The sequence below is a fragment of the Gobio gobio genome, assembly GCF_949357685.1.
Source record: "Gobio gobio genome assembly, chromosome: 24".
Taxonomy (NCBI): Eukaryota; Metazoa; Chordata; class Actinopteri; order Cypriniformes; family Gobionidae; genus Gobio; species Gobio gobio.
Window position 1 is genome coordinate 2,415,577 of NC_137120.1, and position 118,478 is coordinate 2,534,054.

General features: G+C 38.5%; 4 protein-coding genes and 1 long non-coding RNA gene across 12 annotated transcripts in view; all 5 read left to right on the forward strand.

Annotated features, from left to right (window-relative positions):
* The window catches only part of LOC307121008 (uncharacterized protein), a 23,020-nt gene extending 14,100 nt beyond the window's left edge, over window positions 1-8,920 (forward strand). Inside the window, exons 4-5 of the mRNA XM_079808376.1 lie at window positions 5,406-6,674; window positions 8,757-8,920. Coding sequence (XP_079664502.1) covers window positions 5,406-6,674; window positions 8,757-8,809 — 1,322 coding nt within the window. The 3' untranslated portion in view covers window positions 8,810-8,920. The remainder of the gene's footprint in view (window positions 1-5,405; window positions 6,675-8,756) is intronic.
* Window positions 8,921-12,767: 3,847 nt separating this feature from the next.
* Window positions 12,768-20,967, forward strand: LOC307120550. Of its 2 annotated transcripts, none has more exons than XR_013815809.1 (3): window positions 12,768-12,848; window positions 17,684-17,874; window positions 18,356-20,967. It is a non-coding gene; the product is annotated as an uncharacterized lncRNA (long non-coding RNA). The 2 variants fall into 2 exon arrangements; XR_013815810.1 differs by having other exon boundaries at window positions 17,708-17,874.
* A 2,480-nt stretch (window positions 20,968-23,447) lies between these two features.
* LOC307120683 (uncharacterized protein) lies at window positions 23,448-41,597 on the forward strand. 4 transcript variants are annotated; one of them, XM_079807816.1, is made up of 6 exons: window positions 23,489-23,529; window positions 23,628-23,671; window positions 28,035-28,221; window positions 29,672-30,613; window positions 35,165-36,055; window positions 40,553-41,597. In XM_079807816.1, exons 3-6 carry the CDS (start codon window positions 28,188-28,190, stop codon window positions 40,624-40,626), a joined length of 1,941 nt encoding a protein of 646 aa, XP_079663942.1. In that variant the 5' UTR covers window positions 23,489-23,529; window positions 23,628-23,671; window positions 28,035-28,187; the 3' UTR covers window positions 40,627-41,597. The 4 variants fall into 4 exon arrangements, with proteins under 4 accessions (XP_079663940.1, XP_079663943.1, XP_079663941.1 ...); XM_079807814.1 differs by lacking the exon at window positions 23,628-23,671 and having other exon boundaries at window positions 23,448-23,529; XM_079807817.1 differs by lacking the exon at window positions 23,628-23,671 and having other exon boundaries at window positions 23,456-23,529; window positions 40,556-40,732.
* A 263-nt stretch (window positions 41,598-41,860) lies between these two features.
* Window positions 41,861-62,822, forward strand: LOC307120662 (uncharacterized protein). 2 transcript variants are annotated; one of them, XM_079807785.1, is made up of 6 exons: window positions 41,861-41,922; window positions 42,845-43,031; window positions 50,505-51,788; window positions 52,097-53,041; window positions 53,348-54,379; window positions 62,361-62,822. In XM_079807785.1, exons 2-6 carry the CDS (start codon window positions 42,998-43,000, stop codon window positions 62,366-62,368), a joined length of 3,303 nt encoding a protein of 1,100 aa, XP_079663911.1. In that variant the 5' UTR covers window positions 41,861-41,922; window positions 42,845-42,997; the 3' UTR covers window positions 62,369-62,822. The 2 variants fall into 2 exon arrangements, with proteins under 2 accessions (XP_079663911.1, XP_079663910.1); XM_079807784.1 differs by lacking the exon at window positions 62,361-62,822 and adding an exon at window positions 57,948-58,762.
* Window positions 62,823-63,197: 375 nt separating this feature from the next.
* Window positions 63,198-96,336, forward strand: LOC307120727 (uncharacterized protein). Of its 3 annotated transcripts, none has more exons than XM_079807876.1 (4): window positions 63,198-63,356; window positions 63,784-63,831; window positions 64,318-64,504; window positions 74,552-76,235. In XM_079807876.1, the coding sequence occupies exons 3-4, from the start codon at window positions 64,471-64,473 to the stop codon at window positions 75,841-75,843; spliced, it is 1,326 nt and encodes a 441-aa protein (XP_079664002.1). In that variant the 5' UTR covers window positions 63,198-63,356; window positions 63,784-63,831; window positions 64,318-64,470; the 3' UTR covers window positions 75,844-76,235. The 3 variants fall into 3 exon arrangements, with proteins under 3 accessions (XP_079664002.1, XP_079664004.1, XP_079664003.1); XM_079807878.1 differs by lacking the exon at window positions 74,552-76,235 and adding an exon at window positions 93,057-96,336 and having other exon boundaries at window positions 63,199-63,356; XM_079807877.1 differs by having other exon boundaries at window positions 63,217-63,356; window positions 63,781-63,831; window positions 74,552-76,228.
* The last annotated feature ends 22,142 nt before the right edge of the window (window positions 96,337-118,478 follow it).

Genomic DNA, 118,478 nt, shown 5'->3' on the forward strand with positions numbered 1-118,478 from the left:
TCCCTCGTCTTTCTCCTTCAATCACAGGCTTTCTGATGACTCAATATATCCAGGAAGTGCATTACTATTGCGAGGTGTCAATCAAAGCACCCATGGTTTTCGATTGGATAAAGGCTGTCAATGCCTATAGCCAATGGCTTGCCAACAAAGGTTTAATTGATGAATAGTTGCTTTAGTTTTTCAGTAACTGTATATCCATTATAATTAGCAGTTTATTGCAGATTTATTTGAATGAAAAACTACTCTTTACAATTACAAATGTTCTGAAATAAAGGCCCTTTTTGAAAGGAAGCCTAGACTTTTCTTGCCATAAAAGATTACAGAAGCTAAATTTGAGTATCATTCTCAAGTTTGAATCAAAACATGATCAGACATTAGGTTTTATATTTAGGTTATTTGCAGGCCTTTAATCCTTAGAACCCGAGAAATGCGCAGGCGCGTTTTGCTAAATTTTTCCTCTTAACAGTGTAAAACAACTTAAAATACTCCGTCATTTTTGGCCTCACAGACATGAACGATATGTCTTTACAAAGCTTAAAGTGTCTCCTTTTATTTATGTACACTGAAAATAAAAACTAAATGTTGTGCTTATCACTAAATAAAGAAAACAAACATGATGTGCGTTCTCCCGTCTGTCTCCCTGTGATGTCCATTCTGAAATGCGTCTGAAAATGAAAACTTGCCTCACATACACGACAGATATCTCTTTATAAAGCTTGGAATGTCGGAATGTGGAATTATATATATATATATATATATATGCCTCGTTATGTTTAATGTGACCACACCCACGCACGCTCAAAGCGATTCACATGCAAATCGTCCACGTGAAGGAGCGCAAACCTGTAAACACCCCCCCATCACCTCAAAACAAAGACTTGTCTTCATCATTCTCATGCTTTTCATTGAGTTCGGAAGACACGCTGTGAGTTTACCTTGGATTTACTGTAATTTTAACATGAGAATTTTTAAGGTAAAACATTTCTTCTCACTTATATTAGCATTATTGATGCATAAACGTAACATGGTAGGCTACTAGTTGAACTATTGGCAGCCTAAAATGTGTGAAATCAACGGAAACATGTTCAATGCTAAATAAAGATACACGTACAACATGGGGATATTATTATGTTCTATAATATTAAACACAGCATGATATAAAAGTTGGGTTGCCAACTGTCCTGTATTAGCCGGGACGTCCCGTTTATTGGACCTAAATGTCCCGTACATGACTGTCCCGTTTATTGACTGCTACGCTGATTTAACCACTGACTAAGCCGTTCACATATGTTGCGTCTTTTCCACGCTCAAGTTTGTTATTTTAAATGTAGACGCGTGACAAGTGCGCTCAAATAGAGAGCAACGCCATCGTCATGCTCATGTGGTGGGGCGCGCTCATTTTCCCAGACGCGTCTATGCGCAACAAGATCAAAAATTTTAGCAACATCAGGCGTGGCATGAACATCTGTTTGTTTATGCATTTGTAGATTACATCGCAAATAAATTATTGACATTCACAGTGATACTGTAACGAGAAATCCATGTGGAAAACAGTTTTGTAATTTTTTTTCAGGATTCTTTGATGAATAGAAAGTAAAAAACAGCATTATCTGAAATAAAAAATTGTAACTTTTGACACATGTAATGCATTCTTGCTGAATAAAACTATTCCTTTAAAAATTATTAATTATTAATAAGACTATTAATTTAAAACAAATTCTTACTGACCCCAAACTTTTGAACGGTAGTGTATAATGCTACAAAAGCTTTAGAGTTTTTAAGTCACAATTGACATTAATTTCTATGATGTTAAAATCATTTTTAGGATTAAATTATGCATTAATAGGTTGAGCACATCAAATGTGTTTATATCTGAGAGCCTTTTATACACACACTTAACTGTAGATACTGAAATAACACACACTTTGAGTGTCCCTGATAAAGAACCACTATTGTCCCTTACTTTTGTCCCACTTTTTGTCCTTTGTGGTGTATGTTTGGATGATAGTGTTGTAAATAAATGCAAACAATTCAAAAAGCCATTCTTTTAATCTCTTCAGATTTTTTGTTCTATACCCTTAGTCATTCTGCTGATATAGGGCCATAAGGATTAGGGTAGGGGACTTTGTCTTTCTCAGGTGTGAGACACATCAATATTCATGACATTCACGCCTAAGCATAAGCCTTCCTGATACAAAAAAATGTCTTACAGATTTTAAACTAGTATATTGTTTTGTATGAATGAGTGGCCAGAGTGGTTTTTACATCGGCTTGAAGCAAAAATTCTAGCCTACGTGATCCAGTTTTCTAGCCTAGAAATCTAGACGCACCCTAGCGGCAGAATTTATTTTGCAGCGAGTGTAGTCTAGCAACTCTCGGTAGACCTCAGAGCTGGAAAAACCAAACTCTGGTCAGGGCAATCACAGCGTGTGTAGAGTCGGTGGTCGGGCTTAACATAATGATGGTGCGGAGGTTCTTGGTGCTACAGGTAAACAAAGAAGCTGACGATGAGCGTCTTTCAAATCTGTTTTGGCCGCTACTCTGGAAGACTTGGAGATAAGCTTTTCTTTGAGGAAAGAACAAAGAACGGCACTGAAGTCATTCGTAAGAAAGGAAGATGTATTCGGAGTTTAATCTATCAACTAACGTTAGCTCCGCTTCGGTTGGTTGTGGCGCTATTCAATTGCGTGCAGAGGGAATTTGACAGACAAACGTTTATCCCGCCCCTCGGATTGAGCCCTGTCAATGGTGAGTTTCCAGACCAAACATCTTGATGTGGGTCTGGCTTGTCAGGCTACCAGTTTTTTAAAAGTCTTGTGAACAAATATTCGTTATGGGTTTTATAGCCTTATAACCGTGACAAAAATTTTTTTTCTGTCCACAAACCACGCATAAACATCATATTCTCAACTACAAACTTTTACACACATGCTACTCACATATTATTGTAGCAGAGTTTGTGCTTAAAACAGTGTACTCAGACTTTAGACATGAACATTTTACAAGTAACAGAAATAAGCTCAAATATCAGGGCATGTCAAAACACCTCCAGGGCCCAGAAAAGGGCTCCGTGCTCAGACGGTTAAAGTCTCGTATTACAGAAACCTCTTAACTTTAAAATCCTATCTTATCTGTTTGGTAACCATGGCAATTTCAGTTAGGACCTCATATAGGATAAAAGACTGTTGGAGGACCCAGAGGATGTGCTGTGCTTTGATGATAAAACACTCGTAAATAATTACAGACTCCTATGACAAATTATATTGCGGTTTGTTGAAGAATTGAAGAATTGCGACCGAAATTACAGAGGCCAATGAGCCATCATGGAGCATTACCGTCTTTAACTTCCAGGCTTTAACTTTTTAATGAAGCTTATCAAAATTTAAATCTCTGACGTACTGAAATTAAAAGCACGTCGCGGTTTCTCCTAAATCAAGTTAAGAATTATGTTATATGAAATTGAGAAAAATCCTAAATTAACTTATCATATTTTTTGACCTTAGAAAGTTTCTGTAAAATGCCCCCAGATTTCTGAATATAGACCATAGGGTTTAAGAGCTGCAGACATTTTTATTTGGGTAGGTCGTTTTCAGAAAATTCTCAAAAATAGGGGCATAAGTTAAGAGGTTAAACAAGATAATTTAAAAGAAAATTATCCTTCTTGGCCTTAAGAGTAATCTCGTTGATAGAAGATTTTACTGTCGGTTCAGTGGAAGAACAGATCATTTGATTTAAAATGAATTCTGCTGTCTATAGCTGTAAATGAATAATTGAAAAGGTTACAATCTGCAGTTTAGGAATACTTTTCGAGAATGTCATCCCTCTTTGCAGATAAAGGGATGTCCCATTTATAACTTCAAAGTTCAACCAAAAATGAAAATTAGCCCATGATTTACTCCCCCGTCAATTCAATCTAGGTGTGCATGACATTCTTCTTTCAGACGAACAGTTATATTAAGAAATGTCCTGGCTAATCCAAGCATTATAATGGCAGAGAATGGCAGCCCGAAATTTGAGGAATGGAAAAGGGCATCTATCCATTATAAAAGTAATCCACACGTCTCCAGGGTTTGTATTCGTCTGAAAGAACAATGTCATATACACCTAGGATGAGTTGAGGGTGAGTAAATCATGGTGTAATTTTATTTTTTGGGTGAACTATCCCTTTAAGGCCATATGATTTCCGAGATGCAATGGGAATCCAGGCACGAAAATGGAATTTAGTATAATGCAGATGTCATGTTACATGCATGGATGGATGAAAAGTAGAACTAAAGAAATGATAATGTAAAATGGGCTGATGGCACAATAGGTGGTTAAGTATGCATTGCCTTATTGGTTCAGTGTAATGGTTCATAAAAAAGATTGGTAACATGTCTTACTATTTTTTTATCCTTTCAGGTGCCGAAGGAATGCTGAGTTTCTTGATTCAATCCTAACACCGCTAAGGCCACATCCACACGAAGCCAGAGCTTTCCCTATCCAATCTTTTTTCCCCTCGTCTCAAGAAATATGTGCATACACACTAAACCACTGAAACGACTCAACTGTGTAGTATACATGCCAGACCAGTGGCGCTGTAATTCTGCCACAGAAATGAGAAGAGTTGTGAATGCTAGAAGGGGTACAGCAACTGTTGGAAGTGAGGCAAAATCTCACAATAAAAGATCCAGAACTTTCCAGATTGTGTTTTATTAATGCCTTCCCCAACCCTAAACCACAATAATGCAAATATAGTAATTAAATGACGAAATAGGCCAACTAGTAGTTGCTGTGTGAGTAAACCTCACTCCTCTGATCTCAAGAGAGACGCTTTAGCGACTGACGATTGTTAGAACGTCTGACTCTCATGCCGGTGGACCCGGGTTCGAGTCCTGCTTGGAGTGGGTGGTTCAAACAGGAGGGTTTACATTGGTGCCGTGACCCGGAGTGAGGTTTAGGTGGGTGAGTGTATCAGAGGCCAGCTAGTAGTTGCTGTGCAAGTAAACCTCACTCCTCTGATCTCAAGGGATGCTCTAGCGACTGATGCTAGAGGTTGCAGCCTTTAGCCTCCTTGTTAGAGTGTCAGACTCTCATTTTGGCGGACACAAGTTCGAGTCCCGATTGGAGTGGGCGTTTCGAACAGGAGGGGTTACATGCACATGCCCAGTGGCCGTAGCTGTATCCCTTCTAGTCTTTACCAATGCGGACGTGGTGTGATGACATGACGTGGTGTGCGCCATAAGCCCATTTCACAGTGTGGTTTCTCTGTCTTCACAGGATGCGTTACATCCGTTTAGGGTCTCCGTATGATTTTGTATAGCTGTTCTGTACTTTAAGGTTCAGTTTTATGACCTTTCACCTCACGTTCTCTCTGGTCATTTTTAATGATTGATTTAAAATGTAACTTTTTACTTTAATTACAGACATGATGCTGGAGAGTGAGGAGGGTAGAGAGAAGGAACATCATGTCAAAACTGAAGAGAAAACTCGCTTGCAGACTGAACAGATTTCTTTACTGAGAAGAAGAGACCGGAAATGTTTCACCTGCCGCCAGTGTGGGAAGAGTTTCACACGCAAACATAGTCTCAAGGTTCACATGAGGATCCACTCTGGAGAGAGACCGTTCACATGTGATCAGTGTGGGAAAAGTTTCATATCCAAACAGAGTATCAAAGATCACATGAGGATCCACACTGGAGAGAGACCATACACATGTGATCAGTGTGGGAAAAGTTGTGTATCCAAAAAGAGTCTCAAGGAACACATGATTATCCACACTGGAGAGAGACAGCATGAATGTGATCAGTGTGGGAAGACATTTTCATGGGCTACAGGCTTGAAGATGCACCTGATGGTTCATTCACAGGAGAAACCACATTCATGTTCTTTGTGTGGAAAGAGTTTTTCACAACTGCAAAGTTTAAAAGTTCACCAGAAACGACATGCTGGGGAAAAGGTTTATGTGTGTTTTGAGTGTGGAAAGAGTTTTATTACAACTGCAGATTTGAATATGCACCAGAGGATCCACACTGGAGAGAAACCTTACATGTGTTCACACTGCAACCAGACATTCAGTCAATCAGGACATCTGAAAACACATGAGAGGATCCACACAGGAGAGAAACCTTACAAGTGCTCCCGCTGTGACAAAAGATTCAGTGATTCAGGAACCCTGATAAAACACGAGAGGGTCCACACTGGAGAGAAACCATACAAGTGTTCACACTGCGACAAGAGATTCAGTCGGTCAGGACATCTGAAAACACACGAGATGATCCACACCGGAGAGAAACCTTACAAATGTTCACACTGTGACAAGAGATTCAGTCGGTCAGTAAATCTGAAAACTCATGAGAGGACTCACACTGGAGAGAAACCTTACAAGTGTTCACACTGCAACAAGAGATTCGGTCGGTCAGAACATCTGAAAACACACGAGAGGATCCACACCGGAGAGAAACCTTACAAGTGTTCACACTGCGACAAGACATTCAGTGATTCATCAGCCCTGAAAAAACACGAGAGGATCCACACTGGAGAGAAACCTTACAAGTGTTCACACTGCGACAAGACATTCGGTCGGGCAGGAGACCTGAAAACTCACGAGAGGATCCACACTGGAGAGAAACCGTATCACTGCACTGAATGTGGGAAGAGTTTCAGTTGTTCATTTTCTTCATGCAAGCATCACAGTAAGTAGTTAATCTTAAGATCCAGTACTTTCAAGTGTGAACCTGCATCCTCACCAAACATGACAATAATACCATCGAACATTAAAATCTATTCAATAGAAGGGTACTTTTACACAACATCGTACAAATCAATGAAACGTTTTTCCTTTGCGTTTTCCACATTTGGACAACAACATCGCCAAAAATGATGCCTGTTCACACAGGTCTGTTAAACAAGCTAAAAATGCTGAATTCTGTGGTCAGACCATTAGATGGCGATGCCACTTTGTAAAGAAATACTACACATGTAATACCCATGCACACAACGTCACAATTTTCACGTTCTTAGAGAAAATGTTGACGAGAGGCATGGCCAAATGGATGTGAGGCTATATTTCTGAAACACTTTATTGTATTCTCACCAAACTTCATTATTTTCCTCAAAATTCTACAAAATGATGACATGAAGTTTGTTTGAAATTTTTGCATTTTTATTAAAAATTTAAAACAAAAATATCACTTGTACATAAATATTCACAGCCTTTGCTCAATACTTTGTTGAAACAACTTTGTCACCAATTACAGCCTTAAGTCTTTTTGAGTTTAATGCACACCTATTTTTGGGCAGTTTCTCCCATTCTTCTTTGCAGGACCTCTCAAGCTCCATCAGTTTGGATGGGGAGCATCGGCGCACAGCCGTTTTCAGATCTCTCCAGAGATGTTCAATGAGGTTCAAGTCTGGGCTCTGGCTGGGCCACTCAAGGACATTCACAGAGTCGTCCCGTAGCCACCCCTTTGTTATCTTGGCTGTGTGCTTAGGGTCGTTGTCCTGTTAGAAGATGAACCTTCACCCCAGTCTGAGGTCCAGAGCGTTCTGGAGCAGGTTTTCATCAAGGATGTCTCTGTACCTTTCTGCATTCATCTTTCCCTCGATCCTGACTAGTCTCCCAGTTCCTGCCACTGAAAAATATCCCCACATCATGATGCTGCCACCACCATGCTTCACTGTAGGGATGGCCAGGTGATGAGCGGAGCCTGGTTTCCTCCAGACAATTTTGTTTCTTATGTTCTGAGAGTCCTTCAGGTGCCTTTTGGCAAACTCCAGATGGGTTGTCATGTGCCTTTTCCTCGTATGGCCACTCTACCATACAGGCCGGATTGGTGGAGAGCTGCAGAGATGGTTGTTCTTCTGGAAGGTTCACCTCTCTCCACAGAGAAACGCTGGAGCTCTGTCAGAGTGACCATCGGGTTCTTGGTCATCTCCATGACTAAAGCCCTTCTCCCCCAATCGCTCAGTTTGACTGGGCGGCCAGCTTTAGGAAGAGTCCTGGTGGGTCCAAACTTCTTTCATATACGGATGATGGAGGCCACTGTGCTCTTTGGGACCTTCAGTGCTGCATAAATGTTTCTGTACCTTTCCCTAGATCTGTGCCTCCATACAATCCTGTCTCTGAGGTCAACAGGCAATTCCTTGGACTTCATGGTTTGGTTTGTGCTCTGACATGCACTGTTAACTGCAGGACCTTATATAGACAAGTGTGTGCCTTTCCAAATCATGTCCAATCAACTGAAATTGAATGGGCTCCAATCAAGTTGTGGAAACATCTAAAGGATGATCAGTGGCAACAGGAGCACCTGAGCTCCATTTTGAGTGTCATAGCAAAGGCTGTGAATACTTATCCATTCAGTGGATGAACATACATCCCCCCCCCCACCCACAGTTTTTTTATTTTTAATAACTTTGCAAAGATTTCAAACAAACTTCTTTCACGTTGTCATTATGAGGTATTGCTTGTAGAATTTTGAGGAAAATAACAAATTTTAGAATAAGCCTGTAACCTAAACAAAAGGTGGAAAAGGTGAGCTGTGAATACTGTATATGGAATTTTAAACCATTTAACTTGAAATCATCTCCAATTGTAGTTGTTACTCTAATGCTCAGCGCCTTGATTTTTAGCTCCTCACTGTGCCATGGTGTTTGGCCACTAATTGCTGCATGATGCTATATGTTTAAGAGTGGCAGTGAAAAATGCTTATTGCACAAATTTTTGTTTCACATTCATCTCACCTTTGATTTTTGATCTTTTTTATGTTCATGTCAAGACAGAGGTGGACAAGAAAGAAAGAAAGAAGAGAGGCCAAAAAAAAAAGACTGATCACCTGCCCTTGGTGTAAAAACTGTTTCAAATGTAAAACACACATGAGAGATTCTTTGTCTTGTTTGTAAATCAATAAAGAGAGAAATTGGTCTCATTCATTTGCAAGTAATCATGGACTCGCTACTCATTTTATCATTCACTTTTATTGTTAATTTTTATTTTCTGCTTCTTATACTTGTCAAGCATTAATCAGTTCATGGATTTAGTTATATTTGAAAGCCATTAATTATTTTGGTTAGTTTAGGGACTTTGAATGTTTTAAATATTATTTTGATGATTAATAGGCCTATTACTAAGTTTGTAAATATTAATCAGAAGATCACGGCGAAGTGGGGCAGATTTTCTGACAGGACTGCATGTAACTGGCGTTATGTGAGGATTCGAAGCCCATGGGTTTAGACACAGGGCTGCTCATTTATCCTGCATGCAAAATTGTATTATCCATAAAAAAAGATTGCTACAGTAAAATGTTCGGTTATACAACTTTTTTTTAATGGTTTCAGAGTTTAATAAAATCCAATCAATCAAAAACATCAAATCATTGTTCATCATGCAGCTGTAACCTAAACGTTTTACTTGCGTTGGCCTTTATTCAACTTTTAAATGGTTTATAAATCTGCCTTCTTAACAATTAAATTGTTCAGACACCCTTTTTTCTAATTTATTTGAGTTTGGGATTATATTGCATATGGATTAATTGTATTTATAAAATAATTTTATTAACAAGCATCATGTTTGTAATTTTCATTGGTAAGTAGATCCTGCCCATGAAATCTGATTTTAGGGCATTCATTGTATTTATTCAGATACAGAAGTATTTTACCATGTATTTATGTCTGTAAACATGTTGATGCGCTAGACCTTTTTTGGCAAAAAAAAAAACGTTCCTCAAAGAACATTCCTCTAAATATTTGTTCTTGTACATTTTGCAGCATAATATAATCTATATCGCTTTATGCTATATGATTTTGTTCGATGTATTTTTTTTCATGTCTATCACTTTTATTTCTTTTACTCTCTTTTATGAAAAAGTAGAATTAAATGTAAGCCACAAAATGTTCTTATGCTTGAATGTTCAGGAAGAGGTCTTAACATAAGAGAGACATGCATCTGATATTTGTATTTAAGTAAGTTCTCTAACTTGCTTGCTTGTCAATCGATAAAGAGAGAGATCTGTCTCATTCATTTTCATGTAATCATGGATGAAACTCCTTTCCTTTATTTTGTGATTATTTAAATTCCATTTTCTGCGTGAAGCACTTTGAATTACCATAGTGTATGACATGTTCTATATAAATAAATTTGTGTGTGTGTTCGTTGTATAAAGTAAAAAAAATATAACTTTAGGAGTGTATTCAACATATTCACATAATCGAATTTCCGGATCAATAACTCGTGTTTGTATAATTTTTTTTTTAATGAAAAATATTCAATAATTTCAATATTATGAAAAATATATTCAATAACTTTTTAACTAAATTATTGCCAAATTCAGTTCACACATCATTGCTCTCCTGTTGGTTATACTACAACACTTATTTTGGATGAATTTTGTTTTTGCCTAATTTTTATGATTTAGACGTTATTTAGAAGTTTAATAATGAAAAATCATTAAAATTATACAAAAAGACATTTATCCAAAATATGTGTTTTGATAGGCTATAACCAGTAGGATAGCACTGATGTGTGAACTGGTGGCTCTACAGTGTGTAACATTAAACATATGAATATGTCTCTCAGGGTGCGTTCCATTCGACTGTAAGTGGACTGCGAAGTGAACTTCAGAGGGAATTCCGCCATTTTAAGTGAGATTCCAATCCAAAGGGAGCAAACATGTTCAGTCCGAAGGGTACTGCGAACGGCATAGGGAAGAAGGGAACATCGATACATCACTTCACAGGAAGTAGAGAGAAAATCACCCAACTGCCCTTGCGCGTCGCATGCATCACCTGTCTGAACCTATGGTCTGAACTAATAATGGTGCAGAGCCGTTGGTTGGAAGAGTTTTTAAACAGCTCTGCCATGGAGGAGTTTACATATGTATTTGAATATTCATAGTTATTATACAAACTAGAGTATTTATGAATGGTTATGGCAATAACTGTTACATTCGTATATTTTATGAATATGTAAACCAATTAAAAGTGTTGAAGCACCTGAGGGCTGTCATTTTTTATACTTTTACTTTATTTACCTCAGGAGGGTTTACTATGCAGCTGCACTTGGGAAAGAAAGCGCACGAGATGACACCGCTACAAAGACCATTGATTAACAATAGCCTACATTTATACATAGTTAACCAAATCAAAATGTATTTTCATTTGAATGACAGGTGCAGCTTCAAATCTGTTCATAGTCAATACAGGTAACTTATAAGTAAACTAATAAAACTAATGGACAATGTTTTGATTAGTCTATATTTTTTAGATACATACTGTGTGTTTTGTAAATGTATATGCTTATTATATGGTTTTCAATTTGAAAGTAAAGTAAATTACAATATTAATTTATATCATAATCTGCACCCGTCGTTGCCTTTCTTTAATGACGTTGCAGGGTGTTCCAAATGAGTGATTATTGTCAGCGAAGTCCACTTCAACTGATATACCGTGCTCAGGGAGTAGGGAGCAGTGGACAGTGCGTAGGGACCCTGTCGAATGGAATGCACCCTCAGTCGCCTGCACATAGAGATCAACGACTAGTGATGTGTCGTTCATGAACGATTCGTTCATTTTGAAGGAATCTTTAATATGACTCGAGAACAACGAGTCGTCTCAGAGAGCGATTTGTTCATTTTGTGTTGACTGTGCATGCGCAACATCCCATATGCTCTGTACAGGAAACAGAATTGATTAGTTCACCAGTCTCGAGTCATTCGTTCAACAAGTCCCAGCCCATAGGCAAGGTTATGCAGTCACCGGAAACAGAAAAGATCAGTTCATCTCTCAAGTCTTCTCGTTCAAGTCCCCATAGGCTGAATGCAGAAACAGTTCATCTCTCGAGTCTCCTTCTTTTGTCACGTGACGTAACAGCCGTGTTGGATACAGAAATTAGTTAATTCCTTTACAGTCTATGGTTAATTCACAATTCCTTACAAACACGTGAGTAGTTTTTTATGTTTGTTTAGTTCAGGTTTTTTAGCTAGTTTAATTGATTTTCCTATGAAGCCTGGACACATCATTGGGTTGTTCAGAACGGATAGGCATAACAAATGTTTACTGCACATATCTTCTGATGATTTTATAATAATAAATATATTACAACATGCAGTCAATAATACGACTGTAATGTTGTTGCGAGACACCGAACAGGAAAGCGGTCACGTGAAAAAAGAACGAATGACTTGAACGAGAAGACTCGGGAGATGAACTAATCATTTGTGTTTCCGGTGACTGCATATTGCATATGGGTCTGGGACTTGATGAACGAATGACTCAAACCCGAATGACTCGAGACTGGTGAACTAATCAATTCTGTTTCCGGACGCATGTATTACATGAGGCTGTCACGGCCCAGATAAGACATGATGACGGAACTAACGGCTCATACCCGAAGAGAGGTGATCTAAGTTTAGGTGAACTAAACTTTCCAGGGAACAGACGTGAAGTGAAGTGAAGTGAAGTGACAAAGGAAAGCACGATTTGGATCGGGAGGTGAGGTGAACTAACAGACTGCATGACATAGACTGAAGCAATTTAAGCAAACTTAATTAATACTTTATTTCTCAAAGTTTGGCCATGGCTGCATTAGCTTATAGTTTATTTTTTATTCCAAAAGTAGCCTACTAAATGTGTTGAAAAATGTAGCATATAACGTTTTAATTAGATTCTGCTGAAATGAACGAAATGACTTTGCTGAACGAGATTCAAAGATCCGAGTCATGACAGTAAAATGATCTGAACTTCCCATCACTATCAACGACGCATTTTTGACCATCTACCGTTGATCTTGTCTCGCGGCGATGACGTCATCAGTCGCGCGCTCTCCTTCGGCCAGTCTCGGGTCTTCTGAGGTAAACAGTTCACGCTATTTCGCGGTAAGACAGTTTGTTTTAACAACATTTACGATGTCATTTCTAAAATGTTTTCATTGGGTTCAGTGTCATTTGTGTGTTTTTTAAAGAAGAAGGATTCGTTTGCCTGTTTCTATCCACATACAAAACGATAAGATGTTAGCGAACCGCTTTGTTGTTATGAATGTAGTTGTTAGGAAATAATATAACCATATTTAGATTCATATAGACAAATTACAATGGTTGATAAAGTCATTAGTGTCTGTCTTTATATTACTGCTGTTTTTCTGTATCATTTGAGTAATAATTGTAATATAAGAGCATATATTCTGACTCCAACAATTTGTTTCTAGCAGCAAATACTGTGAATAAAGGCAAATTTAAAGGCAGATTTTTGCTCTTAAGTGAAAGTTGTAGAAACCAGACTGTTAATTTGGGGTTTAAACTTTTTCAAAGCCTAACGTTTTTGAATTCTTTACACTTTTGCAGTCAGCTTGGAAATAACAAGAGAAAGTGAAAGTAAAACTTGGAAATAAACACTTAACCAAAATGTGTCTTTATAATTTGTATTTATATATTTTATTATTTATAACAGATATATTACAGATTAATCATTTCTGAACCGCTTGTATGTGCTCACACTATAAATATTGTATGAAATAAATCTGTAAATGCTTCATTTACAGAAGGAACCTTGTACTTGTATACAAATCATTTCAAAGCTGCATTCCGAGCCATAATCTTGTTATCCCTTAATTCTTTAACGTTAAGGAATTAGGGCGATATGATATATGTTGATTGAATAAATGATCCACTGCTGAGATCAAGCAATATTTATTTATTATTTTATATATCAGATACAGACTTTTTAGTTAGGCTATTAAACAATAAACTGCAAAAGACAAACCAATGTGTGGTCTTGTGTGTGGTGCGATTAAATATTAGTCCATTAATTCTAAGTGAGTGCAAGCAGTTCTTAAAAAGTATCATTCTGTAAGTATTTATTCTGGTGATACGAATTTGTTATCAATGTACACTCCTGAGTGTGTCCTAAAACATGGCAGCGACTACCCATAATGCAATGCGCAATGACGTAGATTCCCAGACTATCCACAAGTTTCCTACGTCTTCCGGTTCGAAGTAAACAAGTGGGACTTTATGCATTTCCATCGTAGTTTATGCGCACGTTTTCGTATCGGATAGAAAATGTATCCGACTCAAATGAGCACATATGTTTTTTATGCGCATTTATAGAATTCATGAGCATCTTGGCGTTTCCATTCCGTAACTTTTTTGCCACAGTGGCTGGTGGATTCCCATTTTTACCAGCCACTTATATTTTTTACCAGCCATTTTTTCCGGAATTCAAATGTATAAAAGAAAGTGCATTAGCATATGGGGTGAATTCAGGTTTTAATTGGGATACTTTTTCCCCCAGTCATTTCAATGGCAAAAACTGTCGGAATCAATTGATTTTGTAAACTATCTGATACACACAATACTCAAATATAGCCTATATCTCAAACTGGCTGTCAAAGTGCAACATGGCTACAATTTTCAACATCAGTGCAAGAGCAAAATGTATGCAACTTAAATTAAATACTTGTCATGTTAAACTCACAGCACATGCAGTGATGAAGCGCAACATTCTGAACAGAACCGCCAGTCATGAGCTGCTCATGTGAACAGTGCACTTTGCTTTCTTTTCGTTTTGAATTGTTTAGTAATTGTTTAAAAGAGGACATTTCAAGCTTTCTATACACATATTTCTCATGTCTGTGAGAAGTAGCCTATATGCTCAGTTTGAGATTATTTATGATAATTTGTCTATTTGCTTCTTATTTATTAAATCCAGGCAATTGGTTGATGAAACATCAATTAAAATTAAGATACAATTCATACCAAACTAAATTCACTTTAATGAAAGGCTTTCTACAAAACAAAACTTAATGAAGTGGTCAAAATCATGTCTGACCCACTCTGTCTTTGACTTATTGCGCATCTTTGCACTTTTAATAATCAATATAGCCTAGATGAAATTTTAAAATAGCATTATAATATTTAAACATAAATATGAAACAAAATACATTGTTTAATGGCCACAACAGGTAACGTAGGCTACAGTACAGATACATTTCATGTCTGAGCGGGATTTGAGTGAACTTTGTTTTACCGGTGAGCCTACACTGTTTAAAAAGTAACTGAGCTACTGAAAAATGTAGTTAAGCTAGTGTCGCAACTTGTATCTCGCTACTGCCCAACACTTGGCTGTATGGCAGTACACTTGATATGAGACTTGATAAGTCATTCCTAAAATGATGCCACGTATGTTGGTAGGTTTATGTATATCCCATCCACCGCACTAGCCATTATTGTTAATTGAAGGAGACAAAGGCTTGTTATTCAAGCATTAAAGCATTACACTATGTAACATTTTTTCAGTAAAATATCCAAAAACCACCAGGCCAGTGTTATATATTTTGTTCAGTTGAGTACTTACAATATCCCAAACGTTCCCAACTATTTGTAAATCGTGAGAAAATTGCTATTTTAACCAAGGAACCGGGATGTGTGAGGGAGTCGCCTGTCGATGGCGTCATATCCGCATTCCCTTGGTTTCCGGTTTTATTTTGCATTACTCTCACTGCAGTGTGAACAAGTGTCATAGCAGCCGCCGAGAGAATGCACAGAGTAACGTCATAACATCATTAACACACTCAGATGTGTCTAATATGATAAATGATCGGAGAAGTGGAAATGGCGCCGGCAACTGTGGCATAATAAAAGTCCTGCCAGCGACCATGCTATAATGAAGGTCTCGCTGCTCGCGAGGCTTGTGTTGCGTTCATCTTATTAACAATCGCTCCAGCTTCTGCTTCATACTACAGCCCGAGTCCTATCGTGATTCTTTCCCACCGGCTGTGAGGTGAAGACCACATGTCCCAAGATTCTGCGCTCAAACTTGGCATCATCAAACTACGCCTTTGTTTTCAATAGGCGGCCTCTAGTGGATGGAAAAGTTACATAGTGCAGCTGTAATTAAAATTAAGAGCTAGATGTTTGAATATGCATGGTGGTAACATTTCGTTATTTTGGCTTGGAATTACGTTTGTTGGAAATATGAACTGAATTTAGAAATGCTTTTAAAATTAAAAACTTTGCGTTTAATAAACAAAATACATTTTTTAAATGACGACAGTGTTTGGAGTGGAGTGCATGCAAAATAATCCGTTCCCTGAGTTCACGGCCTTTGTTGGCTAAATAAAAGTAGACAGTTTATAGTTTATAATTATGTCTTGCACTTATCTGTAATGTTCCGCTGTCATAAAGGAAAAAATCCATCAGAACGCGTCTGCATCTTCGTCGGACAGAGGGTTAAAGAAACCGTAGCCTATTTAGTTTCATAGTTAGGCTATGTTTAAATATTAGCCTATAATATTTTTTAAATGTCATATGTTGATTATGAAAAGTGAGCAGCATGAGTAAGATGGTGACTCCTCTTAATACCGGTGATATGTCACCACATTTTTTTAAACAAGATCTTCTTTTCGTCTGTACCTCAGCTCAGCACTGAAAACCAATGAAATGAGTTACTTGACAAAAGTGCATTATTGTTACTAGCAACAGCATTCTTTGACAAAAGCTGTCCAATCCGTTACAAGGAATGTTTTAGTAGTAACCAATTAAAATGTGTTTTTCAATCCACCCACCACTGTGGCTGGTTTACAAGGCATAGTGACCCGCCACTTTGAAAAAGTACCCGGCATCACTGGTGGTGGGTGCTAATTTCTCACCCAGGCGATATCCCAAAATGCGCATAAAAATTGGTGGATGGAAACCTAGCTTATTGACATTCAACAGTTGACAGTCATTCAAGCTATCCAAATTTGCTAACGATTTGGGAACACAACCTCAACAAACTTTCAAAAGGGTGAAACAACAGTACCTTTACCCTCCGCGGTAGTTGGTTGGGAAGATGACGTGAAGAAGTGGCCTGGTATCACGTATAGTAGCATTTTTAGCTATTTTCTAGATTCAGTAGCCTTTGATGGTAAGGCGATGAGCAATTTGAAAAGCTCAGAGGCGTATCAGTATCTGTCGGAAACGATCTAAAAGCGGACATTGAGCCGAGCCTGAGCCTACACGTATCCCATCATTGACAGGTTAAGTAAGTTACAGACAGCGGGTTGTTCATGTATAAGGGTCAGGACGGTGTTGTAGTCATGCCGCAGCTTTTGTGGAAGGTCAGTAAAGTAAAGACAATTAATGGCATGAAAATTGTATTGTGATATTATTAATTAACTAATAAATGTACTATACTGAAATGTTTAGTGTGGGTCATTCAGGTTGCAAATGTTGCTTCACAGTAACCTTCACTTAACCATTGTGGCACCATCTGATAAAACAAATAGTACAATTGATTATCTTTTTTTACAGTAGCGCAGTAGTTTCTGTTTTGCTAACGGGTGAAAACTGTGAAAACTTAAGGTGCGTGTCCACTGGCGCATTTTTCAGTTCATTCCTATGGAAGCTCAACTTTGCTTTGCTTTGCTCCGCTCTGTTATGCTCCGTTAGCGGCTGTGCACATTTTAATTCCGGTTTACAATTATTGATTTAAAAGCCCCCACCAGTGATAATGCCCCGCCTAATCAAAATAGATGTTTGTGGGCACTATGCAAATTTGATACATTGTTACATATGAATGTTACAGAAGTAAGACTGACCTTTTACATTCACAAACAGCTATATTACATGCTGCATGAAAGGGAATATTCGAAAACACAAAACACTTTGATAGATGAAATTTGATAGATGTGTGAAATGGTATAACCAAACTCAGTGATTTGTTCTTGATTTAGTCAGATCTGCCCCTCCTCCTTCAGTGAAGCTCCTCCCACTGCAATTCACCAATAAATGCTGGAATATTCCCATCAGCCTACAAGTGAAGACGAGCATCAGACCATCAGGAAGAGCTGAAATCTGCAAAGACAGAGTTCATTTAAGGACAGTGAGAACATGAGAGATCCAGAACACACTGAAGAACAATCAGGTTAGTGTTTATTCCTGATCCTTCATTTTGATAGAAAGCAGTTCAGTCCGCAGAAAGCTTGAATCAGTCGGCCCATTCTCCTCTGACCTCTAGCATCAACAAGGCATTTTCTCCCACAGGACTGCCGCATACTGGATGTTTTTCACTTTTCACACCATTCTTTGTAAACCCTAGAAATGGTTGTGCGTGAAAATCCCAGTAACTGAGCAGATTTTGAAATACTCAGACAGGCCCGTCTGGAACCAACAACCATGCCATGCTCAAAATTGCACACTGTACACTGCTGGGGTGCCGGGTCACCGGCTCGGCTCCTCAGCGAAAACCTGATTAAATGCAAGTGCCTGCTGCTCATTTATACCCGCGCTGTGAGACAGAGAAGCTGCTGCAATCATTGCATGCTAATGTGCATTGGCTTGTTTAGTTACACTCAAAGTAGATTGGTGAGATTCCCATTTTTAAAAAAAAATTACTTTAATTTCAGATGTGATGGTGAAAAATGAGGAGAGTGAAGAGGAGGAGAAACATCATGTCAACACTGAAGAAAAATCTTGCTCACTGAAAAGAGACGAGGAATGTTTGACCTGCCGTCAATGTGGAAAGAGTTTCACACACAAAAAAAATCTCAAGGTTCACATGAGGATCCACACTGGAGAGAAACCGTTCACATGTCATCAGTGTGGAAAGAGTTTTGTCGAGCGAGGAACTCTTAAGACACACATGGTCATCCACACAGGAGAGAAACCTCACAGATGTGATCAATGTGGCAAAACATTTTTGTGGGCTTCAGGCCTGAAGAGACACCTGAAATGTCATTCAAAGGAGAAACCACATTCATGTTCTTTGTGTGGAAAGAGTTTTTATTATCTGGACAATTTAAAAGTTCATCAGAAAATACATACTGGTGAAAAAGTTAATGTGTGCTATGAGTGTGGGAAAAGTTTCATTACAACTGCAGATTTGAAACGGCATCAGAGAATTCACACTGGAGAGAAACCATACAAGTGTTCACACTGTGATCAAAGATTCAATCAGACAGGACATCTTAGAACACATGAGATGATCCACACTGGAGAGAAACCATTTATATGTGATCAGTGTGGGAAGACTTTCACTCAATTATCTTCTTTACACAGTCATATAAAAAACAATCACAGTAAGTAGATCATCTCCTCAGATCCAGCACTTTCAGTGCTTCACCAAACCTGACACCATAATACAGTCGAGCAATAAAGTCTCTTCAATATGAGGGTTTGTTTCAGGGCCGGCCCGAGCCTTTAAGAGGCCCTGAGCAGAATTTTATTTGGGGACCCCTCAGTGCCCCAATACGATCGATTTTTGTCAATTCGCACACCCATTATCAATTTTGTTAGTTGTAGCTGTGTTGATTACATCATGTCTGCCTGTCATGTTTTTACCCTTATACAGTTTGTAATTGTAACAGTAGCAAACCCACAAGAGTGCTCAGGTGTTAATTTGCACTTTAATATTCAAATTCTTAGAGTACAGTTCAGACTGGGATATGTATGATTTTTAAAAATGTTTTTAAACAAAGTCTCTTATGCTGAATATGCTCACAATTCTACTCACAATGAGTAGAAGAGACTTCTTTTAAAAACAAGAAATGTTGATTTCTTTTAAACGTTAAACATAGTTTTTATTTTGGCGGAAACACGCAGAAAGACCTTAGTGGTTATTTTGACAACAACAGATTTATAAATTATTCTTATTACGAATTTGGGAAGATGTTTGCTACATGTTGCGTTCCCAAATTATAATTTTGAGTGACTCAAACATAGCACTTGCAGAGAAGCATTTACTGTGAACAGAAACTGAAAGCTATGCTGTACTCCGTCCAGTCAGATAAGATATTCGCACTAAACCATCACATGTTCTCTAAAAAAGGTTACTGGCCAGCTGACGTGTAGCACCGTTTCAGCACCCATTTTTTTTGCACTTATTTGTCGCTAATAGTGTCCCGCCGATGGCACCGCAAGGTTGTGCAGCGCTGTCAGAATCAATCCATGCTTAACATTTGAAAACTTAACATTTTGCAGTTTATTTAGTAATTGTTTAAGGCCATTTTGCGATTTCAATCATCATAAGTTAACATGCAGCAACAAGTCATTTCATGTGCTCTTGGGGGCCCCCTGGTGGGCCGCTTAGTTCGCTTGTGCCTTGGGCCGGCTCTGATTTGTTTACACGACAACGATGTACTAAAAATAAAAACGTTGCATTTTTGCACGTACAGGCAACAACATTGTCAAACAATCCCCGTAGACACGGCTCTGTGAAAATGACTGTATTCTGCTGCCAGGCCAGTAGTTGGCGATGTCACTTTGTAAAGAAGCACTACGTGCCTATAGGCTGAACACGTAATATGCATGCGCACAACGTCACCGTTTTCGCCGGGTGTGCCGCACAACTCCTGAAAAGTGAAGCCAAAGCATTCTGATCGCCACCAAGTGTCTGGTCCCAGTATAGCTCACAAACCCCGCCCTCTCCATGTAAACAAATGGGACGTGAGCCAAACTAAACAATCAAATTACATTTAAAATATTTATTTTTTCAAAGATGGTTTGTAACATTGGAAAAGGTCACACTGATTTAAGTCCAAGTGTTCTTTTGCTCTCATTGACACATTTCTGAGCAGCCCAAGTTTGATCTCCAGGGTTCCCACACCTTGGTTATCTTCAAATTGAAGGACTTTCCAGGTCCAGTACCCACAAATTCAAGGACTTAATGTGGGAACGCATTTCAAGTAAGAGGAAAGTTACATTGTGTTTCCTTGTAAGATAGATTGTTACCGTTTTCATGTATCAAACAACTACTCAAAAAAACATTTTTTGGATCTGATATTCAATTTGTCGTATTTCTGTTTTACATAAAACTGATGAATATTCGGTACATCCTGTACTGTAGTATAAAATGATCTGATATTAACTTTTGCATGGATTTTATTGAAAAGTGTTACCAGAAGTTTTTTAGATGTATGAATATGCTTTTATGTTTTTCTTGCATCATGGGTTTACATTATCTTAACAAGCAAAGCAATTCAACATTACATTGAATAAAATATTTGGGCAACAGATTATCACAAATGTTTTGTTTATGAAAACGTTGAGGTGCCATCGTAGTAGTTTTGTGCACGCGTGAACATCATGGCAATGTAGTACCTTACGCAGGAAAAACTTACGTAATGCGTAAATCCGTGTAACTAACGTAAATCAAGCAAGATAGTATGCATAGGCTAAGAAGTGTTGGTGAAATAAACACTTCTGCGGTGGTAATGGACCAACTACTGGTGGTGGCACGGTGGTTGGGGGGCAGACACACACACATACACACACGTATATATATAAATAAAACATGCATGTTTATTTTAGTACTTCCGTCAGTTAAACAACATACTAACTACAGCCTGTAAAACATTTTAATACATATCAGTAAATAATGGTAATATAAATAATATAAGAAAGTTAATTATTAGTTAAAAAAATATTGGATTTATATTTCCCCACAGAGGCGCTCATATGCCGCTTTGCGCTGAAAGGGAGCATCTCTTTTCTAATATCTTCATGTTTTCTCCTGATGTTCCTGACACTTATAGTAAAAGGTGTGAAGAGCGAAATTATCTTCCGCAGGGTCAAGAACTTTAGGCTTTGTTTGATTATGCACTGCGAGAGAAAGTCTACCTTAAGTCTAATAACAAGCACAAACTGTGTTAAAGTAGAATACTTGACCATTTAAATTTACTTTAAATAGAATTTGAAGTAAAATGTATCTGTCCTACACCGTTTTCTACTTTACCACGGTAAATGATGTGAATATACTCCTAATTAAAATCAAACAAAAGGAAGAAGCGTTTATAATCTTGTGAGAGATGAAAATGAAGATTTGGGAAAATAAATAAGACAGTCCTTAGTCAAACCGCTCAAGCCAGGGATAAAGCTGACAAGCCATTGCGTGGTCAATGTTGAAATAAAATGCTTTTGTTGCGTGGAAACATCACCTTCATATTAAATAAAATACTGAAGTAGAACAGAAATGGGCATTGACATTACCTGAGCAGCTGAAGTAAAACCCTGCTTATTCAAGGGCACGTATTTATGGCATGAACTTAATGTATGTCTAAAATGTGCATACGCACAGTTCTGATAAATGATAAGTGAAATCGAACTTAATAACGTACAACTGAATGTACGCAGGAAACTGCTGAAATAACAATAATAACACTGAAATAAGAGCACGCAATTTATTAATGCATTAAAGTTGCGTCCATTACTATAGCAACAGTAGACACCCGGCGCGGTTTCTTTCAGAATCATCATAAGGAAAATTATCCGTATACAGAGAACAAAGAGGTCTGTTCTTACTATTGCGTGAAGAAAAGTTTGTTTAGGATTAGTTGGGAAATTAAATTCTAGTCTTGCCATGGAAGCATGGTATGTTTAAAGGCATAGTTCACCCAAAAATTAAAATTAGCCCATAATTTACTCACCCTCAAGTCATCCTATGTGTGTATGACATTCTTCTTTCAGACGAATAAAATCTGAGTTATATTACAAAAGTCCAGGCTAATCCAAGCATTAGAATTGGATTCATAGTTGCTCTGTTTTTGAAGTCCATAAAAAGTGCATCTGTCCGTCATATAACTGCTCCACACGGCTCTGGGGTGTTAATAAAGGCCTTCTGAAGCGAATCAACGCGTTTGTGTAAGAAAAATATCCACATTTCAAACTTTATCAAGTAAACTTTTGGCCGACCGCCAGACGATTCAGACGATTTTATTCATCTGAAAGAATAAAATCATTCACTTTCCGTCTGAAAGAAGAATGTCATATACACCTGGAATGAGTTGAGGGTGAGTAAATTATGGGCTAATTTTCATTTTTAGGTGAACTAACCCTTTGATACCTGGAACACTTTAATAAGGTTGTGTATCCATTAACACTATCCTACACAATAGTTAACATGAACTAACAATACTTTTAAAGCCTTTTTAAATATTGGCTTGGCAAATGCCAATTTTATAGTCTATTAAAATAAAGTTAATAATATTTTTTTTTCCCAGCAGGGCAGCCACAACGAGCAACAGGTGAAAGAAACAGTCTAAATTTGTCACAGAATAAAGTTCATCTTCAAGATTCAGATCAACTCGAAATATGGACTGTATAACTTGTATTTTTTATGTTTTTTGCTTGTATGTAATTTTGCTTCATGACATACATTTTCATTTTGCTTTATGATTTTAATTTTATGTTAAATTGTCTTATACTGCATGCATCACTTGTAGTTTTTTTTTTAAATACGCAGATGTAAGATATGCTGTCATGTAGGTTTTCAGCTGTCCTTCACTTTCGTTCTCTTGAGATGCTTTATCTTGTTGGTCAATAAAAATAAAATCTAATTTGTTCTCATTTTTTTACTTTTTTATTTGTTACACCAAGTAGCCTATTAATCATGTTATCAGAAACATCTATTGTCTGCTGATTCTTCTTACATCAAGAATAAATAATTTCATAATTTTAATTACATCGGAAAATACGTTTTTTATAATCTACCGTTGATCGCGTGTCGCGCTGATGACGTCATCATCTGCGCGCTCCTTCAGTCTGTCTCAAGTCTTCTGAGGTAAACAGTTCACGCTATTTTATGGTAAGACAGTTTGTTTAAGCAACAATTACGGGATCATTTCTAAAATGTTGGGTATGGCGCTATTTGTGTGTCTGCTAACTAAACGATTATTTTCAAAGAAGAAGGTTTTATGATTTGCCTGTTTCACTCCACATACAAAACGGTAAGATGTTAGCAAACTACATTGTTGTTATAAATTGAACTATATTTAGATTCATATAGACAAATTACAATGGTTGATAAAGGTGTCATACGTTTCTGTCTTTATATTAATGCTATTTTTTCTGTATAATTAGAGAAATAATAGTAATATTACAGCACTTTTATCATATATTCAGACTCCAACAATCTGTTTCTAGCTCAGAATAGTGTGAATAAAGTGAGATGATCTGCTGCTGATCCTGAATGCCTTGTTTAATGAGTATTGATAGTCTATCATCACTATTATCAGAGCAGCTGAAAAGCCTCTTTATTTCATGTCAATAGATCCTGTTTTCACCTCATTCATTATGGCTAGGACATTTTTTGAAGATAGTCTAATTGTGATTTTATTTTATTTATTTATTTTAATACCAATATTGCGATTGCAATTTAATGTGATTTTTGTTTTAAGCTCTTTATCTAATGTATTATTCAACAAAGATGAGTAATAAATCATTGTATAGTAATAGTGGGAATCTTTAGGCACCTCACAATCTAATTCCAAAACAATTCTTTAATTGTTTTCTTATTAATTAATCTTATTAATAAAACTTAAAATATTTTTTTAATATATATATGTAATTATAAGTAGTTTTTAAAATAATTAGACATTCAAAAAAATAAATTAAAACAATTGTATGTTAAGAATTGATAGACTAATATAGCTTCAAAACATAAAAACTAGTAAATAATAGAGGAACAAAAAAACATATCACAAGCAATGAACAAAGAGTGCTTTCAGTTTTTAAGAGTATCTGAATGTTTTCCATTCAAGAGCTGTGAGTGATTTTTCTCTTTCTCAGCTTTACTGTTGCTTTATTATTAAAGGGTTACTTCAGCGATTTAGAACTTCTTAAGAATTTTTCAAGAATTGCGCTTAGAAACATTCTTCTGAACTTCTTAGAATTCATCTTAAGAATTTTCTTAACTTCTTTCTCAAGAAGATTTTCGTGAATCCGGCCCCAGTAGCCGTGGCTTTGGAAGTGACCTCGTAGGGCAGCAAAGCAAGTGCATTCTGGGATGTGTTGTCTTTCATCCACATGAGACAAATACATTTTCTGTCTTTTCTCAGTCTAGAAGGCACCAAATTAAAAAATAATTTCACATTTCTACTACATAAATGACCCAGTTTAAATACACATTCCAGTGTTTCCCCTAGAATTTTTTCCAGCAGCGGTGCTGATACGTGCCGGAGGTTAGCCGCTCGTCGGGGGGTCCGGGGGCATGCACCTCCGGAATAAAAAAAAAAAAAAACCCTTAAACCATGACTTCTGGCAAGTTTTGTGGATAGAAATAGACATTTTGAACATTAAAATCCAAATTAAGCTTTTCATTAGTTTAAAAGGTGACTAGCTTATAGCCTATTTTACTTCAATAACCTGCAGGGACGTGCAAAAAGTTCCTAAGGGGCAAGGGCTCAAATGTAAGAAAGGGGCAATATCTAAAAAAAATAAATAAATACTGCAAAAATTTGGATACTATTTTATGTTTTTGCAAAAAGTCTCATGCTTATCAAGCCTGCATTTATTTAATTAAAAATACCGGAAAAAACAGTAGCCTAATATTGTGAAATATTATTACATGATGTTTTTTTTTACCTTACGTTTTTATTAATCGAATATATATATATATATATATATATATATATATATATATATATATATATATATATATATATATATATATATATATATATATATATATATATATATATATATATAGTTGTTTTGATTCACATTATGGCTCAATCGTCACCAGGTTTATTAGATGCTGCCCCTTTAAGACGCAGATCTAAAATCATTCTCCCCTTTACGCCCATTTAAGCTAAACTGTGTTTAAGTGAATACTCTCCAAGCCTGTCATTTTGAGATAGGCTATTTTGTTGTGTATTTGATGGTTTAGTCGCGCACACGAAGCATATGTGCAAGTCGGTCCGTTTCGCAGCGTGCGTACACACACACACACACACCCGCCTTGAACTTGGAAACAGCGTCTATTGCGCGGATTATTGTGCTTTTCATTTAATCAAACACGTTCTGCAATTTAGCCAAAGTGGAGTGTGCATTTGACAACAATCACGGATTGTGCTGAATTTGACGTTAAATACATGTTTGGGGAGAAATGACAGCGCTGTGAAGGGAAGGAAGTTGTGCTAGACGATGCGCGAGCATAGTTTATAATAGTTTTACCTCATATCTTCTTTTTTTAATCCTTGGAAGCGAAAATAAGATTAATATCACAGCCCTGTGATATTGTGAAAGTGTAAGCAGACTACATTTTTGTTTAGTTCTCTGGCCATCGTCAATCTCTCTCTCTCCTTTACAGTGTGTAAGTGAATGTCGTGATATTACTGATCATGTGAAGATTTTGCAGTGGCGCTGAAAATCCAGCGGCGGCTGGCAATACATTGTAGGGGAAACACTGCATTCATCTTCCCAGCGCTGAAGTACCCCTGATGACATCACAGAGAGCGAGAGATTCACACTAATGCACAGATCTCTTTTAAAATATAAGATGTGGTTCGTGCTGTCGGTTTAATTCCGTAAGACATTAGTTTTGCGTCATAAAAGCATTTTGAGACACACACAGCCGTGTGCGCAAGCTCTCTTCACAAAGCGTGGCATTTGAAATAGTGTTAGACCGATATATCGGCCGGCTGATATATCGGGACGATATTTGCGATTTTTACGTGTATCGGCATCGGCTGATACAAGGCTGCTGCGTTCGCCAATACTTTTTCCCCTGCATTATTTCCAGACAGGCGTCCACAGGGCAGCTCTCACCGTCTTCAAACTGTCTCGCTCTCCCTCGCGCATATTAATCAAAATCAATTGAGAATTGACACAATGGTAAAAGTTCGAAAGACTGAAGTTTCACATGGAGCATTGGGAGATTTTTTCCTGAATTACCGCTGGTGTTGCTCTACAAGAGATTAAGTGAAGTGCACCTACACTCTAAAACATGCTGGGTTAAAAATAACCCAAGTTGGGTTGAAAATGGACTAACCCAATTGCTGGGTTAGTCCATATTCAACCCAACTTAGGTTATTTTTAACCCAGCATTTTTTAGAGTGTAACCATTAAATGACTAGGTTGTAAATAGTTTTAAATGAAGTATAGTACAGTCAGTGTGCACTTTATTATGATGCTTGCTTGATACTGTGTGCAATAGTGTAATTATTTTATTTATGCTTAAATATTTATTTTCAGAATTTATTTTCACCACTGAACTCTTTTTTTTTTTTTTCTTGTTCTACCTCACCTGTTTTTACTATTTGTTAAATATAGTTTTTTTTAGTTCAATAAATGTTCCTTTTTTTAAATTGTACATTTTAAATTGTTATCATCCTGATCATTGTGTCATTTTTATGTTGTAAATTGAGGGAGCAAAAGCAATATCAACTCAAGAAAATCGGCAGCCCGTATCGGTCATCGGCTAAGGCTGATGAAAAAAAAATCGGTATCGGCACTAAAAAATACATATCGGTCGATCCCTAATTTGAAACTGAAAGCCTTCTGTCAGTGAGTTTACTATTTTTAATATACAAGCACACTGCACTCCAAACGACATAAATGAAGCCTTCGTAGAGCATTTGTAACGGTTGTTTCTAAAACACACACAGCGTAATTGGGCACCTGCAGTTAGAATCTAAGCTCAGAATTGATCCAGAATCATTGGAGAGAGGATCTTTTCTCCCACCCCTGTTGTATAGTATGACCAACACAATATTAGATAGATTAAACACAAACGGTTCTTTGCTTTAGACCAGACCTGTAGGCGCAACGTGCCAAGTTAAAGCTTGTTTTGCAGACTGTTTTACTCTTACGTGTCACGTGACCAGAGTGTTAAAAAAAGTGTTTTATCATATAGAGATATTATCGCAAATGGAATTAATCATTCAGCCCTAATCATAACAGCATTTATTTCATTAATCCGTAATAAACCATATAAAATAAAACACAACAAACAAAAACAAGTCAAGTTAAAGTGAATCGGTGCGTTATTTGTTTCTTTCAAATTTGTACATTTATTTTTCTAAGTTTATTCTTTATTTATTTTATTCTTACATTACTTATATTTGGTATCTGTTAATTGTTGTACTCCCTATTTTTTCTATAATTTTTGCCTAAATGTTAATGAGAGGTAAGATTAATGTAGGGGGAAAAGTATGTGAATGAAATTCTTAGAAATAAAAAAGTGCAAAGCACTTTGCCATTAATTTACTTTTTAAACAAGTTTACTTTACTTTTTTTTACTAAATAGATACATCAATCTGTGAGTTAGTATAAAAACAAACTCAGTGATTTTGTTCTTGATTTTGTCAGATCTGCTCCTCCTCCTTCAGTGAAGCTCCTCCCACTGCAATTCACCAATAAATGCTGGAATATTCACATCAGCCTACAAGTGAAGACGAGCATCAGCCCATCAGGAAGAGCTGAAATCTGCAGAGACAGAGTTTATTGAAGGACAGTGAGAACATGAGAGATCCAGAACACACTGAAGAACAAAGAGGTTGGTGTTTATTTTTTTATGCTCCAAAAATAATAAATAAATAAAAATCTAAATTCACAAAAACCTTTTTTTCTGTTTCTAAGGAAGATGACATGTTACAATACTAGTAACACATTGAAGCAATGTAAAGGCAGACTAATAGATTAATAGACAATTTGTAGCAAAATATTTTTGAAATTCCAATTATTGGTAAATTACTTGTAAATAAATAATCATAAATTTCTCACTGTACACACTGCTATGGTGGAGCCGTTGCTTAGCCTATCTGCACTTTACTAGAGCACCCTCAGTAATTTCAGAAGCACCCTCAGTGATTTGATTCTGGAGCCTGTTTATTCCTGATTCTTCATTCATATGGCTGAAGAACAATAAGGATAGAAAGCAGTTCATCAGATTTAGTGTTTGTAGTAGGACAAAAACAAAAAATAATATCAAAAAAGTCACATAGAAAATATGGTTTTACATAATAAAAAATCATCTGGTCCTTGGCAAGTCTTAAAATTAGGCAAATACAACCCAAATGAACAACAACACAACACATATTACACTGTGTCAATATTTAACAAAAAACTTGGCCCCTTAGTTCCAGTGAAAGGAACTCTTAATGCTTCACCAAGACATTTTGGACAATTTCATGCTCCAAACTTTGTGGGAACAGTTTGGGGACGGCCCCTTCCTGTCCCAACATGACTGACCAGTGCACAAAGCGTCGCTCCATAAAGACATGGATGAGGAGTTTGGTGTGGAGGACTCTATATTAAACCCTACAGATTAAGAATTGGATGGCAATAAAGTTCATGTGCATGTAAAGGCAGGCGTCACAAAACTTTTGGCAATATATTGTATACTAGAGTCAAATGTAAGGCCATCTGACAAACAGCTAAAGCTTGGCAGAAATTGGGTCATTGAATAGGACAATGATTCCAAGCACACCAGCAAATCTTCAACAGAATGGCTGAAGAAGAAAAGAATCAAGGTGTTGCACTGGCCTGGTCAAAGTCCAGACGTCAATCGATTGGAATGCTGTGGCGGGACATTTAATAGCTGTGCATAAACCGGTGCCCACAAACCTCAATGAACTGAAGAAATTTTGTAAAGAAGAGTGGGCCAAAATCCCTCCACAACATGGTGAGACTAATAAAGTCTTATAGAAAAAGTTTACTTTTAAGTTATTTATCATAGGGGGTACTTAGATTGTCACATTCTCCATGTTAAGTACATAATGACAGTGTGATATGTTGTGTTGTTGTTCATCTGAGGTTGTATTAATTTAATATTCATAAGTAATAAAGACCCTTTTTATTTTGTCCTGATAATTCTAAAGGGTGGACTGTCAGAACTGTAGCACTATTGTATAGTTTTTAAAATGATTTAATGTATACTTTCACTTTACAATTCTCTTTGATATTTAATGTTTAATTTCAAATGTATATTTTAACTTTCGTTTCAGATGTGATGCTGAAGAATGAGGAGAGTGAAGAGGAGAAACATGTCAAAACTGGAGAAAAAGCTTGGTCACAGACTGAAAGTATTTCTTTACTGAAGAGAAGAGACAAGAAATGTTTCACCTGCCGTCAGTGTGGGAAGAGTTTCACACGCAAACAGAGTCTCAAGGATCACACAAAGATTCACACCGGAGAGAAACTGTTATCATGTGATCAGTGTGGGAAGTGTTTCACACGCAAAAAGAATCTCATGGTTCACATGAGGAGCCACACTGGAGAGAAACCATTCACATGTGATCAGTGTGGGAAGAGTTTCACTCACAATCAAAATCGCAAGGTTCACATGAGGATCCACACAGGAGAGAAACCGTTCACATGTGATCAGTGTGGGATGAGTTTCACACAACAGGGAAACCTTAAGGAACACATGAACATCCACACTGGAGAAAAGCTGCACGGATGTGATCAATGTGGCAAAACATTTTTGTGCACTTCAGGCCTGAAGAAACACCTGAGAGTTCATTCACAGGAGAAACCACATTCATGTTCTTTGTGTGGAAAGAGTTTTTCACATCTGCAGAATTTAAATATTCACCAGAAAATACATACGGGTGAAAAAGTTCATGTGTGCTTTGAATGTGGGAAGAGTTTTATTACTACTAAAGATTTGAATCGGCACCAGAGAACTCACACTGGAGAGAAACCATACAAGTGTTCACACTGTGACAAGACATTCACTCAGTCAGAACATCTGAAAACACACGAGAGGATCCACACTGGAGAGAAACCTTACATGTGTTCACACTGTGACAAGACATTCAGTGAGTCAGGAGGCCTGAAAAGACACGAGAGGATCCACACTGGAGAGAAACCGTATCACTGCACTGCATGTGGGAAGAGTTTCACTCATTCATCTGCTCTACACAGTCATGCCAAAACCAATCACAGTAAGTAGATCACCTCAAGATCCAGCACTTTTAAGTCTCTTTGTAAAGAAACGGGTCATTTGCCCACTATCTGGTCTGGCTGCAGAGTTGTGAATGTATTGAAGTTTATTGAGTGTGGTAGTTGGTAAACTGAAAAATAGAGAATTACAGTAATCTATGCATGATGTAATTAAAGCATGAACCAGAGTCTCACCATCATTGATATTTAAGAACAAATGTGAACAAGCAATATTACAGAGGTGGAAAAAGGCAGATGGTTATTATTAGTTATTTAGTTATTTATTTTTTTACAAATGAAAAGTGTTGGGTTTATATATTAATATGGCTAATAATAATTATGATGATTAGTATTATTGCTAAATAAGAAATATTACTATTACAATAACATTCATTATTAAAAAAAAAAAAATAGAGCATTTAAGAATAAATTAGGGCTGTCAAAAAATTAATCGCGATTAATCGCATCCAAAATAAAAGTTTGTGTTTACATAATATATGTGTGTGTACTCTGTTAATTATTATTTTTATATAAATACACACACGTTCATGTATATATTTAAGAAATATTTGCATGTATATACTGTATATACATTTATATAATCTATAATATATATAAATATAAATGTTTTATATATAAAAAATAATATTTTTTTCTTAAATATATATACATGCTTGTGTGTGTATTTATATATAAATAATAATTAACAGAGTACACACACATATATTGTGTAAACACAAACTTTTATTTTGGATGCGATTAATCGCGATTAATCTTTTGACAGCCCTAGAATAAATATAACTATAATAATAATAATATTTATATTTGACAGAAACTAAAACATGATGGGTTTCCTGTTAATATGCAGACAGCCTATGACTAAAAATCATCAGAAAGGTCTAAGGATTTATTGTAAAAAACAATTATTATTATAAAAATCTGTGCCTTTTATCTGTGATATAAATTTCTTAAAGTCTATGTCTATAATATGAAATATTAGCCTCTTATGCATCCACTGTGGGGATTAAAACTCCTGTACATTGAAGAAAAACAAATGGATTGTCATAGAAAAATAATACTTCTCTCTAAATAAATTTATTTTTTCTACCCAAAAGTTTCATTTATACTGGAGGCCAGAGGGCGCACTCGCGCAGAAACGGCACATTTGCGTCAGAGAAGTAATCGTTCGTTTTCAGGAAATCCCTATGGGAAATCCCTAATGTGACACTCCTGCTGTATGCTGAATAAAACGAAGATGGAAACGCTTTGACTGATTAAACATGAAGATAATACTTCTGCGACAAGATATGGTGTATTTGAGTTCTTCAAGCCTTCTCGGGTATTTTCACAATAATAAATTATGCAGTGCTGATTGACATTCTGTGATAAGAAGCCACATCAGCTCGACCGACTATGTGAAGTGAGTTAAAACCTGTTATTAAACGTTGTATTTTGTTGGACAACAGGTTTATGAACGCTTTGCATTACTAGTTTGTGAAGATGTTTGACACATTGCTTTTTCAAGCGCACGTTATAAGTGACTCAAACTCGCAGTGCTTTCAGACGGAGCAGCGTTTAGGCTACTGATCATGGAGTCGCTCTTCACTGACATGCTGGGCATATATTTATTTCATTAAAATCGCAGCCTTTGCGCTTTTATAATCGCACATAAGCCAAATCGCAATTTGTGGTTCGATTTCGATTAATCGTGCAGCCCTAGTCTATGCCGAAGCGTTTTGCTGAAAGTCCCAGAAAGAAGTGAGGAATTTGCCACTTTAAAGGGTTAGTTCACCCAAAAATGAAAATTCTGTCATTAATTACTTACCCTCATGTCGTTCGACACCCGTAAGACCTCCGTTCATCTTCGGAACACAAAGGAAGATATTTTAGTTGAAATCTGATGGCTCAGAAAGGCCTCCATTGGCTCAATGCACTTTACACTCTCAAGACCCTTAAAAGACACTAAAGACATCGTTACAAAGTCCATCTCACTATAGTGGTTCTACAATAACTTTATAAAGCGATGAGAATAGTTTTTGTGCGCAAAAAAAAACCTAAATAACGACTTATATAGTGATGACCGATTTCAAAATAATGCATCATGAAGCTTCAAAGCGTTATGAATCAGTGAGTCGATTCAGCGGTTCGGAGCGTTATGAATCAGTGTGTCGAATCATGATTCGGATCGCGTGTCAAACCGCCAAATTGCTGAAATCACGTGACTTTGGCGATTCAAACCGCTGAATCGACTCACTGATTCATAACGCTTCGAAGCTTCATGATGCCGTGTTTTGAAATCGGTCATCACTATATAAGTCGTTATTTAGGGTTTTTTTGCGCACAAAAACTATTCTCGTCGCTTTATAAAGTTATTGTAGAACCACTGTAGTGAGATGGACTTTGTAACGACGTCTTTAGTGTCTTTTAAGGGTCTTGAGAGTGTAAAGTGCATTGTGCCAATGGAGGCCTTTCTGAGCGATCGGATTTACACTAAAATATCTTCATTTGTGTTCCGAAGATGAACGGAGGTCTTATGGGTGTCGAACGACATGAGGGTGAGGAATTAATGACATAATTTTCATTTTTGGGTGAACTAACCCTTTAAGAGATCTGCTTCTAAACAATTAAACACATTTTCGAAAAAAGAAGTGGCCAGTGTGTCAAGGGTGCAGGTTGATGTTTTATGGTGCTCTACCATTTCTTCAAATATGTTACCCTAAATTTCTTCTAAATCAGACATAGTAACTTTCTGAGGTTGTGGTCTGATCTGTCTGACCTCAGAGCAGGACAATCCACATGTTGTACAAGATTAAAACATTCAAACACGGACATAAGTTTGTGGGATTTTGCATAATCAGTATCAACCTGGATATTGAAATCAACTAGAAATAAAACAGAAGATGACATAGCACAGGTAAAGGGTTAATAGAGTTAACATTTCCCCCTCAAAAAGTCCCTGCCCGTGAGGAAGTCTATTTAGGGGGTTCTCGGACAAAAGCCCATGTTAATCGATTGCCGTTGGGCGCATAATGACTCGGAGGTATTGCAGGGTGAATTTGGATGACAGATGACCTTTGATAAATGACCCGTTCGGATGTTTCGTGATTACCTCTGCCCGTGGACCCACACTTGATTACCCCGGAACAGGGGGGCTTCGGATGCCTATAGGGGGAGACCCTGACCTAAAGACCACCCTCAGCATCCACAAACCCATTACTTGTCCGATTACCCACTAAAGTGGGCAAATGACCCGTTGACCCCCTGACGACTGGTGCCACATATAATCCATGGTATAAAGTCAGCAAAATATTATATAAATAAAATAAAATAATAAAAATAAATATATTCCAATTTATTAGGGAAGAAATGGTACAACAGACACAAAATGAAACAAACGAGCCAAACAAGGAAAGAGAAAGTTCCAGTGAGAAGGTGTGCGCAGTGTTTTGAAATATTATTATTGGTAGGATGTATAACATTTCATTATATGCTTTTCAGTGAATTACAATTATATGTCAAACTCTCTAAACCGCGGGGGAAAAAATCAGCATGTGCAGCAGTTCATAAGTAGCCAAATTCTCTGGGGAAAACCGCAACTTGGCAATACTTCTGCTGAAACCATTAGGTGATGGTTTTAATGGTTAACTCTTGATGGTTTGTAATGGTATTATTAGTAGGGGTGTAATTATACATCATTATATCGAGAGATTGCGATATTAAAATTATATAAATTATATAAAAATATATTTTTTTAATTAAAATTTACAAGGCTCAACTTACTGTATTTATAAAGTATAATTCACCCAAAAATGTAAATTCTGTTATCATGTACTGACCCTCATGTCGTTTCAAACCTATAAGATTTTTGTTCAACTTCCAAACCTGAGAGATTTCTGTCCCTCTCATTCCATTCCTCTAAAAATGAAAAGATCCAAAAAATGTCATAAAGGCATCGTAAAAAAAACAATCGAGTGTTTTAATACAAATCTAAGCCTTCTGAAGAGACACTATGGCTTCATATGATGAACAGATTTACAACGAAGCACATAAACATGGACATTCAAATACTTGTGTGATACGCAAAAACAGTAAATTCAGGAATTTAAATGTTTGGATGAGAATTTGTTTTTTAGTAAAATAAATTAAATATTAATATGAGAGACTGTCAGAACTTTTATCCAAAGCGACTTACATTGCATTCAAAGTACACATTTTACATTTTGTCAGTTCTTGCTTTCCCTGGGAATTGAACATTGCTAGCGCCACGCTCTTCTGTTTGAGCGATAGGAAAGCTACAGTACTGGTACTATTGTATCGTTTTTTTAAATGTTAATATTATGTTAGATCATTGTGGAGTTGATCTAACATTTAATAGCTCTCACTACAGAAACATAAGATTTGTGCCAAAAAAAAATTAAAAGTAAGAGTTCAATGTACCTCGTTCATGGAAGGAGATTTATAAAAATACATTAAAACTACTTTCACTTCACATTTCTTTTTGATTTTTAATGATTTGTTTAAAATATATATATATTTTTTTACTTTCGTTTCAGATGTGATGCTGGAGAATGAGGAGAGTGAAGAGGAGAAACATCATGTCAAAACTGGAGATAAATTTACCTGCCATCAATGTGGAAAGAGTTTCACACGCAAACAGAGTCTCAAACTTCACATGAGGATTCACACCGGAGAGAAACTGTTCACATGTGATCAGTGTGGGAAGTGTTTCACACGCAAAAAAAATCTCATGGTTCACACAAGGAGCCACACTGGAGAGAAACCATTCACATGTGATCAGTGTGGGAAGAGTTTCACACACAATCAAAATCTCAAGGTTCACATGAGGATCCACACAGGAGAGAAACCGTTTACATGTGATCAGTGTGGGTTGAGTTTCACACAACAAGGAAACCTTAAGGAACACATGAACATCCACACTGGAGAGAAACTGCACGGATGTGATCAATGTGGCAAAACATTTTTGAGGGCTTCAGGCCTGAAGAAACACCTGACAGTTCATTCACAGGAGAAACCACATTCATGTTCTTTATGTGGAAAGAGTTTTTCACATCTGCAGAATTTAAATATTCACCAGAAAATACATACAGGTGAAAAAGTTCATGTGTGCTTTGAGTGTGGGAAGGGTTTTATTACTACTAAAGATCTCAATCGGCACCAGAGAACTCACACTGGAGAGAAACCATACAAGTGTTCACACTGCGACAAGACATTCAGTGATTCAGGAGCCATGAAAACTCACAAGAGGATCCACACTGGAGAGAAACCTTACAAGTGTTCACACTGCGACAAGAGATTCAGTCAGTCAGAAAATCTGAAAAAACACGAGAGGATCCACACTGGAGAGAAACCGTATCACTGCACTGTATGTGGGAAGAGTTTCACTCATTCATCTGCTCTACACACTCATACAAACAAAAATCACAGTAAGTAGTTCGCCTCAAGATCCAGCACTTTTAAGTCTATTTGTAAAGAAATACAGAACACTTAACACTCATGCGCATTTCGTCACAGTTTTCTTGAATTTGCACATTTGTAGTTTACGCAGAGATAACTGTATCTTTTTAAAGTCCCAGTGAACCGTAAGTTGCAGCTGATTTTATTTCAGTGCTGCGACATATTTCCAAGTGAAGCGGAATATTGAATAGAGGGCAGGGTTTTACTTCAGTGCTCCTCCTCTCCATCTCTCGCTCATAGCAGACTAACGGTTCGAGGGGAGAGGATAAGGATATTCAAACCCAAGCCGTCTGCCGTCATCGGAAAGGGAACTCCATTCCAGACTGGAAGTTACTTTCAAGATATTGGTTAAAGGGTTAGTTCACCCAAAAATGAAAATTCTGTCATTAATTACTTACCCTCATGCCGTTCGACACCCGTCAGACCTCCGTTCATCTTCAGACACAAATGAAGATATTTTAGTTGAAATCTGATGCTCTGAAAGGCCTCCATTGGCACAATGCACGGTTCACTCTCAAGACCCTTAAAAGGTACTAAAGACGTCGTTACAAAGTCCATCTCACTACAGTGGTTCTACAATAACTTTATGAATCGGCAAGAATAGTTTTTGTGCGCAAAAAAACCTAAATAACGACTTATATAGTGATGACGATTTCAAAACACGGCCTCATGAAGCTTCAAAGCGTTATGAATCAGTGAGTCGAATCAGCAGTTTGGATCGCCAAATTTCAGCAGTTTGGCGGTTTGACACGCGATCCGAATCATGATTCGACTCACTGATTCATAATGCTTCGAAGCTTCATGATGCCGTGTTTTGAAATCGTCATCAGATTTACACTAAAATATCTTCATTTGTGTCTGAAGATTAACGGTCTTACGGGTGTCGAACGACATGAGGGTAAGTAATTAATGACAGAATTTTCATTTTTGGGTGAACTAACCCTTTAAAGATTACCACGGCAAACTATTAATTTTCTGTGTATTTAGTTGCACGGATTAATTGTTCACCTTAAAACCTGTAATGTGTGCTAACAAAGTAAATAAGATTGATGATTTCATAAGGACTTCAAAACTTTTTAAAACTGTGTTTTAAGGCACCCAAAACATTGTCATGCAAATAAATGGAAAACACAGTTTTTAAATCTGCCCCCCAAATCTGTCCCAACTTCTCTTCTGAAAAACAAAAACAAAAAAACAATAGAAACCTTTATAGAATTTATAATGGTTTTACTGGTTATAATGGGAATTGTATTGGTTTTAATGGAAACTGCTAATTTGTGGCCTTCTATTGGTGGCATGTTAAGAATATTAAATTCTAATGGAATATTGCCCAAAATAGGACAAGATCTGTGTAACATAACCAGCCCAAAGGCCAATCAAAAATAGCCCAAAACAAGCAACATGGCCCTATAATATCAAAACTCAACATATGCCAATCCTATACCTAAAATACATATTTTGCAGTCACTGTTATGTGTTATAAACCATTTTAATCTTGAAAATCACTAGTAGTAATCATACTGTAACAGTATGTTTTCATAAGGGAGCTCAAAGGCCACTTTCTTACAAAATTCATTATCTTGTAAAATTGTATCATTGGTAGAATGTATAATATTTCAATATACACTATATCGTCAAAAGTATTGGGCTGCCCCTCCAAATCACTGAATTCAGGTGTTCAATCCCTTCATGGCCACAGGTGTATAAATCAAGCATTAGGCATGCAGATGCTTCTACAAACATTTGTGAAAGAATGGGTCGCTCTCAGTGAACTCAAGCGTGGTACCGTGATCGGTGGCCACCTGTGCAATAAGTCAGTTTGCGACATTTCCTCACTACTAAATATTCCACGCTCAACTGTTAGTGGGATTATAGCTAAATGGAAGCAATTGGGAACAACAGCAACTCAGCCACGAAGTGATAGGCCACGTAAAATCACAGAGCGGGATCAGCGCATGCTGAGGGTCACAGTGTGCAGAATCGACAACTTTCTGCAGAGTCCATAGCTACAGACCTCCAAACTTAATAATAATTATTTTTATTTTTATTTAGTGCCTTTCAACATCCAATGTCTCTTTAAAAAGATAGGTCCAAGAATATAACAAAATAAACATAACTAAAGCACAAGAACAGTGCATAGAGAGCTTAACGGAATGGGTTTCATTGTGCCAAGTGTAAAATTTGGTGGAGGGGGGATTATGGGGTGGGGTTGTTTTTCAGGGGTTAGTTCCAGTGAAAGGAACTCTTAATGCTTCACCAAGACATTTTGGGCAATTTCATGCTCCCAACTTTGTGGGAACAGTTTGGGGACGGCCCCTTCCTGTCCCAACATGACTGACCAGTGCACAAAGTGCAAGTCCATAAAGACATGGATGAGGAGTTTGTGTGGAGGGACTCGACTGGCCTGCACAGAGTCCTGACCTCAACACCTTTGGGATGAATTAGAGCGGAGACTGATGTGGCGTTCACACTGGACGCGATTCGCGGGAATAATTCGCGCTTATCGCGCGAAGGTGGACGCGTGTACATTTTGAGTTTACTCGCGCGAATCGCGCGTGACATTCACTGCACAACAGATGCGAATTCGCGTCATGGGCGGGGCTTCCGCCAGCAGCTCGTCTCGTTGAGAAATGGCTGACATGGGCTGTGTTTACATGTCTTTTTTTTGTTAATATCTACTGTTAATGTGTGACAAAACGTAGTTTTAAGACTTTTTCAGTCGATAATGTAGTTGTTTAAAGCTCAAATCTGTGGTTTATTTACATAAACAGTGCCTATTTGAACATTTTATCTGCCGTTGTCGGAGCTGTGAGCTCCAGCGGACAGCGGCGCTCAGCGCACGTGAAAGCCGGCGAGGGCAACCTTTCCTCGGCCAGTCCTTCTGCCGTCTGCCGCTGGCTCTGATGTCTCTGTGGTGTGTCTCGAGCTATAATTCGTCTTGTAACGGTCGATCTTTGGTCTCATGGATCTATAATTTGTTCCCTGGCAAATAGTTTAGGCTGAGGGCAAAGTGAAGTTTCATTACTTTATATTTTTAGGCTATAACTGTACGTTGCAGTTGTAACGTTAGCCTACTAGCACTGACTTTGAATGTTTGACTGCATTGTTTCCTTTATTTCATGTATAGCTTGTTATACATTACTTATACTTTTGTATTATTGATCATATATAAACTTGCATTTAACAAAAAGAGACTGGGTTGTGTTTCATGTCATTTAATGTTATCACAGTGATAGTCATATTGTCTGAACCAGATATTAATATACAGATTTTCTCCTCATTGTTTTCACTACTAGAGCAAGCTCCTGATTGGTTAACGCGGCGCGAAATATCCGCCAAAGTTCAGATTTTTCAACTTGAGCGTTTCGCGCGAATCGCGCGTTCAAAACGCACAATTCGCATCCTTCGCGCCGCCTCAATCGTGCGAATCGCGCCGCAGAATGCCATTTCGCGTCTCTGCATTGACTTAACATGTAAATCACTCGCGAGAATCGCGTCCGGTGTGAACGCACCATGAGAGCCAGGTCTTCTCGTCCAACATCAGTGCCTGCGCTTCTAGAAGAATGGTCAAAAATTCCCATAAACACACTCCTAAACCTTGTGGAAAGCCTTCCCAGAAGAGTTGAAGCTGTTAGAGCTGCAAAGGGTGGTCCGACTGCATATTAAACTCTACATATTAAGAATGGGATGGCATTAAAGTTCATGTGCATGTAAAGGCAGGCGTCACAAAACTTTTGGCAATATAGTGTACATTTCAGTGAATTACAATTATATGTCAAACCCTCTAAAAAAAAATCAGCATGCACAGCAGTAGCCCAATTCTGCGGGAAAACCGCGAACTTGGCAACACTGCTTCTGAAACCATTAGGTGATGGTTTGTAATGGTGTTTTTAGTAGGGGTGTAAAAATATATCGTTATATCCAGATATTGCGATATAAAAATGTGATATGACAAAAATGTGACCATAAGTCATTTTGACATGCTTTCTTGTGATTGTAACTGTGATTGATTGCATTGATCATCTGAAGGGTGTATGCTGAAAGTGCAAATATCATTTATATCACCAGATTTGGTTTATTCGTACATGTATAGTGCATTAATAGCGGGAGAGCGGGAGTGTATTGTCTATGAAAAAGATCCAACGAATGCCTGCATTAAAAGTGCGAGTACTGCGTAAGGAACAAATTAAAGTTTACAGAGTTTCAGTGAAAGGACTACATTAAACTACTATAGATAATAGACAATGTTGAAAATAATTATAGTAATGCAATGGGGGAATATTTGTGGTCCTGATCATAAAATAATAAAGTAATAATAAAAAGAATCTTTATTTTGGCTTAAAATATCACAATAGTATTGTATCGTGAGTTCAGTATCGCAATTTGTAAGTGTATCGTTACACCCTTAATTTTTAGTGGAAACCATTAGAACTTCTGTGATGGTTTCTATTGTTTTGTTTTTTCAGCAGGGCAGCCACAACAAGCAACAGGACAAAGAAACCGAGAGATTGAAAACACCTCAAAGATGGACAACATCTAAATGTTTTATTTATTCTTGTTTCATTTTGCTTCATGGTATAAATTATATAATTAAATGCTTTATTTTGTGTTTCTATTTTATATAACATTTTCCTATAATGCATATGTATCACTTGTAGTTTGTTTACACTTTTATGAAGGTATACGAAGGTTTATGAAAATAACTTTGCAACTTTATTCTTTTGAGATGCTTTACTCTCTTTTGTTCTAATTGGTATTCTTTTTTCTTCTTCTTTTGCTTCAGGTATTTTATCAAAAACATTGAATGTCTCTTTTTATTATGTGCTGATTTTTCTTGCATCAAGAATAAATCATTTCATGATTTTAGTTATATCTAAAAAGCCATGAAGTAGCCTATTATCATTATTAGGGGCTTTTCATGTTTTACATTTTTCAATGAATGCTAATATATTTCACCCCACACTGTGTCTGTCTGTCTACTAGGACTGACGTTTTGGTGCTTTGTCGAGATCCCGAAGCGCAGATGTTTTGAAACACCCATGTCAAGTGACTATGGCTAAATTAAGCTTCGAAGTGTTTCATCAGGTGGCGCATGTCGAAACTGCTTTGATTGAAAGGGGAACAAACCACACAGTCACACATCTGTATGAACCTAATTCCCCACAGTTTTAAAGTGAAGTTAATCCATCTTCGCCTCGTGGGATTCTGAGAGAGGAGAGATTGTGTGATAGCAGTGATTTTCTCTCATTTGTATGTACTTGCTAAAAATATTTGGGAAAAAGTCTGGAAAAATTATATGTAAAAAAAAGTCGGCTAAGTCCTTCAACAGCAGAGCAAATAATATTTTTTATTAAATTTGTTATGTAACAAATGTGACACATTGTGCCTTTATTTATTTTATTAATGTTAATTTCTATGACCAAAAAAAACCCTAGTTATTCACAATTAGGAGGCTACAGGTTACAAAACCAAAATCATGTAGTTGTCAGACAGATGTTAAAAACTTTACTTAAAAAAAAAAAAAAATGGGATCATTGTGAATGTAATTTCAGATCAACACATGCAAGTGACCACTAGGTGTCGCTGATTGCTTCGAAACAATATGGCACATTTGCTTCACAAAGCCTCGGTCAGCCCATCACTACTGTCTACATCAGTAACTGTTTTACCCTTATTTTTGTTTGAAATGTTGTTTCATCGATGTTTTGCTGTTTTAAACAGTATCTGGCGCGTTTTTGATAATCTACCGTTGATCGCATGTCGATGACGTCATCATCCGCGCGCTCCTTCAGTCAGTCTCGAGTCTTCTGAGGTAAACGGTTCACGCTAATTTGTGGTAAGACAGTTTGTTTTTTGCAAAATGTACGGGATCGTTTCTAAAATGTTTTCTTCGGGTATGACGCTATTTGATTATTACGATTATTTTCAAAGAAGAAGGTTTTATGATTTGCCTGTTTCTTTTCACATACAAAACGGTAAGATGTTAGCAAACTACATTGTTGTGATGAATGTAGTTAATAGGAAATTGAACTATACGTAGATTTATATAGACAAATTACAATGGTTGATAAAGGTGTCATTAGTGTCTGTCTTTATATTAATGCTTTTTTTTCTGTGTAATTTGAGGAATAATAATAATATTTCAGCACTTTCATCATATATTCTGACTCAAACAATCTGTTTGTAGCAGCAAATAGTGTGAATAAAGTGAGATGATCTGCTGCTGATCCTGAATGGCTTGTTTAATGAGTATTGATAGTCTATGGCTCATGACTATTATCAGAGCAGCTGAAAAGCCTCTTTATTTCATGTCAATAGATCCTGTTTTCACCTCATTCATTATGCTGATGTCTTCACATCCGTACATTGACACATTAAGCAAATTTAATTGGGGTAAACAGACTTCGTCAAAACAACAAGATCAGATATTGAGACATCTACAAGATATAATTTTATTTCATTAATCTGTGATAAACCATGTGTCAACTGTTGTTTCTTACAAATTAGTATTTATTTTCTGTAGGTTGTTCATACTGTTTTTATTTATATTTGATATCTGTTAATTGTTGTAGCTACTCCCTATTTTGTCATTTTTTATGATAATGAGATAAATGTAGGAATAAAGTATGTGGTTGAAATTCTTGGGAATAAGTATAAAACGTTGCCACTAATTTACATAAGTTACTTTGCTACATAGCTCAATAGATATGTGAACATAAGAATACTTTAACTTAAATGTGTATTCTTGATTTTATCAGATCTGCTCCTCGTCCTTCAGTGAAGCTCCTCCCACTGCAATTCACCAATAAATGCTGGAATATTCCCATCAGCCTACAAGTGAAGACGAGCATCAGACCATCAGGAAGAGCTGAAATCTGCAAAGACAGAGTTTATTGAAGGACAGTGAGAACATGAGAGATCCAGAACACACTGAAGAACAAAGAGGTTGGTGTTTATTCCTGATTCTTCATTCATGAGCCTGAAGAACAATATGGATAGAAAGTAATTGCAAATGACAGTCAGTATAATTTTCAAGTCATCAACCATTAGGGTATAATTGTAATTGTAGTGAACAAACCTCCTAATGATAACAGTATTTATTTCAAAAGTAAAACACTGAAAATGCACTGTTCCAAATTATTAAACACAACAGAGTTAAAACATTTTGTAGGTTGTAAAGAACTGAAAACTAGCATTATTTGCTGAAATCAAAAGCTATTTCAATCAAAAACATCTTAACAGGGCAAGTTACATCTTAACATAGGACTCCTTCTTTGATATCACCTTCACAATTCTTGCATCCATTGAACTTGTGAGGTTTTGGAGAGTTTCTGCTTGAATTTGTTTGCAGGATGTCAGAATAGCCTCCCAGAGCTGCTGTTTTGATGCGAATGACGTCCCACCCTCTTAGATCTTTTGCTTGAGGATGCTCCAAATGTTCTCAATAGGGTTGAGGTCAGGGGAGAATGCTGGCCACACCATGAGTTTCTCATCTTTTATGCCCATAGCAGCCAATGACAGCGATGTCTTTGTCATGCATAAAGATGATTTTGAAGATGAGTCAGAAATCTACATACTTTGCCGAGGTCATTTTCACACCTTCAGGGACCCTAAAGGGGTCTTCCAGCTCTCTCCTAATGATTCCGGCCCAAAACATGACTTCGCCACCTCATTGACCGTGACGTCTGTTGTGAACTTCTGTTGTTTCTTGAAGTAGCGACCAGGAGAACTTGGATAGGTTTTTCAGCAGGATTCTTTATTGAGAAAAAACGTGCTGTCTTTCCGCTGAGGTTCCAAGTCTGACTAAAGCCAGTTGAACATTGTATTTTATATACATTTCAAGGGGAGGGATTATACAGCAGGGGAGGAGACATTCAAAATAGGGACACACCCCAAACATTCCTGTCTCATCAGCCGTAATTCAATCAGCATAACAGTGCCATTCAAATGCATAGATGCTAATCCAATCACTCAGGCAGTATTGCTCTAAACTTGTCATGGTAAATAGTCAGGAAGTGCATAAAGACAAAATACTTAATGTCTCAACCACTTACACAGCCTGACGTAATCTCCTTAGAATTTCCTCAAGTTTACTTCATGTAAAACACAAATATAGATAATGTTTTCAGTTATATTCTATTACATTGGGACCTAGATATAACAATGTATAAATTTGTAATCCATCTGGACCATCCAGGGTTGCACGACACTCATCAGTACACGAGACTGTTTGAAAATTAGTCTTCATGTATGTCTGGGCCCACTGCAACCATTCTGCTTGTGAGCACTGGTTAGGGGTGGCCGAATAGTAGGTTAATGCACAACTGCAAGCCTCTGGAGGATCCCACACCTTGAGGTTCGTGGGACTCCAGAGTAGGGTTGGGAATCGTGAGAAATTTTCCGGTTCCGGTTCCGGTTCCGCCTAACGATTCCGGTTCCATTAAAATTATTAAACAAATAGTGGTAAAGGAAAAAAGCACAATACGCAACTCAAACAATCCATTTTGTGTTTATACTTTCTCTAAAATTAATTTACAGGTTGGCAATGTCAAAAAAGTCCTGTACTGTACATATATTACAGTATTAATTAAGCCATTCTTGCAACACATTTTTTTCAAATGAACACCTCTGAAATTGTCTTATTACATTTTATCTCTCTGTCTCTGAATAAAACCAAGTTATAAATTATATTTATTAGTTATATTTATTAATTAGTTGTATATTAATTTAATAGTAATTCAGTTATTCAGTGAACTTGTAAATAATAAATTGCAATTCAGCATTACAAAGGTAATTGTGCCGAAACGCTTACCTAAACCATGGTGACTCAACGGTTGACAAATAAATATATATATATATATATATATATATATATATATATATATATATAGGTCTTTCACTATAAATCTGGTATAAGCCCTGAGGCTGAGGTTGACTCTGTGCTGTAGCAAATGTTTTGTCAAATTGCTAGTGCAGCCTCCTTTGCATGTTATTAACTCTTCACATGTGTTACATTTTGCTTCATTATCATTCATTCTTTGGAAATGAATCCATACTTGTGACTTTCTCTTCGCCATGCTGGTGGTCAACGAGAAAATATCTGACGCAAAACCGTGAATGTGATGCGCGAGGGCTTTCAGGCTGAACTGCGTTGCACTCCTGGAAGCGGCAGGCAACGTAATTAATATTCATGATGAGGTGAGCCAGGGTTGCCAGGTTTTCACAACAAAACACGCACAATTGCACAATCGCTTCAACCCGCGGACATGAAACTCAGCCCGCGGCAACAGTGGAAAGCGGGAAAACCACGGACTTGGCAACACTGGCTGTCACTCGCTATTAAAGGATACGCTTCCAGCGCTTCGCACACACATTGCACCAGAACCGTTTTTGGAACCGAAACTTAGGAATTTCGTGCGGTTCTGGTATTTTTCAAAAATCAGTTTCGGTTCTGCATAAGAACCGGTTCTCGGTTCCCAACCCTACTCCAGAGGCACCATGGCATTTCAACAGCTGCTCTCTTAATACAATGAATTTGTCTGGCAGAAACCTTCCTCATTCTGCTTTTGTCTGCACAAACCATAGACCGTAAAAAAATATGGACGACACAACTTCATTGACTTCCGCTGACCAGAGTTGAAGCTTTCGTAGGCCCACACACGGCGCTGACATCTTGGGACCGAGTCTGCGCAGTAGTGATCTCGGGACCGGAGTTGCGCAGTAGCGATCTCGGGACCGGAGTTGCGCAGTAGCGATCTCGGGACCGGAGTTGCGCAGTAGCGATCTCGGGACCGGAGTTGCGCAGTAGCGATCTCGGGACCGGAGTTGCGCAGTAGCGATCTCGGGACCGGAGTTGCGCAGTAGCGATCTCGGGACCGGAGTTGCGCAGTAGCGATCTCGGGACCGGAGTTGCGCAGTAGCGATCTCGGGACCGGAGTTGCGCAGTAGCGATCTCGGGACCGGAGTTGCGCAGTAGCGATCTCGGGACCGGAGTTGCGCAGTAGCGATCTCGGGACCGGAGTTGCGCAGTAGCGATCTCGGGACCGGAGTTGCGCAGTAGCGATCTCGGGACCGGAGTTGCGCAGTAGCGATCTCGGGACCGGAGTTGCGCAGTAGCGATCTCGGGACCGGAGTTGCGCAGTAGCGATCTCGGGACCGGAGTTGCGCAGTAGCGATCTCGGGACCGGAGTTGCGCAGTAGCGATCTCGGGACCGGAGTTGCGCAGTAGCGATCTCGGGACCGGAGTTGCGCAGTAGCGATCTCGGGACCGGAGTCTGCGCAGTAGCGATCTCGGGACCGAGTCTGCGCACTGGCGATCTCGGGACCGAGTTGCGCAGTGGCGATCTCGGGACCGGAGTTGCGCAGTGGTGATCTCGGGACCGGAGTTGCGCAGTAGAGAGCAAGAAGTAGAGGCGCGATTATCAAAAGCCCGCCCACACTCTCACAGATGCAGAACAATTAATTATGTTGGTGTGAAATAAACAGTTATAGATATGTAGAAATTAAAGCTAAAGCTCCAATCTCCTCCCAAAAATCCAGAAAAAAGTCTGTTAGTGCCTTAGTGACAACTTCACTCAGAGAAGCCATCAATCTCAGCTGTCAATCATGACGTCACACCCCCCGTTTTTATAGGATCAAATAACTAACTAAAACTAAACCTATTTAAAAACGAACACTTGAAATGAAATCATCGGGATAAAAACTGCCTAAAATCTTTAGGAAACAATTATTTTAAGTGTAATTTAATTGTTTAGTGTGTCTCGCGTCCGTTCTTATACATGGAGAGGTAGGGTTTAGGAGCTATACTGGGACCAACTACCGGGGGGCAATCAAGGCGCTGAGGCTTCAGTTTCTGCTGCAGGCTTGGCACAAACCTATCTATACTCTGAATCAGCCACAAATCTCTTCACAGTACAATGATCACGCTTAAGTTTTTGTGAAATATCATATGTTTTCATACCTTGTCCAAGGCATTGCACTATTGACGCTCTTCGGCAGCAGAGAGATCCTTTTTCTTTCCCATATTGCTTGAAACCTGTGGCTTGCTTAATAACGTGGAACTTCCTTCTTAAAGGGTTAGTTCACCCAAAAATGAAAATTCTGTCATTTAATTACTTACCCTCATGTCGTTCGACACCCGTAAGACCTCCGTTCATCTTCGGAACACAAATGAAGATATTTTAGTTGTAATTTGATGGCTCAGAAAGGCCTCCATTGGCACAATGCACTTTACACTCTCAAGACCCATAAAAGGTACTAAAGACGTCGTTACAAAGTCCATCTCACTACAGTGGTTCTACAATAACTTTATGAATCAGCGAGTCGAATCATGATTCGGATCGCGTATCAAACCAACAAACTGCTGAAATCACATGACTTTGGCGATTCAAACCGCTGAATCGACTCACTGATTCATAACGCTTCGAAGCTTCATGATGCATTGTTTTGAAATCGGTCATCACAATGTTGGGGTAACAGCTTAGGACCCAGGACCAGTAGTGAAAAATGAAGACCAGGAGTCAGATTAATTAAAGAAAATTTTACTGAAGAATAGTTTGCAGTTTCATCAGCAGAAGCCAGCTCAAGAGGAGTTCGTTGGCCGCACTCCCTCTAACAGTCTCCCCGCCTCCGTCTAACGTACATACAATTTTCTGAACAGTTATACTGTTTTCAAGGTCTAGACACGTCATTACTGCCATGTGGAATGATTCTGATTGGTTCTAACAACATGCAATGTAAGCAACTTTCCACACGTAGACAGATAGGAGCATATATCAGTAAAAATGCGTAGACTTGATGTCGCCCAGGCCCAGATTAGTCCCTAGCGACCTCGGAGGTCATAGAAAAGATGCCTCCAAGTCTAGAATCGTCTGCCGAAAGGACCATCTCCAATACTGGATCTGCACAGAATCATGAGACGCACACACAAAGCTTCACAGAATAACAGTTTCCATCAAGGTCGGGAGCATCTTAACTAACTTTCAACAAAGCACTTCTCCAAAACATGCTGATACTAACTCTAGTTCAGGAGTGAATTTATTCTATTTAGTAAGAAAGAAAAGTATATCAAAGTCTGGATTCAAAAGCACAGAGCAACTAAAACACTACAATATCCAAAATCACTCCTTGAATATAGAGAACTGATTTATCAAATGTAGGAAATGGTTATAACTTGATTATCATTAATTCTTATTTTAATATTGAACATAAAATCATTCTTGAAGGATATGTGTCTGATGAAGAGACAAGTGATGTTTGGCTTGACCCTTGACCCTTCAACAATATAAGTCGTTATTTAGGTTTTTTTTGCACACAAAAACTATTCTTGTCGCTTTATAAAGTTATTGGAGAACCACTGTAGTGAGATGGACTTTGTAACGACGTCTTTAGTACCTTTTATGGGTCTTGAGAGTGTAAAGTGCATTGTGCCAATGGAGGCCTTTCTGAGCCCTCGGATTTCAACTAAAATATCTTAATTTGTGTTCCGAAGATGAACGGAGGTCTTACGAGTGTCGAACGACATGAGGGTAAGTAATTAATGACAGAATTTTCATTTTTGGGTGAACTAACCCTTCAAGTAGTTTTCCTTTAATTGGGCTCATCTGGCAAACTAATGATCACGGGTGTCTGAGATTCATTTCAGTGATCCAAAGAGCCCTGAGACACGATGCATTCCATAAGTTTAATAAAAAAACTACATCCAATTTGCATAATAATTTGAATTGCGGTGTATTTCTTGTTAATTTAGCCATCGTATCAAATAAATTCCTAGGGTTGTGTTTGTTTTCTTCTGATGAAGTCGAAAAATAAGCAGATCTAGCAGTTTTTTAGGCCTTTCTGTATGCAATTATGCTCTCTTTCCATGAAATGCAGGTTAGAGACCCCAGTGAGTCAATGTATAGAAAAATAATGTAGGAACTAGATTTTCTTTAAAATATACTTTAAAATACGCTATTAAGGCTTTTGGAGTTGTTTTTGTGAGAGAATTTCACTTCCACATCTAAAAATGCCAAATCCGGAAGTGAAGTAACGAGAGGGAGTGCTGTGAATTTCAACAATAGGAAGACAATGCATCGCAATGACAGTTCGGACGCTGAGGGAATTATAAATGTGTGTTAATACTCAATGGTACTAATGAACCAAAGCCATACACTTATGACACACAATTAGGGACAGACCAGGATGTCCTGACAGGCTGGACACAATAATTTACCATGACAATGATATATTGGAATAGAAAATCTACCAAAAATAACTCCAACTAAATACCAACCTATTCTGCACCGAGCCAACGCAGGGCTCGGCAAGCGACTTCCTCTAGTGACGTAATATGACGCGACGTTGAAAAAAAAAAAAGCGTTTTTTACAAGCGGCCAACGAAACGGCCTCTTTTATCTACTAAATTTGTGCTCTTATGTCTTTTTAAAACAATTTAAATCCTGCATTACCTTATCATATGGTATTTTTATGCAAGGTTATATATTCATTTAGAAAAATGTTTTACCTGCAATCTGCCCTTTAAGGGCCCGAGTGTGCTCATTGTACCACGGCGTTGGACTATTTTCTTTAATCTTCTTTAAGCGCAGGGGAGCAACTGTGTCTAAAGTGCTTGAAAAAAAGAGTGTCAATAGTTTCTGTTGCAACATCGAGTTCCTCTAGGCTTTCTGGGATACTGAGGAGATGAAACTGATCAGGAAGATTATTTTTAAAGCAATCTTTAGTGGTTGCAGTGATAGTTCTACAATATTTGTAACAAGGAGACTGCTTTGCAGCCTTTGCTAAATGATGTATACACAAAATTAGATAATGATCTGAGATGTCATCGTTCGGCTGCAGAATTTCAACAGCGTCAACATTTATTCCATGTGACAATATTAGGTCTAAAGGATCTTTACGACAATGAGTGGATCCTGACACATGTTGGCTAACTCCAATAGAGTTTAGAATATCTCTAAATCGCAATCCCAATGCATCTTTTTCGTGGTCTACATGGATATTAAAATCACCAACAATTAGTAATTTATCTACAGCCAGTACTAACTCTGATAGAAAATCAGCAAATTCTTTGATAAAGTCTGTATTGTGCCCTGGTGGCCTGTATACAGTAGCCCACACAAATGTCAAACGGGATTTATCATTTACACTACATAACATGACGTAAAGCACCAAAATAGTTATATTTGAAACTAGACTTCTGAGTAATACTGAAGATAGTACTATAAACTACAGCAACACCTCCCCCTTTTCCTTTCAGACACGGCCGTGTTAATAACAATAGACTTGGGAGGTGGACTCTCTCACCCCCTTTTCTCACCATAAATTAGTTTCAACGCCACAGCCAAACCATTTTAGATTTAAAAAATTTTGTAAGTCCAGTATTTATCTCAATGTCTTTTTACATTTTACTTTTTGTTTCAGACGTGATGCTGAAGAATGAGGAGAGTGAAGAGGAGGAGAAACATTATGTCCAAACTGCAGAAAAAACTTGCGTGCAGACTGAAAGTATTTCTTTACTCAAAAGAAGAGACAAGAAATGTTTTACCTGCCATCAGTGTGGGAAGAGTTTCACACACACAAAGACTTTCAAAGTTCACATGAGGATTCACACTGGAGAGAAACCGTTCACATGTGATGAGTGTGGGAAGAATTTTAGACAACAAGTTCACCTTAAGGAACACATGAAAATCCACACTGGAGAGAAACCGTTCACATGTGATCAGTGTGGGAAGAGTTTTACACACAAAAAGAGTTTTGAGGTTCACATTAGGATCCACACTGGAGAGAAACCGTTCACATGTGATCAGTGTGGGAAGAGTTTTAGACAACAAGTTCACCTTAAGGAACACATGAAAATCCACACTGGAGAGAAACCGTTCACATGTGATCAGTGTGGGAAGAGTTTCACACACAAAAAGAATCTCAACGATCACATGAGGATCCACACAGGAGAGAAACCGTTCACATGTGATCAGTGCGGGAAGGGTTTTGCACATCAAGGGCACCTTAAGGAACACATGAACATCCACACTGGAGAGAAACTGCACAAATGTGATCAATGTGACAAGACATTTTTGTGGGCTTCAGGCCTGAAGATGCACCTGACAGTTCATTCAAAAGAGAAACCACATTCATGTTCTTTGTGTGGAAAGCGTTTTTATCATCTGCAGAATTTAAAAGTTCATCAGAAAATACATACTGGTGAAAAAGTTCATGTGTGCTTTGAGTGTGGGAAGGGTTTTATTACTACTAAAGATTTGAATCGTCACCAGAGAATTCACACTGGAGAGAAACCATACAAATGTTCACACTGTGACAAAAGGTTCAGCCAGTCAGTACATCTGAAAACACACCAGAGGATCCACACTGGAGAGAAACCTTACAAGTGCTCCCACTGTGACCAGAGATTCAGTGATTCTGGAACCCTGAAAAAACACGAGAGGATCCACACTGGAGAGAAACCTTACAATTGTTCACATTGTGAAAAAAGATTCAGTGATTCAGGCGCCCTGAAAAAACATGAGATGATCCACACTGGAGAGAAACCTTACAAGTGTTCACATTGCGACAAAAGATTCATAGATTCCAGAGCCCTGAAAACACATGAAATGATCCACACTGGAGAGAAACCGTATCACTGCACTGCATGTGGAAAGAGTTTCATTCGTGTATTTTCTCTACGCAGGCATACAAAAAACAATCACAGTAAGTTGTTCATATTCAGATCCTGTGCTTTTAAGTGTGAAGCCGCATGCTCATCAAACATGATACAATAGTACCGTCAAGCTATAAAATCTCTTCAATATGAGAGCACGTTTACATGACAACGATGTACTAAAAGTGTAAAAGTTTTTCCTTCATGTTTTTCCTGGTACAGATGACAATGTTCACAAAACAATCCTGTTGTCAGAACTATTTCATGTAGCTCTTACATGTGTACTTTTTAATTTTTCATTTCTCTTTGATTTTTGTATGTTTTATTTAAAATGCAACTTTTATACTTTTCATTTCAGACGTGATTCTGAAGAATGAGGAGAGTGAAGAAGAGAAAAATCATGTCGACACTGAAGAAAACAATTGCTCACAGACTGAAAGCATTTCTTCAATGAAAAGAAGAGACAAGAAATGTTTCACCTGCCATCAGTGTGGGAAGAGTTTCACACACAAAAAGAGTCTCACGGTTCACATGAGGATCCACACTGGAGAGAAACCGTTCACATGTGATCAGTGTGGAAAAAGTTTTGCACATCAAGGGCATCTTAAGGAACACATGATCATCCACACTGGAGAGAAACTGTACAAATGTGATAAATGTGGCAAAACATTTTTGAGGGCTTCAGGCCTGAAGAAACACCTGACAGTTCATTCACAGGAGAAACCACATTCATGTTCTTTATGTGGAAAGAGTTTTTCACATCTGCAGAATTTAAATATTCATCAGAAAATACATACTGGTGAAAAAGTTCATGTGTGCTTTGAGTGTGGGAAGGGTTTTGTTACTACTAAAGATTTGAATCGGCACCAGAGAATTCACACTGGAGAGAAACCATACAATTGTTCACACTGTGACAAGACATTCACTCAGTCAGAACATCTGAAAACACACGAGAGGATCCACACTGGAGAGAAACCTTACAAGTGCTCCCACTGTGACCAAAGATTCAGAGAGTCAGGAACCCTGAAAAAACACGAGAGGATCCACACTGGAGAGAAACCTTACAAGTGTTCACACTGTGACAAGACATTCAGTCGGTCAGAACATCTGAAAACACACGAGAAGATCCACACTGGAGAGAAACCTTACATATGTTCACACTGCGACAAGAGATTCATAGATTCCGGAGCCCTGAAAACACACGAAATGATCCACACTGGAGAGAAACCGTATCACTGCACTGCATGTGAAAAGTGTTTCATTCGTGCATCTTCTCTACGCAGGCATACAAAAAACAATCACAGTAAGTAGATCATCTTCAGATCCTGTGCTTTTAAGTGTAAAGCCGCATCCTCATCAAACATGATACAATAAGACCGTCAAGCTATAAAATCTTCAATATGAGAGCACGTTTACACGACAATGATGTATTAAAAGTGGAAACGTTTTTCCTTCATGTTTTTCCTGGTACAGATGGCAATGTTCTCAAAACAATCCTGTTGTCAGAACTATTTCATGTAGCTCTTACATGTGTACTTCTTAATTTTACATTTCTCTTTGATTTTGGTATGTTTTATTTAAAATGCAACTTTTATACTTTTCATTTCAGATGTGATTCTGAAGAATGAGGAGAGTGAAGAAGAGAAACGACATTATGTTAACACTCTAGAAAAAAATTGCTCACAGACTGAAAGCATTTCTTTAATGAAAAGAAGAGACAAGAAATGTTTCACCTGCAGTCAGTGTGGGAAGGGTTTCACATACAAAAAGAATCTCAAGGATCACATGAGGATCCACACTGGAGAGAAACCATTCACATGTGATCAGTGTGGGAAGAGTTTCACACACAAAAAGAGTTTCAAGGTTCACATGATGATCCACTCTGGAGAGAAACCGTTCACATGTGATCAGTGTGGGAAGACTTTTAGACAACAAGTTCACCTTAAGGCCCACATGAACATTCACAATGGAGAGAAACCACACATATGTGATCAGTGCGGGAAGAGTTTCACATGCAAAAAGAGTCTCAAGGATCACGTGAGGATTCACACTGGAGAGAAACCGTTCACATGTGATCAGTGTGGGAAGAGTTTTAGACAACAAGTTCACCTTAAGGAGCACATGAACATCCATACTAGAGAGAAATTGCACAAATGTGATCAATGTGGCAAAACATTTTTGTGCGCGTCAAGCCTGAAGATCCATTTGACTGTTCATTCAAAGGAGAAACCACATTCATGTTCTTTGTGTGGAAAGGGATTTTCACATCTGAAGAATTTAAAAGCACATCAGAAAATACATACTGGCGAAAAAGTTCATGTGTGCTTTGAGTGTGGGAAGGGTTTTGTTACAACTGCAGATTTGAATCGGCACCAGAGAATTCACACTGGAGAGAAACCATACAAGTGTTCACACTGCGACAAGAGATTCAACCGGTCAGGAGCCCTGAAAACACACGAGAGGATCCACACAGGAGAGAAACCTTACAAGTGCTCCCACTGCGACAAGAGATTCAGTGAGTCAGGAGGCCTGAAAAAACATGAGAGGGTCCACACTGGAGAGAAACCGTTTCACTGCACTGCATGTGGGAAGAGTTTCACTCATTCATCTGCTCTATGCAGTCATACAAAGAACAATCACAGTAAGTAGATCATCTTCAGATCCAGCAATTTCAAATGTAAAGTGGCATCCTCATCAAATGTGACAAGAATACTGTTGAGCAATACAATATCTTCAATATGAGGGTGTTTTCTCAACAACAATGTACACATGGATGCATGAAAACGACCAAAATGCTGTATTCTGAAACCTGCCTGGTTTCCACTGTCGGGCCAAAAGCGGGTATGCTAGCGTGTGCCAGGGCCAGTTGTCTTTCCATTGTTACTTCTGTTTCTTCATTGAGCCTATTCAGGGCTTCCTCTGGGCCAACGGCCAGGGATTTTTGGCCTGCTGAATACCTTGGCGGGTAGGCTCGGGCTAGAGGAAGTGGTTATGAACAAAGTTTACCTGAGTTTGGAGAATGCAGCACCGGCACCACGGATCATTTCATACACCAGCTAACATCAGCATTTAAAACTTAAAATCATTTTAGCTCATTCTAGCACTTGCAGACAGCCGTGAGTGTTTTAAATAACTTCTGTTTGTGATCCGATGTGGATTCTGATCCCTGTATAAGACAGAAATAGTGATGCAAAAGACTATTTGTGCTAACCATTACCACAGTAAACATGGTAAATACGACTGCTTGAAGAAATCAGACAAATCCTATAGGCTATCACAATCATGTATTTATTTTATGTGGCGACTCGGCCACATATGTGATTAAATTAGCTCAATAGGGAATTATGGGTATTAATATTTAGTTATTTATGATTAATCTGAAACGGGTTATGATCAAATCATACATCTCCAAAATCACCCACAAGGGAAACATCTAAAAATAACTTTAAAAAAATTAATTAAAGGGTAACTAAACCCTAAACCAACATTTTTTTAGTTATTGATCTGTAATATCCAGGTGGTATCCAGGCTGCACATTGGTGGTGGTTGAGGAGATTCCCTCCTTCTATATGTAAAGCGCTTTGAGTGCCTAGAAAAGCGCTATATAAAAAATTAATTAATTAATTAAATATATAATACTGGGGCTTTATGAATGCTGTTCATTGATTCGAGTAAATGTTTTGACATTTGAGTATAAAGGGTTTAAATTCTATAAAATATGGTGTAAAACCACCAAAGTGCTGCCCTCTTAAGGTTGAACGGTGGCTACTGCAGTTGAATTTTCCTATTGGACGTTGTGGTACATCGTGACGTAGGATGGTACCTCCAACGGCTCTCTATCCGCGCCCCTGGCACGAGCTCACCACGCCCTCAGAAATGTTTCCCCAATCACATGAGGAGAACGGCTTCACTCCAGTTTGAACTGTCATAGGGATGAAACGATTACCGGTTTCACGATAAACTACGGTAAAATTTAGTGACGGTTAGTAATATCGTATAAAATTTAATTATCATTAAAACCGCATGTGATTATCACGATTTTAAAACTCGCGGTAAATCTTGTCCAGTCAGCGTCAGTCTGTTGCGCGCACCGCTGTTTTCTGAATGAGAAGAAATGGCAGAAGGCAGTGACAGCACTCGGGGGATTGTTCAGCCTCTAAAAGGACCCAATCTGAGGCGTTGTCATATTTTGGCTTTTACAAAAGTCCTGAGGGAAACTTAATGGAAGATGGTCACCTGTCTGCAGAACATGCCAGAATAAAGTCGCTGTAATAGAGGGAAACACTTCAAAACTACGAACGCAAGGCAAGTGGACTTTGACCTCAATACCAAAACTACGTCTGGGAAATAATAACGTGAAGCGAACGAACAAGTTCAGACAAGACTAGGGTGACATTTAAGGGATAATAATCAGGGTTTGCCATTAACAACCGCCGTTTGCGGGTGTAAGTTAACGTTATTTCGGCTGCACACTAGCCACTCTGCTGTTGAACTTATTATAGTCTTCTCAAAAGCCATCTGTTATAATCGCTTTGCACATTATAACCACTCACATGTGTTTCTATTGAGTTTATGAATGCAATGTCTCATAATCAGAGGCGTTCAGATTATCCGGAATTTTGTTCAATTCTCTCACCGCTCTCACTCGCTGAAATCTACACTAAAAGCAGAGATGTGTGTGTGATGTACGCAAGAGATTCACTCATCATACAGTTGTTGACTGTTTTTGTTCTATTTCAGCAGCGAAAATAGTTTCAAACAAACACAGCAGAACCACAGCGCATCTGATGTGACTGGCATAAAGTTGGTAAATTTAGGGACCGTCTCTAAAGTTACACACAACATTGGTAACGTTATACACGTTTGAAACTTTAATAGCATTTGAAGACAATGAAAGTCATAAAACTGGCTGTAAAGTGATCATTTAGGTGTCAGGTATGATGCAGTCATTTTGATATTTAATAAAATAAACTGTCAAATCATATGGAAATATGGATATGCATTATTTCACTAGGATACAGTTTGGGCTCTAACACAAAACATGCTAGATTTAAATGCATCATTGCTGAACACTGATGAGAATATTGCTTGAGAATATATTTACAGAGATAATATTAGAGATTATATTTACGAGAAATTATTATTATTTATGCGTTGCTATATTGACGACGGCCATTATAAGGAAGAAAATCCCACAGAATCTTGCTTAAAAAAGTGCATAGAGCTGCTTTAGTTTGTTTGTTGATTTTCAAATATAAAACTTGAACAAAACCGTGATAATATTGATAACCGTGATAATTTGGGTCACTATAATCCTGATGTTAAATTTACATACCGTTTCATCCCTAAACTGTTACATGAAGTAGAAAAATTATGAATGAAACTCACTTGACACTTGCTTTAACATTAAAAATACGGTTATACGGAAAATACGGTTAAATAATGCAGTTGTCAGTGCACGTCAGGCTTTTCTTGCGATATTATTGCCGCCCGTCATGTGTACAGATAATTTTTATACATGAGACGCACTTTCAAGGTTTTTAGGTCTGAACTTATTGATTCAGTTAATTTGAATGAAAATACATCGTATGTATATCAGATATCTGATCTATTTTTAGTGGCATTCAGTGTAAGGATTTGACTGTTCATAGATTAGGTCAGTTCTCTTGCGCTGCTGCTTCACTAGCATCGTCTGCATTGGGAGTTAACGCAGTTTGAGCCAGCGGCTCGCATTGATAAGGCTCCGGGTTTGTGTTTACAGACCTTTCACCCTCCTCCACTTCAGGTGAAGAATGACCGCTCTGTTGCAAAGCTGGCGTCACTCTTTGCGACTCGCGAGTCAGACAGCTGTCAATCAACCCGTCACTGCGGGTCTCAGGTGCAGTGGTTCTCAACCTTTTTTCAGTGATGTGTAACAGTCTTGGCCTGTCACATTAGTTTCCCTTTGGTATGTAAGGCTACTACCTGACACTAGGGGGAGGTAGTGGGCCTATTGCTCTAGGATATCAGTAAGGCAATGATAGAAGGAGAGAGAGATGTTGGGGGACTAACAGCATGGCGTGACACTCTTAGAGTCCAGACTGAGAATCTATGGGATTTCTGCTCAGTCAATGTAAGATTTGTTATTTTGTTTGTTTTATTCATGGTTATTTTGGGCTTGTGTGGATTCACAAATGATATGATGTTGATTTGTGTTTACTTGTTTGTAGAAGGACTCTTTAGTCCTTCCTGATAATATCCAGGAGGATTGTACCACAAAAGGACTGTTTAACCCCAGGACACCTTACTTCTATTCTCCTCGTTAGCCTCTGGATCGATGTACAAGGACAAATGTTTCGTTGCTTGATGACGGATTATAGTGGATTGATTCCGGCCTTGTGAGTTACGGACTTCCGTGCACTTGAGTACGACAGAAAGGACTTTGAAGGACTTTCATTTCTGCCTATCCAGATAATAACTTTTGTGCTACTTTTGTAAATAATGTTATGATATGTGTGATTTCCTATCATGTAATGACGGTCGTATGTATTCTTTACCTCTTGTTTTGTGAATAATACTCACTTTTGCATATTGCCTGTCTTTCTGAGTATTTGAACTAATACAGACCATAGCCGGTGGTTCCCTCCCTATTATGAATCTTGTGGCAATTGGTCTGAGTGTGAATACTAGACGAATTGTTACAGATGTACCCCCTGTGAAATATTTGTTCAGCCAAGTACCCCCTAACCAGCGCAAAGCATTTTTGGTTGAAAAAAAAAACTTTGGAACAGATAAACACTTACAAAATTCAAACATTTGAAAAAAAGAAACTATTTCGAACATTTTAAATGATAATAATCCATGACTAAATGTATTGCAAATATCTCTCATCACTAAAATGTAGTGATTGAAACTAATGTAGTGAAAACAGTGACCAGATTTCTGAAATGGAAACCGGGGACATTTCCTATTTGAGTGCTCAAAATATCACTCGAATCTCATTTGTTATTATATTTTAATTAAAAAACAGGGACAATACATTTTTAAATGTTTTTGTTGTTGTTGTTGTGGAGTCTTTATATTATTATTAACATTAATAATTATTATGATTTACTTTGATTATTAGAATTTTTGGTCTGGATTTAATACAATAAAAAAAACAATGAAAACAGTTAATGGTAAGCTAACCATTGTAAATAAGCAGTTCAAAACAATATTGTAACATGACTTAACAAAAGCACATTACAAAAATAAAACAAATATGATAAATAAAATTGTATTTAAGTTTATACTACATAAATTACTTTTTTTACTTCAAAAGTTTTGTTACGTTTATGCTTACTATCCTTAATTGGTCTTGTTATTTAGCATTTTAGTATTATTTTAAGCAGAAAGTATATGTATTCTGCACATGTATTGGTTGCAAGTGTAATTGTTTGGGGTTAGGGTTTTTATATTATTATATATTATATTTTATATAGGTTTTTATATTTAAGTTATAGTTCAGATGTGTGGTAAATCACTGCATTGTGACTGCAGAACTTTTGGGGACAAAACAATCCCGCACCTTGTTGAGGCTCTGTTATAAAGCACATACAAACAATATTACTTTAAATTAAAAACGAATAGTTAGTATGTTACTACCTTGAAAGCGACAACGAGGTTTATTTTGATGTTTGACGATAATGGCGCTCTGTCTGCTCTCGACTCGGTACGTTCTTCATGAAGGAGTAGCGGCGCGCGCGCGCGACCAAGTAGAGTCAGCGTAGCAGCTGTATGTTGGTTGGCCGCTTTTTTCCAATATATCTGCGGGTTGTTTGGAACGAGCTTTTGGAACGACATTTCCGGGGACAACTCTAAAAACATTACGAACATTAAAAACCGGGGACGTCTGGTCATCCTATCGTTGATCCAAGTGATTGACAGGTGATGCCAGATGGCATATGACAGGTTGGGTCAAACCATCCTGGTATGGGGGAGACTCTGGGTTTTTAGGATAATGAAATTGAATAGCCTACTGAATATTACATTCATTTTATGAACTTATACTTATATTTTCCTGAAATATTTATTAAATAATTATTTTTAAAGGATTTTAGCATGGATGCTACTTTTTAAATTTATGTAGGCTATATTTTAATATCTCACGTACCCCCCGGAGTGCCTTCACGTACCCCCATTTGAGAACCACTGCTCAGGTGCACACCCTCCGCTCAGCCCCGCCCTCGGTTCGTCCCTTCTGTCTCCGCTGGGCTCTGCCCACCTTTACATTATTTTTCAAAAATTGCCAGTGGGTGGAGTTAAGCTCTGAGCAGGGGTTTAGTTACCCTTTAAAATTCAACTGATCCGTTCGTTTCCGAACAGACAGTCCAATCTCCTTATCAATTCTCAGTTTTATTCTTTATACCAAATCTTCGGGAAGGTTATTCCTCTGGCCACAAAGAATAAACTCTACAGACTATTGGGATATTAGTTAAAGTATTCAAACATACTTATAAGAGCTTGTAGCTAGATATGAACATTAAAGTGACTCTGTCTTGTGAGCGGCAACAATGACAATCAAACATAGATACCATGGTTTTAATGATTGATTCTCAAATACATATGACTACATAAAGAATACATGTATGGATAACGAAAAAATAACGAAAGAGAATGAGAAGAAGAGACAGGAAGAATGGCAATTTCGCAAACATAACCACAGAGAGCCAGCAAACATAATCACCTTAAACGGCTACAAATTTTAAAACGCATCTAAATTTCGATGGAATTAATATGTGCATGGTTTCTTGTGCAGAGTATAAAAGAATGTGTGCAAGTCCTCTCTTTGAGCTGGAGCGTTCTTTCTCTGTTCTCCCAGTGACCATGTCTCTAATCCGCGGAAAGTTCGAAAGTGGTTAGTCTGAGCGTGAATGTTGCCGAAAGGGAGGAAGGGAAGGTGGTCTCCGTCCAAGCTGAGAAAGTTTGTTGAGCGCTGAGATGTCTGCCAGGCCGCCCGTGGCCAGGAATGAGTCACAGAGCGCACCGAACTTCACAGGAACCAACCAACTGGACTGATACTCCTTGAAGCAGGTGCTAGTTCAGAGCCAGTGCTAGTGCCAGTTCGACTGACGAGCCATTTTAAAGGGTTAGTTCACCCAAAAATGAAAATTCTGTCATTAACCCCTTAAACCCGAAGTGTCCCAGCCCTGAAAACTATTCAGGCACAAAAACTATTCTCATCACTTTATAAAGTTATTGTAGAACCACTGTAGTGAGATGGACTTTGTAACGACGTCTTTAGTACCTTTTATGGGTCTTGAGAGTGTACCGTGCATTGTGCCAATGGAGGCCTTTCTGAGCCCTCGGATTTCAACTAAAATATCTTCCTTTGTGTTCCGAAGATGAACAGAGGTCTTACGGGTGTCGAACGAAATGAGGGTAAGTAATGACAGAATTTTCATTTTTGGGTGAACTAACCCTTTAAGAACCGGTTGCCTTTCCACATGCTAGAGAGCCACCACAGAGCCAGGTCTTACGTCACTGTATACGTCTCATCTTTCTCAGCAACAATAGTGAGGCAGCGGGAAACACACACACACCAGGCTTGTTTAAGATGCATTGAAACGCTTATACAGTGTTGTGCGTGAACGAGTTCAAAAGAACGCGTTCATTGAACACGCTCATTTTTTCGTGAACGTTGAACTGAACGCAACACATTTTTTAATAAAGAACTTGAACGTGAATTAGTTCACATTATGTGTCATGAACGGCAGACATCACTGTAAATGAACGTTGGAATTTGTTTTCCATTGAAAACTGAGTGACATCTGTTTTCTCTTTTGAAACGCAACGAGAGAAAGTTCCTCCCTCCTGTATTCTCGCTGGTGCCGCATAAATCATGTATCACCAGACAGAAATGGTTTTGACATTGTGTGCGCAATGCATTGCGGGCAACGTAGTGTCCGGCTGAGAATTGAATAGCATACTGGCTTCCGCACAACGTTACCCGTGATGAATTGCAGCAGAGCGGGGTAGGCATAGCAACGCCGCGTAGCAGGCAACGACGAGAGCGCGGAGGGCTAGAGGAGCGAGAGAGAGAGAGAGAGAGAGAGAGAGACAGACCAAAGACGAGAGTGAGAGAAAGCGCTGCAATTTAAAAAAAAAATGGCTAGTGGAAGTGATGGCACGGAGACGGACACCGACAATTGCAGTGTCATGAGCAAATGTCTACAATGAGCAGCTTCAAAGAACGTATAGTGATTTCTAGCTCGTAGTGTGAAAAAAAGTATTTATTTGAATATCTCACGAAAAAAGTAAAATGAACTGAACTTTGAACTAGTTCAGAATTAAAATTGTGAACTTTGAACGCGAACTGTTCACTTTGAGCATGTATGAACTGAACTTGAACTAGTTCAGAAAAGCTGTGAACTGGCACAACACTGCGCTAGTGCGCTTATAATGTCACTTTGTTAAAAACACACTGCGCGCCTATACACTGAACACATAATACGTATGCGCATGACATCTACGTTTTCACAAATGCATGTTTTTGTAGTTTACATGGAGATGATAACTCCATTGTCTTCAAAAACTTTAGGGCACCCAAAATGTCATTTTCGTGTAAATGATTGACCAAATTATTATTTTATTTTTTTTAAAAGGTGTGTAAATCTGACTTAATCAGCCACAACGAGCGACAGGAAAAAGAAACATCATCTAAATTTGTCATCGTGAATAAAGTTCATCTTCAAGACCAGCAGTTTCAACTGAGAGGTTCAGATCAACTCAAAAGATGGACAATATCTAAAAGTTTTATTATTTTATATAATTTTGGTTAATTATATCAATTATGCTTTAGTATGAATACATTTTTTTATGTTCAGTTTTCGTATAATGTATATTCATCACTTTTATAGTTTATTTATACTTTTATGAAGGAAAGTGTCTTTATTTATTTTTAACTTGTAAATTTTTTTTAAACAAGTTATTCTTTGACTTGTAGTGTACAGTATTTAGTAAACACAGATGTAAGATATACTGTTATGTAAGTTTGCAACTGGCCTTCTTCACTTTTATTCTCTTGAGATGCTTTGTTATCCTGTCAATAAAGAGATAAATTAATCAAACATTTTTAACTTTACTGTCTTATCATTCTTTTTATCATTTATCATCATTTTATAAAAAAATATTTATTGACCCCTTTTATTGTCTGCTGATCAAGAATAAATAATTTCATAATTATATCGAAGCTATGAAATGTTATTGTATTTGGGGCTTCCATGGTTTAAATTTCTTGATAAATGCCTAAAATATTTCACCCCACACACGAGGGAATGGGGCTGGTATTTGTCTTCATAAGCAACTTTTGTACTCTTATGTTTTGTTTAATATGTTATTTTATAGATTTTTTTGCCGTTTTAAACAATATCTGGCGCATTTTTGATAATCTACCGTTGATCTGGTGTCGCATCGATGACGTCATCATTCACGCGCTCCCTCAGTCAGTCTCGAGTCTTCTGAGGTAAACAGTTCACGCTATAATTTGTGCGGGATTTCTGAAAGGTTTTCATCGGGTTCTGCGCCATGTCTGCTAACTAAACGATTATTTTAAAGACGAAGATTGTATCATTTACCTGTTTCTCTTCACAATCAAAACGGTAAGATGTTAGACCGCTAATTGATTACTTTGTTGATATGAATGCAGTTATTAGGAAATCGAAATATAGATTCATATAGACAACTAATGGCTGATGGGTGTCATTAGTGTCTGTCTTTATATTACTGCTATTTCTGTAAGTTACCATTTGAGAAATAATAGTAATATTATGCACTTTCATCATATATTCAGACTCCAACAATCTGTTTGTAGCAGCTAATAGTGTGAATAAAGTGAGATGATCTGCTGCTGATCCTGAATGGCTTGTTTAATGAGTATTGATAGTCTATGGCTCATCACTATTATCAGAGCAGCTGAAAAGCCTCTTTATTTCATGTCAATAGATCCTGTTTTCACCTCATTCATTATGCTGATGTCTTCACATCTGTACATTGACACATTAAGCTCATTTTTATTGGTGTCAGCAGACTTAAGAACACAACAAGATCAGCTACTGAGACATCTACAAGATATAGGTAAGTTTCAATCTGCAATAAAATATAAACATGTCAAGCCAATAATCAAAAACAAGTTGAGTTTAACAATGGGTGCTTTTTTTATTTGCTACATTGGTGGTGGTTGAGGAGAATCCCCCTTCTATATGTAAAGCGCTTTGAGTGCCTAGAAAAGCGCTATATAAATGTAACAAAATGTAACAAATTATATTATGTTTATTTTTTCCTTGTTCATTCTTACATTGTATTTGTATCTGTTAATTGCTGTACTCCTTAATTGTTGCTGTACATCTATAATTGCCTATATGTTAATGAGAGGTAAGATAAATGTGGGTATAAAGTATCTAAATTAAATTTTTAGAAATAAAAAGAAAATTTATGAATAAGTTTAAAACCCTTTGCCATTAATTTACTTAAAAGTTACTTTACTAGATAGATATGTGACCATACATACGTAAAATAGTAACAAAAAAAACTCAACTTGATTTATTTCTTGATTTTTGTCAGATCTGGTCCTCCTCCTTCAGTGAAGCTCCTCCCACTGCAATTCACCAATAAATGCTGGAATATTCCCATCAGCCTACAAGTGAAGACGAGCATCAGCCCATCAGGAAGAGCTGAAATCTGCAAAGACAGAGTTTATTGAAGGACAGTGAGAACATGAGAGATCCAGAACACACTGAAGAACAAAGAGGTTGGTGTTTATTCCTGATTCTTCATTCATGAGCCTGAAGAACAATAAAACAGTTTAATGGGGTCATATGATGCTGTTTTCAAATATTATTTTGTTTATTGGTGTAATAGAATATGTTAACATCTTTAATATAAAAAAAAAATATATATATTAATTAGGGCTGGGCAAATTAACGCGTTAACGCGGGCAATTAATTTTTTCAGCTTATTAAAAATATTTAACGCAAATAACGCAGCGTCCGTTTTTATATCCATTTTTGCCTAGCGTTACATATTCACGCTCCTATTCATGTAAATGCTTCCAAGCGCGACAAGACACAAGAGAATGCGCTGTATGTCAATGTCCTGTCTGTCTGTCTGTGTGTGTGTGTGTGTGTGTGTGTGTGTGTGTCAATGTCCTGTCTATGTGTGTGTGTGTGTGTGTGTGTGTGTGTCAGTGGTCCTGTCTGTGTGGCTGCGTCTCATGTCAGCTAATCGAGGGACACTCTGACACACACACACACACACACACACACACTCGACGCACAGACAGATTCGCGTCAGTCTCCTGCTCACATTGAGTTCGCTTTTGCTCTTGAACAAACAATAACAACAACACAGAGAATTTTGAGTATTCTCATATTAGGAGTCTTAAATTAGTTAAATAACGTCTTAAATGAACTTAAAGGGCATATTGCAGGTTAGAGACTCCAGTGAGTCAAAAAATAATGTAAGAACTAGATTTTCTTTAAAATCTACTTTAAAATACGCTATTAAGGCTTTTGGAGTCGTTTTTGTGAGAAAAGTTTACTTCCGCATTTAAAAATGCCAAAACCGGACGTGACATAACGAGAGGGAGTGCAGTGAATTTCAGCGATAGGAAAACAATGCATTGTAATGACAGCTCGGACGCTGAGGACATTATAAATGTTTATTAAAACTCATATGGCAGACCACAGCCATACAATTATGACACACAATTAGGGACAGACCAGGATTTGACAGAACAACGATTCCAGGAGACAAATTTAGTTGTTTAGTGAGGAGAAACAGTGGAGAACAGCGGCAGGTGTCTCCGTGAGAGACCAGTGTTAGCTAGATAAAGCTAGCTAATGATATGAACACTGCTCAGATTACAATACTGTACTGATTATTATCATGTCTCAGGCAATAGCAAAGCTGGTAACGTTATTGTCATCTAGTATTGATACTTACCAATAACAGAAACGAATAGGCTTTGACCATCAGGAAAAGTCACACTCGTTAATATCCGTCCACACTAAACGTTATGTGATATAACGTTAGCGGTTTCTCATCACGACTGATTTGGTAACTTAGCAAATGTTTAAAAAACAAGACTCACGTCACGGTGCACAGTTCACGTTTTCTCCGAGCTGCATCTCTGACGGACCCGTGACCGTCACATCTCCCGCCGGCGGCTGAACCACAGACAGCATTGTTATTGTGTTTATCCTTTATTCATTAATTCTGTATGATGGGGTTATTTTGTGCCGATTCACCGATAGTGTGAGGATGTATATGACGTTATGAGTACGTATTTGAGTGAACTTGAATGTACATACATGGCATGAATAAAATATTGACATTACCAGCACATAATTCAGAACTTTTTTTTTCAAAAAAGTGTGAGACTGTATTCATTTGTGTTAATGTACATACTTGGTATTCATTAAAGGGTTAGTTCACCCAAAAATGAAAATTATGTAATTAATTACTTACCCTCATGTCGTTCGACACCCGTAAGACCTCTGTTCATCTTCGGAACACAAAGGAAGATATTTTAGTTGAAATCCGATCGCTCAGAAAGGCCTCCATTGGCACAATGCACGGTACACTCTCAAGACCCATAAAAGACACTAAAGACGTCGTTACAAAGTCCATCTCACTACAGTGGTTCTCCAATAACTTTATAAAGCGACGAGAATAGTTTTCGTGCGCAAAAAAAAACTAAATAACGACTTCTATAGTGATGACCGATTTCAAAATAATGCATCATGAAGCTTCAAAGCGTTATGAATCAGCGAGTCGAATCATGATTCGGATCGCGTGTCAAACCGCCAAACTACTGAAATCACGTGACTTTGGCGATTCAAACCGCTGAATCGACTCACTGATTCATAATGCTCTGAACCGCTGAATCGACTCGCTGATTCATAACGCTTCGAAGCTTCATGATGCATTGTTTTGAAATCGGTCATCATGATACAGTCGTTATTTAGGGTTTTTTTGCGCACAAAAACTATTCTCGTCACTCTATAAAGTTATTGTAGAACCACTGTAGTGAGATGGACTTTGTAACGACGTCTTTAGTGTCTTTTAAGGGTCTTGAGAGTGTAAAGTGCATTGTGCCAATGGAGGCCTTTCTGAGCGATCGGATTTACACTAAAATATCTTCATTTGTGTTCCGAAGATCTCCGAAGAGGTCTTACGGGTGTCGAACGACATGAGGATAAGTAATTAATGACATAATTTTCCTTTTTGGGTGAACTAACCCTTTAATGTAAACACGACGGCAAAGAAGCATCGCGTGTGGATGTTTATCCATCCTATAGGCAAGCTACACACTGGATGCCTGACACACGCGGCTCGAGCCGCGCCGAAAGCACATGCTAGAAATAGAACCGATGCATATTTTTCACGACACGCAAGTGTGTTGGAAGCGTTTCCAGACAAAATGGAATAGGAAAAGCTGTGATTTTGACACGAATACATATTAATAAATGACATTTTTATGTTTGAAAGTCTCTAGGTTTTGACATAAATGCAGATATAATTGTAATTAAGAAAGAAAAATATTCTCGATTTTTCAAATAGTACCTGTCAATACAGAACGAAATATTCTGTAGCCTATTTTGCCGTCAATACTGCCGACATCGGGTGGGTCTCAATCGGCTCCCTAGTTCAGTAGTCAGGGGGCACTGATCAGGGATCAGCCCATTGACTTATGTCCTTATCAGTGCCCTGACTACTGAACTAGTGAGCCGATTGAGATGCACGCCTGGTCTCTGCTGTCTCCCTGTCACCTAGTAGCAGCAGCGCCGCATCAGACACGCTTCTGGTGTGTAAAGACATAGAAAACGCCACGCTCACACCACGCAGCCAGTGTGTGGCCGGCCTTACATGAGTATAACAATGTTTGACTCCATCATATCGGCGGGATGATAATCCTCCGGTCTAAAGCACTTTACACACCACCGCGTGTTTCGAAGCAGATGCGCGAAGGGAAGTCCCGTTTCTTCACCTGCACAAAACGCCACCATGCAGAATTCCTAACTTTTTTTTTTTTAGGAAACCTGTGGACTCGATGTCCTGAAAGGCTGGACACAATAATTTAACATGACAATGATACATTGGAATAGAAAAACTACCGAAAATACACAGACTCGTACTAAATACCAACCTATTCTGCACTGAACCAACGCAGAGCTGGGCGAACGACTCCCTCTCGTGACGTAATATGACGCGATGTTGAAAAAAAAAAACGCTTTTTCCAAGCGGCCAACGAAATGGCCACTTTATCTACTAAATTTGTGCTCTTATGTCTTTTTAAAACATTTTAAATCCTGCATTACCTTTTCATATGGTATTTTCATACAAGGTTATATATTAATCTCGAAAAAAATGTAACCTGCAATTTGCCCTTTAAAGAGTTGTGAGGAAATGAGATGCGCGTGACTGTCATTCATGTTCATCAAAGAACAACGGGAACAGTGAAAATTGTAGCTTTAATGATGATTAATCTATTTATTATTTATGTAGTTAAGAAAGGTGTTTGATAACTATTACATTTCTGTATATGTCTAACAGGGAAGGCCACAGGTAAAAATAACATTTATTATAATGGGTTTATGTAAAGATTGTTTTAAGTTCACTTAAATTAAAAGTTGTTTTTTAAAGCCTAATAAATGTTGAAATTGGGAGCTTTCAGTTATACTGTAATGTAACATCATTAATGTTTCATAGAGACATTAGCATCAGTGATACTGGCCTTCATTCATAAAAAGATGCCACTACAACACATATTTAAAATATACTGTCTTTAAATTGTTTTTACATCAATTTGGAGAGTAACTGAAATTATTGCAATATTAAAAACTTAAAATATTAAAAACTTGTGATTAATCGCAATTAATTACAGAAAAAAATGTGATTAATTCGTTAAGAAAAATGTATCGATTCCCAGACACAGTGCATCTGTTTGTCATCTGTTCACCACAAGTTATAAGCGGAGAACAGAGGATACTATGTTTGTATCTGCACTTTTGATCGTAAAAACAACAAGCAATATGCGTTACTCTACACTGCACAAAACTCTGCACAGTCAATAGCAAATACTTTAACAAATAATAAAACATACTTACATAGTTGGAAGTACCCCACTTTTTAGAAATGGCCTTAGAGCACTGTCGACCTTGTACTCTCCCAGGTTCAGGAAACTGTCCTGCGTAAAATGCACTGCACACACACAAACATTTGGATTGCACTGTTCTGACAGCAGTGTCAATAAATCTTAACCCCTGATTCCTAATTCTGTCCACTTCCAGAAGGCCAAATAAAGTGCTGCTTGTGCTTCGGCATAGAAACACACAGCGTCTCCACAACATGGCTGTGACAACACTACTACGATAACTGAAACCACTCATTTCTTTGCACGTGAATTTGGGCGGTATTATGCAAATTTTCCATCCAGTGACGTATGTCGGTGGGGGAGAATTGAATTATGCCGTTTTAGCTTCGGTCTGTATCGGCCTTCTCTTTTAGATAGAATAAATATTTTTGTGGGAAACTTTGGGCCTTCGCAGATCTTATGCATGCTACATAAGACACTAAGGAAAACAGGAATATGCATCGTATGACCCCTTTAAACCATTAAAGGGGCACTTCAGCGCTGGAAAGATGAATGTGTATTTAAACTGGGTCATTTATGTAGTAGAAATGTGACATTATTTTTGAATTTGGTGCCTTCTAGACTGTGAAAAGACAGAATTTTTTTTGTCTCCTATGGATGAAAGACAACAACCCAGAATGCACTTGCTTCGCTGCACGAGGCCTCTCCCAAACCACGGCTACTGGTTAGCAGTAGCACTTGCCCAGCATAACACCACCCCCACGGTCGTTTTGATTTTCATCGTAATACAATAATTTAGTTCATTTAGAGACTAGACACTACAATTAAAACCTGAACATGTCTTTTCAATTACGTGTGAGTGAGCTGAACGAAAGTCACGGCACAAACGCAGCAGGAGTCAGATCTCATTCATCACGAGAGCGAATAGCTGAGGTAAGTACGGCACATTCTCAAATCATGCCTATGGAAGCTTAACTTTCATAGGAATTCATTGAAAAGTTTACATTTACATTTATGCATTTAGCAGATGCTTTTATCCAAAGCGACTTACAACTGGGGAGTACAGGAAGCGATCCGTCATGAAGAGCAGAGTTGGGGAAAGTTACTTTGAAAAGTAATGCTTTGCAATATTGCGTTACTACCTTAAAAAGTAACTAATTGAGTTACTGAGTTACTTTTTAAGAAAAGTAATGCGTTACATTACTTTTGCGTTACTTTTTCTCACCTGGGCTGGGCTTGTTTTTGTTGTTTTTTTTATAACCAAAAAAGTTATATTTTTGTAAAGACCTCCCAAAATTGAAATAATAAGCCCCAGGCTGAGGTAAAAATACAATTTCACGCATGAACAGTAGAGGGCGCAGCTCTGCTGTGCTGCCATTCTGGATAATGAAAAAAATCTAGTAATTTTCATCATCAAAGGTCAGCACCAAGACATTGGTAAATTAAATATAAAGGTAGATTAAATGCATAAAAATAGTTGTTTTATTTAACATTTAATTATTGGAGGTTTGCATAGTATTCTGATTTTGCATTTGACTGATTTTATTATTTTTGAGGGGTACAGAATCTTTATTGTGAAAGTGAGATAAATAAATGCTCACATTTATTCTAGAACTACAATAACCATCATGTTTACACACAACGCCTCTGCACTTATTTTTCTTAACATGGGGGCAGGAGAGCTGTCAGTCAAATGAATGTGAAAAAGTAACTTGCATTACTTTTTTGAAAAACTAACTCTATTAACTATTTTTTTATAAATTTGAAAAGTAATGCGTTACTTTACTAGTTACTTGGAAAAAGTAATATTATTACGTAACTCAAGTTACTTGTAATGCGTTACCCCCAACACTGATGAAGAGTTGAGTAAATGCAAAAAGTGGCCGGAATCCTAAGTCTATGTGCATTGCTCAGTGTAGAACAGGCTAGAGTAGGGAGGGAAAAGGGGAAGAAAGATCATTTTTAATTTTCCTTTTTTCTTTCTTATGAGGTTAAGTGCTCACGGAAGAGATTCGTTTTTAGTTGTCTTTTGAATGTTGTCAATGATTCTGCGTTTCGGATGGCAGTGGGAAGATCGTTCCACCAGCCGGGAACGTTGAATGAAAATGTTCTAGAAACGGATTTCATGCCTCACTGTGATGGTTCCACAAGCCGTCGCTCCTTAGCTGAGCGAAGGCTTCTGGTGGGGGTGTAGACTCGTAGAAGCGAGTCAAAGTATGCAGGAGCGGATATTTACATTACCAGCACATAATTCAGAACACATAATTCGTGGTGGCTCTGTAGTAGGGGTGGGAATCTCTAGGCACCTCACAATTCGATTCGATTACGAATCAGAGGGCTGCGATGCAATTATAAAACGATTTTTGATGCATCTTTTTCTCTATACAGATTTTCTTTTTTCTCTATTGGTAATTTTAAAGCAAAGTAGTTGTAATGACCCATAATGAATTTACTTCCAATATTTTGTATTAATAAAACAAATAGAAGTGTTACAGAAAGATTACATTTGCCAGAATATGTCGCCACATTCGAAGAACAAAAAATATAGAATTCTGTACCAGCAGCTCTCATACAAAAGTAATGCTTGTGGACTTCAGCATATTCTGAATAACTAGTAACATACAGCTGCTCTTATACACAAATAAAGTCTAGCACAAACAATTTTTTGCTCTATACCACAATAAAAAAAATATTTATGCAACGAACATCTGAACACTAAATTTATATCTGCAGAGAATACGGATGCAAATCCTTGACCATCATATTAGCGATTGAGTTTGTGGTCCTCTGGTTGGCAGGGTGTAACGTTACCGGTTCAGCTAAACGTTGGAAACGTGTGATATGGTTTCGCGTGTTTCGAAAATATTTTAGTTTAGTTTGACACAACTTGCATATAGTGTGGTTCTTGTCCAGGTTATTTTCCCCTTCGACTTATAGAAGCCAATGTGCTTCCATATATACGCTAGCGTTTAATGCAGAGGGTGCTGGTCAGATGTCGCTCAGTTATCATGCGTCTCTGTTATGTTCACGCTGACGCCACAGGCGGTCCGGGCGCGCGCTTCAGAGTTGCGCCTTTTGCGTTCCGTCAACATTACGCTATCAACATTTAGAAAATCAAAAAATAAATTTGTGAATCAATTCAGAATCGTCCGCATCGCGATGCATCTAAGAATCGAAATTTCCCCCCACCCCTACTCTGTAGGCAAGCGCCAGTGCCTCAAACTTGATGCGAGCAGCGAGTGGTAGCCAGTGCAGAGAGATGAAGAGAGGTGTGATGTGGGTCCTTTTGGGCTCGTTGAAGACTAGACGTGCTGCTGTGTTCTGAATCATTCGAAGTGTTTGGGTCGCACAAGATGGGAGTCCAGCCAGAAGCGCATTGCAGTAGTCAAGCCTAGAAATAACCAGAGCCTGGACGAGAAACTGTGTAGTGTGGTTGTTAGGAATGGTCTGATCTTCCTGATGTTGTGGAGCGCAAACCTGCATGACCGAGCTGTCTTTGATATGTGTTCTTAGAAGGACAACTGGTCATCAAATGTTATTCCAAGAATTCTGACTGACTTTGATGGGGAAATCAAGGATGTACCTAGCTGGATGGTGAAGTCATGTTGTATAGTGGGACTGGCAGGGAAGACGAAAAACAGGTTGAGCTGCAGGTGATGTTCTTTCATCCATGCAGAGATGTCCACTAGACAGCTTGAGGTTTGTGCAGCTACTGTGGGATCATCTGGTTGGAATGAGAGGTAGTGCTGTGTGTCATCAGCATAGCAGTGGTATGAGAAGCCATGTGCCTGTATGATGGGTCCCAATGAAGTAGTGTAGATGTACAAGAGGAGAGGTCCAAGCACTGAGCCCTGAGGCACCCCAGTGGTCAGTTGATGTGCTTTGGATTCCTCTCCTCTCCAGGCAACCTTGAAAGACCTACCTGTGAGATAAGACTCAAACCAATGGAGCCCCTGTGATGCCCAGTGATGAGAGGGTGGACAGAAGAATCGGATGATTGACTGTGTCAAAGGCAGCAGATAGATCAAGGTGGACGAGAACTGATGATTTGAAATCAGCTTTAGATATCCGCAGGGCTTCAGTAACCGACAGTAATGCGGTCTCTGTGGAGTGGCCCCTTTTGAAACCTGATTGGTTGACGGCCAGCTGATTTTCGCTATGAATGATTATGGTAGGAGAGAAAAAGGTCTAGTTATCTATGAGTGATGAGATTTTTTTTAGCAGTGGGGTTACCCGAGCCTGCCTGAATGTGGTAGGGTGCAGAGAGATGTGTTGATGATGTGTGTGAGTTAGGGATGTCACGGTACCAAAATTCCAGTAGTCGGTACCAATACCATAAAAAATTTATGGTACTCGGTACCACAGCTAAATGTTTTTTTTTTTACAATTTTTAAAAAAATTATTAAATGTATTACGTTTATTATTTATGATATAATCATTATAAGTAAATAATACAAACATTTAAAGGCTGTATTCTGTTTAAAAGTAAACATTGTTTATAAAAAAAGATCTTTTAAGTGAAAAGTAATCAACCATCTAGATCAGGGGTGTCCAATCCTGCTCCTGGAGGGCCACTGTCCTGCAGAGTTTAGCTCCAACCCCAATTAAACACACCTGATCCAGCTAATCAAGGTCTTACTAGGCATTGAGTGTCTGTGTTCATGATATGACAGTTTTCTCAAATGAAACGGTAAATTCTCATGAAGTGACGGTTTATGCGTTCGTGTCCTAATATATTGACACACGGCAGAAGCAGAGAGACTACAAAGACAGTGAGCGAGTGCCCGCGCGCGCATAGCGCCCGACTTCTCATCATTCACACAGCAGAACATGCAGGAGTAATATTTAAATAGTATTTTGCAGTTTAATATTCACAGACACTTTATATTCGGCTACAGTCTGGAGCCCTGCACGTAGATAAACACGGAAGCGACTGAACGCAACTGCGGATACCTCTGGACTCTGTACTGCCGGTACTACAGAAATGCTGGTATCGTCACATTTTTATAATTTCAGTACCGACTTGGTACCGAAGTACCGGTACTTTTGACATCCCTAGTGTGAGTGCTGGTAGGAGTGTAGGAGAGATGGCTTGTAGGAGGTGTGAGGGGATGGGATCTAGAGGACAGGTGGTAGGATGGCTGGAGAGGAGAAGTTTAGATACTTCTGCCTCAGTGAGTGTAGAAAATGAGGAGAGGATGATTGTGATGAGATGTGGCTGATCTAAAAGCCTCAGTGCGTGGGGGTGAGAACTGATTGCTAATAGTTGTTGTTTTATTTGTGAAGAATTGAGCAAAATCGTCTGCAGATAGAGAGATTGTGGAGGAGGACAGAGGAGAGAGTTGAATGTTCTGAAGAGTGTGCGTGTGTTTGGGGTGCTGTTGATTTTGTTTCGGAAATAGGGAGAGGAATTAATGACAGAATCTTAATTTTTGTGTCAAGTAAAAATGCATCACCATGTTATATTTATAATAACTAAATAATGTTGAGGATAACAAACAAGTAGCCCTCTAGATTATTTTATCCATTGAGGTAGACATCGGACACAAGGTTCGAGACAACTTAAAATGTAACTTTAAAAAAAAAAAAAATTCTTTGATTGGTATCTTTTAACACACAAAATGACGAAGACAAACATTCAGCTATTACAACAGTAAGTAAAGATCAAAGTGTAACTTCTTTAATTTAATTTAATTTCAGACGTGATGCTGAAGAATGAGGAGAGTGAAGAGGAGAAACATCATCATATCAAAACTGAAGAAGAAACTCGCTCACAGACTGAAAGTATTTCTTTACTGAAAAGAAGAGGCAAGAAATGTTTCACTTGCCGTCACTGTGGGAAGAGTTTCACGTGCAAAAAGAGCCTCAAGATTCACATGAACATCCACACTAGAGAGAAACCGTTCACATGTGATCAGTGTGGGAAGAGTTTCACACAACAAGGATCCCTTGAGAGACACATGAGGATACACACTGGAAGGAAACCGTTCACATGTGATCAGTGTGGGAAGAGTTTTACATACAAACAGAATCTCAAGTATCACATGAGGATCCATACTGGAGAGAGACCGTTCACATGTGATCAGTGTGGGAAGAGTTTCACACAACAAGGATCCCTTGAGAGACACATGAGGATACACACTGGAAGGAAACCGTTCACATGTGATCAGTGTGGAAACAGTTTTGCACATCAAGGAAACTTTAAGAGACACATCATCATCCACAATAGAGAGAAACTGCATGAATGTGATCAGTGTGCCAAAACATTTTTGATAGCTTCATACCTGAAGAGCCACCTGAGAGTTCATTCACAGGAGAAACCACATTCTTGTTCTCTGTGTGGAAAGAGTTTTTCACATCTTCAAGGTTTAAAATATCATCAGAAAATACATGCTGGTGTAAGAAATCATGTGTGCTTTGAGTGTGGAAAGAGTTTTATTACAATTAGAGAATTGAAAGTGCACCAGAGGATCCACACTGGAGAGAAACCTTACATGTGTTCATACTGCGACCAGACATTCAGTGAGTCAAGAGTCCTGAAAATACATGAGAGGATCCACACTGGAGAGAAACCATTCAAGTGTTCACACTGTGACAAGAGATTCAGTGAATCAGGAACCATGAAAACGCATGAGAGGATCCACACTGGAGAGAAACCATTCAAGTGTTCACACTGTGACAAGAGATTCAGTCAGTCAGGAACCATGAAAACACATGAGAGGATCCACACTGGAGAGAAACCTTACAAGTGCTCCCACTGTGACCAAAGATTCAGTGGGTCAGGAACCCTGATAAAACACGAGAGGATCCACACTGGAGAGAAACCTTACAAGTGTTCACACTGCGACAAGAGATTCAGTGAATCAGGAACCCTGAAAACACACGAGAGGATCCACACTGGAGAGGAACCATATCACTGCACTGCATGTGGGAAGAGTTTCAGTCGTTCATCTGCTCTAAACGCTCATACAAAACATAATCACAATATGTAATTCATCTTCAAGACCAGCAGTATCAACTGAGATTCAGATCAACTCAAAGATGGACAATATCTAAATGTTTTATTCTTGTATCATTTTGCTTCATGATATTATATCATTAGCTTCATTAGGAGTTTAATTTTGTGTTCATTTTTCTTATACTGCATATGAAAAAAGCAGGCTTCATTATTTTTACCTGGTTCAATGTTTTTAAAACAACTAGTTATTCCACTTGTAGTGTATTTAGAAAACACAGATGTAAGATATTGGCCTTTTTCACTTCCATTCTCTTGAGATGATTTGCTGTCTTGTTAGTCAATAAAGAAAATAAATGTCTAATTTGTTTTCATTTTGACTTTATTTGCTTCAAGTATTAATCATTTTATTAAAAACATTTACTGTCTATTTTTATAGTTCGGTCATTTTTTTCTTGCATCATGAATAAATAATTTCATAATTTTAGTTGCACCTAAAAGCGAAACTTTAGCATTGTGGGATTTTCCATGTTTTAATTCTCGATAAATGCCTTATGCACGTCTGTCTACATCAGTAACTGTTTTACCCGTATATTTGTTTGATGTGTTGTCAGGTGTTTGCCGTTTTAAGCAGTATTTTTTTTTTGTTGAATGCAAAATTATATAAACAATAAGGGAACTGTAAACCAAAAACTCTTCATTACATAGAAACATTTTTAACCATTTAAGTTTTAACAAAATATTCATGTTTTCAAATTCAATTACATTCAAACCACCTTGTTCATAGGATTTAATAATGTCTGCTTTTTTAATATAATGGGCTTTGTGCCTCCAAATAAAATTATGCATTTTTTGGGAACATGCTTTAATAAAATTTGAGGGGGGAGCTAAAGAGAGAGCGGGATAAATCAATCTTGATAATTATTCAACTTTGGTTAGCAAAATTCGACCTAAAATTTAAATGTATTTTTGTAACCAGCAATTTAATATCCGGTTTGCTTTTTGTAAGTTATTATTAAAATTTTCTTTCGTACTTATTTTCTGGTCTTTGGTAATTGTAATCCCTAAATATTTTACCTTATCTTTAACTGGGATATTATGCAGACAAGCGATATCATTCTGATGTAGGGCAAGAAGTTCACATTTACTTAAGTTCAGCTGGAGTCCTGATGCTTTAGAAAAAATATGAACTAATGAAATAGCCAGAGGAATTTGATCTTTGTTTTTTAAGAATAAGGTAGTATCGTCTGCCAATTGACTAATTGCTATAATTTTACCAAATACTTTCAATTTTTGCACCATTTGATCATGAATAACTAAAGTAGACAACATATCTGCTGCCAAAATGAATAAAAGAGGGGATAAAGGGCATCCCTGCCTTATTCCACGACTAATAGGAAATCTTTGTGATGTACCATAAGGAAGAGAAATGGAATTATTCATACCTTTATAAATTATTTTTATAATATTAACAAAGGGCTCACCAAAACCAAAGTTTTCTAAAACTTTAAATAAAAACCTATGTTCTAACGTGTCGAAGGCTTTCTTAAAGTCTAAGAAAAGATTGTATCCATCATCCTCTATCAAATTATTGTATTCTACCATATCCATTACTAGTCGGGGATAGGTCTCTCACTGTCGTTTGTGCCTACGGGCCGAACGGCAGTGCGGAGTACCCGGCCCTCTTGGAGTCTCTGGGAGGGATGCTGGAAAGTGCTCCGACTGGAGACTCCGTCGTTCTACTGGGGGACTTCAACGCCCACGTGGGCGGTGACAGTGATACCTGGAGGGGCGTGATTGGGAGGAACGGCCCCCCTGATCTGAACCCGAGTGGTGTTCTGTTATCGGATTTCTGTGCTAGCCACGGTTTGTCCATAACGAACACCATGTTCAAGCATAAGGGTGTCCATCAGTGCACGTGGCACCAGGACACCCCAGGCCGGAGGTCGATGATCGACTTTGTGGTCGTGTCATCAGACCTTCGGCCATATTTCTTGGACATTCGGGTGAAGAGAGGGGCAGAGCTGTCAACTGATCACCACCTGGTGGTGAGTTGGATCCGATGGCGGGGGAGGAAGCTGGACAGACTCGGCAGACCCAAACATACTGTGAGGGTCTGTTGGGAACATTTGGCTGAGCCCCCTGTCAGAGAGATCTTCAACTCCCATCTCCGGCAGAGCTTCGACCGGATCCCGAGGGAGTCTGGAGATATTGAGTCCGATTGCACCATGTTCTCCACCTCCATTTTTCGCTGCGGCCGCTTGGAGCTGTGGCTGTAAGGTCTCCGGTGCCTGTCGAGGCGGCAATCCCCGAACCCGGTGGTGGACACCGGAAGTAAGGGATGCCGTCAAGCTGAAGAAGGAGTCCTATCGGGCCTGGATGGCTTGTGGGACTCCGGAGGCAGCTGACAGGTACCGGCAGGCCAAGCGGACTGCAGCCCGGGTAGTCATGGAGGCAAAAAATCGGGCCTGGGAGGAGTTTGGTAAGGCCTTGGTGAAAGACTATCGGTTGGCCTTGAAGAGATTCTGGCAAACCGTTCGACGCCTCAGGAGGGGGAAGCAGTGCCCTACCAACACTGTTTACAGTGGAGATGGGCACCTGTTGACCTCAACTGGGGATATCGTCAGGCGGTGGAAGGAATACTTCGAGGATCTTCTCAATCCCACCGACATGTCTTCCGTTGAGGAAGCAGCTGCTGGGGACTCGGAGGAGGACTCGTCCATCAGCCGGGCTGAAGTCATCAAGGTAGTTAAAAAGCTCCTCTGTGGCAAGGCACCGGGGGTGGATGAGATCCGCCCTGAGTACCTCAAGTCTCTGGATGTTGTGGGGCTGTCTTGGCTGACACGCCTCTGCAACATCGCATGGCGGTTGGGGACAGTACCTTTGGACTGGCAGACCGGGCTGGTGGTCCCTCTTTTCAAGAAGGGGGACCGGAGAGTGTGTTCCAACTATAGGGGGATCACACTTCTCAGCCTCCCCGGGAAAGTCTATGCCAGGGTACTGGAGAGGAGAATTCGGCCGATAGTGGAACCTCGGATTCAGGACGAACAGTGTGGTTTTCATCCCGGTTGTGGAACACTGGGACAGCTCTATACCCTTTCCAGGGTGCTGGGGGGGGTTCATGGGAGTTTGCCCAACCAGTCCCCATGTGTTTTGTGGATTTGGAGAAGGCATTCGACTGTGTTCCTCGTGGCATCCTGTGGAGGGTGCTCTGGGAGTATGGGGTCGGCGGCCCCCTGCTTAGGGCTGTTCGGTCCCTGTACGACCGGAGCAAGAGCTTGGTTCGCATTGCCGGCAGTAAGTCAGAACTGTTCCCGGTGCATGTTGGACTCTGGCAGGGCTGCCCTTTGTCACCGGTTCTGTTCATAATTTTTATGGACAGAATTTCTAGGCGCAGCCAAGGGCCAGAGAGTGTCCGGTTTGGGGACCATACGATTTCGTCGCTGCTTTTTGCGGATGATGTTGTCATGTTGGCCTCCTCAGACCAGGACCTTCAGCGTGCACTGGGACAGTTTGCAGCCGAGTGTGAAGCGGCTGGGATGAGAATCAGCACCTCCAAGTCCGAGGCCATGGTTGGCTGATAAGGAGTTCAGGTATCTTGGGGTCTTGTTCACGAGTGAGGGAAGGATGGAACGGGAGATTGACAGACAGATCGGTGCAGCTTCTGCAGTAATGCAGTCGATGTACCGGTCTGTCGTGGTAAAGAAGCTCTCGATTTACCGGTCAATCTACGTTCCTACTCTCACCTATGGTCATGAGCTGTGGGTCATGACCGAAAGGACAAGATCCCGGATACAGGCGGCCGAAATGAGCTTTCTCCGTAGGGTGGCTGGGCGCTCCCTTAGAGACAGGGTGAGAAGCTCGGTCACTCGGGAGGAGCTCAGAGTAGAGCCGTTGCTTCTCCACATCGAGAGGAGCCAGCTGAGGTGGCTCGGGAATTTATTTCTGATGCCTCCTGGACGCCTTCCCAGGGAGGTGTTCCAGGCACGTCCCACCGGGAGGAGGCCCTGGGGAAGACCTAGGACACGCTGGAGGGACTATGTCTCCCGGCTGGCCTGGGAACGCCTCGGGGTTCCCCCGGAAGAGCTGGAGGAAGTGGCTAGGGAGAGGGAAGTCTGGGCGTCTATGCTTAGACTGTTGATGGATGGATGGATGGATGGCATATCCATTACTACATTACTTAAATTATTGTGAATGGATCTTTTTTAAGAAATCCCGATTGAACCTCATTAATTATCCCATTAAGTCCTTTTTTAATCGATTAACAAAAACGTGTGTAAAAATTTTGTAATCATTGTTAAGTAAAGTGATTGGGCGGAGATTATCTAAGAATCTATGATCTTTATCTGGTTTGGGGATTAATATAATCAAGCCTTGACTCATTGTGGGACCCAAAAAACCATCTTCAATAGATTCAATAAGAGCATTAAACCATAACATTTTCAAATCATTCCAAAAAAAATTATAAAAATTTTCTTTAAGGCCGTCGGGACCAGGGGATTTATTTGACTCGAGTTTCTGAATGGCTAAATCAAGTTCTTCCATACAAAATTGTGCATCACAAAGATCTCTTAATTCATCGTCAACCCTAGGAATAAAAATTATATTTTTTTCAAAGAAGTCATCACACTCCTTTGGAGAAAAAATTGACAAATACAAGTCACTGTAGAATTTATGAATTTCTTTGCTTATTATTGTAGGATCAGTAATTTCAGCATTATTCACCATTAGGGAACCAATACTGTTTTTTGACTGCCGTCTTTTTTCTAACCTACAAAAATAGGACGTGCTTTTCTCTCCCTCCTCTATCCATTTGGCTTTCGAACGAATGTATGCACCTTCAGCTTTTTTTAATGTATAAGTTATCCAGTTGTGTTTGAAGCGAAATAAAGTATTTCTAAGCTACTCAGTGCACTTTTACTGCAGTATGTATTAATCTCAGATATAATCTTTTGTTCGTGTTGTCTTCTTATTTTAGCAAGCATTTTACTATAGTTTATAGAAAATTCACAAATTTTAAATTTAAGGAACTCCCATCTAGCTTTAGGAGAACTGAAATCATTACTATTCCCAATTTCTCTAAGTAAATGTTTTATCTTTGCACAAAATCCCTCATTTACAAGCAAATCAGAATTAAATTTCCAATATCCCTTACTTTGTAAAATTTTACATTTTGGCTTAACATCCAAGATAATAACACAGTGATCTGTTAAAGGTGCTGGTGAAATAATGCAATCCTTAACAAAATGTAACAAATTATCTGAAATTAACCAATAGTCGATCCTCGTTTTCCATAATCTACAGATAATCTCGTGTCGCGGCGATGACGTCATCATTCGCGCGCTCACTTGTATCGAGTCTTCTGGGGTAAACAGTTCACGCTATTTTGTGGTTAGGCCGTTGGTTAAAACAACATTTACGGGATAATTTCTAAAAAAAATAATAATAATCTGGCTTGGTGCTATTTGTGTGTCTGCTAAACGATTATTTTTTAAAGAAGAAAGTTTTATGATTTGCCTGTTTCTGCAAAACGTTAAGAAGCTAGAGAGAGCTGAATTTGTTACGAATGTAACAGCGGTTTGAATCGCCAAAGTCACGTGATTTCAGCAGTTTGGCGGTTTGACACGCGATCCGAATCATGATTCGACTCGCTGATTCATAACGCTTTGAAGCTTCATGATGCATTATTTTGAAATCGGTCATCACTATATAAGTCGTTATTTAGGTTTTTTTTGTGCACAAAAACTATTATCGTCGCTTTATAAAGTTATTGTAGAACCACTGTAGTGAGATGGACTTTGCAACGACGTCTTTAGTGCCTTTTATGGGTCTTGAGAGTTTACCGTGCATTGTGCCAATGGAGGCCTTTCAGAGCGATCGGATTTCAACTAAAATATCTTCCTTTGTGTTCCGAAGATGAACAGAGGTCTTACGGGTGTCGAACGACATGAGGGTAAGTAATTAAAGGGTTAGTTCACCCAAAAATGAAAATTCTGTCATTAATTACTCACCCTCATGTCGTTCGACAACCGTCAGACCTCCGTTCATATTCGGAACACAAATGAAGATATTTTAGTTGAAAGCTGATGCTGAGAAAGGCTTCAGATAGGCCTCCATTGGCATTAAGTACATTCACACTTCCAAGATCCATGAAAGGCACTTAAAACGTCGTTACAAAGTCCATCTCACCACAGTGGCTCTACAATAATTTTACGATGCGACGACAATAGTTTTTGTGCGCAAAAAAAAATCAAAATAACACCTTTATCCAACTTGTTATTGTCTTCCGTGTGTGCCTCCACGACGCATGCGCGAGAATATGACGTAGCGCCGGCGTTCGGGAATCCATGAAATACACACTTAAGCCCCATTTTGAGCACTACGCCGAGACCTAAAGCACGATCAATGTAGAATCCAACAGCTTAGACACGCGCGTCTTCCTCTGCTTGTAAACAAATCGCTTCTGGGTCATATGTCCGAACGCCGGATCTGCGTCATATTCTCGCGCATGCGTCGTGGAGGCATACACGGAAGACAAGAACACATTGGATAAAGGTGTTATTTTGATTTTTTTTTGCGCACAAAAACTATTGTCGTCGCATTGTAAAATTATTGTACTAGTTTCATATCGTACCCAACTTACCCAGTCGACTAAAAATATTGACGTCGACTAATGCGTCGACGCAGTCGATTGTATCGACCAATCGCGACAGGCCTACTTTTATTTTTCACCTTAATGAAAACAAATTCTGGTAACACTTCTCACTCAGGGTAACATTATTAATAAAACTGGTTGTGCTTTTTGGATAGGGGTGCGCCAGCAGACACTCAGGATTGGTGTCAATCCTAACGTGGCCGAAATTAACAAAAAAAGAGAAACCTTTTTGCCACAACATGAACATATTATAAATAAATAAACAAATGACATTGTGTACAGGCTAATATTGAACCAACTAAAATGCAAAGGAATGTAAAAAAAAAAACGTTTTAGTGCAAAATCAAACTGCATTTGTGATTAACCGCTCAGCAGTTTTTCTTCAGAAAGATCAACATGTCGGCTTTTTCTGGTAACAGACAGGCCCGCTCCTGGCTAATGGTGTCCCCAGCAGTGGAAAATGTACGCTCTGAGGGTGTCGATGAGGCTTGTACACAGAGGTACCTGCTTGCCAAGCTGGATAACATTGGCAGTGTGTCCTTCATACACCACCACCAAGTCGCTGGATTCACTGTGGAGAGTGTACACGGCAAACCTCTGTAGAGCTGTATCTCCTCCTGAATCTTCTCTTAGGTGCTGGTCATGCTCTTGGCTCTTACTTCTATCGCCATATCTTCCTCTGCAAAAATCTCCTCAAGGGCAGAAAGCTTTGCCCGCTTCTACAAACAGAAAAGATAAAAACAGAAGAAGGTACTGGGTAGCTGGACTCAAACATAGTTACATACATATTCATTTTCTTCTGAAAATGAAGCAGGAAGAAACAGGATGTCCGTATATATTTACCTGTGTTGCTACTGGCGCTGCACAAGCTTAATCAGAAAAGTCATCATCACTTACTGCCTCTTCATTGACTTCTTTGGGCTGCTGGGTCTTGGTCCTTTCACCTTTATTCTATATTTGATGGAAACACCGGTATCATGTACATTGATTTGATTTACAATGGAAGAGGAGAACGATTACCAGTAATAAGAATATTAAACACACCAGATGTGTGGTGGCCCTACTAATCAGCTCCTTCTCTACTCTGTCCCACACTGCATCTGCGGCTGCCACTCTTGACTTAAATCTTGGGTCTAAGGCTGTGCTTTCCTCCAAAAACTGCTGAATGCACTCCTCCTGCAAGACAAGAACATAGTATAGAAGTTAGGTTTCTGAGTATACCTTATGAAAACAATTGACAAATCAATAGGATTATGATACTCACTTGGTATCTTTTTGAAAGATCACCCCAGATTTTTTCTTTGATGCACTGAGTAAATGTGGAGTCCTCTGCACTTATAGTGAAGTGGTGCTCAAGTTTCCCCAATATGGGCAGAATCTGACCCAATGTTGGAATCCTTTCAGCGGACATGCAAAGTGTTGAAGTATACAGTAGCTTCATGACTTTAACAAAGTTTTTAACTTTTCTGAAGTCATCATCAGTAACCCGCTCCAGTCTGAAAAATGTCCACATAGTTTTATTAACAAGATTAAACTTCTTAACCAAAGATATTTAGCACTGAATAAGCCATTTTTAGCACTGAATAATACTAGAATAAGCCAATTCAAATACCTGTCCTTCTCCATTGTCCTCTTTAACCGAGCGTCCATGGCAGCTGCCTGGATGGCAGGAAACTGCTCGAGGAACCTCTCCACCATTAGAAAGAGGCTATTCCACCTGTTCTTAACATCCAAGATGACTGCATGTTTTGGAAGGCCTACAGAGAGAGACGGATGGGTCAAACTGGTTATCCATTTGGGGAAACAACTTGTCTTGGTTAAATTGTTTATTAAACTAAGTTTAGCGTATTTTGATTTCTACTTACCGAGAAGTTTCTGCTTTTCCTTTAAGACAGCTTTAGCCAGGCTAGACCTCTTCAACCAGACCACCATTGCACGGATCCTTCCTGCCCACCTTGAAACGGAGGGCACATTGTACAGTTTTTGAGCAGCAATGTTTAGTGTGTGAGCAAAGCAGCCAATCTTTATTATGCTCATCTTTTTCACTGCCACATCCATGTTTGCTGCATTGTCTACAGTGATGGCTACAACTTTGTGCTTTATTTCAAATTCATCCAGAATGTCTCCTATTTCCTCTGCTATGACTTCCCCTGTCTGGGACGTGTAGACTGCCCTTGTATGGAGTACGTTCTCCTTTATGGAACCTTCTTTCACATAGTGGACTGTAACGGTCAAATAGTGGTCTTGAGCCACACTGGTCCACCCATCAGCAGTCACCGCCACATCAGCCACAACTTGCAACTTTCTCTTCTGATTTCCTATTTCTACTGCATACCATGCAGGAATAAGTGTATTTGACAGCAGGTCTCTGCTGGGGGACTGATACTGGGGGTTTAAGGTGCTTATCATCTCCCTATAATTAACATTAGAGCACAAAACAATGGTTTAATTTTTTTTACTGACAATAACCGTAAAATATGTCATCCAGGCTAAAAGAGGCTATATTGGCAAACTACCTTTAAAAAAAACTCCCTTTATATCGATAGCTTGCTCGCCTCCACCCAGGGATGGGCAGTATTTCAGATACATGTATTTAAAATACGTATTTGAAATACAAAATACTATTTTGTATTTTAAAGCCTTTGTAAAAAATCAAATGTAATTTGTATTTAAATATATTTAAGATGAGTATTTTTGTATTTTCAAAATACTTTGAGCCAGTCAACCTCTTTATCAGGGTGCTGTTTTCATGCACATTCATGCAACATTCATGCACAACTTTTCTAGAATAAGGATGGCATGGTCAATTCTACTTGTTGATTAAAGTAGCTTGTCAAATGTGTTTGAAGCATTAAAGCTACACTGTGTAACTTTTTTATAGTTTATTTTATAGTTTTATAGTTTATTCTTAGCTAAAAACACTTAGTTCTTTCAAAAATATATGTGCTCATTAATGTATATTTACTTCTTTCAAGTAATAAAGTATTCTAGTAAGTTTATAATATGCCATTGAAAATACATACGGGTAAGGGGTTCGAATGCGGGTCGCCATGTTGCCTCTCCATTTTGAAAGTACATTAGCCAAAGATGGACGTACCCGTAAATTCAAGGTTCGCCTTTCGCGTTTTAACACTCAATGGCACCGTGTCGAATGTGGACGAGGTCGAACTGGAAGCCATGTTAATCTTGGACTAAATTGACCACCGTAGGAGTTAAAACGACGTTGAAAGACGGAATTGAGAAGAACAGAAACTAAAATTCACTGGATGGTCATATACATTTTCACCACTAGATGGGGGAAAATATCACACAGTGTAGCTTTAACATAACTGCATGTTAGGGATAGGTGATATCATATGACAATACATATCGTAGATTTGTAGCGATGATATAAATTGTGAATCGATGGAACTTTTTCTAAATCATTTACATAGGTCTATCGGGGTAAGCACATACAGTCCCCTCCAAAAGTATTGGAACAGTGAGGACTATTCCTTTATTTTTTCTGTAGACTGAAAACATTTGGGTTTGACATCCAAAAATTTATATAAGACAAAAGATCAATCTTTCAGCTTTTATTTCCAGGCATTTACATCTGGATCTGATACACAACTTAGAAGATATAACCTTTTGTTTGAACCCACCCATTTCTCATGTGACCAAAAGTATTGGAACATGTGACTGACAGGTGTGTTTTGTTGCCCTGGTGTGTCCTATTACATTGATTATTCAAACAATAAATAGCACTAAATGTCTGCACTCAGTTTCAGATTTGGGTTTTGCCTGTGCAGACTGCATTTATTGTTAGACGTGTAACCAACATGAAAACCAGAGAGCTGTCTATGGGTGAAAAACAAGCAATTGTGAAGCTGAGAGAAGATGGAAAATCAATCAGAGCCATTGCACAAACATTGACCATAGCAAGTACAACCATTTGGAATGTCCTGAAGAAGAAAGAAACCACTGGTGTACTAAGTAACAGACCTCGAATGGGTAGACCAAGAAAAACATCAGCTGTTGACGACAGAAACATTGTGAGAGCTGTAAAGAAAGACCCTAAAACAACAAACGACCCTAAAACAACATCAGCAACAACCTCAAGAGGGCAGGAGTGAAGGTATCACAGTCTACTGTCCGCAGAAGACTTCATGAACAAAAGTACAGAAGCTACACCAGAAGATGCAAACCTCTCATTAGCAAGAAGAATAAGAAGGCCAGGCTGGAATTTGCCAAAAACTACAGAGACAAGCCTCAAACATTCTGGGGCAAAGTTTTATGGACTGATGAGACAAAGATTAACCTCTACCAAAGTGATGGAAAGGCTAAAGTTTGGAGAAAAAAAGGATCTGCTCATGACCCCAAACATACAAGCTCATCTGTGAAACACGGTGGAGGTAATGTCATGGCTTGGGCTTGCATGGCTTCTTCTGGGACGGGCTCATTGATCTTCATTGATGATGTAACACATGATGGCAGCAGCAAAATGAACTCTGAAGTGTACAGAAACATTTTGTCTGCCAATTTACAGAAAAATGCAACCAAACTGATTGGGAGACCCTTCATCATGCAGCAAGATAATGACCCAAAACAGTGCCAAAGCAACAAAGGAGTTCATCAGGGGCAAAAAGTGGAAGGTTTTAGACTGGCCAAGTCAATCTCCAGACTTAAACCCTATAGAGCATGCATTTTACCTGCTAAAAAAGAGACTGAAGGGAGTAACCCTCCAAAACAAACAACAACTGAAAGAGGCTGCAGTGGAAGCCTGGAAAAGCATTACAAAAGAAGAATGCAAAAGTTTGGTGATGTCAATGGGTCATAGGCTTGATGCAGTTATTGCAAGCAAAGGATTTTCAACTAAATATTAAGTCTTATTCACTTTAATCTATTTTAAGTTAATCTGTTCCAATACTTTTGGTCACATGAGAAATGGGTGGGTTCAAACAAAAGGTTATATCTTCTAAGTTGTGTATCAGATCCAGATGTAAATACCTGGAAATAAAAGCTGAAATGTTGATCTTTTGTCTCATATAAATTGTTTGATGTCAAACCCAAATGTTTTCAGTCTACAGAAAAAATAAAGGAATAGTCCTCAGTGTTCCAATACTTTTGGTGGGGACTGTATATCTGTGCAGCTTTTAGTGGGCAGGAATAATTGGAATGTTGGAGTGGAAAAAGAACCAAGGGCGAATTAGTTATTGGGTGTGATTTGTGTTATTGTAACTGCCGCAAAAGGAAATTCAAATTCACAATTGCACGTTGGCAGCACTGTTGGCAACAAATTTTCAGGGGAAGTTGCTAAATGCAGATCGAGTTGTTGCTTAATGACATTGTGACGTCACCGAACTATAACGTCATTACGTAATCGCAAGACAAAACTACGCCATTATGTAATGCGTAGATATTATTTGAGATGCTAATTTAGATTTGTTTGTAAAATAAATTAAATCAATGTGTTAGTTAATATGTACAGAGCCCCACACATGACGTGCAAGAAGAAAAAGTAAATTGTGCGCAAAATTTACTAATTTGTTCCCTCGATTTGCTAAACCGTCCACACGATTTACTTATTTGTTTCTTTGATTTATAAATTGTGTGCACAATTTAGCCTACTAGTTTTTTCCTACATGTCATATTCAGGGCTCCGTAAATATGCTAAATGATATTCTGTTTTTTACAGCGATTTCCACATTTCCACAGCGATCTTAAGGAATTATGAATGAACCGCTCTGCCTTTTGAGCTAGCTTGTACTATTGTGTTGTTTGGATTAGAGTTGCTAAAAGTTCCCAAATAAATTTTAAAAATTGCTAAATTTGTTGCTAGATGCTTTTAGAAAAAAAGTTGCTAAATCTAGCAACAAAATTGCTAAGTTGGCAACACTGGTTGAAGCCTTGTTTATACTTTCGCAATTCACATGGCTCTACGCCACGAACCTGCTTACTGCGCGCGCACCTCAGTGAAGCTCAAGCAGCGATGAGAGGAAGTAGTTTGCCGAATAATTTGACAAACACTCGTCTCGTGAGAAGTTTGTGAATAAATGGATTTCTTAACATATAAACTGATTAGGTTGTGGTTCATTTTTAGGACACATGTGAAAAAGATTTTTAGTACACTTCTTAAACACTACCAAATAATCAAGTTAAACCCAGTAAATTTGAAATTGTGACTTGTGACATTAGAACAAAACATATTAATGAATAGGCCCAGATAGATTTCAGCCTAATAGGGATACCTGCACTGAATCGCTAATTTCACATGTATTTTGTGTATTTTCGAAATACAAAATACTGTAGTTGTATTTAAATACATTTTTCCACACAGTATTTTGTATTTGTATTTAAATAAATTTGTCTACACAGTATTTTGTATTTCTGCCTCCACCATGGGGCCTCCACTGTCGAAAAAGTTACCAAACCTTTAACAATAAACTCTGTGACTGCTCTGTGGCACTGAACGTGTCTTTGCTCGGACATTTTGAAGGGTTGCTGACAGTATGAAGGGATTGACACTTTCTGGTATTGTCTTCCTATTCCTAACATCAGGGTGGACCGGTGCAGAGGCTAATGTGAAGGGGGAAATAGACAGCACTAACGCTACAGCAACCGACTAGCAGCACAAGCTAACATACATAAAGGGGTAGTCAACGTTATGGGGATGCATACGGTTTAAGAAGTGAAATTACACTTATCTGTCAAGTATTTCTAAAATGTATAACCTTAACGTTACGTTGGAAAAACAAAGATGTTGCCTTGCCTGCCTGGTCAAAGAATAACGTTATAGCTCCTAGGTAACGTTACATAGCAATGCAGAGTTGCATCCACACATTCAAACCACTTTCGTTAGTGTAAACAATTACTTTAAAGCTGCAGTAGGGAGTTTTTAGAAAACGTTGACTTAGCCTGAAAATTTTAACAAGCACAACTCACAGGTCACTCCCCCTTGCTCTCTGCTGCGCTACAGCCCTCCCTCCACAGCTCCTCCCCCATCACAACGGTGCCTGCCGTGAACGCACAAACTAGTAAGCAAGCAGGGCCACCGATGACGGCGGATAAACAGTTATGGCACATTCACTGGTACGGACGAAACATCAACAATATGATTTACATTGACTATGGCCTGCACATACTTTGACTACAAACTTGGTCCTCAAAACATTACGTATTTTGCAATACATGTAATGTAACTATATGACGTTGCACTATTTCTATAAGTAATAAATAGCTAGTAAGATAATATAACGGTAACTAACGTTACAGTATGCAAGTAATTATTCTATCGATATGTAATGCTAAATAAGGTTTGCTAGTACATTATTCCAGCAACATGACAAGCCAGTGAATTAGTAGGTTTCAACAGTTGCTTTGCACAGTGCGTGACACTTTATCTGTATGTTATCTGTATGAAACCGTATTCTTCTTTTCCTTACGTCTTCTAGTCCAGGGGTGTCCAAACTCGTTCCTGGAGGGCCACTGTCCTGCAGAGTTTAGCTCCAACTTGCCTCAACACCTGTCTGGAAGTTTCTAGTATGCCTAATAAGACCTTGATTAACTTGACAGGTGTGCTTAATTGGGGTTGGAACTAAACTCGGCAGGACAGTGGCCCTGATCTAGTCCTATGGCCTGCATCCTCTTCTCTCAGACTGACTACCTTCATGTCCTCCGTCACTACATCCATAAACCACCTCTTTGGTCTTCCTCTCGACCTCCTGCCTGGCAGCTCTAACCTCAGCATCCTTTTACCGATATATTCACTCTCCTTCTTCTGAACATGTCCAAACCATCTCAACCTGGCCTCCTTGTCTCCAAAACATTTCACATGTGCTGTTCCTCTGATGTACTCATTCCTGATCCTATCCATCCTCGTCACTCCCAAAGAGAACCGCAACATCTTCAGCTCTAGCTCCTCGTCCTGTCTTTTCCTCAGTGCAACTGTCTCCAAACCATACAACATCGCTGGTCTCACTACTGTCCTGTACACCTTTCCCTTCATTCTTGCTGGCACTCTTTTATCACACAACAGACCTGACACTTTTCTCCACCCATTCCAACCTGCCTGCACACGCTTCTTCGCCTCTTTTCCACACTCCCCATTGCTCTGGACTGTTGAGCCTAACTACTTAAAATCCTGCACCTTTTTTACCTCTTCTCCCTGTAACCTCACTGTTCCACTTGGTTCCCTCTCATTCACACACATGTATTCTGTCTTGCTGCGACTAACCTTCATTCCTCTTCTCTCCAGAGCAAACCTCCACCTCTCTATACTTTCCTCCACCTGCTCTCACTACAGATTACAATGTCATCCGCAAACATCATCGTCCATGGAGATTCCTGTCTGATCACATTTGCCAGCCTGTCCATCACCACCGCAAACAAGAAGGGGCTCAGAGCCGATCCTTGATGCAGTCCCACCTTCACCGTGAAGTACTCTTTCACCTACGGCACACCTTACCACTGTCCTACTGCTCTCATACATATCCTGCACCACTCTAACATACTTCTCTGCCACTCCAGACCTCATCATACAATACCACAGCTCCTCTCTTGGCACCCTGTCATGTGCTTTCTTTAAATCTACAAAGACACAATGCAGCTCTTTCTGACCCTCTCTGTACTTAATGCAAATAATGCATCTGTAGTGCTCTTTCTTGGCATGAAACCACACTGCTGCTCACAAATGTTCACTTCTCCCCTTAGCCTTGCCTCCACTACTCTTTCCCACAACTTCATTGTATGGCTCATCAGCTTAATACCTCTGTAGCGTCCACATCTCCCTTGTTCTTAAAAATCGGCACCAAAACACTTGTCCTTCATTCCTCAGGCATCCTCTCACTCTGTAAGACCTTGTTGCACAACCTAGTTAAAAACTCTACTGCCATCTCTCCTAGAAACTTCCATACCTCCATTGGTATGTCATCAGGACCAACTGCCTTTCCTCTCTTCATCCTCTTCAAAGCTCTCCTTACTTAACCCTTGCTAATCCTTTCTACTTCCTGCTCAACAATATTTGCCTCTACAACTCTTCTCTCCCTGTCATTTACCTCCCTGAAAACCGTATCTGGAGAATTTTTGTCTTTAAATACCCACATACCCTCTATGTTGATATCAGAGAATAATTTAAAATATTGTTTCAACTCATTCTAGAGCACCTTTCATAGTCTAAAAACAATCTCACTGTTTCCGTCACTGCACCTTTCCGAACACACTAACACACGACACTAAATATGTTCAACCCAAGCTAAGACTGTAGGCTTCATTAGCTTACTGTCAAATACACACTGTTTCACAGAGTTGCCTAGGTTAATAAACAATATTTCATGTCGGTTCCTTTGTGTTTTATATAATGACCACTTGGGGGCTAGACGTATGTTTTCCTTGATTGGTTTCCCCTGAAGAGTTGATGCCATGAAATGAGAGCTGTGTCTTTATCATACAAACAAAAATAATGATTTATCTCTCATCCACCCACAATTAATTTGAATATTAATTATTTTTTAGTACTTGGCCCACTCGATTGGTGGATATAGGACCGCGCATCACTAACACACACGCACACACGCCTTTAAACCAATAAATAATATAGAGGAACATTTCTACCGTCATATGAATAAGAAAGTACACCCTTTTGAATTCAATGGCTTCATATATTAGGACATAATAAAAAAACATAATTTAACAAAAACTAGGCCAACATGGAGAAGCCACGGTTGCCAAACTAAGTACACCCTCACTGCTCCCATAGGAATTAAGAGGGTAAGTAGCAGTCAGGCACTGCTGATCAAATGCTTTTGATTTAAGAAAGTGGAAAAAAGTGAAGTGATGTGTAGCCAAGTACAGTGTCCCATACTCAGAATGTGTGCTCTGCATTTCAACCATCCAAGGGCACACTTTAACACACACCATGAACACACACCTGAAGATTTTTCACAAGTGGGAAAAATTCAAGACAGTTGCCAATCTTTCCAGAAATGTGGATGCCCAAGCTGATCGGTCTAGGGGCAATATGACACAGATGTTAGTTGTGCTGGACTTGACCTACTTGCGCGCCGCTCGTCTCCTGCCTTGTTCTCCCATTGCAGATGACTCTTAACTTGGGTTGGGCCGATACGCCAAATGCAACCCAAATTGCAAATGTCATCGTCACTTACCGGAAGTATTGCATGTTCTTTACTACCTTTCTGGGCCTTGAAAGAGTTAATTAAATTGCTGTCTGTGGCGGAGTCCGAGAGCTCTCGGATTTCATCAAAAAGATCTTAATTTGTGTCTGAAGATGAACAAATGTCTACGGGTTTGGAACGACATGAGGGAGAGGAATTAATGACAGAATCTTAATTTTTGTGTGAAGTAAAAATGCATCACCATGTTATATTTATAATAATTAAATACTGGAGGATAACAAACAAGTAGCCCTCTAGATTATTTTATCCATTGAGGTAGCCATCGGACACAAGGTTCGAGACCCCTTAAAATGTCTGTTTTTATAATTTAAAAAAATTTATTATTGTTTTGGTATTTTTTTAACACAAAATGACGAAGACAAACATTCAGCCATTAACACAGAAAGTAAAAATCAATTTGTAACTTTTTTACTTTCATTTCAGACGGGATGCTGAAGAATGAGGACAGTGAAGAGGAGAAACATCATCATGTCAAAACTGAAGAAGAAACTCACTCACCGACTGAAAGTATTTATTTACTGAAAAGAAGAGACAAGAAATGTTTCACCTGCTGTCAGTGTGGGAAGAGTTTTACATACAAACAGAGTCTCAAGATTCACACGAGGACCCACACTGGAGAGAAGCCATACACATGTGATCTATGTGGAAACCGTTTTGCACAACAAGGAACCCTTGAGAGACACATGAGGATACACACTGGAAGGAAACCTTTCACATGTGATCAGTGTGGGAAGAGTTTTACACATCAAGGAAACCTTAAGACACACATGATCATCCACACTGGAGAGAAACTGCATGAATGTGATCAATGTGGCAAAACATTTTTGAGGGCTTCAGACCTGAAGAGCCACCTGAGAGTTCATTCACAGGAGAAACCACATTCATGTTCTTGGTGTGGAAAGAGTTTTTCACATCTGCAGAATTTAAAAGTTCATCAGAGAATACATACTGGTGTAAGAAATCATGTGTGCTTTGAGTGTGAGAAGACTTTTATTACAATTAGAGAATTGAAAGTGCACCAGAGGATCCACACTGGAGAGAAACCTTACAAGTGTTCACACTGCGACAAGAGATTCCGTGATTCAGGAGCCCTGAAAAAACACGAGAGGATCCACACTGGAGAGAAACCTTACAAGTGTTCACACTGCGACAAGACATTCGGTCGGTTGGGAACCCTGAAAACACACGAGAGGATCCACACTGGAGAGAAACCTTACATGTGTTCACACTGCGACAAGAGATTCAGTGATTCAGGAGCCATGAAAACACACAAGATCATTCACACTGAAGAGAAACCTTACAAGTGTTCACACTGTGACAAGAGGTTCAGTCAGTCAGCACATCTGAAAACACACGAGAGGATTCACACTGGAGAGAAACCGTATCACTGCACTGCATGTGGGAAGAGTTTCCGTCAATCTTCTGCTCTACGCTGTCATACAAAACATAATCACAATATGTAATTCATTTTCAAGGCCAGTATTTTCAACTAAGATTCAGATCAACTTAAAGATGGACAAACATCTAAATGTTTTATTCTTGTATCATTTTGCTTCATGATATAAATTATATCATTAGCTTTATTACAAGTTAAGAGTTTAATTTTGTTTTCATTTTTCTTATACTGCATATGTCTCAACACTTGATACAATGAAAAAAGTAGGTTTCATTATTTTACCTGGTTCATTGTTTTTAAAACAACTAGTTATTCCGCTTGTGTATTTAGAAAACACATGTAATATACTGGCCTTTTTCACCAAAAGTCAATAAAGAAAAAAAAGTTTTATTTTGACTTTATTTGCTTCAAGTATCAATCATTTTATTAAAAACATTTATTGTCCATTTTTATTGTTTGCTGATTCTTCTTGCATCATGAATAAATCATTTCATAATTTTAGTTGCATCTAAAAGCGAAAGGTTATCATTGTGGAGTTTTCCATGTTTTAAATTGCTCGATATATGCCTTATGCCCGTCTTTCTACATCAGTAGCTGTTTTACCAGTATATTTGTTTGATGTGTTGTTGGTGTGTTTTTCATAATCTACCGATCAGGAGTGCGTTTCCTGTACAATGACGTAGCTCACTGCTTAACTACCATAGTACCTTGCATCGTTGAAGAAATCAACTAGCTAGTCGTGACTGTTTCCTGAAACCGTATTGTCGTAAATCTATAGTTCAACCGCGTTGGTTAATGTCACGCAGGTGGTGGAGGAATAACTGCTTTTAATTAATTATTTTGAGATCAAATTCATGCTAGATTTTTTGCTATAAATTATGGACATGGCACCTGAGGACTAATTCTTATTTTTCTCAGTTATTTTGCTTTATTTCCAGATTCAAATAGGCTTGTTCTTACATACTAGAGCACGTCCGCACATGCACACTCTTCAAAAAATGGGCATACAAAACTGTAAGATGTTAGCGAATTGTTATGAATGTAGTTATTAGGAAATCGAACTATGTTTAGATTCATCTGGACAAATTATAATGGTTGATAAAGATAGCTGTCATTACATAATATTGGTTTTTATTTTTTGGAAAATTTAAAAATATTCCTGATATTAGTATAATTTGAGAAGTAATCTTAATATATCAAAAAAATTTATTGGCTTTCAGCATATATTCAGACTCAAACAATCTATTTCTTTAGGTCTAGTGAAATAACGGTAAATACCATTTATTTCTGTGTGACTATATAGACTATAATTGTAAAACTTTGGTAAAACATTGATGCTTTAAATCTTTAAGTAAACAACAAAAATGTAAACAAATGGCATTCATGTTGGTTTTGCGATTTCACTAGTTTCCAGTGATTTCTTTCTGATTAGTTTTCTGATAAAACTTCCATTTGTTAGTGAAATGATGGGTTTGTTTGAGGTTGTTCCAGAGAGGCAGGTTTTAGTGAAGCACTATGGAGAGCTGGCCCGACGGTGGAAACTCAGCATGCTTTTGGGCTCAGGGGCAACAGGTCTGATGCTATTAGCCTTGCCCGGCCCGTTGAAAGCCCTGACTCGCACTGGCCTGACAGTGGGAAGACGTCTAATGTCACTTTGTTAAAAACACACTACGCGCCTATAAACTGAACATGTAATAAGTATGCACATGATATCACCGTTTTCACAAATGCACGTTTTTGTAGTTTACATGGAGATGACAACTCTATCGTCTTCAAAAACGTGCACTTTTTAAAACGTGCCCTTAAAAAGTTTGTTTTTAAGGGCACCCAAAATGTTGTTGTCGTGTAAATGAATGGCCAAAACATGCAAATTTTCATTTTTTATTTGAAAAAGGTGTGTAAACCTCTCCTAAATCTGACCAAATCAGCCACAACGAGCGACAGGAAAAAGAAACAGTAATATTCAGAAAGAAGCAGTTGCAACTGCGAAAGTCAGATCAACTAAAAAAATGGACAATATCTAAGTTTTATTTATTTTCATTATGCTTTAGTATGAATTACATTTGTATGTTTAATTTTCTTATGTATATGTATCACTTGTAGTTTATTTACACTTTTATGAAGGAAAGTGGGTTTATTTATTTATAACTTGTTCTTTTATTAACAAAGTTATTCTTCCACTTGTAGTGTACAGTATTTAGAAAACGCAGATGTAAGATATACTGCCATGTATCTTTGCAACTGGCCTTCTTCACTTTTATTCTCCTGAGATGCTTTGCTATGTTATTAGTCAATAAAGAGAGAAATTCATCTAATTTGTTTTCACTTTTACTGTTTCATTTGCTTCAAGTATTTATCATTTATCAAAAACATATATTGACTCATTTTATTGTCTGCTGGTTTCTTATTACATTTAACAATTACATAAAGCCATGAAATATTATTGTGTTTGGGGCTTTCCATGGTTTAAATTTCTCGATAAATGCCTGAAATATTTCACCCCACACATGACAGAGGGAATGAGGCTGGTGTTTGTCTTCTTAGGCAAATGTTTTACTCCTATTTTTGTTTGATATGTTGTTTTATGGATGTTTTGCCATTTTAAACAATATCTGGCATTTTTTTTAAATCTACCGTTGATCTCGTGTCGTGGCGATGACGCCATCATTTTTGGTAAATTAGTTTGTTTAAGCAAGATTTACGGATCGTAAGTGAAGTGTGTCTGCTAACTTAATGCTTATTTTAAAGAAGAAGATTGTATAATTTGCCTGTTTCTCTTCACAATCAAAACGGTAAGATATTAGACCACTGATTGATTACTTTGTTGATGTGAATGCAGTTATTAGGACACCGAAATATAGATTCATATAGACAACTTACAATGGTTGATGGGTGTCATTAGTGTCTGTCTTCAATTACTGCTATTGCTGTACCATTTAATAAATAATAGTAATAGTACAGCACTTTCATCATATATTCTGACTCCAACAATCTGTTTCTATCAGCAAATAGTGTGAATAAAGTGAGATGATCTGCTGCTGATCCTGAATGGCTTGTTTAATGAGTATTGATAGTCTATCATCACTATTATCAGAGCAGCTGAAAAGCCTCTTTATTTCATGTCAATAGATCCTGTTTGCACCTCATTCATTATGCTGATGTCTTCACATCCGTACATTGACACATTAAGCTCATTTCATTGGTGTCAACAGACTTAAGAAAACGTCACGATCAGCTATTGAGACATCTACAGGATATAGTTATGTTTCATAACAGCATTTCTTTCGTAAATCTGTGATAAACCATGTTTCATATAAAACTAAAACAATTTAAGTTATACTCAATTGGTGTGTTATTAGGTTTTTTTTGTATTTATTTTATTTTATCTATTTTCGTACACTGTTTATATTTTCTGTCTTTTAATTGTTGTACTCATTTTTTTTCTATAATTCTTTACCTATATACAGTGGCGGTTCTAGGGGGGTGGCCAGGGGGGCCGGTGCCCCCGTGTCAACAAGCCTGGCCCCCCCTCTGGCCCCCGTAAATTTGGAATCACATCGCACCAAACAATGTTCTGAAACTGGTTGCAATGTGCGTTTTTTGCTGTGGCGGTGTGTGATGAAAAGAGCACTTTATTGTGTCATAACCAATAACCAATGCAGAGAAGCAATGAGGAGGCTGCGCGCAAGTGATGTCTGTTTATGAATGATTCGTCACTCAGTCTGCATTCGCTCAAATAGTTGTAAAACGCGGGCTATAGCGGTATACGCTCTTGATTATAGATAAAATAAGCTCTCTTTATACACGTTGTGTTGAATGTAACTGCACCCTTACGCAGCAGTGATAGCTACTGGAGATTAATTTTACTGACTTGACGACTTTGAATTCCATTCAGTCATTTCGTTCATTTACTGGTAGTTAAAATATATTTTTTCAATGGCTAATTTCTCCGAACACGTCCACATATGTAATCTTTGATCATATTCCGAATTAGGAAGATGCAGCCAAAGATAAATTATGACCAACGCAATGAAAGAACCGTTCATGTGCGAATATGACAGAGATAGGCATACCCTAGAAAAGATACAGAATAATGTAATTTCAGTCTTGTTCACATATAGCGAGAAATAATATTATTTTATCCAATTGTCCAGTGTTGCTTATAGAGTATTAGATGTTTGTTTTGATGTCTATGCTAACTTTGCGAAGAGTCTGCTAACAGAGAGCAGGTAGGCTACAAAACATGTAAAATAAATGGTTTAGTTTTACTTTTATAAATTGAGCATGCATGATCATATTACAGATACATTACTTTTCAAATAAATAAATGAACTTGAAATGATTTTACTTCACGTGTAGAGACTGCAGATCGAGTGATACAGTACATGGCCAAATAAAAGACTTTCAATAATCTGGGAATAAAATAAAGGGTTAGTTCCCCCTAAAAGAAAATAAAAACACCTAATGTAACTCACCCTCGTGTTGTTCCAAAACCTGTATTGTTAGAATGTCATTAACCAAACCATTTCAGTGCCAGAATGTCCATAAAATTCAAGATATGCGGCAGAAATGCCCCTGTTTGAGTTTTAGACTCAGAGCGTTTTTACACTGGGCACGTTTGTTGTGGTCCGCGTCAGAGCGCGTTCTACACCGCGAATACACCGCAGGCTCCCTCTCGCTCGTATCCAAGGTAAATCATCAACACTATCATCCCTTACACATGTGTTGTATTGAACTAAATACACCGTCATCTGATAAAATGCATGCGCAGGTTACTTTTCTTGCGCACCCGAGTCTATCTTATAATATATAATACAGTCTTATGTATCCTGTTTATATATATATATATATATATATATATATATATATATATATATATATATATATTAACAAAAGTACATATTTTGAATAGGCTATCATAATGTTTATAGTTATTTTATGTTTATTTCCATTTGTTTAGCTACGCATTTGTGTTGCCTCTATCCAAAAAAATACATATACAATGGTTATTAGCAGTTGTGTACTTTGTTTTTGATTCATTATTGCATTAAATATTATTATATTGGATCTAACTATAATTACCCAGTTGTGAATCATATGACCAGTGGATCGTCCGTGGGTGGCCAGAAAACATTTATTATAAACCAGCGGCTCGGTAGCGGACCACTGTCGGAAAAGTGGTGGCTGCCGCCGGTGGTCCGCTAGGAAAACGATGAGCAAAATGCCAGCGGGCCGCCGGTGGGCCGCCAACTTTGCCTCCAGTGGTCCGCCACTGGCCCGCTAGTCGTATTTGTTACACTTTTAGGAATGAAGCGATGTCACTTCCTGGGGCAACACATTTATTTATCTGTATAAAACACAAAAAAATCACTGTTCAAACAAGGAGCACATTTCTCTGCACTTGCGCGCTTCATCTCGTACTGAATATTACTTCTATGCTCTTGTCCTGTGATACCTTTACAAATTATCATAAACAATCACATGTCTGATGGTGCAAATGTCTAAGCTGGTACGTAACACTAGGCGCATTACTCTTTATACAGTACTCAATTCTCAAGAAATACATGCCCTAAATACACAAACATTAAAATAGATCTAAACATGTGCTGTGCCCGCTATAAACGACATAAAAGGAAAGGTCTGATGAATACCATCATTAAAGTATTACAAACTTTCTTTTTAAAATGAATACAAGTGAATCATTAAACATAACCATGAAAATAGCATTTAGAATTAGTAACAGTAGATATTCAGATCTCAGTAATAGTTTAGTCTACATTCACATTACTCTAGCATTGATAACTGCACACATATTTTAATTCTCTTTCATATCACTGTTTTAATTATCTTTTAATCCGTTTTTACTCTTTCATGAAATAAGCTAATGAACTGAATATATCATGAACTATGTTTCAACCGTTTAACAGTTACTGTGTTCCCACTATAAACTCAGAAAATGATTAATAAAAGTGTTTTACCTCTGAATCTGACTGGAGTTCTTATTTAACAGTACTGAAATCGTTTTTACATGTAATGGCTGACGAAATAATGGTAAATGAGGGTAACAGGTCTATGCACGGACCAATAACAGACACGTGTGCCTCGTTAGCTCAGACTGCCCAGACACGTCAATACACACGACTTAATAATGTTCGTACACATCTATTTGGTTAATTATCCCTCGTCACGCACTCACATCTCGAGAATATATCTTTTTAAACCTTTATTCCTCCGTTTTGTTCACATTAAGAGTTACTAATTTCACCCGTTGAGTTGTTAACACTATCGTCCACCATTTCACGCATGACAATCGTAATCACAGTAAAAACTCAGCTTTTCTTCACATCTCAGGCACGAACTACAGCTCTATAAGAATACAATACTGTTATGAATTTACCAGTAATAAGATTATTGTCAGCTTACCTGTATAAAACACAAAAAAATCACTGTTCAAACAAGGAGCTTCATCTCGTACTGAATATTACTTCTATGCTGCTAGCTAGTCAGCCACTCATGCGCCATGCAACTCCCGGCTGCCCCCTGCTGACGACTCCGAGTTTCACCAAATTGAACACAATGCAATAAAGTAATACAGGTAACTAACAATAACTTTAACAGTTAGAAATTTAAAGGGGGGTGCACTGATATCTGTCCCGTTTTACATTCTTAGTGCTACATATTAGCTTGTTGCTTTCAAATTCCCATGAATCGCAGCACAGCTCGAGCGCAATTTGCGCAACCGAGCTCAGACTACCTCCTTCAGGCAGTCTCGAATTCAGTTCCCCTGAGCTCAGCTCACCCGGGTCCGCATGACAACTTTCACATTACCAATTATTCAAACTAAACTGCCAGTGTGAAAACGCCCTCACATTTACATCATGATATAGACTAAGCAATATAACATGAGTAACGAGTGCAATATCACACAAGTTCTGTTTTTCTACCCAGAATAGCATGAGTGCAAATGCGATAGGCCTACTGATCTTATACAACAGTTTAATAAAATAAATAAGTTATAAATGTTATAAGTTATAAATAAAATGTGTTCAACATAAGAAAGTCCTATTTGGAACGACATGGGGGTGAGTAAATGGTGATAGAATTTTCAGGTGAACTACCTAATTATCTACTGGTTAAGATAAATGTTAACGTGTGCCCCCTAAAAGCACAAGTGGCCCCTGCCTGGCCCCCATAGTTACCGTGGTCTAGAACCGCCACTGCCTATATATCAATGAAAGGTAAGATAAATGTAGGAATAAAGTATGTGGATGAAATTCTTTCGGAGATAGAATTTGTGAATTGGTATACAACACTTTGCCATTAATTAACTTAAAAGTTACTTTATCAGATAGACAGATTGGTGAATATAAATTAAATTAATTATGAATTAGTATTAAAACTTAAACTCAGTGATTTGTTCTTGATTTTGTCAGATCTGCTCCTCCTCCTTCAGTGAAGCTCCTCCCACTGCAATTCACCAATAAATGCTGGAATATTCCCATCAGCCTACAAGTGAAGACGAGCGTCAGACCATCAGGAAGAGCTGAAATCTGCAAAGACAGAGTTTATTGAAGGACAGTGAGAACATGAGCGATCCAGAACACACTGAAGAACAAAGAGGTTGGTGTTTATTCCTGATCCTTCATTCATGAGCCTGAAAAACAATAAGGATAGAAAGTTTATCATATAAATATTTATATGAGGATTTATATAAATTATATAAGTTCTTCCTTATACAGTGATCAGAATCCACATCGGATCACAAACAGAAGTAATTCAAACACTCGTTTCTGTCTGAAAGTGAGTTGAGCTAAAACTATTTGAAAAGTCTTTAATGCTGGTGTATGAAATCCGTCTCCAGACTCAAATAAACTCCACTTTGTTCATAACGTTTGGACCAAGGTATTCAGCGGGCCAAAAAACCCTGGCCATTGGCCAAGCCCAGAAAGTGACAGTGGAAACGTGACTAATGATGTTATTAATTATTAATCTTATTAAAAACTAGGCTAGCTACTACAAAACTTCATACCACATCCAAATTAAATTACAAGGTAATCTATTCACAAATTGTCAAAGCTTATTATAAAATAAATTCATCATTCTTATACAGTTGTTGTTTAGGCCAAAATGAAAACGGCATAGATTTTGCCAGGATTGTATTGTTTCCATAGCACAAAACATTTAAGGACACTAATAACACTAAAAACAATACTTGCAAATTAAACATAATTAAAATAATATTATAATAATATCACTAAAATTGTATAGGCCTAATAACAGTCTAGGTCCGAACACAGCACAAATCAGTAGGGTTGAGTATTATTTGTGTTTTTTACGATACTGGTGCCAAACCAATTCTTTATAATGGTTCCGGTGTCTAAACGGTGCTAAATTATATTATAATATATCATAATTTAAATCTAAAACTCTGAATTTTATTAAATGTTTTTCAAGATCATGTCGTGATTTTTTTTTTTTTGAGATTTCTCTAAAATGTAACTGATGTTTATTGCCATCTCTGCTGAGCTTCCATCAGTGTATTGTCTCTTTTGTTTCATGGTGTAAACTGTTCAGTTTGTCTGACCAGCACACATTCACACCTCTCCGGCCTGGTTATGGCTCTAATTATAATTCCTTTGACTTCATTGTAAACACTGACGACTCTCTATTCAAACCTCATTTCTTTGATCAAACTTCTCACTTCACCATCTCTGAAACTTCTTGAAAATATAACACTTCAGTGAGTTTAACTATTCAAAATTTGTCATAAAAATAACGTATTTGCTCAGGTGGCAGGTGCATTTTAGGACTAGCTAGCATGTTAGCTTAGCACACCATCAAAACACAACAATATATGAGATTAAAACCATGTTTTTACTACAAACTTATTTTATACTTCATAAGTCGAGTGTTTTAAATAACCTTCTGTGATCTCATGTGGCTTCAGGTCAAAATATTTATTTTACAATATTCTGCACAATCATAAAAGCTATGTCGAATAGCATTTCATTATAAATATAATCTATTATGAACACACCCACCATGGTATAAAGAACACAGACAAATCATATATTGTTGATATGAGAGGGAAAATAAAATAAATGCTTAACAACAAATATAACATATACAAGTACAGTGTTAAAATAGACAACGGCTAATAAATTGTCAACTCAAAATTAGCAATTTTGAGAAGGCTGTGTCAAAACTCTAACATTATTGTGTAGTTTATTAATGTTAATATTATGTTAGATAATTGTGGAGTTGATCTAACATTTAATAGTTTTTTAAAATCATGATGTAATTTTTTTTACTTTAATTTCAGACCTGATGGAGAACAAACATCACATCAAAACTGGAGTTAAATCTCGCTCACAGCTTGAAAGTATTTCTTTACTAAAAAGAAGAGACAAGAAATGTTTCACCTGCCGTCAGTGTGGGAAGAGTTTAACATCCAATAAGAGTCTCGAGGTTCACATGAGGATCCACACTGGAGAGAAACCGTTCACTTGTGATCAATGTGGGAAGAGTTTTGCACAACAAATATCCCTTAAGACACACAAGATCATCCACACTGGACAGAAACTGCACGAATGTGATCAATGTGGCAAAACATTTTCGTGGGCTTCAGGCCTGAAGATCCACCTGAGAGTTCATTCACAGGAGAAACCACATTCATGTTCTTTGTGTGGAAAGAGTTTTTCACAGCTGCAGAATTTAAAAGTTCATCAGAAAATACATACTGGTGTAAGAAATCATATGTGCTTTGAGTGTGGGAAGAGTTTTGTTACAGCTGAACATTTAAATCTTCATCAGAGGATCCACACCGGAGAGAAACCATACATGTGTTCACACTGCGACAAGAGATTCAGTCAGTCAGGAGACCTGAAAAAACATGAGAGGACTCACACTGGAGAGAAACTTTACATGTGTTCACACTGTGACAAGAGATTCATTCAGTCAGGAGACCTGAAAAAACATGAGCGAATCCACAATGGAGAGAAACCTTACATGTGTTCACACTGCGACAAGAGATTCAGTCGGTCAGGACATCTGAGAACACATGAGAGGATCCACACTGGAGAGAAACCTTACAAGTGTTCACACTGCGACAAGAGATTCAGTGATTCAGGAGGCCTGAAAAAACATGAGCGGATCCACACTGGAGAGAAACCCTACATGTGTTCACACTGCGACAAGAGATTCAGTGATTCAGGAGGCCTGAAAAAACATGAGCGGATCCACACTGGAGAGAAACCATATCACTGCACTGTATGTGGGAAGAGTTTCACTCATTCATCTGCTCTAAATGTTCATACAAAAAACAATCACAGTAAGTAGATCATCCCTTCAGAAACCAACACTTTCTGGTGATGTTTTGTCCTTGTGATACAATAACAATACAAAAAAAAGTCACAACAATCGATGGGACAAAGAAACATCATCTAAATTCGTTGCAGAGAATAAAGTTCATCAAGACCAGGGGCCTCATTTATAAAATGTTGCGTAGAAACTGTCCTACGTTTGATCTAAGATCAAAGTAGAAGGATTTTACAGGCTCAAACTGTTATTGTTCATGAAGCTGAAGAAGAGGCTGATTTATTTGTTACTTCATTGTTTTAAAAAAAAAAACTAGTTATTCTTACACAGTGTATTTAAAAAAACACAGATGTAAGATATATTGCTATGTAGCTAGGCATCTGTCCCTCTTCACTTTTGTTCTCTCAAGATTTACTATTCTGCCAGTCAATAAAGAAGCTAGATCTGTTTCACTTGTTTGTATTTTTCATTTTTGTGTACTTTTATTGTCTGATGATTAATCTTGCACCCTAAATTCATAATTTTAGTTACAGCTAAAAGCCATGAAATACAACGATTTAGTTTGAGGTGTTGTTTTATAGATATTTTGCCATTTTATACAGTATGTGGCAGGTTTTTTGATAATCTACCGTTGATTCGTCTTGTGGCGAGGTAGGGCTGTCAACGAATATTCTAAATTCGAATATATATTCGATTAGTTAAAAAAAAAAAGAATTTTGAAGGTGAAAATTAATATTTGAATTTAAAAAAAAAAAGTGAAAAAATAAAACGCCCACGGTAGTAGAGGCGTGGCTGTCTGCTTTGGGAGTGGCCTGCAGCCTTGTTTATACTTTTGCCTGGCTCCGCTGCGCGAGCCCCCACTGACTGCGCGCACTCCTCTATTCTTTGAAACGACAGAGGGCGACTTGGAGTAATTGTTCTATAAACCATCAGGAAAAAGCGGGCTAGAAGTGGGCGAATTTACACAGGTGACGATATTTATTTTAGTACACTTCACCAAAATAAACCTTGATATTACTTGTGACATGAGAACAAAATGTATGTAGAAATGTAACGTTAACTTATACAACTACATTTACGATCTCTTAAATGCTTCCTAATTTCACTAAACACTTTCATGAGTTTTCAATTATTTTCGTGAACTTTTCTTTATTAAACGGGCTTGTTTATGCTTTTGTAGGCTCATTTTGTAAATATAAGCAACTCATTTGTATGTGCAAACTGGACCACCCTTACTTTGCATCGCCCGCCACAAGCTCTTTGTCTGCAACACGACAGGAGGCCATAACGGAGAAATTAATTTTGTTCATTTGTAAGGACATGAGACCGATCAGTGTCGTGGATGGGGCAGGCTTCAGGGAGTTCTGTCAACCAGTTCTGTTGGTGAGATGGTGGTCCAGTGGGTTAAACCATGGAACTGATATGCAGAAGGTTGCTGGTTCAATCCCAGCGGTCACCACCAGTGTGTCCTTGAGCAAGGCACTTTACTCCATGTTGCTTGTCCCTGTAATAAGGGCACTGTATGTCGCTTTGGATAATGAATAAATGCATAAATGTAAATGTAAATGTAAACCAATGGAACCGAGGTACTGACTGAATAGATATTGCATGAATAAAGGATAAATGCACTGCTTCCACTGGTTTGATTATTTACCGTTTCATGTCAAAGAAAAGTTCTGTGTTTACCACAGCACAGCTCGCTCGGAGCATTCAATATGCTGTAAAACTTCAATTAATATTAATATTATTTGTTTCAATCACTGAATGAAGCCTGCTATATTTGGGACAAGAGTCGTGACGTTAAATTGCTTGCACAAAACTCCTGATCAGCACTCACAATTTGTTTGTTCATTTAAACCGTTATGCGCAGAGAGTGCGAGGGCGAGAGAGAGAGAGTGAGGTCTGCGGTCTTGGCCATTAGTTGATTTACTTGTTTTTGTGTAGTAATGCGTTGTCAAATATGTTTAAAATTAAATAGACTACCTATACAAGTAGTTATGTCTCTTTGTATTAATTTGTCCTGTTATTGACGTAATGCGCGTCATTGACAAAATGCGCAACCAGATGTTTGAATATTCTTGGTTTTTTTAGAGGGAATAATCGAACGTCATTTTTGAGCAATTTTGACAGCCCTACGGCGTTGACATCACTAGCGCACTCTCTTAATCAGCTCCCTAGTTCAGTACTTAGGCCACTGGTCAGGGAGTCGGCCATTTTAATGGCTGTCTCAATTGCAGAATCCTTCCAGGGTACAGAAATGTTTGCTCCCTAAAACGTCCCACAATGCACTGTGAAAACCAGGGAGAATTGATGCTCACTATGTTCCCTTAACAGAAGTTCTGAAGCGTGAAACTTAAAGGGATGGTAAAACACGATTTCACTTTTCTAACTTTAGCTAGTGTGTAATGTTGCTGCAAAGTTACAACGTTCAAAGTTTAAAGCAATGGGAGATATTTGCTTTTGAAGAAATCAATTTCTAAGGACTACAGCAAACGGCCAGTAGGGACTACAGACATTCCTCCAGGGTTGCTGACATCATCAGCCCCATTATTTACATAAACCCCTCCTCCGAGAATATTAAATAAGGGGGGGGGTGAGGCCATTTTTTTATTGCTGCGGAGAAGAGATTGTGGTTATAGTTAGTAGGCTGGAGTGTTGTTGCCACAATCCTGACGAAACGCTGTTATTTTCATCCGGATTGCAGGTCCACTTTGTTCAGCCTTCCTAGGGATGGGGGAGTTAGGGATCAATGGTTAAAATTTATTTTTAACTCGGCCCCTCATAATTATTACCCAAATCTCGCTCTCTGTGCTGCACATTTTACGGAGGAAAGCTTCCACAAGCTTCGCGTGTTCAATGCAGGATTCGCACAACGGCTTGTCCTGAAAGATGGAGTAGTTCCAACTTTAAAAACAGAAGCTGTTTACGGGCCACAACCTGTAAGTAAGATTTATTTTTCGTCGATTTGTTTTCCTGTAATAGTTCGTATTGTTAATTGTACGTTACGCAAGGAAGTAAACAAATGACAACGCTGTTTGGCTCTGCAAACCAGTTTGTTAAATGCTCATTCATACTTAACGTTATCCAACAAACACCTAACGTTACAAACTTTTTTTAAAATCTGAACAGCGAACTTGGAATTAGTGTAAATTATTCTTTGATTAGAGCTTTTATGTATTGTTTATCTACATCCTTGTTTATCTACAGGCATGCTAAACATGGTTCTGTGTTTGATTTGGCTACTATAGTAAAGCCAATGTTTAGTGTTCGTTTTGGGTTAATAGTTCTTGCGACAGATATTTGGCTATAATCGTTCTAAAAATACAAAAGTAACCGTGCCATCCAGTAGCGATCACTATAGATCCGCAGTCTTTACTCATAAAAATCCCTTTGAGGACTGTAGTAGTCTATAATTTGTTATAACGATTATAGGAAATTCTTGTTTATGAAGCTTATTTTTTGGGGTCTGATTCGGGCTCAAATTGGTATGGTTTTATTGACGCCATTGTTTCTAATACTACCAAAGTACAGACTACAGGTAATGGCCGGAAACCATCAGACCGTTTTTACAAGAAGGTACAGAAGAGTGTAGAATAAAGGTAAAATAAATGAAAAATAATGCAATTTTTAAAAAAACAAAGCATGAACACGTTACATTGCACCCCACAAACACAATCAAGCCTTCGAAAGAATGTATTTTACCACCCCTTTAAATCATGTGAGCCAACTCACTATACATAATGACACGCGATAGATGTTTTTAAAAATACAAACCATTATTTTATTATTTCAGCATAAACATACATTGTTAGACAGGTAATGATCATAATCTAGGTAACCTTTATAATGTATTTACAGTTAGAATGTTGGTTTCACTGTATTCGTCATCAATTCAGAACCTTTGTGTGCTTTTTGATACCAATCTTTCATTTGAAAGCCACGTTTCTAACATCTGTAAATTTGCATTCTTCCATCTTAAAAATATATCTAAATTACAACATATGCTCTCAATGCAAAATGCTGAACAGTTAGTTAATGTGTTCATGAGCTCAAGGTTAGATTATTGTAATGCTCTACTGGGTGGTTGCCCTGCTCTCTTAATAAACAAACTCCAGCTGGTCCAAAACGCAGCAGCTCGAGTTCTTACTAGAACCAGGAAGTATGACCATATTAGCCCAGTTCTGTCAGTACTGCACTGGCTCCCTATTAAACATCACATACATTTTAAAATCTTGTTAACCATATCCTGAGTTTTACTATAGTCAGCCGTATCAGATCAGAGGCAGGACCTGCTCCTAGACATGACCACAACTCATCCCTGAAGTGTCTGCAGAGACCGTGTCAACTAGACTCTCCCCTGTGAAGGCCTCCTTCACCTTTCCTCTGTACAGGGGCCAGTTGCATAAACCGTTAAGACTAGTCTTACAAGTTAGACATACATTTTTTTTTCTTTAAGACTGTTCATAATTTTTTTTAATCAGTTACATAAACACATAGACTGGCCTAATTTGATACGAAAAGTAAGACTGAATGCCACTTGCCTAACTGCTAGTGGCTTATACTAGATCTTAAGACACTGTCTTAACATAATGGCTTAGTTTATGCAACTGGCCCCAGATGAAAATGTTATCGAAATTATCAGAAACGACAAAAAAAACACTGAATTATGCATGCCAGATAAGTAATTTGGAAGTGTTTTTGTAAAAGAAAACCACGCCTGCATACATACATACTCAAACACGCTTGCCTAAAGATTAAACACGTAATGCTTAAGCCTTGTTTATACTCGACACGTCTGCACAAGCGCAAAAATGATGTCATTGCGCGGTAGTTGACGAGTTCTAGGCGAATCTAGCCGAGCACTGGCACCCAGTTTGCACATACAAATTAGTTGCTTATATTTACAAAATGAGCCTACAAAAGCATAAATAAGCCCTTTTATTGAAAATAAAGATCCATGTTTAATTTAAAAAAAAAAACTAAATGAAAAAGTTTAGTGAAATTATGAAATGTTTAAGAGATCTTTAATTTAGTTATATACATGTGTGCATAATTTTTTTTTCTCATGTCACAAGTAATAATATCAAGGTTTACTGAGTTTTACACTATTCTTTTGTAGTGTGTTTATTGGTGAATTGTACTTAAGTTAAAATGAGCTAAAAAATTTTTTTTTTTTTACACAATGATAACGGTATCGTTTCAAAACTATTTCAAAACCTGTTTCAAGGTTTGTGTTCTCTAGCCGCCGGGTGCTGTTGCTGTGCGGATGAGCGGCCAAAACGCATTGAGAGTTTATTATTTTGGTTGAAAATGGTTTTGTGTAAATAACTAATGATTATTTACAACGGAAATGAATCAATCGAAAACTTACTTTAGCTGGACAATAACTTTTTTTCCAGAGCTGATGTACAGCCAAAACAATCTCTCTTCATTAATTTCCTATTATAACTGTAAAGCTGCTTTTGTTTTTTTACAATCACTATTGTAAAAAGTGCCATATAAATGAAAGTGACGACTTTTGATGGTCCCTTTAACACATTCTGTTGACTATAAGAAACATTACACCTACATGTCTACTAACTCTCATTAAGGCCCCGATATACTTCAAAATAGAAGAAATAGTAATAGAAGCTCAAACTGATGTGACGTTTTTTTGAACAAAATCAGGCTGAAACCAAGTTAGTTTGGAAGTTCGAAACAGAACTTTCCACCTTCTTTCACATAGAAAATCTTTTCATTTCTCCTCACAAGTGTGTAAGTCAAACGTCCAGAGTAAAAACATGAATACTGGAGAGCTGCTTTACAGTAGAAAACACAGTTGTACTTGATGAAATGAGACACTGACAGTTTTTCCATGTTTAATACGGTAAAGCTGCTTGATTTAAAATATTATACATTTATTATAATTAGGTTTTGGTCCCCTGTTAAGGTGGGCACAAAGGGGCAATCAGAATTTGTGATTGAATGGGTTCTCGATTCCTGTAGAAGAGAACACTTATTTACATACAGGAGGTAGTTTGAATGAAGGGCGTGAATGAGTCACACCTTAAGTGGCTCACAATATGTGGTGTCCTGTTATTCAGTGAAATACTTACTGAGAAGTAGGTATTAAGGGGGAAATACAAACAGGAGGGAGTAGAAAAATAAAAATGATGAGCACGAGTTGCATGTGTGTTAAGACTAATAAAGTATCTGCTAAGATTAAAATCAACATTGAAATCGATGCCTAACGGAGTTGAGTTCCTGGATTTCGTTCTAACTCCAGTGTTCGTGGAGGGACTGGGGACTGGCAAGCCACACAGACCTGACAGCGAGCATGATTTATTGATACTGACATTAGCCCTGTTTCCACCAAATTACCCGGAACAATTTGTACCAGGAACTTTTGTACCAGGAACTTTTTTTCCCCAGACCTGCTACTGTCCGCATTTCCACTGCGGTCTAAAGTACCGTGAAGATTAGGCAAATTAGTCCAGAGACGTGGGACTGCGTGCGACCAGTCAGCGACGGACAGTAATCTGCAACAATAACAAGTATGGAGGAGATTCAAGCAAGTATGGAGGAGATTCAAGCTGTGCTGGTTTTGCTAGTTATGTATTGGTTTACTAAAGAGGTAATTAACAAAACTACGGAAAAGAGACGAGCACTGTATTCTGAAAGCTCGTAAAGCTAGATTTAAAATTAGACAACATATGTTATTATCAGCTATTACGGACATTGACCGTGGAAATATTGACCATTGGAAATATTTACCCGGAACTTCATTTAGACCCTGGTTCCTGCAGTCGAAACACACACAGAGTACCACCCCAAAGTTCCTAGTTCCTGGGGAAAGTTCCTGCAGTGGAAATGCGGCTATTGTTGTTGCTGACTTATTTATTTTTTTCTTATTTTCTACATTTTAATTTACAATCATAAGGTGAATTCATTGTTACTGGTAACTAGAAAACAAAAATTTAAAGAGACACGAGAGTGGAACCCAGAAGGGAACAAATGAAAGGTTAATTTAATTGATTTATCATGTTTTTAAAGGAGATTATGCTTACCTTTTGAGTCCTTTGAGCAGAATTGAGTCTTAAAGACTAAGGAAAAAGAACAAAAAAAAGAGACCAGAGTTAAGAATACCAGAAAGAATTTAATTGGTGTTTAAAGAATTTGTTTGGGAAATATACATTATACCTAATTCCTGTTATTGAGCTAAAAAAAATTTCATTCAAAAAATACATTCAGTTAAACCTTACCTGTTGAACGAGTGGTTCATTATTGTTTTGACATCCTTATTCTCCGCAGACAAATGAAGCCTTCTGATTTAACTGATCCATATGCAGACTTTGGTGTCAAATTGAGTGAAGTGTTACGGTTTGTGTCTCGTGTTTTCTTCTCCTTGTAATGACGTCATGACTCTGTGTTTTTTTCTCTGTGTCTGAGCTCATTATTAGGTCTGCACCTGTGTGTCATTATACACCTGCACCTCGTTGGAGTCGTTTTGGATCCACTATAATAAAGGCACTGAAGCGGAGCATGGCAGGAGAGAGGAGAACCAGCAAACAAGCTTTTCGGTTTCTTTTGATTTAGTTAAATTACTTTGCTGTTCGTCTTGTTAATATTTGTTACTTTCATATTATTTGAAGTGAAGTATGTTTTTGTGTTTGTGATACGTGTTTCGTGAGTTTCTATATGTTCGTGAGTATAATAAATGTTAATGCAGTATACTCATGTTTCACGTGTCCTTCTTTATGTTGCGAAACCCTTACGTAGCCACTTTTAACAAAAGGGTTCGTAACATAAATTGGGGGCTCGTCGAGATATCAGATTACGGTAATTGTGTTTGATGAGCAGATAAAGTTAGTGGTGCTGGGCGCGATCTCCGGGTAGTTAGAGTAAACCAGGGGGGCCGTGCTTAGCGCCGGTTCTCACTACGGTTTGCTATTTATTGTTTTCTTTATTGTTTTAGTTTGTTGTTTTTGGAGGTATTCCGGGGGAGAGGCTTGCCTCTTAACTGGTACCCTCTGAAGACTAGAGAGGTCTTAGTTAGGTATCGGTTAGGTAGGTTTAGGTCCGGAGTCGTTCGTAGCCTACTGATTTATTATGTTTGTTTTTTGCTCATCAATTTATTATGGTGACGTTTGATTTAAATGAGTTTGTAAATCAACCTAGTATTGCAGTGTTGGAAACATGTAGAAAGGACGATTTGTTCCTTATTGCTCGACACTTTGAAATACCTGTTTCTAAAACATTGCTTAAGAAAGACTTGAAAGCTTGTTTGTTAACTGGGTTAATTAATGTTGGGGTGTTGTCTTTAGTGGAGGATGTTCCTGAATCAGCAGAAGCAGTTGCAGCTGTTCTGGATGAGGAGCAACTCCCACTGCATTCTTCTACCTCATTGCGTTCTCTCGTAGGCAATCCAGTTATGCCGGGTCCCGGTGAAGGGGCGAAGGTAGGACTACCACCTCTTTCTTTGCCTAAATTTGAGCCTTTATCCCCCTCTCTACTGATGAATCGCCTGTACATCAGGGAGATTTGCGTTTAAAAGTACGATTAGCTTGTTTACAGCTTGAGGCGCAAGACCGAGCTCAAGCACGGAAGGATGAGTTGCAGCATCAGCTTGAAATGCACCGTATTGATGCGGAGATGAAAATTAAAATGCGCGAGTTAGAGTCTGGTCGAGATGACGCAGAAAGATCTAAAAAAATTGCTTGCGAAAATAGACCTAGTTCTGAGGTTGAAGCTGCTGCATTAGTGCCAAATAGTCCTGCGATACCTATAGTTAGCTCTTTAACCATGTTAACGGATTCTTTTGATCATTCGACTTCGTTTAATGTAGCGAAAAATGTTGTAATTGTTCCACCTTTTCGGGAGAAAGAGGTTGAAGCTTATTTTCAGGCATTTGAAAGAATAGCATTGAAATGGCCAACAGAGGTCTGGTCATTAATGTTACAATGTAAGTTAACAGGGAAAGCGCAAGAAGTTTGTGCCTCTCTTCCGTTGGAGGAAAGTGTTCAATATGAGACCGTAAAAAATGCGATTCTCCGTGCCTATGAGTTAGTACCTGAACATTACCGACAACGTTTTCGCTCAACGAAAAAATCCGCTTCTCAGACGTATGTCGAATTTGCCCGTGAGAAGGGTATACTTTTTGATCGATGGATAAAGGCGTGTAAAGTCGCGGATTATCAATCTTTGTGTGAACTTTTGCTCATTGAAGAGTTTAAGAATTGCGTTCCTGAGCGTACTGCTTTATATGTAAATGAACAAAAGGTTACTACTGTGCAGCAAGCAGCTGTTTTAGCAGACGAGTATGCACTCATTCATAAACCTGTGTTTGTAAAGCGTGCTAGTGATTTAGGATACACTTCACAAAGAGAGAATGAAGTTAATTCTTCTAACTTTAAAGACAGGCCTAGTCCATCTAGCCCGAATATGCGTAAAGAGTGTGGCTATTGTCACAAGGTCGGACATATTATTGCTGAGTGTCGAATTTTAAAACGAAAGCATGAACGTCAGGATTTTTCAGCTCAACCTCGCGGTTCAGTTTTAGTAAAAAGTGTGTCTCCACAGACCATGATGTCAGTAGTTCCTGATGAGTGTTTTCAGCCTTTCGTGTTTGACGGTTATGTATCATTGACTGGTTGTGTTAAGGATCAGAAAGCTGTGAAGATCTTGCGTGATATGGGAGGATCTCAGTCTTTTATATTGTCTGACACTTTGCCTTTTTGTGCAAGCTCCGAATGTGATACTAGCACTATTGTGCAGGGTATAGAAATGGGCTTCATCACTGTCCCTCTTCATCGCGTCTGGGTGACGTCTGAATTAGATTCTGGATGTTTTAATGTAGCAGCTCGTTCTTCCCTACCTGTGAAAGGTATCGACTTTATTATGGGAAATGATCTTGCTGGAAGAAAAGTGATGCCAGTTGTGCATGTTACCAAAATCCCAGTTACTGATCAACAATCAGATGCGCTCGCACAACATTTCCCAAATGTTTTTGCTTTTAGTGCAGTTATGACACGCGCTCAGGCGAAAAATCTCGGTGAGGAGAATTAAGTGAATTTAGGTGAGTCTATCTTTGCAGAGATTTGAGAAAAATGCTGTGGCAGAGCATGTGGATGTTAATTCGATCCAAAAATCTGTTCGTCCCGATCCTGACGTATTTTTGCCTGTTTCGTGCGATGTTCTTACTACAGCACAGAAAAGTGATCATACGTTGGAGAAATGTCGTTTAAGTGCTGACACAAAGTCACCTGCGTTTAATCATCAGTTCTATTAAAACAACACTGTGTTAATGCGTAGCTGGAATGCTCGAGTATCGAATAATGAGAATTCGGATGATTGGAACGTGGTCCATCAGATTGTGGTACCCTCGAAATTTCGACAGCATATTTTAAGCTTGGCACATGATCATCCTTGGTCTGGTCACCTTGGTATAAATAAGACTTACCATCGGGTGCTCCAGCATTTCTTTTGGCCTGGGTTGAAAGCTGATGTGTCTCGATATTGTAAGTCTTGTCATGTATGCCAAGTAGTAGGAAAGCCCAATCAGATTGTGCAATCTGCTCCACTTCGTCCTATTCCGGCTGTAGGTGAACCGTTTGAACGCGTCTTGGTAGATTGCGTCGGTCCGCTGCCGCGAACTAAATCCGGTTCTCAGTACATTTTGACAATTATGTGCGCTGTCACACGGTTTCCAGAAGCAATTCCGTTGCGAAATATAACTGCCAAAAGCGTCACTAAGGCTCTAATAAAATTTTTCACGACATTCGGATTGCCGAGAACTGTGCAAACCGATCAAGGAACTAATTTCTTGTCAAAAATGTTCCAAAATGTGTTGAAAGGTTTGAGCGTGTCACATGTCACTACCATCCTGAATCGCAGGGCGCACGGGAGAGATGGCATCAGACGCTGAAGTCCAGTTTGCGAAAATATTGCCTGGAGGCAGGGAATGAGTGGGATGAGGGAGTCCCTTTGGTTTTATTTGCACTGCGTGAAGCGCGACAAGAGTCACTTGGTTTTAGTCCGTCGGAGTTGGTTTTTGGACATAATGTACGGGGTCCTTTAAAAGTACTGAAAGATGAATTTTTCTCCACTGGTGTGACTGAGAAACATAATGTGCTTGATTTCGTTTCTCGTACCCGTAAACGATTGCGAAATGCTTGTGCTGTCGCGAAAGAAGCTCTTGCTCTTTCGCAGAAGAAAATGAAGTGTCATTTCGACAAGATCGCGGTTGTGCGTAATTTCACACCTGGAGAACAAGTACTAGTGTTGCTTCCTTTACCTGGTTCTGCTTTGGCTGCGCGATTTGCAGGTCCTTATGTAATTAAGAGTAAGCTGAGTGACACTGATTATATAGTCCTCACCCCAGAATGACGACGGAAGACACGTTTGTGTCATGTAAATATGCTGAAACGATATGTAGCTCGAACTGGGAAAACTGATGAGGGGACTGATTTGTCCCAGAGTCAGGTACAGCCGGTGTTAAATGTGGAATGAGTATCTTTGCTGTCCAGTACCAGGGGTGCTGAAGATGTAGATGATGGGTTGAAAATGTCAACGGAGATGTTCAGTGGTGGTCCTCTAAATAATTCAGAGATTTTAAAAGTTTTATCATCTCATTTGTCTTATCTAGCGACCAGCGTCAGGATGTGATTGACTTAATAGAAGAGTATCCTAACTTGTTTGGTGATGTTCCGACTGGTACCTCTGTCATTGAACATGACATTGAGGTAGGTAACGCACTCCCCATAAAACAGCATGCGTATGGTTCACCAGTAGGTAAACGGGAGATCATGAAATGTGAAGTGAACTATCTGGTTACAAATGGTTTCGCCAAGAGTAATAGCCCGTGGAGTTCACCGTGCATTTTAGTACCCAAAGCTGACGGTTCATTCCGTTTCTGTACTGATTTTCGCAAGGTGAATTCTGTCACTGTGCCGGATGCCTTTCCGTTGCCTCGAATAGAGGATTGTATTGACAACCTTGGCACTGCCCGGTACATTACGAAATTAGATCTTTTGAAAGGCTATTGGTAGGTGCCATTAACTGAACGTGCTTCTAAGATCTCCGCATTTGTGACTCCCGATTCTTTTCTTCAGTATACGTGTATGGCGTTCGGGCTTCGAAACGCGCCCGCTACCTTTCAAAGGTTGATGTCTACAGTTTTGGGTGATGTTCCAAACTGTAATATTTATCTTGATGATGTCGTTATTTATTCTTCTTCGTGGACTGAGCACATCTCTACCTTGCACAATGTTTTTGACCGATTAACAGCCGCCTCTTTGACTTTAAATTTGAGTAAATGCGATTTTGCGAAAGCCTCCGTTACCTACTTGGGGAAACAGGTTGGAAACGGTAAAGTCCGGTCGACGCAAAAGTGACCGCTATTCTTGCATATCCTGTGCCCACTACGAGGAGAGAGTTGCGACGATTTTTAGGTATGGCTGGCTATTACAGGTGTTTTTGTAGTTTTTTTAACGAAGATGTGCAGCTCTAAAATTGTTTTTAATTGGACTAATGAATGTCAAAGTGCCTTTGAGTGTGCAAAGTTCCTCCTTTGCAGTGCTCCGGTGTTGTCTGCTCCTGACCTAGCTTGTCCGTTCAAGCTTGAGGTAGACGCCAGCGCGACCGGAGTCGGAGCCTTTCTCCTTCAGAGAGGTGCTGATGGAATCTCCCATCCAGTATCTTATTTTTCAGCTAAATTCAACCGTCACCAGTTGAACTATTCAAGATTCAAGATTCAAGAGTTTTATTTGTCACACACAGTTATATACACAATATACAACTGGCAGTGAAATGTAAACAGGTCCGCTCCATGGACAGTGCAAATAACAGTTACAAGAACACAAGGGAAATTAAAATAGAAATAGAATAAAATTAGAATAAAAAGTATTAACATAAGTAGAGTTATAAATAAATCAAGTAAGATAAAAATAGGAAATAAGATAAAAATAAAAAAATAAATAAAAATATAAAATATAAAGTAAGTGGATATGATAAGTGAGATAAACTGTAGACTTAAAAATAAGTGGTTAACATAATATATATATATATATATTTATATATAGAGAAGTATGATGTGCATGCAATAGGTATAATTGCAAATCGGAGTATAATGTGCAAACAGGAGTATGATGTGCAAACAGGTTTATTACAGGTTGTTACACAGTAACAATAGGAACGTAAAGTGCAGTGCAATGGCAGTATGTGAATGTTAATGTATAAACTGGATGTTTATGCGTGTGCGGGGTGAAGTGAAGTCACGTGACTGAGTTCAGGAGTCTGATGGCCTGGGGGAAGAAACTCCTCCTGAGTCTTTCAGTCTTTGCCATCAGGCTACGGAAGCGCTTACCAGATGGCAGCAGGGTGAAGTGAGAGTTTGCAGGGTGATTTATGTCTCTGATGATTTTGGTAGCTCTACCTCTGCAGCGTTTGGTGTAGGTGTCCTGCAGAGACGGGAGAGCTGAGCCTGAGATGCGCTCGGATAAGCGCACCACTCTTTGCAGGGCTTTGCAGTCGTGACTGGTGCTGTTCCCGTACCACGCTGTGATGCACTGAGTCAGGACACTTTCTATCACCCCTCGATAGAAAGTTTTCAGGATGGCTGGTGAAACCCTGAATTTCCTCAGCTGGCGCAGGTGGTACAGTCTTTGCCTGGCTTTTTTCACCTGTGTCTGGATGTGTGTAGTCCAGGTCAGATCCTCGGAGATGTTCACACCCAGGTATTTGAAGCTGCTCACTCTCTCTACCGGTGTCTCGCTGATCATGAGAGGGGAGTATGACCGATGCTGTCTCTTCCTGAAGTCCACAATCAGTTCTTTGGTCTTGTTAACATTCAGAGAGAGACAGTTGTCCTGGCACCATGATGTCAGTTGCTCCACTTCGTCCAAGTATGCCGTCTCATTGTTGTTGGAGATGAGACCCAGGACAACAGTATCATCAGCAAACTTGATGATCGAGGTGGAGCTGTGTGTGGACAAACAGTCATGGGTGTAGAGAGAGTAGAGCAGGGGACTCAGCACACAGCCCTGTGGAGCTCCCACACTCAGGGTGATGGAGGTGGAGGTGAACTGGCCTACTCTCACCGCCTGGGGTCTGCCAGTGAGGAAATCTTCAATCCAGAGGCAGAGAGAAGAATTCAG

What these genes read in the sequence shown, in the direction of transcription:
- LOC307120683 (XM_079807814.1), top strand. Translation starts at nt 28,188, where the DNA reads ATGAGAGATCCAGAACACACTGAAGAACAAAGAG. An exon ending in ACACACTGAAGAACAAAGAG is followed by an intron (nt 28,222 to 29,671) that starts GTTGGTGTTTAT and finishes CTTTCGTTTCAG; the next exon opens with ATGTGATGCTGAAGAATGAG. An exon ending in TCATACAAACAAAAATCACA is followed by an intron (nt 36,056 to 40,552) that starts GTAAGTAGTTCG and finishes TTGTTTTTTCAG; the next exon opens with CAGGGCAGCCACAACAAGCA.
- LOC307120662 (XM_079807784.1), top strand. Translation starts at nt 42,998, where the DNA reads ATGAGAGATCCAGAACACACTGAAGAACAAAGAG. An exon ending in GCATACAAAAAACAATCACA is followed by an intron (nt 53,042 to 53,347) that starts GTAAGTAGATCA and finishes TTTTCATTTCAG; the next exon opens with ATGTGATTCTGAAGAATGAG. An exon ending in TCATACAAAGAACAATCACA is followed by an intron (nt 54,380 to 57,947) that starts GTAAGTAGATCA and finishes ACTTGTTTGTAG; the next exon opens with AAGGACTCTTTAGTCCTTCC.
- LOC307120727 (XM_079807876.1), top strand. Translation starts at nt 64,471, where the DNA reads ATGAGAGATCCAGAACACACTGAAGAACAAAGAG. An exon ending in ACACACTGAAGAACAAAGAG is followed by an intron (nt 64,505 to 74,551) that starts GTTGGTGTTTAT and finishes ATTTAATTTCAG; the next exon opens with ACGTGATGCTGAAGAATGAG.